Source organism: Sinohyriopsis cumingii, chromosome 2 (assembly GCF_028554795.1).
Source record: "Sinohyriopsis cumingii isolate HCF-2022 chromosome 2, ASM2855479v2, whole genome shotgun sequence".
NCBI classification, from domain to species: domain Eukaryota; kingdom Metazoa; phylum Mollusca; class Bivalvia; order Unionida; family Unionidae; genus Sinohyriopsis; species Sinohyriopsis cumingii.
Genome location: NC_142962.1, coordinates 75,121,092 through 75,265,270, shown reverse-complemented (window position 1 = coordinate 75,265,270; position 144,179 = coordinate 75,121,092). Strand labels below are relative to the sequence as shown.

At 36.2% G+C, this 144,179-nt stretch overlaps 3 protein-coding genes and 1 long non-coding RNA gene across 6 annotated transcripts; 1 reads left to right on the top strand and 3 right to left on the bottom strand.

Annotated features, from left to right (window-relative positions):
- Nucleotides 1–55,883: 55,883 nt before the first annotated feature.
- Nucleotides 55,884–137,528, bottom strand: LOC149805202 (uncharacterized). Its single transcript, XR_016414808.1, has 4 exons — nucleotides 137,420–137,528; nucleotides 136,980–137,038; nucleotides 136,687–136,749; nucleotides 55,884–56,170 (listed from the first exon to the last, which is right to left on the bottom strand). It is a non-coding gene; the product is annotated as an uncharacterized LOC149805202 (long non-coding RNA).
- On the top strand, nucleotides 80,822–104,258 carry LOC149805205 (uncharacterized). 2 transcript variants are annotated; one of them, XM_089948364.1, is made up of 5 exons: nucleotides 80,822–81,784; nucleotides 83,753–83,923; nucleotides 99,870–100,062; nucleotides 101,820–102,435; nucleotides 103,443–104,258. In XM_089948364.1, exons 1-5 carry the CDS (start codon nucleotides 81,445–81,447, stop codon nucleotides 103,653–103,655), a joined length of 1,533 nt encoding a protein of 510 aa, XP_089804490.1. In that variant the 5' UTR covers nucleotides 80,822–81,444; the 3' UTR covers nucleotides 103,656–104,258. The 2 variants fall into 2 exon arrangements, with proteins under 2 accessions (XP_089804490.1, XP_089804498.1); XM_089948372.1 differs by having other exon boundaries at nucleotides 80,823–81,784; nucleotides 101,880–102,435.
- Nucleotides 106,551–115,861, bottom strand: LOC149805204 (uncharacterized). Its single transcript, XM_089951251.1, has 7 exons — nucleotides 115,809–115,861; nucleotides 112,308–112,664; nucleotides 111,090–111,475; nucleotides 110,343–110,476; nucleotides 109,727–109,904; nucleotides 108,469–108,565; nucleotides 106,551–106,599 (listed from the first exon to the last, which is right to left on the bottom strand). The coding sequence occupies exons 1-7, from the start codon at nucleotides 115,859–115,861 to the stop codon at nucleotides 106,551–106,553; spliced, it is 1,254 nt and encodes a 417-aa protein (XP_089807377.1).
- Nucleotides 114,401–127,748, bottom strand: LOC149805203 (uncharacterized). Of its 2 annotated transcripts, none has more exons than XM_089936041.1 (5): nucleotides 127,605–127,748; nucleotides 117,388–117,554; nucleotides 116,769–116,816; nucleotides 115,789–115,951; nucleotides 114,401–114,662 (listed from the first exon to the last, which is right to left on the bottom strand). In XM_089936041.1, the coding sequence occupies exons 1-4, from the start codon at nucleotides 127,693–127,695 to the stop codon at nucleotides 115,940–115,942; spliced, it is 318 nt and encodes a 105-aa protein (XP_089792167.1). In that variant the 5' UTR covers nucleotides 127,696–127,748; the 3' UTR covers nucleotides 114,401–114,662; nucleotides 115,789–115,939. The 2 variants fall into 2 exon arrangements, with proteins under 2 accessions (XP_089792167.1, XP_089792159.1); XM_089936033.1 differs by having other exon boundaries at nucleotides 116,744–116,816; nucleotides 127,605–127,747.
- Nucleotides 137,529–144,179: the final 6,651 nt, after the last annotated feature.

Sequence of the window (144,179 nt, the reverse complement as noted above, 5' to 3'; positions counted from 1 at the left end):
AGTCACTGCTGTTGTGGCAGATCGTGGTTTGCGAGTGTAAGGTTGTGTCCTGGCCGAAGTGCCTCTCTTGCGACTAGTTTTCTTCTGTGGACTTTTCTTTTTCTGGGGACTTTTTCTCTGTTTCTTTTTCTGGGGGCTTCTTTTCTTTTTCCGGGGTGGTGTCTGGTAAGAGGAGGGTCCCGCCACTGGAGAAGTTCTTCTCTTTGGGGACCTGGTCTTTTTCTTTTTCTTCTTGGGGCTTCGTTGGACGTTTGTCTTGGGGATAACTTTGGGGGCATTAGGATCCCATCTTAAGAGTGAGCGAATGATGACCCCTCCTAGAGTACCGCTCCCTCCAGGTTTCAAAATGATTTCTTTTTTGGTTTGAGTGTCGATGCGGGGATCGGCCAGTTGGACCAAAGCGACTTTGTTTCGATCGAAAAAGCGTTTGGTTTGATGAGGAATCTGAATGATTCCTTGGAGTATTTGACGTGCCGTCACCGTGAACCATCGTAAGACTTCTTTAAGACTAGCTTCTAAGACACGAGCTCGTGTTTGTGGATTTTTTTCTCGACTGATGCCATACAAGGCACGAATCAATTTGACGGGAAGATGCGACTGAAGGGACGTCATGTTCACACTGTGTGTGAGACAGACGAAAAAGGGTCTGTGGTTTTTATAGATTTTTTTATGGGGCGTGAAATGAAGTCGAGGACGGAGACGTGTACAGGACAGGCCCTCCGTCTTGGCACCAGTGGTGAAACAAGTGGGTACGAAATCGCAAATCCTCGGGGGTCGTAGGTTTCAAATCGACGAGTAAATACGCGTGTGGCGTTTGAGTGGCATCGTCGTACGCCTGAGTCAGCCAAGGCGTTCCTAACTGTTTGGCTAAGACTTGCACTTGCGATTTATCTCGAGGGCTTTTAAACAAGACCACGTAATGCGCATTGAGACTGATGGTGCGATGGGCTTTACTTTGTTGAAACAAATTTTGGGTGATGTAAACGACACTGGCATTACGGTGATGCCCTTTGCGCGTGAACCACAGTTTAATTTCTTCTTCGTCTTCTCCTAACATGTCGTCGAAAATGACCAAATGGGTTTGACGGGAGTCAGAGACGATGCCGTCGTCTTCTTTAGGAATGCCTTCCACAAACACGATGGAATCGCCTTGACTTTCTCGCAAGAGGCTGTACGCTGATTGCCACTCTTTGTAACACCACACGATCCGTTGAGGGGGTCAATCGATCAAATGATGTTTGTGTTCGATTAAACGTTTGACGAATTCGGTTTTGCCTGAACCGCTAGGTCCAGCAATGAGCATGTTAAAGGGATGGCGAAGATACAAAGCCTCCCAACTGGCACGATCTAAGTGTTCGTCGATGACTTTGACAGTAGAGGAAGAGGGAGCAGAGACAGCAGAGGTAGCCATGGTGTGAGAAATGTCACTTGTGACGCGAAAACAAACAAGACAAGAGTTTATATACTTTTTTCAGAACACGTTTATTGAATGTTTCAAACATGAATACGAAAGAAAAAAATACATAAAAGCCAAAGGCTTAAGTACAAGGATAAAAGGCACATGACAACTATGAACGTGGAATAAACACAAGTGTCTGTACAACATGTTTGGGTAATGTTCTAACCAGTTCTATAGTAGGGGGTAAGGTCACACAAGTGTCCTCCCGAAAGGGTCTTTCAGGCCTGTCCACGACAGTCCTGTCCTGGGTGACGGGTTCTTCTGGCACCGTCACTAACACGGGTTGAAAAGTAACTTTTTTCCTTGAACAACTCTCGTGCATACTGGGCCACTTCTTGGGTCCAAGCCTCAAAACCCCATTCTTTCCAGGCACGGACATCTGTCCAATGGGGATGTAAGTCACAAGCTACACACACATCGTCATACACGTCTTGGGTAGCTAAAAGTTGACGAATCTTTTTTTCCTGTTGAGGTCGAGAAGTATCCAGATCAAAACGCAAGGCTTTGAGCAAAAGGAGTTTTTCGTGACCATTTAAGGCCATTGAGGTGGTAAGTACTGATCGTAAAGAGTCCACAAAGAATCGGCTGGTAAACGAAATCCCAGAAAACAAGTCACTAAAACACACACCACTTGTCGTCCCAAATTGAATGGATACAGTTCTTATAATAATTGATGGTAATGATCCACGGTTTGAATATGGTCATTGAGTTCCTTCCACGGAATCTGTTGAATGATATGTGACATAATCCGTGGCATGGCAACTTGATTTTATAGTGTCTTTGTTTCGGAAGCAATAAAGGTAATTTCTAACCAAACACGTTCGTTCTCCAGTAGGGAATTTAAATGTTACATACTGTAATTGAAACGTCAGAGTTTGTCTAGATGTTTCGTCTTTTTCTAAGCAGATTCCATGTAACAAATGTTGGTAATCCTTTAACTCGTCTTCCTCAATACGTTTCAGTAAGTGAATCTCGAAGTAACCAAAATTACGAACGTCTGGTCCATCCTCATCCATAAACTGAAAGTGTTCAACAAGGTCTGACCACTGAAAAAATTTCTGACGAATCAGTCCTCTTATACCATTCAGGTACCAGTGGTTAAAGATCTGGTGACGTAACGGATGCAATTGTTCTTTACGTTTGACTTGTATTTTCACCAGCTCTCGGTAAATCCTTTCTCTCAACTCCTCAGGCAAGCCCAAAATGTTCTCTTGTAAAGTATCCATAAGTATATACACTGTTTTTGGAATCGTTGGGTGGTGGCCAATAGCCTCGTTTACCTTTGTGCCTAATGTAATATCCACTCATAATCAGTCTTCTTGTACTTTGGAACATAGCATAATTTAAAAACGGACGAATCACTTTGAGTTTGCGTTTCACTTGTATTTTGATCAGTTCTCGGTAAATGCGTTCTCTCAACTCCACAGGCAAAGCACGAATGTTCTCTAACAAAGTATCCATGAATAGGTCATACTAAATCCTCTTTGGTCTGACACAAGAAATGTACTGTTTGCACAAACATGGTTTTACTTCAGTGTCGAATTTAAATCGTTCAGTCACTAATCTACACATTACAATTCGTTCAGAAGTTTCCTCTTTCACTAAGTTGACATTGTGTTCAAGATGTTGGTAATTCGTTAACTCTTCCTCTGGAATTCGATGCAGTACGTTTACAATGATGTAGGTAGAATCGTCCATATCAAACCAATCCTTTTTAAAACTAGAGGATCGTTGATCAATGTCTGTCCGATGGAACACTTTCAATTGAATCAATCCTTGTATAGCCTTCAGGTACCAGTGGTTCAAACACCGGTGACGTAACGGATGCAATTGTTCTTTACGTTTCACTTGTATTTTAACAAGTTCTCGATAAATGCGTTCTCTCAACTCCACAGGCAAAGCACGAATGTTCTCTTGTAAAGTATCCATGAACAGATTATTATGGTAAGAAGTTACTTCAATGTCTCGGTCCCACTAAGGGTAAGTAATGACAATTCGGTGACCATCGAGCATGTTCTACGTAGGCCGAATCTTGCGGTTCCCAGTGGTGAAGTGACACACCGCAACTGAAGCACTTAACTTTATCTCCTTCGCCCAGGTAGAAAAATCCGGCTCTGGCTAATTCTTCGGGGGTCGGTCCTCCCAGATACTTAGGCCATTTTCCTTTGAACGATTGAAGACGATTTTCAAAGTCGCAGTATTCAGGCAAACGCACAGGAAACGAATATTCGTCTTTCACAGGTTCGTTTCGATGAGGGTTGAGTGACATGGGTAGGAGTTTGCTCAGGGCTGGATGACATCCGTAGGGGGGTAGACGTGAAGGTGAACATTCCCCTTTTAAACGAAACCCAGTAAAATGTCCAAGAGGACGAGCAGCATCACTTTCGCATCCCTTAGGTTTAACACGCACAGCATCCCTTTCCATGATAGGGGTAGTGACACTAAAGTTCCCATGATGCTTTACGGCATCGCTCAGGTCACAACGTACAGCATCGTACCCATCGCAAGGCTCACAATCGCATTCCACTTCCGAAGCCTCACACTTGAATTGTGCCTTTCTAAACAACTTGTTCTGTGTTTCTCTGAAAGTATTCATCTTGTTCGCTTGGTCTTGGTAGTCCCAATGAACTATCGATCTTGACCATAGCCCTTTTTATACTAGTCGCAATGCAGTCTCCAGCTTGTACATCTTTCCTTTTTTACGTTTTTTATGTCCTGTTCTGGAAGGTACCGTCTCTAAGGTACCGTCAACATTGTACCGTAGTGTGATGGGTGGAAAGGCCATAGAAAGGTAAGGGCAGTGCGGAGACCATCGAGTATGTTCCAGAATAGCTGAATCTTTATAGATACATAGATCCATTCGTAACTTCAGTCCGCAAGCGAAACACTGTACCTCGTATCCCAATCCTGACTCAGATCCCAAGTAGACAAATCCTGTTCTAGCTAAAACATGCGAAGAAGGTAATCCTTCCCTATCCATAGGCCATTTCTGAAACGTGTCCAATCGACGGGCACAATCACAATAGTCAGGTAAGAAGACTGGAAAATGGTAGGGTTTGAACTTGGAGTTCTCATCGGGTTTCTCACTCAATTCTTGCTGTGGCGAAGTCATCTTTCTGGTAGGGTAACTATCCTCTTACAACCAATGTTTTATACCAACGTGTCCATACGGTAAGGTGAAATGATTGGGAAGTCTCACTCGCTTCTGGTACACGATTTGATAGACTTTTTCCAAGGGTCGACTGACGATGTGGTGAGTGGGTAAACGTACAATCTTGTTCGGCTGGTAGGTGGTCACTTTAAAGTTTCCATCCTCTTCAGACTGCAAGGCTTCTTTCAATACCCCAAAGTTGACCACTCGACTGGTACGATGATTCAGAGTCAGTCCTTTCACTTTGCACGTCGTGTGCACTTCTCCTTGTTTGTCACGTATTCGTAGCCGTAATTTTTGGGACCGCCACTGACGAAACTTAGAATCTTGTCGTCGGGATGCTCGTCTGTCCAGGCTCCTAAACGGTCTCCTTCGATGTCAGGGTGATGTTGAATCGGGTGATGGATGTAAATGCAACTGTCCGTGTCAAAGTACAGGACGCGTTCTCCTAACAGTTCTAAAGCTTCGTACAATTTTAAGCGAGCATGAGCTGTCACGTAAGCCGCAATGATGACATTTCCAAAAGGGTCGTCTTGTACAAAGTCCAGATCTTCTTCGTAATTGACCAAGATCAAATCCTCTCGAACGACGTCCACGTGTTTCATGTATTTGGTTTTGTCGTGAATCATCTGGAAGTAGCGGGAAGGTTCTGTCAAATATTCCGTCTTGGGTAAACACGGTCGTTGTGCCATTTTACCCCACAAGCAATTTAACATCACTTTGGCAAACGATCGCCTGCCTTCGTTTTTCTCGATGTGGTCTAAAGTGATGCCTTCTTGTTCGTAGTATTTCTCTTTGAATTGTATTTGGTCTTCGGGAGTGTGACACCAAGAAGGATAGCCGCTGGATTCTTGCTTCAGTTTCAAAAAGGCATCCACGTAGTCGGCGAAAATGCCTTTCTGAGTAGGGTCACCCTTGTGGTATTGTTGTGTCTTGGGAAAGTGGCAAATTTCGTACACTTCTAACAGTTGGTATCCCATGTCCAGAGCTTTGAACAATTCTACGCTGACCCAGGTTCCCGTCAAGGCCCGTTCTTCCTGGCTGTGCTGACAAGGTTGGTCTTGGTTGCACGTTTCGGCACAAGTACGGCACAAGGGAAACATCAGTTTGCCTTGACAATGGTGAGGTAAGACGGGATGGTATAGGTTCGTGGGAGGCAAAACTTTACACTTGATCAAGCCTTCGTATTGTCGAATGTTTTTCAGGTCGATGTGTTCCGTGAACAATTGCGGGTGCCCTACAGGAAAGCGACAATATTTGCACACGTAGGGATACAGCGAACACACGTCCAAGTATTTGATTTCTTCTCCTTTCTCTTCGTCGGCTTGGTACAGCAAACAGGTGGCATTGGTCCTTCCTCCGTACAAACTATCCCTCGGGTTCAGCGGGTCCATGAACTGGTAACTTTCCACGAGGCGTTTAAACTCGGGATCGGTTTTCATACGGTGATCGTACTCGTGTTCCCACATTTCCACCACTTGGTATCCTTCCTGTTCTAACTTTAGGCGCCGCTGACAAGTGGCCTGGTACAGGTCTTCCATGGTCCGTTGTAAAAACTGATTTTTAGTGTCACGGTCAGGGTAACAGACGGGACATCCCTGAAATAAGCAACCGTTAAATTCGTACACGATCTTGGGGTTTTCTAAGTCCCAGCCATCGACCGAATACGTTCCGATGGTCTTTTCGCCTCCTCCGTTGCGGGCATGCTGAATCCATTTGTCTTCCTTGTCGCACAAGTAATGTAACCAACGTAGGGCTTTGACCGAGTATTGACGTTTGACATAGTGGGTCGTTTGAGGGCTGATGACAGCCACGGTGTTTTCAGGCATGAATCGTTGTCGATACACTAAGGAACACGCTTTGGCAATGGTGCAAGCTTCTTTCAAAGGATCGACCCCTCCGTGTTCCATGAACAGTTCTCGAAATTTTCCACAGCAACGTCATAAAATGTCCACGTCGGAACGACAATACTTTAACATTTCTTCCTGAAAGTCGAAAGGGTCCGAGGCGTGAGCCTGGTACCAAACGTAGAAAGCTTCTCGTTGTTCGGTACGCATGTTGTCGGGGTCGTAATAGTGAGCCTCAGGCAAATGGGGTAGAACGGCGTGTTGATTGGCTTCCGTATTGAAAAAGTGTGGAAAGTACCCTTTAGCCATTTCTGTCATTCCAAACGTTATTGGCATTCGACTCAAAGGCATGGCCAAATAGCTCATCGAATCTTTAAACTGTACTTGTCCCACTTGCATGAAAATGATTTTGGCTCCGTTCAAAGTCACTTTAGGACGCTCGGTGCCATGTTCCGTATAGTATCTCAAAAGAAACTGTCCATCGTATCCGGAGAAATTGTGAGCCATCACCGTGGCATGACGATGACAATCTCCGTAACGTTCGATGTCCTCTTGGCTCCACGTCTTGTCGATGGGGTCTAAGACCCATTGGGCAAAATCGGCTAACGTGTTTGGTCCCCGAAAGATTTTTTCACGCCCTCCGGGAATCTTGCTGCAGTGAGGGCAATGACTGAAGATAGGTTCTTGAATGCACTTCTCGCACGCTCGATGAGCCACGCAAAAATTAGGAATGTGAATGCCGGTCTCTTGCATGCATTCGAAATCGAAAAAGATGAAATTGCCTTTCTTCTTGTGACCGTCCTCTTTCTCTGGTGGGGGTTGGTATTTTTGCATGTAGCATTGGTGTTCCAAGTCCACGATGTGGTGACAAATGTGACATTTTTTCTTTCCTCGACATACGTGTGCCTTGGCCTTATTGGTACGTATGACTTGTTCACACGTAGAGCACAATCTCAGGAGTTGACAAGCACATTTCTTCTGTGAACCTTGTGTTTTCAGATGTTGTTGGTAACAGGTAGGACTGACAAACGTACGCTGACAAGTTGAACAAGGCACTGGTTTTTCGCTCAGACAGGGTGGAGAGGCCAAACATCCTGGGCATTTCCATCCACAATGCTTGTGTTGCTCTCGATTGTTATAACCATAATCACATTTCTCACCATAATAAGCATATCCCAGGAATCCAGTGATACTGGTAATGGTATCGAAATGTTCATCGTGATAATAGACATGAATGTATTTTCCGTCCTTAAAGTCTTGGCCTCGAAACAACAGAGACCCGCGCATTTCTTGAGGGTGCACTTTCAAGGTGTATCGTGGAGCTAGGGCATCTTGCAATTTTTGCATCTCAGGAATGCCACAGGGTGTGTCTTTGGACAGTCCGGCTTGTTGTAACAGGAGTTGTGCTTCGTTTCGTTGTTTGGCTCGATCGGATCGTTGAATAGTGTTCCAGGTTCTTTTCCATTCTACCGTGTCGTTCTTGTTGGCATAGGTTCGTCCCACCACGATGGCTCGGGCTAAACACATCTGGTCTTGAGGGTTGTTAATTCGGACGAGACTTGTTTTGGTGTTGCGAAGGTCGTCCACCAATAACATCTTTTTGCGTCCTGTCCCTTGAGGAAGAGAGACGTGAGCCATTTTCAGTGTGGCTTTACCATCGGTGATGTCAAACTGGTCATTAGATTGTTGTACGTGTTGAATCTTGTCCATGATTTTGGAAGGAGTTAGTTCTGCGGGTCTTCTAAACTCGATCCAAACAGGGGATTTCAAACCGTCGTGATCTATGGATAGTGTCAAGCGATCGTCTTCTTTGAGTTGACATTGTCGCTTGAGTGCGGTGAGCAAAGAATCCCACATCTCGGTGATAAACCCTTCTGCTTTCTCCAAGGGTACGTCGGCCTTGAAATCTTTAAACTTCACCGTGTAGGTGTAAGCCGTGGTTCTAAATTTTCTAGAGGAGCCCTTTTCCGTCTCTCGAATGGAATAGTATTTTTCAGGGTTGACTAAGGGTGACGAACTTGGTTTAGAGGTTTCAAATTCTGGTTCACTCATGTCCTCTTCAAAATCACTGGCATGAATTTGTGCCAAGATTTCAGCTCTGGTACGAGGTGATAGATCACGTTTCTGCCTCTTACTTTCTTCTTCTTCTTCTTTCTTCTCGAATGAATGGGATCGTTTCATCTTGAGTAAAAAACGTCAAATGACTCAAGTGTAAACACCATGAACTAATTTATAGTCATGGCAGACCAGCGTATATAAAAGGGTGCGTATCTTGTCCTTTCACTATTCATTTCACTCTCAAGCCGAGCACAACGATGGAAGAGACTAACCAAATCGAACGTTTCGTCAGAGCTTTGCGAGGGGTCATTAGAAAATTCTCTTCAGACCAGCCGACGGACTACTCTCCTTCCTTTCGAGATAAAAGTCAAGATACTTGCTATATCTGTCAGAAGAAAGGGCATTGGTCTTCAGAGTGTCCAGACCGTCAAAAAAGAAAAAAAAACAGGGGCTAAAAAGGACAAAAGTAAAGATACCTGTTATTATTGTAAAGAAAAAGGACATTGGTCTCCAGATTGCCCAAAAAAGAAAGAAGAGGAATCAGAAAAAAAGAGGAATTCTTCAGAAGAAGAGAGGGATTCTTCAGAGGAAGAGAGGGATTCTTCAGAGGAAGAAGAGGAAGAAAGAAGACAATTCTATTTAAATGAGGCAAAGAAACAGGAGAAGAAAAGAAGAAGGGAAGAAAATGAGGAGAAAGAAGAGGAAAAGACGGTGAAGAAATTGAAAAAACAGAGAGACTAAACAAGGAGAAAGAAGAAGTCAATGAACTTTTAATTAAAGTATTGCGTTGTGAATTGTGAATTGTGAATTGGATTGTAAAAAAATGGAGAAAAGAATAAATGAATGATACAAGGTAAGTGTCTTTGAGTTTTGATTTTAAAATAAGAAGCTACACTCACGCACTCATACACAGAAACGTACTATAAGGGTAAAATGGGTGGGTTTTTTTTTGAGTTATTGGCAAATTGAAATTGTATTTCTTTTCGAGAAATGTGGGTGGCCCTGAAAAGGGCCTTTTTTCTTTATGGTGTAGGGGTGAGTTTAAGCAATCAACTTTAACTGCCTTAAGCCTTTGCCACGGCCAAGGCCTACTTCAGGACTGCGTAATGTTGATGATGATGATTGGGTTGAAATCACTAAGGGTGGTACGGTAGGCTTAGTCACAGGGTTGACGTGTTTAGCTCGGGAAGGTCGTATTCTCTTCGGTCGTAATAAAGAAGTCTGATACATTTGTTTGAGACTTCTTAACTCCGCTAAAATGTCCAACAGTACCGTGACCGTTTGATTTTCACCCTCTTGTTTCTTTGCTGCTACTTCTTCTTGCTGTTGTTGCTGTTGTTTTTTTTCTTACCTCTTCTTCTTGCTGCTGTTGCTGTAGGAGAAAAGCTTGTTCCGCTTCCTTTTGTCGTTGCATAAATTTCTCCAATTCTTCTTTCTGTCTCTGTCTAAAATTCTCCACTTGCGGTAATGAAGAAGGTAACGAAGGTTCCGGAACAAATTCTTGCGAGGAGAGAAAATCCACAAAATCCCAATTCACCTCTTCTGAAAGTAAGTCCGAGTTCCCTTGGGCAGTCTCCCCTGTTGGTGCACCCCAATGGATCGTTTTCTGAATTTCCGTCATGTTGAATCACTGTCGCATAGATTGACTGCACACAAGCGCTAGCGAATCTATATAGACTACGTGACGTCACAGACTGCTCTCTTCGGATTGGATGCGGGCTGACTGAATTTTGTAACGCGTGTTAGGATTGGTGAATGAACTCAATCGGTTTCAATCCTTCCTGTACCTATAAATAAGCGCAGTTCACTGCATTGATTCACCTGTTCTCAGCGCCTCAACATGTGGACCGATGTGCACTCTTCAACGCTTGTGTCAACGATGATGTTCAGGACGGACATGCTCATGTATGTCCGATCGAAGTGGACCATTGTCCACAGGACAAACACCAGCCTGTGGATACGTAGGATCTACGTTGAAAGACAAGGATGCCTGAAAAGAGTGCTAATTTACGGGCCAACAGTGAGACGTAGCCTAAGGACAAGAAGAAGACCAATGCGGTACCATTTATGTTAATGAATACATTAACATAAACCCAAAGGCCCTTTTCAGGGCCAGCCATATTTCTCGAAAAGAGATAGCCTTTCCATTGCCTATCCCTTTTTTTAAAAAAAAAAATCCCATGTTCAAATTCCCCTTGTCCCTAAACAAGCCCAAACTCTATTCCACATGTTAAATTCCCCTTGTACGTAGACTGACCCACGATTTTTTGCCATATTCAATTCCCCTTGTACGTAGAGTGTCCCACGATTTATTCCCATGTTAAATTCCCCTTGTACGTAGATTGACCCACGATTTTTCGCCATGTTAAATTTCCCTTGTACGTAGATTGTCCCAAGGGGTTCTGTAATGCTAATTCCCATTGTACGTAGGGTGCCCCCCCTTACTACTTAAGCTGCTTATCACTCCTGCTAAACGGATTGGAGAATTGCCATGAAAACACACACACACACACACACACACACACACACTCCTCTGAATGTCTAGTTTGTCCAAAACGAAAATGGCATTTCTTAGAGCAACCATCATTAAAATCTTCACCACTCCTGAATATATATTCAGGATGGTCATATCAATATATGATATTCAGTAAACAAACCTTCTTATGGCGTCTACTTGATGCTAAACGAAAACGATGCTGACACGACTTCCACAATGATCGCTGCGGCAGCCATATTGAAAATCTTATTTTGACTCTTCTTGAACGGAAAATCATATCGACATAAGGTTTTCACCAGAAGACTCCATATGATATCTAGTTTGTCTTAAATGAAGATGGTTCGCTCGGACATATTTTAACTCTTGTTATCACCACTCCTGAATTATCCATTATCTATCAACACTGATGGACTTCATTTGATGTCTAGCTGGTCGGACATGAAAATGTTACCCATCTGACGTCCAATATATCAGCCACGGTAGTCATCTTAATAAGAGTGTAATCACTCCTCTTCCAAGAATGAAATGTCATATTAATAAAAATGTCTCGCTAGGACGTCAGACAGGGCGATCATAACAACCATATCGAAAATCTTGTGGTAGCTTCTCCTCTGGAATAGACGCTCCTATCAATATGGGGCTTTCGATGTCTATGTATTCCTTGCTGAAAACGGTGCCGATCTATGGCTGCCAGCACCGCCATCTTGAACCCTTTTATTTACTCGTTCTGTACACAAATTCATTTATGCACGTTGTTTTCACCAGAAGTCTTCTTATGATGTTTAGTTTGTCATTAATGAAAGTGCTGCTACCCTGATATCCAATATGGCCAACACAGAGACTATCTCGTAAATCTTGTTGTCGCTAATCATTCTTAACGGATAGACATATCATCATATGGTTTTCACCTGAAGAATTTTCCTGATATCTGGTTGGTCGTGAATTATGGTGCCGATCTGACATAAAATATTGCAACCACGGAGGCTTTACCTTACTGAACAATGGTGGCGATCATGAAGACCTAAGCCAAGTCTTTGAAGTGCTATATATCAGTGAGGTAGTATGAATTAATTATGGTAATTTATGGCGGGTACATTGGACATGACTACCTGACTACTGGAGGCTTCAAAACTAATTCAACTCCTCCACCTTTTTCCTGATACCAGGCTAGACATGAAAAGATATAACATGTTTCACTTAATCTTCTAGATCAGTAAGATGTAGGTAAATGAAATTAAAACGTGCTGGATATGAACATTTTTAAATTAAAATACTGGTACAATCACAGAAGAAAACATTAAACTTGATATAGTGATACTCAAGAATTTGTATGGGTATGTATTAAAGTGACTATTCATCCTAAAATATATCATATTTCTAGAAATATGTTTATCAGATTACGTTCAGCTTAGACGAGTTTCATAATTTTAATGTTAAAGAAATACCCATTTGAGATACTGTTTATCACTATTTTTATTTTAATGGAATATTTTAGATAGAAAGAATGAATAAATACTTTCGTTTATTCGGGCTCAGATGGTTCACCTTTGTCAAATATAGTCCCAGACGCTAGCTGAGTTAAAAACTCTCATTTCCATAACCTGTAACATGTAAAGTTAGTTTTTGGGGGGCAACTTATAAATAAATCAGCAAATGGCCTTTCAAATCATAAAAAGATTCACACAGAAAAAATTATTTTTCAACACTTTATCTCCTGTGGAAATTCCACCATGATGTAATATAGATGGCTCGGGTAAGGTTAGAAAGCCATATGCATCGATTTCAGTGCGAATATTAACAATGTTTCCACCTAAAGTGTCGCAGTCGCTTTTCTATGGACGTAGTATTATATACAGCAGAAAAATCTGCATTCCAGATGTTAAATATTCATGTGACGAGATGATCAATGGATGCAGAAATTGAACTAAATCTAGACTAAAGATATTGCCGAGGATAGTAATTCAAGATTTAATATTTTTGTTTCCGGATATTTGCATTATTCTTTATTTTAAATAGTGCTGTAACTAGATACTTTTCTGTCATTTGACCACATTCTTCTCTACACAGAGGTGAGCTTATTTACACTTAAACGTTAACATTTAAAATACATTTGTCATAGGATGGAGTGACTGTTACAGGTTTATATCCCTGCCATCTATCCATTGGCTGATATCCTTAAAATAAATTGTAATGAGCTCCTGTGTGCTAAATTGGCCATAATGCGACAAACGTAACCTTTTTCCCCAGTGCCGCTTGGACAATCGATCCGGAAAAACCAAGCCTTTGTTATTAGCGAGAGTAAAGAAAATGCTCCAGAAGGCGGGGTGAACAAAATTGACATTTAATTCAAATGGTTTCAATTTGACCTGATAGCAGAAGTATCTTGACGAGGGCTTCATTCTTTGGTTCCCTATGTTTTTATTACCAGATTATTTTTTCTCATTTAAGACAGGTTACATATCTTATGCTTGAAACATTATGTTTTCGATTCAAATCTATAAAGTTTTTCTATAATTTAAAGCCAGGTCGATTTTCAGCTGCATAAATGTGAAGATACAATTAAACGATCATGATAAACTTACTGCTCAAATGCAATAAAATGTGAATACACAATTAAACGATCATGATAAATTGACTGCTCAACTGCAATAAAATGTGAATACACAATTAAACGATCATGATAAACTGACTGCTCAACTGCATAAAATACGAATAAACAATTAAACGATCATGATAAACTGACTGCTCAACTGCAATAAAATACGAATAAACAATTAAACGATCATGAAAACTGACTGCTTAACTGCAATCAAATACGAATAAACAATTAAACGATCATGATAAACTGACTGCTCAACTGCAATAAAATGTGAATACACAATTAAACGATCAGGATAAACTGACTGCTCAACTGCAATAAAATGCGAATAAACAGTTAAACGATCATGATAAACTGACTGCTCAACTGCAATAAAATACGAATAAACAATTAAACGATCATGATAAACTGACTGTTCAATTGCAAATAAAATACGAATAAACAATTAAACGATATGATAAACTGACTGCTCAACTGCAAATAAAATACGAATAAACAATTAAACGATCATGATAAACTGACTGCTCAACTGCATTAAAATACGAATAAACAATTAAACGATCATGATACACTGACTGTTCAACTGCAAATAAAATGTCCAAGTACGTAGCCTTCAGCCCATCAGCCAAAAACAATGGTCAAATAAATTATTAAATTTAGTTACGAAGGGACTTTTAAATGCCAATAATTCATGCAATAATTATGAGCAGTGCAGTTACTTATAATATCTAGTTAGGCTATTTTCATTAAACAGCACGAGTTTGGTAAAGTGTACATATTTTAGAAGTAGGCACTTTCTATATAAAAAGATTTGCCTTTTTTGATGGGAGGTAGGGTGGGGTATGACAAATGTATTAATATTTGATACGAAAAAAATAAATTTGCATTAAAAATACTCATTTTGTTATCTGTGAAAGCTTGGAAATATTACTTTTCTTTTACCAAACATTGATGCAAACAGCACATTAAAAGCTGTACACTTTTTTAACAATCAGAACTGCAAATGATAATATATTTAGAAAATCTACGCCTAATAGATGCTGCCATCCTTGACATCTGAATGGAATCCCTGTATTTTGTATCAACTTTCAACGAAATTTTGATATTACCTGTTTATTCTATTGCACATCGTTGCCACTGCTATTTTATTCAGGCTTCATAAGCTATCACTGCAGGTTTCACTTTTCAAAGTCATAACTGCTAACAGATTCAGTCCATATAGAGGTTACTGGTATCAGGGTACCAATTTTATTTTTATTTTTTGTTGTTGTATAGACCTCATTGCTAACGTTTCTTGAAATAAGCATACTTTCTATCCTACTTTAACATGCGCGTCACACACTGTCATAGTGAGCAATATATTTTTGTCAATTTGATAATAGCAGAACCAGGTACACTCCATTGCATTTAAGAGAGATAACTCTGTTGATACTAAACAAGGGTAAGAGTTATCCAGTCGCCAACAGATGCATTTTAAATTATGTGTATTGCATTTTTTAAATACCATAACAATATAAAATATTACCTAGATATCAGTTAACATAATCTCACATGTTGCTAAGAGACTCAGCTTTAAGCTTGACAAAAACTATAACGCTTATATAATGCACCAAACACAGCTATTTTACTTTAAATATCTGAGCACATTATTCCTTTCACATCAAGTTCCCCCATTGTTTGGTTCTATTGGTACCATTATGTTTTGTTATATTGCATTAAAAAGGTGTTTTATTTTGGTTTGTTTGAAAATTATCGTTCTGTATCGCAGTGATCTACGAGTAACGATAACGTAAGTTATATACAACATATAAGATTTTTGTGTTAGAGTCAAGTCTGTTGTTTGGACACATTCATATCAAGAACTGCTTGTATAGAACGTTTATTAAACCTTTATCCTCTTTGTACATACCCTCTCATTAGAAATCAGCTGATCACCCTTCTTTATAGAACACATGTCTATTAAGTAGAAAATTGTATAGTGCATTGGGTGTCTTTTATGCATCGGTTACAAGGTATATACTAGCATATAAGTCGGGTTCAACTGCCAATAACATAGACCCGGCTCATTATTCGACCGCAGATATTTTGCAGTTTGACCTGACCTATAAGCGAATATATGCAAAATGTAATGTATTTCAAAAGGATCATGTTGATGTTATCTAGGTGTGTGCGCGCGTGTGTGTGCGCGTGCGTGCGCGCGTGTGTGTGTGTGTGTGTGTGTGTGTGACTTTTCCACGGCATTATTATATGGATCTGCTAATGCATTTTCAATAGGATGATTAAAGTAATTATTTCCAACCGTTGGAGATAATAATTTTCCGAAATTTTAGTCACAATTAAACTCTTAATTTATAATGGTATCATAGGACTTCTTGTATCTGCTATTAATCAAATTATCTCTACCTATTTATTTACTCTGGCTTCCTTCCATTCTTTCCATAATCAATGAAAATTTGTAATAACAAACACGTGATGTGATTTGGTGTGATTTAGATTTTTAACGTAGCTTTAAAAAATGTTCAGTCATATTGCTACAGTGTTATAGTGATGTCTAGCACTGGGGCATCATGCCACAGACATGTAGCATGATGTCCCAGTCACATTATCCTGACACCAGGCCGACCAGTCATAGCACTAACCTCTTATTGCTGAGCGCCAAGCGAGGCAGCTGTTAATACTACTCTAACCACTAGGCCACCGGAGCTATATATATATATATATATATATATATATATATATATATATATATATATATATATATATATATATATATATACAGTTGTTGTAGGGTTTAACGCCATTTTTCAGGGGCCCCGAGTGGCCGAGTGGTCTAAAGCGCTCTTCGTTACGGATCACTGCCATCTCACCTCTGTCTGCGGCGGTTCGAGTCTAAGATCCAGCCAATGTGGGTATGTGAGAAAGCTTGCCAGTAGCTTCTCGAGGGTCGGTGGTTCTTTCCGGGGTTTTCCTGGGTTCTTCCTCCACCATTAATACTGGCCGCCATGTATAAGCCTATCGTGTGCTGAAAAATGGCGTTAAACCCCACAACAACACAACACAACAACGCCATTTTTCAGCACAATATAGGCTATACATGGCGGCCAGTATTAATGGTGGAGGAAGAACCCGGAAAACCCCCAGAAAAGTGTATATACAGGAAAAGTATTACATAGATTTGAGATGACATAAGCATGTTTGATGTCGCACTGAAAACATTACTGATATTCAGTCTGATGTTAATTGCAATAACGAATTTTACGTAGGCCTTTGGGAAACACCATTACAGTCTAAAACTCACTGTACTTACATTTATGTAGAAAATGTGACTTGGGCAAATGATGTAGTGACCCTAAAGCAAGCTGTGTACCTATGGTAAATTTCATACATTTCGGGATGAAGTCTATACCTGCCTGTAACACAAATATGATCGTTGAAAGGGGTACTGGCGAGGAAAAAAATAGTTGTTAATAGAGGGTCCATTAGAACTGAAACTTCAATCTCACATGGAGGTAAAAGTGTGACTAGTGATTAGGACAGTAGTACTATACCTACAAGGCAGCTCTAAGGATTTACTTTTCAGGTATTATGGAAACCTTCTTCAAAAACGCAAGCGATAAAAGGCACATGTGGCAAAGTAACATCAAGCTCATTCTATGGTATGCACTTAACAAATCTGAGTCCAGGAAAAACTAAAGTTAAACTTGATATAGTGAGAAACAATTTTGCGACACGCCTTAGACAGCGTTTCTATGAAGAGTTTAACGATGGCAGTAGATGCACATTACTCTGTTATGAGATAGATCATCCCTTTTTGGAAAACGAACTCTGGTCAAATTGGAAAGTAGGTGGTTTAAACTTGGTATCTGCCTGCCAAATTGAGGTCATGAGAGTATACACATACCGAACGATTCGTACGAATATTTTGTAAATGATGACAATTCAAAAATGTCAACATTAACACACAATATTCTGAATGTAAATAGGCTTATTAGAAGATGCTTGCTATGAAATGAAACATTCATGAAGAATTGCCATGCATAATTCATTGTGAAGTATATACTTACATCAACAATTACCCAGATGTGCCCATAGGGAAGCACGCCAAACGTTTGCAAACCAAAACATAGCGCGGGTTTATGATAATACAATTTTTTGATTGGATGCACGTATATTCATTTTAACGTTGCCCTCTTAGCAAGAGGGATGGTTAATTGGATTTGGCAGTCGTTATATAGGGGATGACCTCTCTCAATTTTATAGTCCGGTGTGGGTGGATAGATCGAACATCAACAGAGAACTGAGCAAGCATATTGTGAAGAAATAATGCAATACGAGCCCCCTTAGACAATACAAAAAATAATCAATAACAATTAGTAGCGGCAACTCCAATTCAATATAAGTTATGTGAACAGAATTTTAATAGCAGTGTCTAATTTGTATTTATTTCATCATGATAACAAGTGATGAAAAGAACGCAATGTCCACGACTGATTGCATCACCTTCCTCTCCTGACCCGTGTATCACGTCTTTCTATTCTCTAGTCTTCCTATTCTGAATCCTTCATCTCTCCCTGGACTTCATAGTCTTTTATTTTGAACGCGTCATCTCTCTACATACTTCCATCATCGGACTATCCTGTCTCTCCCAAAAAGCTCTTTCCTTAAGGTACAAAATCACCCCTAAATCTCAATACGGATCACTTTCTATACGTAAATAAAATTTCATCACTTACGTTTCTCAGAAGCATGACTAGCTATACAAACACTGCATAAATTATGATATAATTCGATAGATCATCATTCTCGCTTGACAGCGACCGACCGTAAATTAACACGTGAGCGGGTTATCTAACATTACCGTATCTCTTTACCTACACTACCACATGCTTGATTACTATTACATAAAATTCACAAAATTCTAGCTCACAGCAAACCCTAACCTACAAAGACTATTTAAACATTACAAAATCAGATATAAATTTGCAATTATCGTTAACTCACGTTAATCAGTATCAGTCATAACAGACAAAGGAAATTATTTCATATAAATCTGTGAAATCCAACACATATGAAAATTTGGATAGCATGCAATCATCAGTTCTATCAATGAAATAATAAATGTAAACATAAAGGGATAAATTGCATAACAACTCTAGCATCAATCGATTTGTATGAAATTAATAAACAATACATACTATGGATCCTAGTCAAATCAAACACATTTGCACAAAACAAATAATCAGAAATGGAAAATTACGTGAAAAATATGAATTGCATACCTTAAGACTGTTCTCTTTTAGAAATTGATTGTCATAGAATTAAAACCTGTCTTTTCTTACACGAAAGCCACCTGGTCCACCTTTCTTGTTTAACGAGGAAAGCACTATTCATTTTAGGCTTCCTCGGAGCAAACCTCTCCTCTCTCAGGGATTTTGGACTAAAGAATTTCGACAAACGTTGTCACTTTAAATTCACATTACTTCCAAAGTGGGTCTTTAATTTACTATGACCAGTCATACGTAGCGGGTCCTAAATGTTTCCCAAGATAATCATTTCTTTCTTCAGATTTTGGATAGGATAGAATCTCTGAACTACGTTGCAATCAACTTCCCTTTGAAAATGACTATTTGACATGGGTTCCTATCAAATGCTTATGATTGGTAGCTCAAATGGTTACTTTCTCAGGACAGCGTTGTGATGACCTGGTCAAATGTCAATGAGTCGTAGATGTTGGCCTTTCAAATTTAACACTGATATGGGGGAGGGAGAAAAGAAGAAAGGACGATTTGACCTTGTCTTGCCACTGGATCCAGATGTTTTTGGACGAGATAATGAGGTCGACGACACGCAACTCTTCCTCACGTTAAACCAAGTCAACGCACAATTCACTTGGTCATCTTTCTTCCGAAAGCCATGTGGCGACAGACGAACGACGAAGCGGCAGGCGTGGTTACACTGGCAGCCATAGCCGCAAATCTGCACACAGGCGGCTCAGGCCATATTGTCGTTCTTCACTGACAAGGAGCAGCAGTGGAGTTCGGCAGCCCCCTGAGGGACTGAGCATCCCTTTTTAGGATTCGCACTGCTCACCTTCATGGCATGAGGAAGGGGATATAAATGGTGCCTAAAATATGCCTGCTCCATCCTTCACTAGCAAACTAACCGCAGCTGGAGGGGACTCTACATAAGCGACGTAAACACTACAAAGAAAAAGATGAAAATCGTTCCTCTCACCCTCTGCGCATTGGAACGTGCGTACAACTTTGGACATAAGTGATGGTGAGAGACCTCAGAGGAGAACAGCCCTGATTGGCAATGAGCTAGCCAGAGACAACATCTATATTGCAGCCTTGAGTGAAACCCGCCTTGCAGGAGTGGGCAACATTTGTGAAAAGGGCACTGACTACACCGTCTTTTGGTGCGGAAGAGGAAGTGAGGAGCGACGTAAGGATGAAGTAGGTGTTTGGAGGGAATGAACATTTATATGCTCCTAAATAATTTGTTGCTAGTTTTTGTAATAAATTGTCCAGAAGTACCACTAGGAAGTTCATACCCATAACAAGTTTCATGATCGTACATATAATAGTATAAAAGAAAGGATACATTGATATTTCTAATACAACATCACAGTTAAGCCAACATAAAACTCTCTACCGACAAAATGAACCCATTTTTATAGGTGGTATCTAAATATTGAGAGAGAAGTAGGCCATTGCGATCTACCTTTGCTGGTAATGAGAAATATTCCTGAAGATTGTACATTGATATCAATACATGTTTAAACCACTATACACTAGTTCTTCCATTTAATCCAGACCCAAGCTCCTGACCCCATACTCCAGTCAAGAATGCACTCCAATACTACACTTTGTACTCTACAATGTGCCATTAAAAAATCTCTGGAATATGTGGCTCCACTCACCATTTTGTTTATCTACCAAGCTGGCGGTCTGGTCCGTTGATAGTTTATATGAACATCTGTACTAACATGCAAGAGAACACTTAAAATATATAAACAAGAAAAAGGCTGACGATCTTCCTTATATATATATATATATATATATATATATATATATATATATATATATATATATATATATATATATATATATATATATATATATATATAAAGTTTCGTGGCAATCATCAAAAACTGTTGTACTATCTGCACACGGATCATATGTCAGTCACTGGCAGTTTCCATGTTTCATGCAGAAACCAAATTGTCAAAAAGATTATACAGGAAGTCTACTGTTGGGTGTTTGGGTATGGTTTTTAGGCATAAGTAAAATTCAGTGTTTCTTCTGCGTCTTTAGTTTAAACATGTTACACTGTTAAGTCTGTCAGGCACATTAGCAGCAGAGAGAAGAACAGCCTCTAATTAATTGACTTATATGTGAAATCGCAAAATAGACCTTCCTTGTAAATTGCAAAAACTCTAATTGACTTACTCTCGAATTGCAAAAATAAGCCTTCCTGAAAATCGAAAAAAAAATCGCTGCGGTGACTGGGGGTGCCGAAACAGCGCATCGCTGCTGCTATCGATTAAAAATGTTATATCCAAGAATGACAATAGGACAAGCTTCTACAACACGTCTAGCTCGAGAGCGCCTAGAAGCAATTAATAAATATCTACCACTGAGAGATGCTGTTAAGGAAATACTACAAGCAAGACAAGAATCTCAAGTTGAATATGCAGAAGGCACAGAACAATTATTTAGACCTGTTACAAAACCTACCGAGGGAGTTACAACAGTCATTAGAGAGGGTCTTCTTCCATCAGTCACAAAAACCGCTGAACAAATTGCAAAGATAGCGCAGCTCAACTTCAAACCATTTCCTCAAATTGAAGATGAAGGTGAAGAAACACTGGAAGGTGCTGTTGATGAAAAACCAAAAAAGGGAAAAAGAGGAGTTGATTTTAGGTAAAACTTTATTAAAGAGGGTATACAAGAAATTCAAAAACATAAATTAAAAAATAGACAGGAAAAAGCCAGGTTTGGTGAGTTTGCTGCTTGCTGAAAATTATCATTCAAGAGATAAGATTTTGAAACCCAAATACGCTACAAAAGTAGATAGTGACACATGGAAAGATTGGGTGTTTAAAATAAATCAAAGTTTTTATCGTATAGACAAAGACAATACTGATTATAAAATTTATTCAGAAGGAGTAAAAAGTTATAATAAAACACTAAAAGAACAAAAAGAACAGAAATGAAAAGAAGGGGAACAAAAGCGAGAACAGAAACAAAAAGAAAAAGAACAAAAAAATTTCAGCGTCAACCTCCTAAGCAAGAGCTTTCCTATCATCTTCCTCCACCTCTGCAACAAGAAGACAAAACATACTATCCAGATGAAGAAGAAGGAGAATTTCACGATGCGCCTACAGGAAGTGGTTTTATTACTCGAGGAAGTGGTCTTACTCCATGCCCTAACAATCTTGTCGATGACATTCAACGACTAGAAGTAGCAATAGGAGGAAAACGAGCGGTAACAATTCTTCTGAAATAGTCAATGAAGCACCTGATATTTGTCGACGATTGTTCACAGGTGGTGTCATGGATATTAACATTTATCGGGAAGTTATTAATGAACTCGATGATGACTACAGTGACTAAATGATTAGATAAATAACAAATAAGTAAGATGATCATACACAACATTTGTCACCGCAGACCCGTGATGGTCAGAGCAGTAAACTCGCGATTACCTGTTTACAGAGCGTATAACGAAGATGGACTCGGTAATATTATTCAGGGATTATTTAGAAGGATGGCTCCAAAAGCAGCACCAATTGCAAAACAATTATAAATGAAAGCTATCGACGTTATTCCTGAAAAAGCTCCCGGTGCAGTTGCTAGTGCTTCTGTTAAGGCCTTCACGGCAAAGAAAGAGAGAATACCAAGACTATTACTCAGACGTCAGACTGTACTACCACAACAACCAGTAAAACTACCGTCCACAGAGGACATGCCCGTGGATATCAGAAAAAAACATAAATCATTCCGCAGATCAAAAACTAGCGTCAATGATGAATCATCTTGATATAAAACGAAGAAATAAACAAGAGTTTTATTTCAGGAGGTGGAGTTTCCCCAGGGTCTAGGCGGCCACGATTTAAAAAAAGAGAAGTATAATAAAGATGCTCAAACGCATAGTCGATACAGCATTTGACATATCACAAAGATGTGTTGAGAGGTGAGCGTAGAAGATTTTCATGTGCGACTCCACTGTAAAGGTTTGGTACTCAACACTACCAACACAAAAATTAACAGATCCACCAATATGCGGCCGTGAAGCACTTGCTGCACTTGATGATATATCAGCGATGCCATCGTTGCCACCTCACAAAGTTTTTCACATTTATACAAGTCAACAGTTTGCGATTTAGATTACCATTTGGAAAAACGACGAAGAAAATAATGGTAGATATTTACGGAAAATCCCGCGGTGATACTACTGCGAGTAAAAAAAAAATCGGACATAGATTTGTCAAATTACGCGACAAAGACGAACTCGCTGATATTATGAACCTCTTTGGAGTTGACCGAGATGAAGTTGTTGTTTTTCAGGTCAGATACGGTGTGTTAAAAACGAGTAATATCAAATGGAATGATATAGTTCGTAGAGTACTAGGTGCTACCACGGATAACATTCCAGTATTTACTGAGGGGGGGTAGAATCAGGGACTCAAATATATCATTTACAACCATCAGAGATGCAATTGCAAGAAGCGTTGCTAATCGTTTGAAGGATACAGTTGACACAATGACAGGCGAACTCAGCATGAACGCAAATATAATAGTTGTGCTAAGAGATCCAACATCCGACGAAGACGCGGAAACAAAAATGTAAACGTTAACTTCAGCAGCGTAGATGGCAAATTATCCACGCTGCGAGCCGAGTACGACGTTCATGTAACTGCGTTTACAAATCTCCGTAGGAACTTTCGGAAACTTAATGAAATCGCAGAGGAATTCTTAGGCATCCCGTTGACCACTGACGTGAAACTCTCTGATGTCAAGACGAGCATTGATACAATTAAGAAAACACTAGAAGATATCATAAGTGGAATTCCTGATATCGTTAACAAAATTAATCTGAATCAAATTCCTCCCGTAGTACCTCCGGAACAGATCGCCAATATAGTATACACAGTGTCTTCGGGAGTTTCAACATGGTCACAGCAAAATAATAATATCAAACATATGGCGGAAGTCACTTGTGTGTACAGGTTGTCTGTGTTCAGCGCTGCAAAATTTAGTATATATACTACATATCCCTGGCGGCATTCAACCGATAAGTTTTCCGGGGTTGTGTCTATTGTGTTAAACCGCAGAAACGAAGAAACATTTATACTGGAAGCAGCTGATAAGAAATTAACTACAACATCTTACGGGTGGTGTCTGGAATTTGTTGCTGATATGCCTCAATTGGTTACTGCGTAAAGTATAATGGGCATTTCAATCAACGTTCAGAAATTTAGATATGATCAAATAAGTATTTGGCAAATAACGTTGAAAACGATTGTTGACAAGTATACAACGAAAGTATAAAAAAATTACCGAAGACGTGCAGTTCTCATTGATGTCATTGTGTACTCGGTATCCACGCTCGTTGCGTCCACTGGTGTGGTATTATCAGCGCTAACACCAGTGAAAGCAGCTGCAGCTTTGACAATATATGTTTCCTTATCGGAAACCATCGCTGGGGTTTTCAATATTATCGCGAAAAAGACATCCACTTGCACGAGCACAAAATTCCACGAATATGTTGTGCGATTACACACGGCATCGAACGCGTATTCTAAATTGTCGTCGCTGATATCATCAATCCTTAACGATACAACGATATCACATTCCGAATTTGATGCAGTGCTTAAGATATACAATGAAGTCATCGATTTGGAATATGGAAATTTAAATAATGACAGAATTACTTCAGCAGATAGCCGCGAATAAAACTCCGCTGAAAACCACGATGATAACAGTAAATTCTACTAACCCTGAGTTCGGTATTAATTTTCCAACCGCGATTCCAGTAAAAGAAATCACCCTTGCGCAGTTGCGAGCCTACTCAGGTCAAGATCATTCGGTGGACTACAATCAAATAATTCGCTGGTATTTGCAAATAAAAATAAACCTGATGGAACACATGACTGGGTAGTTGTTGTAATACCAACCGACAGTTATCAAATCGAACAGATCAATGATGAATTTCAACCTAGAATTAAACCTGTTACAGTCTGGGAATCTAAGATAGCCATAATAGCACACGAACAAACCCTGTCCGCCGTGATAGAGATAAATTCACCGGATTATGTCGTTGATATATTTCAGTCATCGATCAGATCTGTGCTAGGATGGCATGAAGTTGGTCCACTAGCGCCTGCACCGATACCTGAACCAACCCGTGCTGATTTTACATCGGATAAACGTTCGTATCATGGAAATGATTTAACATATTATACTACATGGTTTTCGTGGATCATATAAAACCGATACTGGGATAGACGGGATAAGTTTTATATTGAAGAAGGTAAACACATTTGGCGTTTTCATAGTAGGAATGACCATTGGGGTGAACTTTACGAACCGTAAACATAAACAACAACGAGAAAAACTGCGTCAGAGTTTCAACGAGTATCTTTTCAAAGTGACGTCTACGAAAGATGAAATCATCAAACAAATATAAATTTTAAATCAGGTCATTGATGAATTTTTTCACAATTGAATATGAATTTAATTTTTTAAGCATCATGTGAACTTAGAAGATCATTTCTCGATAAATATAAGATAGCAGAAGCAGATCTACCGAGAATTAAAGCTGCCATTTTTTCAGAATCCCTCTCGTAACAGTCCTTTGAGAAATGTAACGAGCACATAGTGCTGTATGGTGTTGCTTTGAAATCGACTCGTTTGTAATAATGTATCCATCCTTTCATTATGCCTTTATCTTTCGGAAAAGAAAAAAAATATTATCCACAGGCTTTTCTTAATGTTCTATTACACCTGTAAGCAGGGCAAAACGGTATTGTCTTTTACCCTGGCAACTCCCACTTGGGCTGCTGGAGTCGCTACTATGACGTCACATCCCGAAAAGTAACCGAATAGGCGAGGAAATTTTGCATACGAGGTCACGGAAATTCAGCTCCTAGAAGATAGGCCAATATTTTAATATTGGCATTACGGTAGCAGATGATACTTCAGAATAAGGTTTTCTGCTATAGTACTTTTATTATTATTCTATATTTCCATTGGTTTCTGGTCTCCTTTAAATCAAGCACAGCAAGGATATATTATGTATACTTTTACACCGCAAGTCCCACCTGGATCTCTCATTGTGCAAGAACGGATCAATCTGGTCTATCTACGATGTCATAATCCGCTATTATTAAGAATACATTTCAAACTAACTGACCAGATTAATAATTTGATCGACCTTCGTGGAGAAGATTTGAGTCCGAATTTATATGTGAAATCTTAATGATTTTTAATCGTAGTGTGTTGTCTCCCCTTATCAAAGAAGAAAGAACAGCACATACTCTAAAAATGTCACTGATACACATTAGAAACAGTAAAACAAATAATCCCTGTCCTTGATAAATCATTGGTTCGATATTTATTTTTTTACTGACATATCGACTAAAATCAGTGAGAGAAAGAATAAAATCTGAATCACACTTTCACTTTCATTTCCACGAATGAGTCTAACCTTCATTTTAACTGACAGTTTCTGACATAATTTTTCCTAATTGTCTTATGAGAGTATTTATTGTCTTTTTTGCTTCGCATTCACGAGACATTTCTGATCTAATTTTTTTTTCTATTGCACGAGAGAGAGAGAGAGAGAGAGAGAAAGAGAGAAATTCCCCTACTTCAGTTTCTTTTACTGCAGCAAACGATTGAAACATAGCCCCTTGAATTCGCTTTACATATTTGTATTCTGATGGTAGCGTATATCCACCTTCATATTTACGTTCTCGTAATGTTTCAAAATCAGAAATAATTTTTCAGGATTTAGTTGATCAGATATTTGTATGCAGTCTTTTTCTAATTTTTGAATTGCATAAATAATATCATTGATATTTTCATAGTTCATTATATACTAAATATACATTCAAAACAAAACACAAAAAATAAACCGTAGCATGATGAGCGGTTATCATTCATGTGGTTCATTCAGTGAGATGTAGAGCTCACATTGACATAAATCAGTTTAAAATGGTCAATTGACAGTTGCATGATAATTAATAAATTACTGTACAAGACACAAAAAAATGAAATTAAATAAATACTTAGTGAATATAACGGGATAACTACTTAATTAGTGTACTGGAGATATCTTAGCTTGACAATTATGTCTAACAATAATGGAAAATGATTTTTTGTTTATATTTCTTAGAGAGAGCAGATTTGTATATTGTATCTGCAGCAAATTGTACCGCACGCGGGTTAATATCAAAATATATTCCAGCTGAATTTATCGATCGAAATATTTTTTCTTCGCCAGTCTCTGTATTTGTAGATTTAACCGCCATCACTGAGACTGTTTTTTTCTTCTTCATATTTACCAGTCCCACCAAATGCAGAATTCTGACTTTGCGTAATAGCTCTCAGATTGGATAAATTATTATTAAGTTTTTGATCTCAGCGTGAAAAGTTTCGTATACAAACCTATGACAGATATTTTTTCTTCCTCTCGGCCATGAACATGAGATAACCGGTATTAGTAACAAAACCGACTGGTTTTTTCTGCTGACAGTGTCTAATTACACAATCATGAGATGCTTCAGAATTTTTGATGATAGGATGTCTGACAAATTCGTTTTGCCACATATATAAAATATTATTTGTATAAATTATAATTTGTCTTCAAATCTAGCTATATAATCTTCAGGGTTTCTTATAACCTTACCAAGAGCAGAGTCCTTGATAACGTCAGGGTTGTTATTTTTTAAAATCATAATATCGTTTTAGTTCTCTATATATTTTCCATTAGTTTACAGACACATCTGCGTTTTCCCTCTAACTCCAACACCACATCGTAAACATGGTTTAGGACCAAGACTTTCTCGTCTCACGCTTTGCAAATGCTGTCCACAGAATACATTTACACAGGATTTGTTACAAGGAGTTGAAAACCCTATCATCAACCACTTGCACTGATACCCTATTTGAATCATTGTATATATAATAATTTTTATTTAAATATTTGTCTAAAATATAATATGGAAGAGTTTGAGAGATTATCTACAATCGAGCAGCCCTCGAAAACTTCGTTTCCTGAATCCAGATTCGATCTTGACAGAAGAACCCGTGACTTGTGGAGGCGAGCTTTGGTTGATCCGACGAATAATCTGATTAATAATATTCTGAATGCTAAAAATGAATTTCATGATGGGACATCTCACACGTGGTCAACATTCAAAAGTATACGCAACATCAAAGGTGGCGACGAAGTCATCGATGCTACAATGAACGATGAGCGGGCGGAAAAGATTATTGATTATCACAACGATCCAAGATTTTTTTTCAGAATAAAGTTTATTGTCCTAGCAGAAACAGATTCCTCTGAGTGGATTATCCATGACAAAGGTGATCCTGCTTTTCATAATGGAAAACCCGCTGTGCTAAGTAAAAATTCCAAGCCAGCAATGTTGACTGGAATTGAAGACCATATTACGCTCGAGCGTATCCTATAACCGCAGTTATTTATGGAATTTATCAGCTAAATCAGCTAAATGATAACCGCAACATTAATGATCTTGCGTCAATGAGATTTTCAAAGCTGAATTGTGTAGCCGAAGAGTAATCGAACATTTTACAAATACGATGCGTGGAAATGGGTTAACTGATCTACGACGTGAAAAAATAAACAAATCGGCCGAATCGGTTAAGTATACCGGAGCTACAGTAAATAATGTCGCCGAGTTAGGAGGTAAATTAAAATTTCCAATAATCGTAAAAACGACAACCGCAGAGATTTTATACGAATCAATGAACAAGTCGAAGGGAGCTCCAATTGAAATTATTGATCATAATGCACACGCGTGGACTAACTCAGTTACAATCTTTCCACGAGATCGAACCGTAAGATTTTACCAAGAAGGTATGTTTGATATTATTCACTAAATAAGTAAAAACGATCCTGTATCAGTATGGCAATTTAAGAATTCAGATGATGAAAAGTATGATTAATTTGTACGACCTAACGGCGAAATATATCGTAAAGAATCTCTCCACGAAGAAATGAAAAACTTGCGTAGAAATTTTCAATAGAGAATACTGAGCAATTACTAAATAATTGCTTCACCGTTCCGTTAGTTGCTGCTCACTTTGCACGAGAGAAACATTCGTGGAAGCCAACACGATTTGAATTTCTCGAAGACGTACAATTTCTTGCTGTGAATACGGACAAGGTGGATTGTGGAATACTAAGTATAATTACAGCGACGTTATCTCGGTTGATATGGTCGCGTGTTATCAGGGAAGTTTTCTTGGTTACGGAGAGTGTTCTGGATATTTTAATAGATTTGGACACCCCCCACACAAGATGACAAGAGTATCTATAAATGAACCACTACCTGATTTTACTCTGACCGGATTCGTTCGTATTGTATCATTCGAGTTTGCTAAAGGTCTCCATCCGATATGTTATGTTTGATTTAGTAGGCACTTTTCAGAAAAAAATGTGGACACCAATAGTTTAATTTCGATATATGCTTGATTGTAAGTGAAGGAATTATACCATATCGTCCTCAGACCGAAGTTTGGTTACCACCACCTGATGATGATAAAACCGCAAAAGATCTCGGTAGAAGAATAATCGGTAAATTTACTCAAGGCGGGGAATATGATCATAAACGACATTATGCACGATTAATTATGGACGATGTTGAATATGATTTTATAATCGCCGATGCAACAAAGAGAGATATATTTGTAAGTCAACAGAACCCCTACTTGTTCAACGAAACACGATTAGGTACGATTGTTGGTTATATTGATGGCGAGCCACCTCAGTTTACTCATTTAAGAACCTATGTTTCTATAAATTTACTATCGATGATAAATAAATTTCCAACCACTGAGTTGCAACGGATTCATTCTATATCGAAAAAAATATACAGAATTACTGACACAATTTACTGCTCATGATGCATCGTGGGGTAAATGGAGAATAATACAAGAACTGTTATATAATTATTCTGAATCTGCAGATGTTGAAATCAAATATATTACCCCAAACAAATTCAGATATCAGAATTATGGTATGCGGCATCTGTGTATGATCCAATATCCATAAACAAGATTGTATCTAAACGGACTGGCGTTCTGGTAAAACAACGCGAGTTATTGAATTATTTTGGCAGAGTTCGGATGATATGGTTGTTTTAACACCTACACACAGACTCGCAAGAGAAATGAAACAACGAGGAGTGTAATCATGTACTTATCATAGCGTTTTCCAATGCAAGGGTGACACATGGACTCCTGATCGAATGGGAGAGAAATATATTGAAAGGATTTTCATTTGGGACGAAGTATGCGCAGTATCTAAAGATACATTAAAAAAGTTTATCGATCGGCTGTTATTGAAAAATACAGAAGTGATCATGTGCGGCGATCATAGTCAACCACCGCCGTTTGTTGGGTTATCTCCAAACGGGTGGCTAAAGAATTTTGTAGATTATTACGAGAAGATAACTGATGATCATATATCTCTTGATGTATAATTAAGGGAGTTAAAGAAATTAATCAGACTACAAGCGAATAAAATTCAATGTGATATAATGCGTAAAATAATTTCAGAAACTTCTATGAACGATTTTCTGCAAGTGTGGAGACCAAATGATTTAATAGTGGCAAGTAGAAAGATAGTTTCGTGATACACTTCAACAGCGGTTAATTCAGCTGCATACAGAAAGTTTTCAGATCTGCTTCTACCATTGTGCTATAGACCAGCTGATAAACGACGACAGAATATGGACGTTGCTATACTAGGACAGACTCAGAAACATAATCTCGTATTAAATTATGTTGTCGCAGTTGATTCAGTGTTGTTGAGGATGCGTTGAGCGAGGATAAGACTACATGGACACTGGGATACGCGATGACAATTCACTCATCTCAAGGGTTAACTATTTCTGATACGCAAGTTTGAATTGTCTATGAAAGTGTTGAGTTGTCAAACTTAGTTTATCTCGCAGTGTCTCGAGTCAGAAAAATATCTCAGCTGCGGATAATTGTCATAAATGTTACAGAAACCATTGATGATAGCCTCAATAGTGATATAGTAATAAAACAATCAGCTGGTTATAAACAAAGTGACAAAAAAGATACTTTGATCTCGATGTTGAATTTATCATAGTGCTAAAACAGCAGCAGAATAATCATTCTGCAAGTTGTAATACAGTAAATTTGTGGCGATATTCAAATAATTATCCAAGACAATTTACCCTGGATAGAAAAGATAGTAATCTTGGTTATACGCGCGAAAATGTGATGCTGCACTGTCTTCAATGTAATCGGCGTAGAGATGCTAGTTAAGTGATCGCGGTGCTAATTGTGTGTCTTCAGGAATTACTTGTAATTGTTCACGTGTAAATCCGCGTTGAGGAGCAGTTGATCTAGTCTGTAGATTGCAGGTCTACCCGCGGATCTTATCAAGCTGGAAATTTTATGTGTCGTAATACTCCAGATAGGATCGGTTGCTCGTTTTTCACCACCTTCAAGTTCACCGAGTTCATATAAATATCTTAAAGTCACATTACCCAATATTGGCTGTTTTGAAAAATCACGTCGTTGTTTTGGTATATGATTTTTTGTGATCGCACTGATAGGTTTCATAGAAGTTGTTCGAGTAATGTCATTATTTAATGCAGTTATCACACTTGGTAATCTTGCAACCCATTCGCGAGATCTCGTATCTTGAATTATTTCCTTCGCATACTGATATCCAAATAACCGCTCAGCAAGTGTTCGATTAAATCGTTCAACAATTGCCTGATCACGATGAATTGCAGTATGTCCTCGTCTGATTTTGACATTATGTTTTTTCATCATCGATGATAGTGCGCCCTGAACTTCTTTGCCAGGATCAACTTGTAACAGCTGTGGCCATTGCAAGGGTCCACGTCGATAAATTCAAAGGCATAAGCTACTTCAGTTGCTGTCTTTGTTGATAGCGGCTCTGCTTCTTTATATCTACTTGCAACATCAACGACAGTTAGCGCGTATTTGTATGTTACACGACGTCTTCCAATTTTGATAGTATCGTATGGTAAAAACAAAATATACACCTGATGTGCGTACTGAATTGATTTATGTGATAGTAGATAAATTTGCCATATTGCCTGTCGTGCTAACCATTTTTCAGCAGTACAACGTTCGACACCTGCTGCTTCGCCGAGTTTACTAATTGCTGCTCTACCTTTCCAATATCCTCTTGGGCTATAATAAATATACTCCATTATAATAATAATAATCGGTTGATTAATTACCAGCTACTAATACAAGCTTACCTTTCATCACAGATCTTACCAACCAAATAGCTAATGATTCTTTGAAAGATTTATTTTTTTTAAGAATTTAACGCATGAATTAATTTTGCATCTGCAATATGTCTATCTTGTAGGTTTTTACTATTATAAGCTACTTCATGAGCGTGACACACTTTACCAATAGCATTTACTGGATACTCACCTGACTTTGGTTGATAGTGGTTATCAAGCCTGATATCAAGTCGAGTACCAGTTCCACAGTAATTATATCCTGGAAAATGTTTTCCCCCTGTTTTGCTGAGTGGCAACATCACCTCCTCTTTATTTTATATTGTTTGGATTAGAAATAAATTTAAACTTATTTGGGCCACATCGTTCACACTTATCTGTAGCTGCTGATCTGTTATTTTTTGTTGTAATAGTTGTTAGTCCACCTGTGGGAGTACGCGTCCTGCATTTCACGCAATATAAATCCATATTATTATTATGTTTCTACATCATGGATGTAATTGAACCGCTCCGGTGGCCTAGTGGTTAGAGCGTCCGCCTCAGATGTGGGTGGTCGCGGGTTCGATCCCCGGCCGAGTCATACCAGAGACTTACAAAAATGGTACTAACAGCTGCCTCGCTTGGTGCTCAGCATTAAGAGGTTAGTGTTAGGACTGGTCGGCCTGGTGTCATGATAATGTGACTGAGTGGGACATCATGCTACATGTCTGCGGCATGATGCCCCAGTGCTAGACATCACTATAAACTGTCACACTGCAGACATCGTAGCGATATGACTGAAAAATTGTTGAAGCTACGTTAAAAAAGTCCAAATCACAAATCACATGGATGTAATTGATTTTTCGGCAACAAAAAAGCGAGAACCGGTCAAGCATCATCCAGCATTACCAAATTATGTCTGAATGATTATAACTGGGCCATCTGGAAGTGGTAAAACGCAACTATTGCTTAATCTGATAATGAGGCACCCGATACGTCCATTGTTACAGCCTACAAGCCTGGAATTGTTGATATTGTTAAGGCCTTCAACCCTCAACAACGTATATTTTCGTACGATGCAGATGTCTATTGTCTGAGAGGTATATTTCATTCTGAATCAACAGGACATAATAAGAAGTCTTTCAGTGAAAATCACATATCAACTAATTTTAACCAAAGATGACCCAAAATTAAAATGGTGCTGATTTGATGAAAATCTAATCACCACTGGTCCTGTATTTTGAATTGACAGTACTATCTACATTGTGTTTCCCCTCAAGACTTTTTATTATGCTTGGTTTTTCCTAAATGAAAATGGTACCAATATAGTAACCAATATTGCTACAGTTGCAGCCGTTTTGTCAAATTAGTTGATATGTGATTTCACTGAAAGACTTCTTATCATGTCCTGTTGATTCAGAATGAAATATACCTCTCAGACATTAGACATCTTCTAGGACAGTCATCTTCAGAATCATTTAGCTATTTCCCCTGAATTGGTAGTCCTATTTATATGGTATCAAAACAATGTAATTACTCATAATTTGTTATCATCTGCTGCAGTCAGCATCCAAAAAGCTGCGCCACATCTTTACAGATGAACACCTGCATGCATTGGAAACAGAATGGAATGCAGGATTGACGAGTGTAAAGGATGGCAGAAGAATCGAGAACCTGGCCAACTCTCTGAACCTTACAGTGCAACAAGTCAGGGTTAGTTGTTTAAAAGAATTTCCTCTTTCTTGCAAAGTTTTGATATCCAGAAGCTTAATGAATTGCATTTTTTAATAATTTAAACGCAATACAGTTTGTTATATTAATCAATGACTGTCGTAAGTCAGAGTTACAGGATATTTCCAGTGTTTGCTTCTCAATTTTCAAATGAAAGTGAAACTTCTCAAAAGTACATTTCTTTTCGATTAATTAAAATCTTTGGCTTTAACATTTCTTTAAGTTTCTTGATCTCAATTTCACCTAAAAAATGAATGTTCTCAGTTGTTTTCATATTCAGGTTTTATTGTGGGGGGTGGGGGTGCAGAAATAAATGTATTCGATAGTTTGTAAATCATTTAAATACGTCCGTTCTTGGAAATTATGATTTTTTTGCATCTTTGAATTTATTTAGTCTGCCTAAAAACCATATGCTAGCCACATGCTTTGCAATTTGGTTTTTGGAGGTTGGTACAAAATGGATTGCCCATTGTCAAGGATCATATGGGGCCCCGAATGGCCGAGTGGTATAAAGCGCTCTCCGTTACAGATCACTGCCATATCACCTCAGTCTGTGTGGGTTCGAGTCTCGGATTCGGCAAATGTGAGTATGTGAGAAGCTTGCCAGTAGCTTCTCGTGGGTCGGTGGTTCTTTCCGGAGTTTTCCAGGGTTCTTCCTCCACCATTAATACTGGACGCCATGTATAGCCTATCGTGTGCTGAAAAATGGCGTTAAACCCCACAACAACAACAACAACAACAAAAATCAAGGATCATTATTCTCAAGGACAGATTATACAGGAAACAAACATGATGAAATAGAGTGCAGCAGGTCAGTGGAAGCTCTCATTATCTAGGATAAATTTTATAATGTTGATGACACAATGAATAGCATACAGTCTGGTTATTTATTATTTTCAGGACTTGATTGGAAATAATCGGCAAAAACAGAAACACAGCATTCAGCAGCCTGCTGTCTCAAGCTCTGCTTCCAAGCCAGAACCAATACAATTGAAGGGCCTAGTGCATACAATATATTTTGCAAGGGAAAATCGCTTGGTTGGCTAAATATGTTATTGGTCACAAACTTTTTTATTGCTCTGTGCAGCTTTGATAAGGCCAGTCCTCTACCACACTATTTCCAAAAATGGAAGAAAAAGGAAATTTATTTTCATTCCCTTTGAAAGTGTTGCTCTGTTTTTAACAGATTCTAACACAAGAATGTTTAGATCTTTGTCCTACCCTGTATACGACCGTGTAATATCTGAATTCATATAACAACGGAGTGTGCTATAGCGGGGTAAAACTGTATATATTGACTTATGCTGACATCATTTGCTTAATTATTCTGCATAAACTTAGATTTTATCTGATACCTTACCATGTGCCCACTTGGTAATGTTACATTGAATAATCCTGTCTGTCCATCAGTTTGCCCATATGCAGGTCATTTATTTACTTTTTGTAAGCTTATTAGTACACTGGTGGTGAGATAGTGATCATCTTTTGGTGATGTTTCATTAAGATGTATGTATGTATGTATGTATGTATGTATGTATGTATGTATGTATGTATGTATGTTACATCTTATGACACCTCAGCACAATAGTGGCTATACAGTGGCAACTAAAGGTACATTAAACATGATCTAATAGTAAATTTGCACATAAGTTTAGGAAGACAAACCATTCAAAATATGAACATTATTATCAACAATATAAAATATAAATCGCAAAGATGTTAAATTCTGTCAAATGTATATGAAATAAAAAATAAAGGTCATTAGTTGTGTGTTGAGAACACTCTTATTGGGTTATTGACAAACTTAGAAAGCAAATGAATTGTATTGTACAGAAATTACTACAAATGCATCTGTGTTGAATGGCTTCATTTTGCAAATATTATATAATGAAGGAGTCTCATAAATCTGTTACTCTTGTTATATTACTAATTTTTTATTTATTTTCAGCATGTACTTTTAAGATGTCAGAGAGGTAAAATAACTTCGATTTAGTTATATATACACTCTGGTAATGGTGTTAATGGCTGTTTGTTTTGTACGAATGTAATTTAAAACTCTTTTTTCTGATCACTTTGTTTTTTGTCTTGTTTTTGATGCTGCGACATAGTGAATGTGTGGAAAGTACTGCTTTACCTGTTTTTTGTGGCATGTTCTGTTATTAATTTATTATTCAGGTATTATTGCTTGCATTTTTCTCTAGCCTTGTGTATGCACATGTATAACCAGACTCATTAATCTCTTTGCAGTATACTCTGAGCAATTTTTTGTAAAATGCACCTTTAAATTATATTCACATATATGTGTAACTGTATGCTAATGGTGTTGAAAAATAATGACAGTGTTATTCTTAATACATATTAATACCTACATGTTAAAGTGAATTTTGTTTATTATTATTGTAAACTTCAATTTATATGCCTATATCACTTTTGAATTATCTTTTGTGGGTAGTTTTGTTTATGAAAGTATCGGAATTCATATATAGTATTATCTATATTTGTTTAAAGAGCCATCATCCTCAGGAACTACTTTTGTTCAGTGGGCAAATGAATGGAAGCATCTGCATGCTACAGTAAAGGCCCAATATCAGCAAACTGCTGAGGAACGGAGGCAAAATTTGTCAACATCTGTGGGCACCCCAAAATTCATAAGGCACCACCTAAAACTGATCAGTCAGTCGGTAAGTCATGTTTCTTGATTCAGTATGAAGTTATGTCTGTTCAGTTAGCATGAAGTCATGTATGAGGTCTTCTTTCAGATCCTATGAATACTTCAACCTGAAGGAACATTGATTTATAAAATGTACTACTGTACTTTAGTGTTTCATGTAACAATGTAAATATTATAGATTCCTTCATTTCCATTTTTAATAAAATGCAGTTTTAAACAAGCTAATTTCACTGATGATTAGACTTGAGGTTCATTTAGAACTGATTTGTTTAAATACTTTTTACTCATTGGTTTTCATTTTTATTTTGATGCTGAGGTTGTCATTATTTTGTAAATCTTTGTTTGCCATTTAGCTGGCAGAGTTTGCTTGCTAATACATTCTCTCCCATTTTTTCGGCCTCTCTATTTCTTTCTTTCTTTTACTTGTCTGTGCCTTTACTTTGGTTTTTAGCTCTACTGGTCATATCAGAGAGTAAAAGAGCTTAGATGGCTGGTCATATCAACATTGTACTTTCACCAAAAGACTTCGTATAATGCCTTATTGGTCCAAAATTAAAATGGTGCTGTTAACGAGTCCAATATTTCTACAATGAAATCTTGTCATTCCTACTTTTAAATAGAAAGTAATTTGAACATGGAGGGTTTCATATTAACGGTTGGTAATGTGTCAGGTTGGTACTAATGATAATGATGCAAACTAGTTCTCAATCTGTCCACAGTGGAGGCCATATGGATGGCTATATCAATATGGGGATTTCACCAAAAGACCTCTTTTGCTAACTAGATACTCCTGAAAATGCAGATCTTGCCAATGGTATATCCTATATGGCTGGCATGATGGCTGTCTTGAAAATCTTGTTGTCCTCATTCCCCTTTAATGACTGGTAATGTTGAAATGGGTGCTTTTCACCAGAAGACTTTTAATGATGTCTGCTTGGTCTAAATGGAAATGATGTCAATCTGAAATCCAAAGTGTTCACAGCAGCTAATTTGATAATGTTCTTAGCACTGAATAACAGTAACACCAGATATAGTTTCAAGACTTCACAGTTAATAGAAAGAAATGGTTTTATCTTGAATTCCTGAAAATTCTATTTGCCCAGTAAAGCATCATTTTTTTTGAGGGACTTTGTTATCATGTATTTTCAGTGTGAAGCTCTTAATGACATGGCTGTAAATATTGGTGGTCTGTTTATTGACAGTACTAGACGTGTTGGTGTATTTGGTAACACAAGGGCCTACCAGTTTTTTCAGACTGTTGAATGGAAAGATCAGTTTGTAACCAGCACGATGGGTTTGTATAACTAATCAGTTTTATATCATTTTTATGACAACTTTTTCAGTGGCAGATAATATTTGTTTCTAGGCCAAGTGTTACATTACATTGTTAGCTTTCAGGCAGATTAATAGTGTCTCGATCATTTGTCCAAAATTGCATTATATGTAATAAATTTGTCAATTAGTTAAAATATATCAATACATAGCTGCTTTATTTACTGACTTGCTTATTTGCATTTGTTATGTTCAAGATGGTGTCCACTACTTTTAGACTAGGTCCAAATATTGTTTGAAATGCTACTAGGTTCAAAAGGGAAAGTGACACTCTTTTTTTTGAAAGCTTTTTTATACATGTAATTGCCAGAAAATAAACATAGATTACACTAGTTTACATATTCACATGTGAACAAAATTAATTAATAATGGTAAAGAAACAAATCAACATATACAACAGGAATTTGGCTAGCATATTTTGTATTTATATGTAACTGAGTTTTTCTGCCAATTACAGTATTGTACAAAATTATTTTACACATTGGATTTAAGATCCATGTCCATTCATTGTTGATGGCATTTTGTTTGCCAAATCATATGAAGGCTTTTAAAATCTTGAATGACATGAATATTTATTGTTTGAATATGCAATTTAGGCTTCAGTTTAATTTTTTAGATTCACAGACAACTTTATCATCAGCGGTTGATGAAGTCAAGAAAAAATATGTGTCACAAGTGCAACAGATCTTTAATGACTGCTGGGGAGCAGCAGAGAGGGCGATCAGACCACTTTAGGGTATGGTCACCCTTGTTTTTAGACAACAAAAAAATAGTGACCCTTCATAGAGGTCAATACCACGTCTACGATTATTGTTTGTCCCAAACAGAATTGTAGACGAGCCCTCTCTGCTGCTATTAATTAAAAAATTGTTATATTAAAAATAATGGTACATCCAGAATCTCATACTGCAAGAATAGCACGAGAGAGACTAGAAGCAATTAAAAAATTTCTTCCTGTCAGAGACTCATTCAGAAAAAACTTGCAAGCGCAGCAAGAAGCACAAGTTGAGTACGAAGAAGACACTAAAAAACTGTTTAAGCTCGTCACTGCAGCTACTAAGAAAGTTTCAGCGGCTGTTGAAAAAACTATATGGAGAGATATTGCGGAGGAAGATGAGAAGAAGAAAAAGGGTATTTTTTTCCGGTATTAGAACAAACTGCAGCACAGACTGAAAAAATAGCAAAAAGAACCAAACAGACAAAGAAGATTTTACGAGATCTTCCAACTGATATAGCTGCGGCTCAGCTTCCACCCGTTGGTGAAGAAATACTTGAAGGTATTGGTAAAATTCGTGCTGAAATAGGTGATAAGAAAAATCGTATACCAGAAACAGAAACAGAGCAAGCAAGGGAAAGGGTTGATATAAACGATAAATTTACTGAAGAAAGTATTATTTTAATCAAAAAATTGAGAATGTAGATAAATTAGCTGAATTTATCGAAATATTTTATATTCAGCGAAAAAAAAAAATTAAAATCCGAGTATGCTAATGATGCTATAAGTTGTGATAAATGGAAAAGATGGGTATTTCGTATACACTATGATCTTAATCAAGCTAAAAACCATGATCCTAGATATATCGCGTTATTAGACGCAATAGATAAATTTTATGCACGAATGTACCAACAACAAATACAACCTCCTCCACAACAGAAAAAACAAACTCCACCACAGCAACAACAGAAAAAACAACAACCTCCTCGACCGCAATCTCCAAAAGAAGAATTTTACAATGCACCGGGTGCTACTGGTAGTGGTCTGGGAAATAATTATGCTTGTCCTGATAATATCCTCAATGACGTGTCACGGTTAGACGTTCTCATAGGAGGAAAACGTGCCGGAAATAATTCACATGAAATAATTAATGAAGCAGCTGATATTTGACGGCGATTATTTCAAGGTAGTATCATGGATATCGGCGTTTACCGAGAACTTATCGATGAACTTGTTGATGACTAATTGTTAGATAAATAGCAAATAACATAAGATGATCATACATAATAATCATCGCAAACCTGTACAAGTCAGAGCGGTGAACTCAAGATTACCAATCTACAGAGCTACTTACGGAGATGGACTTGGTGATGTTATTCAGGGATTATGCACAAGGATGGCTCCAAAAGTAGCACCTGTTGCAAAACAATTATCGATGAAAGCTATTGATATTGTTCGTGATAAAGCTCCTGGAGCAATTGTCAATGTTGCTGGTAAGGTGTTCTCGGCGATCAAAGAAAGACCAGCACGATTATTGCGACGAAAACAACAACCACCAGTAAAATTACCAAGTACTGAGGTGATGCCAGCAGATGTCAGTAAAATAATAAATCAGGCTGCAAATAAAAAATTAGCAGAATTATCTGAAGAAGCAGAAAGAAATATAACATCAAATTTAATAGCAGGAAGCGGTCTTCGTCGACGATAATTTAGATCACCATTTGGAAAAATGGTAATTATAATAAAAATGTTCAAGCGCGAATCAGACACAGCATTTGATATGGAAGCACCTGTTCTTAAGTATGAATCGGTGCGTGATTATCAATTTTATTCCTATGACGCAAGACAACCAAATCAGCGGGGGAGAATCGAATTACAGGTTCATGATACAAGTATATATTTCTTGCCCGCTGAGGCGTTTATTGAAGTAGAAGGTAGACTTGTAACGAATGTTGTAGCTAATACGCCATATGGTGCCAATGTACGAGTTGGTTTTGTCAACAACGGAATTATGGCGTTGTTTGATAGCGCCACATACATGATTGATGGAAAAAATATTGAATTAGTTCAGAAGGATGTCGATGTTGCTACAAAAATAATTAGTATAGCGAGATATTCTGATGATTATACAAGATCAGCCGGTCCAACAATGATGTTTGCTAAGGATATTATTGACAACGCTGATCATATCAGGTATGCTAAAATACGGGTAGAACGAGATACTGCAATTGATCCACAACCAGTTGCTGATGGTCCTGAATACGCAGCCAGACCAGGTGCTGCTTTTGATATTGTACGAGGTGATAGCGATAATTACAACTTAGGGTTTGCAGCACGTCGAGCGGTGTTGTCAGGAGATAATAGAAACTTTTCATGTGCAATTCCATTATCTAACATCTTTGGATTTTGCAGAAATGTTAGAAAGGTCATCTTTGGAGCTAAACATACAGTTGTGCTCGTAAGAAAAGATGATGATTATGATGCAGTCTGGCGAGGTGCTGATGTTGCTGATGGAAAAGTAAATATATCAAAGCTTTCACTGTGGATGCCAGTAATGACTCCATCAATTACTGAGGAACAAAAATTAATTTCTTTTATGGATCAAGGCGGTAAATCATTGCTATCATGGTTAACAGTAACCACAGATGCTATTCAAAGTAATGTTAATGGTTTATTTACATGGCATATAGCATCACAACAAGGTGTTTCTGCACCACGGTATATTTTTATTGCGCTACAAGATAATGCTAGGACGAATAATCAAGAACGTTCACGTATGATATTTGACAACCTTGGAGTTAATGAAGTTTCCTTGCGGATAAATGGACATCAAGAACCAGCTGAAGATATATTATTAAATTTTGATCAAAATCACGTAGCGCGTGCATATCATCGTTTAATGTCATTCATGGGACGTGATCAAAATATAGATACTGGTTTGCAAATATCACAACTAGATTTTACAAATCTATATCCGATTTATTATTTTTCACTGGAGCATCTTGATTTGTCCAAACAGTCTGTCGTTGATATACACTTTCGAGCTCGTGTTACTAACCCGCCAGGTGGTGGTGCCTTCTACAAAGCAATCGCGGTCATACTTAGCGATAAAGCCGTGTTACTTGAAGGTGGTAGTGGTCGAATGAGAGTCGTTGATGCACCAGTGGAAAATCTTTAATTATTCAGAAAAATATATTTTATATAAAAATGTCGTATGGTCATATTAATGTTACTCTGACTCCTGGTCAGGTCAAAAAGCTTCAATCAAAAACCGCCAGTAAATGTGGAACTAAAATATCATTAAAACGAGATCAGATTGATGGTGGCTCAAACAAATTATCGTTGACAAATAATCAGATTAAACATTTCAATAAAGCCCTAGAATCAAAAACTGGAGTTCAATTTCATCTTTCTCCGAACGCCGTCAAGGATATGGTTAAAATGGGTGGTATATTTCCACTTCTTGCGGCTATTCCAGCGTTAATAGCTGCTTCTGCTCCAGCCGTAGCAAAAGCAGCCGCGTTAGGTGCTGTTGGAACCGCTGCTGGAATGACTCTAAAGAAAGCTGTAGGAAAGGGGTACCAAAAAAAAGGGACGCGGCCTAAGATTACCGGGATCTCGCTGGGGAAAAGGTCTGAGGCTTCCACGTTAGATATTCCAGCATCATATTTTGATTTACTTGATGCTGCTAAAAATTAAAAATAAAAGCCTTTAGAGGTGTTTTTATGCGAGATCAATTACCAAAACAACCAAACAAACTCGAAACAGGTATTATTAATCTCGACTCGAATTCAGGACCTGGTACTCATTGGGTATCATACGCGGTTGATCCACGTGGAATCGTTTATTTTGATTCGTACGGGTTAGCTCCACCTGTTGAATTTATCAAGTATGTCGCACCACTTCACGCAAGAACCTCTGGTTCCAAAGTTTGGTATTCAACGCTACCCACACAAACAATGACAGATCCACCAATATGTGGCCGTGAGGTAATTAATGTACTTAACGCTATATCAAAATCATCCAAACCGCCACATAGAGTCGTGCATGATTATACAAGCAACCGATTCGTTGCGCGTAAAGCGTTTTAAACAGATTTTGGATCCGAAGGATCTTATATAATGGTTGATATTTACGGAAGAAGATCTTCACACGTTGAGAAAAAACCCGGCGACGTTGATCTGTCAAAGTACGCAACTAAAGATGAACTCGTTGATATCATGAACCTGGCTGGAGTTGATCAAGATGAGGGTGTTATTTTTCAGGATCGATATGGTAAACTAAAAACAAGCAACATCAGATGGAATGATATAGTTCGACGAGTACTCGGTGCAGTTACGGATAATATTCCCGTGTTTACTGACAGCGGCAAAATCAGGGATTCAAGTGTATCATTTACAACAATTAGAGATGAAATTGCAAGAAGCGTTGCTAATCGCGTGAAAATTCCGGTGACACAATGACAGGTGAACTTAACATGAACGGGAACAAAATAGTAGCTGTAACAACTCCAAAATCTGACAACGACGTCGCAAAAAAACTATACGTCGACAACGTAGACAGTAAACTATCCACGCTGCGGGCCGAGTATGACGTTCACGTAGGCGCATTTGCAAGATTTCGCAGAAACCATCAAAAAACCGTAGAAGAATTCTTCGGCACTCCGCACGCCATTGACATAAAACTCATTGATATCAAAACTAACCTAGACAAGATCAAACGAACACAGCAAGACATCGTAGCGGGGATTCCTGAGATCGTTAATAAAACCAATTTGATTAAAATTCCAGCCGGAATAACTCCTGGGCATATCACAAACATCGTATACACAGTATCATCGGGATTTGCAACATGGTCGCAGCAAAATAAAACTATCAAATATACCGCAACAGTCACTGGCGTGTACAGGCTGTCTGTGTTCAGTGCTGCAAAATTTGAAATATTTACAACGTATCCATGGCGTCATTCAACTGATAAGTTTTCCGGGGTTGTATCTGTTATATTAAATAGCGGAACCGAAGAAATATTTATTCTTGAAGCAGCTGATAAGAAATTAACCGCAACATCTTACTGGTGGTGTTTGGAATTTGTAGCTGAAACACCTCAATTGGTTACTGCATAAAAATATATGGATGGTGCACAATACAGGTACAATCAAGCGTGTGAATGGCAGGCAGCATTAAAAGATCGAGTCGAACAATATACAGTAAAAGTAAAAAAAATATCGACGACGATTAGTTATCGTTGATGTGATTGTTTATTCAGTATCCGCTGTTGTTGCTGGAACGGGTGTTATATTATCAGCGGTGACAATGATGGCACCAGTAGCTGTAACTATTTGTATTTCAGCAGCAGGTGTGCTCAATATCATCGCAAAAAAATATGCACCTGCACGAATGAAAAATTATCCGATTACATGATAAGATTACATACAGCGACGGTCGCATACTCGAAGTTATACTCGTTGTTATCAGCGAGTCTCAGTGATGCAATTATATCTGATTTCGAGTTTTCAATGATGACTAAAATATATGACGAAGGTATCGGTATTAAAGATACAAATAATAATAATGACAGAATTACTCCAGCAGATCGTGACTAATACAACTCCACCAAAGACAACGATGATCTCGGTAAGTTCATCTGATCCTGAATTTAGTATTAACTTTCCTACTGCAATTCCAGTAAAGGAAATTGCACTAGCGCAATTACGAGTATATTACAGCTGGCCAAATATCAGATCAAAATCATTTAATGGTACACCAGCAAATAATTCGCTTGTATTTGCTAACAAGAGCAAACCAGGTGGTACTCCTGACTGGATAGATGATAGAATACCCACTGGCAGTTATGAGATTGAAGATATCAATGAGGAATTTCAACGTAGAATAAAATCAATAACCGGAAAAGAATCAAAAATATCGATTAACTTTCATGAGCCGACGCTATCCTCGACGGTTGAGATACATTCTCCTGATTACGTCGTTGATATTTATCAATCCACGATAAGATCCGTACTAGGTTGGCCGGATGTTCCCCCGGTGCATGAAGGACCACCAGAACCGAAGTTAAATGAATTTCTCACTGACGATGCCAAGTTTATGACAACTCCAAAATATCGAAATTTGTATCCATGGACTGATAGGTATCGTGGTACTTGGAAGGGTGGTAAAAAATATCCTATAACACCGTTCTCTATTATTGATATTGATAGAAAAACTTCAACTAATATTGTTTATGAAAGAGAATTTAGATCAGAGGCTAAAAAAATTAAAACTGAACACACAACTACATTAACATTAGCACATTTATTTAAAAACTATGTCCTGGAGTATCCTAATATCAATCTAGAACATCAGATCATTGCAACGATACAACATTTAAATCAAATTGTATTAGATCTTAAATATTTTAATCAGATTATTATTGAAGTAATAAATGCTAATGATTATGCAGGTGAAGAAAAAAATAGCATCAAACAAGCATATATTGATCATTATAAGATAACTGAAGCAGATTTATTAAATTTTACACTACCAGGATTTGAAACGGGCGAATTAAGAAAATCTGTCAATGATGTTATTGATGAATATTTTCCTAAAATACTCGATGCATGGAGAAAACTAGCACCACATCCAACCGTTTTAAGATACAATAACGATACAAATGGCGGCAGCAGGCACGTATCTCCAGGAATCGTTAATATAACCAGCACGATCGTAGTCAATCTGGTTTGTGACGTAGTCGATGGTAGCTATCAAATAGATCTCGGAAAATCAAATCAGGCTCAACAAGGATATATTTTATATACATTTACACCACAAGTATCCCCTGGAAGATTAATCGTGCAAGAACCAACTAATCCTGTGTATCTGCGGTGTCACAATAATATGTTAACACGAATAAAGTTTAAGCTCACAGACCACCTTAATCGCTTAATTGACATACGTGGAGAAGAGCTTGTGATAAATCTGTATGTGAAATCTTAATTAATCAAGTAAATATTATATAATGTACCAGCACGTGATGGTTTTTATACATGACAAAGAAGTACTTGAAAACGCCATCAGAACAGCGTTTTCACAAAACATGGAGCAATTTAACGTTAATTTAGTTATTGATGAATATGGAAGCGAGGATTTCTTATTAACACAAGAACAGTTAGATGAGCTCCGTCAAAAACATATTATTGAGATCATTTGTAGCAGAGATCAGATTCTAAATTATGCACACTCCTGTATTAAACTCGATCAACTTAAAAAAAATATTTTTAAATAAATAAATATAATCACTGATGGGATAAATTACACAAATTAATCAATTTTGTACAATCTGAAATGAATCAATCTGATGGGGTGGTTGGTACTCAAATTCGTGTAAATTAATCAGTTTTGTAATTCTGATGGGATGATTAGATCTTTTATTTTATTTTATCAGAAATATTTTATTTTATCAGAAATATTTCAAGGAAAATTTGTCAAATTACAGTTTTTCATCAGGTCAAACCTCAAGCGGTTCTCTAATTGTTTCATCGATAAATCGTTAAAAATCCTCATTTTTTTCGAAAATTACCAGAAAAAAATAACAAAAATCGCATGAAAAATCTCATTTTTTGAGCTAATTTTACTGATCTTTGACGATTTATCGATGAAACAATTAGAGAACCGCTTGAGGTTTGACCCGAATGATATTGGAAAATTTGACAAATCGGCTAAATTATAGCTAAAAAAATAACAAATTTGACTAAAAATATTGAAATATTTCAGAATAAATATATAATATTTCTGATAAAATAAAATATTTCAGACAGGGTTGCTTTGGGCGTTACCCGCTGACATAATTTTTCCTAAGTATCTTATGCGGGTACTGATTGTTTTTTTCGTTTCGTACTCGCTGGATAATCCCGATCTGATCTTTTCTACTGCGGCAGAAAGAGGAATAAATGCATTTACTTGATCATCGTTCACCATAGCCAGTGACTGAAACATAGCTGCCTGAATCCGCTTTATGAACTTATATTGAGATGATAGAACATACTTATTTTCATTTTTAAGTTCTTCTAACGTTTCAAAATTACATATTATTTTTTCAGAATTTAGTTCATCAGATATATTAATTCCGTTTTCTTCTAGTTTTTTGATAGCAGAAATAATGTCTTTAATATTTTCATTGTTCATTATATAATATATAAATCTTTAAAATAAAAAAAATTATCCCTATAGAACCCCTATCGAGTGTTTAGCGAGTTCGTCGGGATATTTCAAGGACGGCACAACATATACAATGAATGACGAGCTCAGATTATGGATATATACGATGAATGAAGGACAGTACAAACATATAACTTAATTAAGGAAATGGATATATACGATGAATGAAGGAAAGTACAATGAAATGAATGAATAAAGGACATTACAAATATATACGCTCAGCAGACCCCACCCACAATAATCAAACCCGTGGGTGATACGAAAATATGTATCAACCACCAGTTGATATGTGGTTGAGGTTTTGCTGGGCGGGTTTTTTTGCGGTTGCCCCCAATTATTATAAAATCGCAATTATGCGCACCACCGACCAGTTGTCAGCCATGGGGATTCGATCCTGGACCGCGAGCGTCACAGTCCAATACGATACCGATTGAGCTATCGAATCTTGTTACAAACATATGCTTCGAAAATTAATATGTAGTTACGGTACATATATTTACACTAAAACAACGGTTTCTGAATAATAATAGTTTTCTACATTTAAATAACTATTTCTGCATTAAAATAACGGTGTCTGAATATATCTGTATTCAGAAACAATTTCTGAATATATCAATATTATAATAGCGGTTCCTAAACAGACTGCAAATACAAACCTGCGAAATCAATAGCGGATTGTGAATACACCTGCATATCGATTTTGTACCATAACAACAGTTTCTAAGCTGATTGTAAATGTAGCGTGTTCTGCCTATATATAACTACCTTGCGGATCAATAACAACGGTTTCTAAGTTGATTATAAATTGCCCTGATTTATCGTAACAGATCCGCTATGTTGTATGATGGGAATATTTAAAAACCATAAATATACAGAGCTGATATATGACTAATTACGACCATAAAAAATCAGAAATCTACGAATACAGAAGTAATCTCCCTTTCGTGAGTCAAAAATAAGTGTTGTATGGAGGAAATACTGTGACATAAATTTAAAAAATTAATTCGAGGTGTTGATGATAGTTAACAATACTGAAAGGTGATTTTCTGCTTATATTTTTTTGAGAAAGCTGTTTTATATATATTTTCTGCTACTTTTTGTACTGAATATGAGTGAATATCAAAATATTTCGCAGCAGAACATATCGAACGAAATATAATTACTTCGCCAGTTTCTGTGTTTGTGGAATTTAACGCCCTTCTAGAAACTGTCTTACATCTTCCAGTATTACCACATGCACAGTTCTCGCTTTGTGTGACAACTCGAAGGTTGGATAAACTATTATTTTGAGGATCCCCGTCAATATGATCAATAACAAGACCGTCATTGATCACTCCAAAGAAACATTTGTAGATGAAACGATGACAATGATAATGTTTCTTCCCAACAGTAAACATTAGATAACCAGCATTAGTAACATTACCAACTGGTCTCTTCAACCTACAATTTCTGATGACACCATTACGATCTGATTCGTAATTCTTGATGACAGGATGTGGGACAAATATATTTTGCTCCATTATAATAATATTATTTGTTTAAATCATGTTTTGTCTGAAATCTTGATATATAATCCTCCACGGATTTTATAGCGTTTTCACTATTATTATTTTTTTGGTCATAATATCTTTTAAGTTCTCTGAACCGTTTTCCACCGCGCTTTCCACATAATCCTGTTTTTCCTCGCACTCCAATACCACATCGCAGACATGGTATTGGTCCTAGACTTCCTCGCTGTATATTTTGTAAGTGCATCCAACAAAATTCACCTCTACAGGACTTATTGCATCGATTTACTGAACCGATCATGAGCCAAATGCACTGATTCATTGGATATATAATATTTTTTATTTAAACATTTGTTTTAATTATATGAACGAGTTTGAGAGATTATCCCAAACTAGGCCTTCAAAATATAAATTCAACCTCGACAGATTATCTCCAGACTTACCAGTACGAGATTTGGTTGATCCGAAAAATAAAAGTTTGATAAGTAAAATTCACGACGCCAAGAAAGAAGTTTACACGGATGGTGCATCTCATACATGGTCAACGTTCAAGATTATTCGCAACACTGTCAAAGACGCTACAATGAATGACAAACGAGCGGCAACTATCATTAGCTATATCGCTGAGTATGTGGGCAATCAAAAATATTTCTTCAGAGTAAAATTCATTGTACTAACAGAAACAGGTAGTTGAATTATCCGTGATAAATATGATCCTGTCCTTGGTAATAACAAAATCGCCATATTAAGTAAAAATTCCAGACCGGGTCTGTTGACGGGTTTTGACAAACCTTATTATGAGCGAGCGTATCCTGTAACAGCGGTTATTTATGGAATCTATGAGATAAATAAAAAACCCAGCGTTGATAAACTGACACCCATGAAATTTTCAAGGTTAAAATTGTGTAGCCGAACCAGTAATAGAACACTTTACAAACGCGATGCGTGGAAACGGATTAACTGATTTAAGACGTGAAAAAATAAACTCGTGGGCTGATTCAGTTAAGAATACCGGTGCTACAATAAAAGATGTTGCTGAGTTAGGAAAAATATTAAAATTTCCAATAAAAGTATCAACAATAACGGGAGAAATACTGTTCGAATCGAAATATAAATCGAAAGGAGCTCCAATAAATATTATTGATCATAACGCGCACGCATGGACCAGCGCAGTAACAATATTTTCGCGTGATCGAACTGTTAGATTTTACCCCCCAAATTCGGGAAGTATGGTTGATTTTATCAACGAAATAAGTAAAAACGATCCTGTATCGGTATGGTTATTTAAAAGTAATGAGGAAGGTGGATTTGATCAGTTTGTTAGACCAAACGGTGAAATATATCGAACAGAATATCTCCACGACGAGATGAAAAATCTTGCGGAGAAGTTTTTCACGGAAAATACTGACAAATTACTAATTGCTTTACCGTTCCATCTGTTGCGGCTCATTTCGCTAGAGAAAGAAATTCATGGAAACCAATACAATTTGATTTACTTGAGGATGTACGCGCAAGTTGCGTCGAATACGGACACGGCGGATTGTCGAATACCAGGTATAATTACAATGATGTTATTTCGGTTGATATGGTTGCATGTTATCCGGGAAGTTTTCTAGGATACGGAGATTGTTCTGTGTACTTTAAAAGATTCGGTCACCCTACAAACGAGATGACGCGAGTTGCAATTAATGGACCATTACCTGATTTTGATCTAACTGGATTCGCTTGTGTTGAATCATTCGAGTTTAATGAAAATCTTCACAAGATTTGTTATGTTTGGTTTGGTAGACATTTTTTTGAAAAACGTTGGGCACCTATAGTTTTATTACGATATATGCTAGATTGTGCGGTATTGACATCGTTGGTTGTCAGTGAGACAATTATATCATATCACGCGAAGACCGAAGTTTGGTTGCCCATGCCAGATTCTATCAGTATTGATGAAGTTATTAGCGAGTTTAAGGAAAAATGTCCTGGTGTTTCCGAAGATGATATTATCAAAGAAGCTCCTAAAATTCTCGAGATTAAACTCAAAACCGCAAAAGATCTCGGTACAAAAATTATAGGTAAATTTACTCAAGGTGGTGCATATGATCATAAAAGACATCACGCACGATTAATTCTAGATGATGCCGAGTACGATTTTATAATTGCTGATACAACAGCGAGAAATATATTTGTAAATCGAGAAAGTGTTTATTTATCCGACTGAACAAAATTGGGTACGATCGTTAGTTATATAAATGATATCTCCCCAGAGTATACTCATCTAAGATCTTCCATGTTGGCTTATGTTTCTATAAATTTATTATAGATGATTAATAGATTTCCTGAGACCGCAGTCAGAGTCGCAACAGATTCGTTTATATTTCGAGTAAATATTTAGAGTCTGTTATGAAATTTACAAGTAATGATGAACGATGGAGTTCGTGGAGAATAAAAAAAGAAATATTACACAATTATACAGAATCATCAGATGTTCCGATGAGACATTTTTATCGTAAGTGTAATAAAATATCAGAAATGTCGAAAGCGCCGTCGTTGAGTGATCCAATAACTAGATATAAGACAGTATATCTCAATGGACCTGGTGGATGCGGCAAAACGACTCGAGCAATTAATGTTTTTAGAAATTCAGATATGATCGTGCTGACACCCACACACAGACTTGCTCGGGAGATGAAACAACGGCAAGTACAATCGTGCACGTATCATAGTTTCTTTCGGTGGCGCGGGGATACATGGACTCCTGAGCGAATGGGAGAAAAATAAATACCTAAAATAATTATTTGGGACGAGATATGCACGGTGTCATTGGATACATTAAAAACGTTTCTTGATTGGTTGTTGACGAAAAATACCGCTATAATAATGTGTGGCGATCATGGTCAGCCGCCGCCTTTTGTTGGACCATCTCCACATGATTGGTTAAAAAATTTCGTTGATTATTACGAAGAAATAGATGATGATCATAGAAGTCTCGATGAAAATTTAAAGGAATTTAAAAAATTAATCAGATTACAATCAAACAAAATTCAGTGTGAAATAATACGCGGAGTAATCTCAGAGACCTCAATGAGTAATTTTTTGAATTTATGGAGACCCAACGATTTGATAGTAGCAAGCAGAAAAATAATCAGAGACGCTTTACAACAGCAGTTATTTCAGCTGCATAAAGAAAAATACTCAGAATTACCCGTACCGTTGTGTTATAGACCATCAGATACACGAAAACAGAATATTAATGTTGATATTCCAGGGTAGACTGAGAAACAAAATCTCGTGTTAAATGATATTATCGCTGTTGATATCAGTGTGGTCGAAGATGCATTAAGCATTGACAAATCTCCATGGGTGTTGGGATACGCTATGACGATCCACTCGTCTCAGGGATTAACTATTTCTGATACACGAGTTTGGATTGTAGACGATCGTATTGAGTGGTCAAATTTAGTCTATTTAGCGGTATCGAGGGTCAGAAAAATATCTAAATTACGGAGAATTATAATTCCTGAAATCGTTAATAAATTTAACATCATCGATGATGATATAATAAGAAAAAAACTAATCGGATACAAACAATCTGATAAAAAAATAAACGCTACTTTGATCTTGATGTTGAATTTATCATTGAGTTAAAACAGCAGCAGAATAATTATTGCGCAAGTTGCAATTGTATGATGCTGTGGAGGTATTCGAGTAATGATTCAAGACAATTTACCGTAGACAAAAAAGATAATAGTCGCGGTCATACACGAGAAAATGTGATGTTGACCTGTCTCGAGTGTAATCGACGTGGAGGTGCAAGTTAAGTGATCGCGGTGGTAGTTGTGTATCCTCGGGAATTATTTGTAATTGTTCACGTGTAAATCCACGTTGAGGAGCAGCCGAATCTAATCTGTAGATTGCAGGTCTACCTGAGGATCTTGTCACGGTGGATATTTTGTGTGTGGTAACACTCCAAATAGGATCAGTCGCTCTCGCTTTACCACCTTCAAGTTCACCAGGCTCATATAAATATCTAACTGTAACATCACCCAATATTTTTTGTTTTTCAATATATTTTCGTTGTAATGGTATATTTTTTTTTTGTAATTGCATTAATGGGTTTCATGTTGGTTGTTCGTGTAATCTCATTATTTAACGCAGTTATCACGCTTGGTAATCTTGCAACCCATTCGCGAGATCTTTTATCTTGAATAAATTCCTTAGCGTATTGATATCCAAATAACCGCTCAGCAAGTGTTCGATTAAATCGCTCAACAATTGCCTGATCACGGTGAATTGCAGTATGCCCTCGTCGTATTTTGGTATTATGTCGTTTCATCAACGATGATACTGGACCAAGAAATTCCTTCTACGCACAGCATCATATGGTAAAAACAGAATATCAGCTTGATGAACTTCATTAGGAACACTAACATCGAAATACGCGTACTGAATTCGTTTCGGTGGTGGTAGGTAAATTTGCCATATTGCTTGTTTGGATAATCATGCTTCAGCAGTAGAATGTTTAACCGCTGCTGCATCAGCAAGCTTACCAATTGCTGCTTTGCCTCTCCAGTATCCTCTTGGTGAATAATAAATTCATTCCATTATATACTACCAGACCCAAACGGTAATGTACCTTTCATCGCAGATCTTACTAACCAATTAGCTAATTTTTCTTTGATATTTTTATTTTTTATGGAATCTAGCGCGTGAATAATTTCACATCCGCAATATGTCTATCTTGTAGATTTTTACTTTTATACGCAACATCATGAACATGACAAGCTCGATCAATAGCGTTTACTGGTTCCTCGCCTGGTTTTGGTTGATCTTGATTATCGAGCCTGATATCGAGTCGAGTACCAGGACCGCCATAATTATATCCTGGTAGATGTTTTTCTCCTGAGTATTTAGCCCATGGAGTACCTGGAAACTTTGACATCAAATTAGCAATATCACCACCGCGCTCATTAGGTAAAAACGAAAATTTCTTTCTACCGCATACAGAACATTTTCCACCATACGCTATTTTTTTAGTTTTTGTTGTAACCGTAGCTAAATCGGTAGTTGGAGTTTTAGATCTACAGCGCAAGCAATATAAATTCATGTTATAAAATATATGGATATAATTGATTTCTCATCGACAAGAAAACGAGAAACTGTTAAACATCATCCTGTGCTACCGAATTCCATCAGAATGATTATCATAGGACCATCTGGATCGGGTAAGACGCAATTATTACTTAATCTGATAATGAGATGGCTGAAATGGGATAAATTATATTTAGTAGCACCATCCGTTGATGATCAGAGGTGTTATGATGTACTTAAGGATTTCAATGAAAACGCAAGATTGCTGGACGAAGATAATGATGTTATAGAGTTTATAACCGATATTGATGAAGCACTGTGCGTAGATGTTTTAGACGGATTTATTAATAATTTAGTTGTATACGACGATGTGATGCTAGATAAACAATCAAATCCAGCCAGAATATTTTCTCGCGGCAGACATAAAAATACAGATGTGATCTATGTTACTCAACGATATACACAAATTCCGAAAGTGATCAGGGACAATTGTAATATTTTAGTTGTGTTTAATGGCGTAGATACACATACGATGAGAAATATTCATCAAACTTGGTGCAGCGGTGACATGGATTATAATAAATTCAGAATTTTTTTCTCACAAGCGCAAGCTACTCCGCATGGATTTATAACAATAAATTTGCACGATCCTAGAACAAGATATCGTGTAGGTCTTGATAAAATATTTGGATAGCAGGGGTGATGATAAAATTAAATTGAATTAAAAAGATATCATTAATATAATGAACAACTGTGCGTGGCTGAGTCAAGGAACCACTAACAAATGTGATAAAAAATGTCGTGGAGAATATTGCAAAAAACATAAATTATCTTATTAAGAAAAACCCTCATGATGGTCCACGAAGTTGTGTTGGTTGTAACAACGGCGTTAGAGGATTATATCAGATTTGCAAAAATTGCGGTGGAGATCGATACAGAAGTTTGATGATATATTACAGAAAAAGAAAGAACATAAATCCAAAAATAGAAAAACCACCATCAGAACTTGAATATTACTTGAAACATAGAATAAATTCCCAGGATTCAGATGAAGATTCCCAGGATTATTCAGAATAACATAGCAGCAGAGAGGGCCTTGTCTACAATTCTGTTTGGGACAAACAATAATTGTAGACGTGGTATTGACCTCTATGAAGGGTCACTATTTTTTTTCTTCTAAAAACAAGGGTGACCATTCCCTAAAGTGGTCTGATCGCCCTCTCTGCTGCTTGGGGTAATATTTGTTACAAATTTCATTTTCGTCATCACTTACATTTATTTAGATAAAGAGAAAGAAATATGAATGCCTTGTATAGTAATGGTCATCATTTGTATGGCGGGGAAAATTTATGTTTACTGAACTGTCAGTTAACCATGATAGCATTTTCCCCATCTTCAGTAATATGTATCCTTGTATCCTTCATGTTTGCAATTGAAAAACCCATTCAGTTTATCTTCATGAATTGTTCAACTGCCAAATGTCATGTCATGTTTCAATTTTCTAATATGTTTGATGCATGGTAAATGAATGTTTATCTTACATTCACAAAATGTGTGTTATCAAGGTATGACTGATGAATGTTAAATCCATTACCCACATTAAGATGAAGTCTTCAAGTGAAAACCTTTTATTATAGGTAATAAATATTTATTAAATGTAATTATAAGTTTCAACATCTGAAATTTCATTGTAAACCTTAATGCTTTACATACAATTGCTATGAACAAATATCTGTCATGAAATGACAATAACTTTTTCAGCCAAGGCAACAGGAAAGAATAAAGTGCCGTTCAAGACAATAAAAGATAACTTGTACCAGGTAGAGATTAAGAACTTGCCTAATGGTGTTAAATTTAGGTAAGTGTTCTTTCTTCCTTTCCCTGTAGACTTTATATTCATTATGAGTAACATGTTACTTTGCTGATATCATGTTTCAAATTCTTTTGTCATGTATTAGGTACTGCATTAGGTTCATATGATGATGCTGATGTGATGTATCAAGTTATATTAGGTACTTTATGATGCTGATACTATGTATCAAGTTTTTGCCATCTTTTGAGTTTCGTAAAAAGCTAATGCGACATTGGATAAAACAAATGCGCATAGAAAAAGCACAGAATACACTCATTCCACCAATGGGTACAACAGCAACATTGGTTAATGGTTTCATTCAAGTTTATGCATATGGTAAAAGTCCCAGATCCAGGGCTGGCTGGCTGTGTTATACTTGGAATGTAGTATAAAGAAGGAGTTCATTTCATAATGTATGCACCCTTACCTGCACTTTTACAGTGACCCTAAAGCAGAGAGGTCGTCTCTGTATCAAGTTGGGTAGCAAATATATAATTCTTTTGAATTTCTTATTAGTTTGATTTTTTCATGTATGTAATGGGATAAAAGGACATGACATCACAATCCATGCTTTATGTTAGGATAAAAAGTTACAGAATAAAGATTATTTGTTAAAAAATTGCAAAAAAACATTTGGGAAGGTAAAAAGCAAGAATAAACACATAATCCTTCAAAAGAACTATGGTACCTTAAGAAATATAAAATCTTTGTAAAAAATATTATTTTATTGTATGAATGACTAGTAAACCCTTCATATTACAGATTCGGAAAATCAAAAGAGAGCCACTCAGCTTTTGATTAAGTATTGTACATTATTCACCAGCCTTGAATGCAAGACATCCTGCAAAGTTCTTGTTCATTGAAGTAATTGTATGATCATGAATTGTTTTTTAACTATCCAAGATTGTGTCTCAGTTGTATTTTTTGTGTGTGCCAGGGACCCAAGCTGTATGGGCCTTCCAACTCTAAAAGAAATAATTAATGCAAGAGACAGTTTGGAATTCTCCGTCACAAGGTACTTGGCCATTGAAACTAAACAAAAATGATCAAAGTCAGAGAGTTGCAATCTAAAGAAACAATTTAAGGTTACATATGAACAGTACATCATAAATTTGTAATCCACTCTGCAGTGGGACAAACTGAGAATCAAGAGTAAATCTCTGCCAAGCAGAGAAGCATAGTTTTGTTGTTGTGGATTATAAGCTGTCTATACAGTGAAGATTTTATGCCCATTAATTATACAGTTTAAATACATATATATGTAGATTCACCAGTGTGTTTCTTTTACATGTATAATCATTTTAGATTGTGTTTATGTTTGTTTTTTATTTTAAAAGTTTTTACTTTAGCTTACAAAAAGTCTGTTAGGGTTAGTTATTCACTTCTTTATAATTTCTTTTTTAAAGAACAAGTAAAGTAGCCACAAGAACCTCATCAGATGAGCCTTGCCATCTGAATCAAGGTAATTTATATTATGACGTATCTTTTGGCGTGTTCACAGCATGAAAAGGCTGATCTGTGAATATATATGCCTTAGATTATTATGCATATTGTATATTAGAATTCATACACTTAACCAGGTAAAGCAGTAATATATGTACCTAATATCATGATAATGGTAGATTGCTTACTCAGTGATGATCAGTTCTAATGGCCATCTGATTACATTTATGTTGTACTTGTGCGTGCATTTGAAGCTCTTTCTTGACATATCCAACACAGATGCAGGATTTTTGTTATGTCTGTATTCATATAAAGATTTACTGACCAGATTCTGAAGCAACTAAAAGCTGTAAATTAAATGTATACAGCATGTTCATATGCATAACAAAGATGAACTAGTAATATGTAATGTAGGCCGTTGCATTTCTTTATCCATTTAAGCATTATTTGGTGAAAACCATTTTGGTATAGTTTTCTCAGAAACTAATTTAGTTATGCATTTGAATTTTAGTAGGCCTCTTTATATTGATAGACAACTTAATCAGATTTGTAAGCTTTTTTACTTGAATTCTGAACCATTGGGGAGTGTGTGTGCGTTTTGATCTTGGAATTAGGTCATCTGTATATGTTGCACAATCCTTGTGTGACAAAATTTATCTGGTGGTAGTGGAATGCTGATGACAAAATAGTAAAAGAAGCATCGCTTAATTGCATCAGGAAACTTAACAAATTTTGTTTTCTTGCAGATCAGGTTGAAATTCCAAATGCAATTCAAGATTCACTGGAAGATGAGGGAAACCAAACTGCCTTTGTTCCCAATCTAGGTACTTTCTTAAGAATGGTCATTTCATTTTACCTTCCCATTGCATTTTATTTTCTACTGGCCATTCATCCATAATTTGTTAGCTGGGTAGCTCTCAGCCAAACTGAGATTAGTAGGCATGTTTCTATGCATTTGTAGATGATGAGTTTATCATTGCATTGGAATGACTCTGCCTTCTTTCTTTTGAACTTGTATGCAATACATTTTGGCTGCCTTTTTTAAAATAGAAAATCTTGTTACTCATGTAGTATGCTTAATAGCAGTTCTTTTAACAAGTTATTTCCTTGCACATTATCTTTTTTAAAAAGCAGTATCACTTAATATCATCAGAAAACTTAATGAAATTTGTTTTACTTCAGATCATAATGGTGTTCTAAATGTAATGCAAGAGTCACTGGAAGATAAGGGAAAGCAAAAGGCCTTTGTTCCCAATCTAGGTACTTTCCTGACAAAGGTCTCATTTCATTTTTATGCTCCCATTGGATTGTATCATGGTATCCGCTACTGGCCAATCATCCATCACTTGTTTGCTGGGTAGCTCTCGGCCAAATTGAAATTAATATGCATGTTTATATGCATATGTAGACGACTTAATGAGCTTATCATTGTATTATAATGACTCTTTCTTCTGGACTAACATGCAATACATTTTAGCTGCATTCTTTTTATAAACAGCCCAGTCGTTTAATAATTGTTATTTCAATAGGTTCTTTATTGGCACAAATATTTTTTAAAGTCTCAGTCTGTGTGACATTCTTGAGATTGCTTTTTTAATAATAACAGTAATGATTTCAATTCAGAATTATTGATAAATATATGCATGTCCCTGATGCGGTATGTATATTCATTTTTTAAGATAATCATTCAACCTCTTCATCCCATAGGGCTTGATATTCATGCTCCAAATTTTTTTATATACCCAGCACAAAAATTTGGTGTCATAGAATTAAAAACAACATTATAACAGGTTTCTCTTAAGCCAGAAACAACATCCGATGTGTGTGTATGTGTGGTTTAGATTTTTAACGTTGCTTTAATAATGTGAGTCATATCTCTGTGATGTCTGCACTGTGACAGTTTTTGTGATCCAGCACTGGGGCATCATGCTGCAGACATGTGGCATCATTTCCCACTAAGACACATTATCTTAACACCAGGCCAACCAGTCCTAACACTACCCTCTTAGTGCTCCGCACCAAGCAAGGCAGCTGCTAGTACCATTTTTATAAGTCTTTGGTAGGACTCAGCAGGTGTTCAAACCCATGACATCCTTCATCCAAGACAGACGCTCTAACCACTGGGCCATGGGAGCAGTCCAACATCAAGTCAAGTTAAAAGCAAAGTATCAATAACAAAGTTAAAATCCAATGTAATGGGAACCATATGTATATTATATAATGGCCAGCATTATCATGAGGTCATTTTATTTTATTTTATCAAAGAGGGTAAAATGTCTGTTTTGATCGCTGTTTGCAAAGGAAATAACTTTTGGGCAAGCAAGAAAACATTCTTAATCTGTTTTTCAGTGTGAGATGGAGAAATAGAACCATCACTGTGTCTGTCCAACTGTCCTAAACAATTTCATTTCCAGAGCAAAACTCTTAAACCATTCTAGGTACAGTATTTCAAACAGACTTGGTACACTTATCAATCAAGCTGTGTACACTTCCTATTGATACTGCATTCATTATATGTTGTTACCATGGAAATAAAGTGTAACATAAGTAGTATATAACTTGTGAGTATGCAGATTGAGTGATGATACAGCGTGCTTTCAGTTGGTTTCTTAAAATAAATTTGGAAAGTGTAATATGTCATCTTTAGGCTAATCTTTATTGCTATTATGCCACCTTATGCAGGTGAAATCAAGTGTTAATACAGGGACCCCTATATTGTCTTCACTATTGTAAATTTTGAATACATTTACACCATTGTTTGTAAAAATAACAAAATGTTTTCTTTATTCTTACACTAGAGAAATCAAATCATGATTTTCTCTAAGTTTCAACAATTTTTATAACAAAAATAAAGCAGTTCATTGTTTTACTGTCTGATAATTGTTTTGTACTTGTTTCACAGTTTTAAAATTTATTTACAGTTGAAGCTGAGCTTTTGATGGACCTCACTGATTCAGAGGATACAAATTCAGTGTTAGAGGTTATGGAACCCTCAACATGTAAGAATTGCTTTAGGAGTGTATATTAACCTCTTGTGACAAGTTTACACAATTTTTAGCTCTTTAGGTCATATATTACTGATAAAAGCTTATGCAATAACCTGTTATCTGTCCATCCATTAGTGCTAATTTGTTATTGCTTCTTCTCCTAACAAACTGGAAGGGTTGCTGAAACTGTACACTTATTTGTCGCAAGGTCTAGTTTGTCCTTTAGACATACATGTAATATGGCTGCTATGGTGACAACCTTGAGAATCTTATTGATATGCCTTTTCAACAGCATGATCATTTTTCTGGAAAATGCATTCTTTTCCGACCAGTTTATTAATTTATTTTAACCATTTTGATCTTATTGAAAATATTATCAGTGCTGGACATATTACAGTGTTAGAAGTGGACCTCAAAAACCTTGAAAAACCTAAATTTTCATTTGACCTTAGAAACCTAACAAAATCACAAAGAAACTGGAGGAAACCTATATAGATAATATAAACCTAAAATGTTTTTTTTTTTAAACCTGAAAAATATTTTTAAAACTTTGAAGAAAAAAAGTTATTGAAAATTGCTTTCAGCTTCTGGAAGTTATGATTTTCATGTGTTATATAGTAATATTGTGTGCTATTTTTCCTATGAAACTACACCTACTCATTCAAAAATACCCATTGGTCTTAAACTTCTATATTGTACTCCTCTGACATCCAGCACAGCTGCCATGGTGGCCATCTTGAAAATCTTTTCACCTTCCCAGCTACTGTTATTTGTGATATTAAAGGCAGTTAAGAAATATTCCTTGCATCCAGTAATCCATCAGATATTTGGAAAATGAATTGTCCTCTTGTTATTACATATTTTTTTTAATTTAACCCTGAGATTTTTTTGTAAGTATTTCCAGTGATTGACAAATTAATTTTTATTATAAATGACTTTTTATTGAAAATTGAATTATAATTTTGTAAGCTATTAAGATTTGCATATGTTGTATGTTAATATTGTGTGCATTTCTTGTGATCAGTGAAATTATGTTGCAAAGTTTGTGAAGTACAAAGTATAATGGATAACAATGAGAAATCAAATTGGCCTTGAACATGTTGTAAAGACGTTTTAACAAAATTATTCTCATTTGTAACTGATTTGAAATATAATTGTTAGCTGCATTAAGCTTACTTACTTTGTTCTGAAATAGTGCTGTATGCATTAAATCTTTATTTCCAGTATGTACATTCATGTATGTATGTATGTATGTATGTATGTGTGTGTGTGTATGTATGTATGTATGTATGTGTGTGTGTGTGTGTGTGTGTGTGTGTGTGTGTGTATGTATGCATATATTTGTATTAGGGTAAAGTATCATGTCCAAACAATAATGCCTTTATGGTGCCAATTAAATTAAAGATTTAAGAAAATGTATCAGTCTATCTTATGATGTTGTTGTTGTTGGGTTTAACGCCATTTTTCAGCACATGATAGGCTATACATGGCGGCCAGTATTAATGGTGGAGAAAGAACCTGGGAAAAGAACCACCCACCCACGAGAAGCTACTGGCAAGCTTTCTCACATACCCACATTGGCTGAATCCGAGACTCGAACCCACGCAGACAAAGGTGAGATGGCAGTGATCCGTAACAGAGAGCGCGTTAGACCACTCGGCCACTCGGTGCCCCTTCTATCTTATGAAAAAGTATAGGATTTAACTGTTCTTGACAGGAATACAATAAGAAAATAAATAATATCTAATTTTTTTAATTTCAGCTGATTGGTTCGAGGTGGAGAAGATACTGAAAACAAAAACAAAAAGGAAAAGGCAAACTGTATCTCATTAAGTGGAAGGGATATGAGAAGCCAACCTGGGAACCAGAACACAATATTAGAAAACCCAAAAAGTTACAAAAAAAGGATTAACATCAATACATGTACTATACCACTTTCCTTCAGTGTGAATATCATTTCTTATCATCAAACCAGTTATCATATTTACGATAAATATCCAGAGACAGCTTTATTATCTACCTATTCTTTTTTTATATTGGTACAAATTAGTACTACTTCAAGCCAATTTTAGCTATAATTCTGGATTGATAGGACTGTGTAAATGTAGGGCTCAATATTTTTTTTAAAAACCACAAGATAATTGATTACATTTGTATTTTTATCACCTGAGAGCTGGATTTAGTTGGTACTTATTTGTTCAAGTTTTGACATTGTTTCTCAATGAAACGATTGCAGTCTGATGATATTTTTCTTCTATTTATTTCTTGTACATATGTATATATTTTGCCAATGAATACTCAAATGATAAGAGTATATGCTTAGATCCTAAATAATTGTTATGTCCATAGCGTCTTTTTGATAACTGAAATTGGATGACTTCATATTTTTCCTACATTTTGATTTCAAACATTCAGTGGCAGAACAGAAACACACTTGCAGATATCAACACGCTGATCCGTCACCGCTGAAATTTAATGTACTTCACGTACATTTGGCACATAAATCCAGTCCATAATCATGAAATTTCATAGGAATGACAAAAATACCAAAATCTATTAATTACAAATCAAATGGGAAAGTTGTTGTAATGCACTTTCATTCACAATATGACTACAAATGTCAATTTTAAGTAGATCCAAATGCCATTTTATTTCAGAAGGTACGTGTAGCGCGTGACATTTCAAATTTATCTAGGTGGATTTAAGTTGGCATTAATAATATTGTGTACTGATGAATATTGGCTTGTGTGTTTAGTTTCTTGAAATACGGCGTACATTCAATTACTTTGTTTCATGTAGTGTATTTTTGTTTATGTAATTAAACCTTAGGTAGAATAAGAAAATTAGCATATAATAAAAAGGTTACTTCATTTGTATAGGAAAATATGAACTCGTTTTGTCGGATGGATATACTGCACTCTCAAGCGAAGTAACCTATAACTGTTAACTTGCTAGCTAAATCAAAAATGTATCTTTCCTGTAATATTGTGCATTCAGAATATGAACTACACAAATTGGACATTGAAAGTAGCCTAATTTCTGCTAGTTGACAATATTACAGCTATCAAAATGCAGCCAGTACTGACATACGGTCATTTAATAGCCCACCAGTATATTGTGAGGCAGATTAATGTCAGTTGCAGCAAAAGTTGTTGAATATGTGTCAATATGTTGGAGGACTCTATAAAAAGATTCACCAAATAAAGTTGAGAAAACTGTTATTTATATCCATCTTGGCACAGAATCTTAATGTCACTTTTGTGAGGGAGAGGGGTGATTCGATTTTTAAAAAAAAATGATATGCAAAGTTTGGGAAAAAAGATGTTGCTTTCCAGTAATAAATTTCTCATTCAGGAAAAATGTTGCTTAGAAAATGCATTTTGATTTTGGATCGTGGACACACTTTGCATGTTATTTTTCTTTTTTCTTAGAAGTCACTTTGCATATTAAACTTTAACTAGTGTTTAAGCAATAATCAGTTTAATCTTTGCTAGATGCTTCAATATTATAGATCATTGCTGAAAAAAACAAATTTATTTTGCATTTGTATTGAATTTGTCACAAGTGAATGAACATATTGAATAAAATGATGAAACTGGATTAAGTTTTGTTTTTACAATGTTTTTGTTTTTCATGCCTTGTTGTCTTGCCTGCTTTAAAGAGAGTATGACTTAACATAGATAAGGCAGACTTTTTCTGAATGCTCATAATTCTCCTACATTTGGGTTGATAACTCTCATACTGTGGAATCAGGTAAGACTTTTAATAGCCATTCACCTCTACCCTTCCTCTGACTCTGTCAGTGTTAAGGTCATTTGAACATCTTGATTAAATAGGAAAGTTTGGACTTAATGATATTAAATTCTGAAAGGATTTGGATCTTCAACTGTGTGTGATATCAAAATTATCCTTTTGGCAACTGTCAGTGAGAGACTGAAAAATGCGAAAATTAGTAAGAGGTGGTCAAATATTTTGGGATCTGGTATTTTTCAGTTTCATTATGATTTATTATCAAATGACTCAAATGAGCTTAAACAGTACATGGAATATGGTGAAAAATAATTAAGGTAAATTAAAGATCGTTACTTTCTAAAGTACCAAAAATTCACACAATCTTATCACAAAATAAAGTTTTTCTTTACTGATGTTAGAAAACAAAATAAGGAATGATGGTGTGCAAAATACTACAGGCCATACATTTATGTATTTCTAGTATAGTCTTTCATTGTATGCACAGACTAATAAATGCTGAACTCTCCAGCGAGGTATGTGGTAACAATTTTTCTTATCAACCTAACAGTGGACAGCCAGCATTCATAAATTTACATTATTTCTACAGTACCATTCAAGTCAATGCACTTCAACCCTACCTTGTAACATCAGACATGGTCATGGTAATTTAAATATCCTATTTAAGACTTTGGTTTAAAAAAATATTCTACCTGATCATTAGCACCAGATCCAAAGAGGGTATCTATCATCCTAGGAGTGGTATAATGTTCATCATGTGAGCAATAGAACTGACTCGTTATAATGTATAACAAAGTATGTTTCGATAAGGCTGTTTCATTACAACATGAACATATTTTAATAATGTGCTGTGCAAATAAATGTCAAGACAACCAAATATTTTGATTTGGCACAAAATAAGTTCAAAATCTTAAAATAGTTAAACTGATGCGTTGATCCAAAATTAGAGAGAATTCTAAAAGACTTGTTGGGGCATTTAGTAGTTTTGTATGGGGCAGTATATACACAAATGTACATGAGAGTTCCTCTGTAAATGTTGATCCAAAGAATCATACTAAAAATGCTATCATTTTAAAGATAAATCAGGTATAGTCTACTCTGCTTTGCATAAAATATATGCTTTGGCAAATATTTCTAAATTTGGATTTGATACTTATGCAACTGAGGTTAATGAAATACCATGCTGAGCATCCCAAAACATTTGACAAGAGGTCATGATATTAAAATCATCGGAACATTCTTCCTTATTGCCAGGATAAAGTTTAATTCTACTTATTATCAGTAATAAACGATAATAGAAAACAACTGCTGATTTGCCTGTATAATTTCAATATGATAATACATGCAGCATTATAACAGACAATTCTGTATATTTGCAGCGAACCTGAGGTTTTGGCAACAACTGCAGCAAGTGGTTCTCCAATGGCACTATCTGTGCTGGAGTTTTGTATGGGCAGCCGTCGCCGCCAAAATTACATTAATCAAATGATCTAGTATGAAATCAAATGATTTAACCTAGCAAATGAAATGATCAATCCAGATTCCAAATGATGTAGTGTCACATGAAATGATTTAACGAATGAAACCGAATGATGCTTTTAGATTTCAAATGACGTGGTATTAAATGAAATGATGTAGAGTGAAATGAAATGATTTAACCCATCAAACGGAATGATGAATTCAGATTCCAAATGATGTTGTGTGATATGAAATGATGTAGCATGAAATGAAATGATTGAACCCCAAAAATGAAATAATGAATTCAGATTTCAAATGATGTGGCGTTAAATGAAATGATCTGGCATTAAATAAAATGATTTAAAGAACAAAATGGAATGATGATATATGCTTCCAAATGACGTGCTATTAAATAAAATGATGTAGTCTAAAATGAAATGATTTAACTCAACAAATGAAATCATGAATTTAAATTCCAAATGATCTGGTATTAAATAAAATGATTTAAAGAACAAAACGGATTGATGAAATCTGCTTCCAAATGATATATTATTAAATGAAATTACGTAGTATGAAATGAAATGATTTAACTCAACAAATGAAATGATGAATTCAGATTCCAAATGATGTGGTGTTAAATTAAATGATTTAAAGAACAAAATGGATTGATGAAATCTGCTTCCAAATGACGTAGTATTAAATGAAATTATGTAGTCTAGAATTAAATGATTTAACCCAAAGAAAGAAATGATGTATTCAGATTCCAAATGATCTGGCATTAGTTGAAATGGTCTGAAGAACAGAATGGAATGATCAGCTCATATTCCAAATGATGTGGTATTAAATGAAATGTATAGAATGTAAACGGTCTGATCAAAGTGTAAATCAGCTAGCGTAAATCCAAACAAACACAGGGGGGCGCTATTAGGCAGACTTACAATCGACAGGCGTATTTGCAGAATTCGGTTGAGATTTTTGCAGACGACATTTAACAGCTAAGGTTAGTGTTTCTTCTCATTTGATATAAACAAGAACTGTGTTTTCCAATCAGGATAAAGTGACTATCCACATTAATGAATGTCTGTGTGTATTTTATTTTAAAATCTTCCTTGTACTGCACGAGTTTTCAATGCTTCATCTCAGCTAGAACTATCAGCTTAGGAGATTAAATCTTCATCGTATTTGATCAGTAGTAATTACCATGTTTAATGACCTAACGTAGCATACGCACTAAACCAACAATTTGTTGTCCGCAACTTTTTGTATGTCTCATGTTACCGGCCATACGTACATAGGCATTATTCGTCCAAGTTCTGTATGTAAGAGATCTTCTTTTTCCTCCATTTAATCTAGTTTGCATTAACATATTACTGTTGAGTGTTTTTTTTCCTTTTAGTTTTCTTCTGGGAGATCGAATATAATTTTATTAGAAATCATGATTCGCGACTCTTAGTGCATTTGAAACACCACACTCCTTTCCAAATGTATTGAAAATGGGGGGGTGGGGGGGGTGGGGGGGGTGGGGGGTGGGCTTAGTCATACATTTTGAAAGACTAATACGTGAACAATAAACAGTTGCCTCCTTGGAGTGTTTATGGCGAAGAAGAAGCACAGATCATGCTTGAATAAACCCAAAATTTAGCTAATGATGTATGAAAATAACAACGAAAGGCGATGGATTCTATCAAATTTTTAAAATAAAACAGCATCACCGTTTTGTAAGTGATACCCTTAGGGTAATACATCAACGTTAATAAATCGTCATATGTGTGTTCTAGTATAGATCAAAACTTCCGTTGCTTTCTCCCCGAAAAGGGATTGAAATTTTCCATCAGGCGGACGTGATGGAAAAAATGTTTGTTAAAGTGGATATTGTCATCAGTCTGTCGTCATGCCCATATTGAGATCGTCTAGGGGAAGAGATGTCATTTTTGTTTATTTATTGTCATTAGTTCTCAACTGGACGGTTGCAGAATTCTTTCATAAAATCTCATTGGCGTGCCACTTCTGAGTGGCTTGTTCACTGTAGAGTCCTGCTTCCGTTTACTATTATGTCACAAATTGTTTTATTTCTTTATTTCTATATTTTACCATTTTTTTTTTTCTTCTATTGTATTACAGTTGCAAGACTCTCACTTTCGGGGAGTCCTGCTCCTGATTTTCCATTTTTCAAATATTTTGTTAGGTATGTAGTTATATATGAGCCAAAGTGGTCACGATGACATTGTTATTAATTACATCAACTCATGTGGGTTCTTTTAGATAGCAAGCTTCGGTTGCTTTTGCCCTGGGATGGGATTGAAATTTTTCCGTCATGCGGACGTGATGGAAAATATGCAGATCAAAAGAGTCTCTGGTGTAATTTTACTAGGCACCTAAGACGGCTTTTCAGAGACAATATGATTTTTTGCTTTGTTTCTTTGTAGGCATGATAAGGAAAAAAAGTTGGCTAAGTTTCGTTAGCTCTTGTTCTGCCCTGTGTTTAATAATTATTTTGTTTTTTTTTTTTTTGCTCTATTTCCTGGTCATTTACTGCTAATTCTCCCCTGTGGTATTTAATATGAATTACTCGTATGTGTCCTTATGTTAGTCCCTTCTGTGTTAACCGTTTCTCATTACGTTGCAGGTTTATGTGGGCACGCTTTTCGGTCTTGTTTGGTAATTTAATCACCGCCTGCTGTCTTCTATCTGTCATCAGCTGGCGGGATTTCGGTCCAGTTTCTCCCGCACTTTGTTTTAGAGGAACGGTAAATCTCTCTGTCTGAAATTAATTTCTAATAGTCTGGTTTAACGAGTCTATTTCGGCTACATTTGTTTCAAATGCCGAAGTCGGGTCCTTGTCTGTTGGTTGGGGTGGGTGGGTGGGTCTGTCGGTGTCCTTATAGCAAGCTCATTATAAGTGGCTTTTCCGGGGGTTAGTTTCTCAAAGTTAGTTTGTTTTTCTGATGGAGTTTTTGCTAGCCGCTTATAGGCTTTCCAGAGTATATAATTCAGTAATCCAAAGCTGTTATCTTCTATTTTACATAGCATTATAAATGAAGTCTATCACTTCTCTGTACAAAATGTTGTCTGTTATTTTAGGGGTATAAGGAAGATTTTTTGGGCTCAAAATTGCCTAATTTGCTTATACTTTTAGTTTTTACATTTGTCTTTGTTTATTTAAGGATCTGTAGTATAAAATTATGTTTTTTGCTATGTGGTCCCTTGCACATGGGACAAGGAGGGATGTTTGAGATAAGGTGTCTCTTGTGGGCATTTTCACCTGTCCACCCTACATCATGTCGATATTGGTAAATGTTCGTTTGTTTGCTTACCTCTTTTATTTTTTTCCAATGATTTTCATACTATGTTCAAGTCAATTTCTGAATTTAGTGTTTCCACCTTGTTTGGCTTTACTTTTGTATTGTGTTTTATCATATTCTCCAATTCATTCCTATTAAACATGGTCCAATATTCTTTGCTTGTTTTGTAATTTTGTATAGTTTGTGTTATTCTTTACGCTATTTTGGGGTGCACTTGCAATTTTGTCATGCTATTTTACTGGATAGAAGAAAGCCAAACCAGTAAAGGTATGTGCCCTGCCAGTGATATCTTGGATTTTCCTGACATTTATTCAATCTGGAAATATAATTTACTACTTATTTAACTCAAGTCCATGAGATTGAGTCCTTCTTTTTTCCTATCTTTTTATAATGTGTATTTTGGTAATTTGTGGATCCCATTCTGTATAAATTTTATTATTAATGATTCAAATGTATTTAGATATATAAATTCAAAGTCCGATACGTCAAATTCGTACCAAATCGAGTTGTATAAATACGATTTCGCAATTTGTATTTTTCCAAATAAATTTATTTGCCTATCATTCCATATTATAGCATGTTTCTCTAATTTTTTCCTAATTTGTAGAAAATTTAGCATTTTACTGACTTTCCCTAGATTTATTCCTAATCCTTTAACTTGATTTCTTATGACTTCTGTAGGGAGCGCTTGATAATTCTCCTTCCATTTGCCTATAAGTAGTATTTCAGTTTTAATTCGGTTTATCTTTGAACCCGAGGCTAATCCAAAAAGGTTGTACTGCTGCATTAAATACTTATACCATCGCTTTGAAGTTATAAAGTTGGAGCAATCGTCCTCATGTTGGAAGGTTTTACACTCCTCCCTCATGTTAGTTACTCTTACTCCTCGGATTCTTTTATGATTTTGGATTGCATTATGTAGTGCCTCTATCCCTGTTTCGTACATTAACACAGATAGTGGACAACCCTGTCTTACATAACCGTTTACTGAGAACGGATTGGTTTTTGCACCATTGGTCTGTACCAATGATTTTATATTCTTATAAAGTGTTTTGATCCAGTTTTGGAATACATTTCCAAATCCAAATTTATGCAATATCTGCAAAATATAATTCATTTCTACCCTATCAAACACCTTCTCCTGATCAATGAGGATTAAAGCGCCATCAATATTAGATGTTTCCGTATAATGTAGTATTGTCTTTATTGAAAGTATATTATTCTGTATATTTCTGCCTTCTTCACCATACGTTTGGTTTGGATCTTTTATGTATCGTTATTATTGGTTTAACTCTATTTGCTAAATATTTACTGAGTATTTTGCAATCAATATTAAGTAACGAGACTGGTCTCCAATATTTTAGGTCTGAAGTCTAGCCTTTGTTTGTGAAGATGAGTGTAATAACTCCTGTTTTCATGCTTTCTATCATTTCTTGATATTTTTATAAATGGTATTGTTGAGAATTTTCATTATTGGAATTAAATATTTTTTGAACTTTTGATAAAACTCGGGCGTTATCCCATCTAACCCCGGAGCTTTATTCCTAGTTAATTGGTAAATCGCTTTATCTATTTCTAATTATGTTATGCTTCTTCTTCTTCTTCTTCTTCTAATAATAATAATAATAATAATAATAATAACAATAATGATGATAATAATGTTATTATTATTATGATTATTATTATTATTATTATTATTATTATTAGTCGTGGTAGCTCCTAACTTTACTATATGTATAGCTGTACTATATGTACACATTATTTTGCTCTACTGTATGTACATCTTATTGTGCTGTACTATATGTACAACTTGTTGTGCTGTACTATATGTACACATTGTTGTGCTGTACTATATGTACATCTTGTTGTGATGTACTCTATGTACACCTTATTGTGCTGTACTATATGTACACCTTGTTGTACTGTACTATATGTACATCTTGTTGTGCTGTACTATATCTACACCTTATTGTGCTGTACTGTGTGTACACTTTATTGTGCTGTACTGTGTACAATTTATTGTGCTGTACTGTGTGTACACCTTATTGTGCTGTACTATATGTACACCTTATTGTGCTGTACTATATCTGCATCTTATTATGCTGCACTGTATCTACACGTTATTGTGTTGCACTGTATCTACACCTTATTGTGCTGTACTGTATCTACACCTTATTGTGATGTACTGTGTGTACACTTTATTGTGCTGTACTGTATGTGCACCTTATTGTGCTGTACTATATCTACACCTTATTGTGCTGCACTATATCTACATCTTATTATGCTGCACTGTATCTACACGTTATTGTGTTGTACTGTATCTACACCTTATTGTGCTGTAACGTATATACACCTTATTGTGCTGTACTGTATTTACACGAATACTAATCATATTCGAGTTTGTATTAACATACTTACGAAAGCAAAACATATTTAATTTTACTTTGAATAATCCAGCAGGTAAGTGTGGACATCTGCGCTTCGCAAGCACAAAATGTTATTTGAAATTTTTTACTGAAACTTCATCTGATGTTGTGGGTGAGGGCAACGTTCCCTCTGAGATAATGCTGTTTGGGTAGATTAAGTGTGTTGAGGCAATTTGGATAGTAATTCTTTTCCAATTTTAGCTTTGTACTATATTATGTTTTTTTTCTTCTTTTTTCTAGCTGGTCAAATTGAGAGTGTAAGGTAAATTTTGATAGTAGTTCCTTTCCAAGTCATAGCTAGGTGGTTTCTGATGGCTGTTGGACTGCTGTTAATTACTTGGGGGGAGGGGGGAACCAGACAGATGCCCCCCCCATTTCCAAAAAACTGAAAAGGTATTTTATGTTTTTGTGTTTCCCCCTCAGATATGTAGCATGTTTTATTTTAAAATAGAATTTTATATAAAAAAATTTAGTCTTAGAATTTTTGATGGGCTATTTATGTTTCCTTAGTGTTATCTAAATGGTTGTTCGTCCAAGCCTGGGTTTTTTCACCTTGTTCGAAGTTCCTTCCCTTGTATTTTTTTGTGACCTTTGCTACAGGTCGCCTAGGTCTCAGTATCTGCTATATGTAGTGGTGCTGTATTGTGTGTATGCTATTTTATATATATGTTTGAGACCGCAATTTTAGATTCAGTGTTATTTTTCCCAGTTGTATTTCTTTTCTACTAATTTGGATCTAGGATCCGATGTATTATATTATGTTATATTCGATTAAATAGTTTTGGTTTTTGAATTTTGACGCTGAAACGGTGTACTATTTTTTTTTCCCTTGTTTTTTGTTGGGAATTTTTTTTTTGTTTTAATCTAATTTAATGTGTCGTTCCTCGTGGTAGCTCTAGGAGTATCAATAGGTAGGTTACGCTCGATTCAAGGTCCACACTTCTTTATTTTCTTTGTGTTTCTCCTGAGTTGAGTTAGGCCTCCTTTTATTAATTTATTTAAATATTTTATTAGAAAGAATCCAAAATTGTTTATTTTCCGCATGTGGGTTGGTCAAACCATACAGTACGGGAGCTGTATGGTTTTAAGATAGATAAAGAGTAAGTAAAATTTTAAACTATGAATTAGCCCCTGTTTGTGTTTTATGTCTGAGTTTGGTCTGTTTATGTTCTACATGGAGAATTTTTTCAAAACTATTTCATGGGCCTGTCCACTTCGCGTAGCGCCATGTGACTTATCCCCATGATGTCACAGTCTTTACTTTCCCCATGTAGGTTCCCTGTATCTTTGTATATTGTGTCATTAAGTTTTCTAAGTTAGGTAAGAATTATATATATATATATATATATATATATATATATATATATATATATATATATATATATATATATATATATATATATATAAGAATAAAGAAAAAAAAACCCCCAAAAAATCCAAAAAAGATAGAAAGAAAATCACTTTTTCCCCCTTATACTTCTCTTTATCTCTTTACCACAATTATTTGCCCACAGGCCATCATGGTGTCTACTATGTACTCTGTAATTTTGTATAATTTTTTTTTTATTGAAGTCTCCATCCATGTATAATATATTTGCCTTTTGATATCTCCCCCCCCCCCCTTTGTTTATTTCTTCTATCAGTTTCAATTTACATGTTTTCCTGCTCTCGCACTGTATCATTGTGTGTAGTTTACTAAAAGGGGCTTTTTCACACAGTGAACATTTTGGCTATACTCTGACCATGTCCCGTCTCACTGCTACCTCTCCTATCAATCATGCATTGTGCATGTATTTGAAGCAGAGGCTTTGTATTTTTAGGGAGCGTAATTTGGTCCAGTGCCCCCATGCTCTTTTCCAGTTAATCTCTATGTTCTCCTGTTCTACTTTACTTTTAGTTTTTCTTTTGTTATTTCCTCTCTAATGTATCTATATGTTAGTTTTCCTCGTGGTCCCATAAACTTTTTATATCCCTATATTTGGTTAGTATTTCTTTGATATGTCTAAATTTTCTTGGTATTTCTATTTTTCTTTATACAAGTTTATTATTTTTATAAATGTCCCCCCTGTTTCTCATTGTGAACCCAAACCAGTAGATGTATATTCCCTCCCATGGTGATGTTGGTATTTATTATAGGGCTAAATTTAGTTATTTCAGGTGCTATGGTATTTATATTAGTTTTAGAAGGAAAGATATATTTGTGTATAAATTTTCTAAATTCTCTACATAAATTTAATAACAGTATGTCTATGATAGAGGAGTAACTCTACAGTCACAGTTAGATTTAGAGGCAGAGATTTGGGGTCAATACTAGGTTACCAGCAGCTATTCAAATGCTATGGTGTCAAGTTACAGTCCAGAGAAATTGAAACAAAGGAGTCAGTAGAACAGTTGGAAGATGTGTTTGTAAAGCTAATTAAAATCAATTATAGCAAGTTTGCCATAATGTTTAAACATTAAAATTAGTGACCATTTGAAGGGAAATTTGAATCTCTTTTAGTAGGTATAAGGTGCTTAAAATAGAGTTGAGTAGTTTTAGTTTAATTTTGAAGTAATTTGCTCAAAAGGATAAAGTTTACAAGTAATTTCATATTCAAAATAATATTTTTGTAAATTCTAACACACAGCATCAGTGGGAAAAGAGTGTGTATGGAGAGTACATATATGGCTTTATTTTGGATTACAAAATTTAGATTCTGTGCATTTTGATATGTAGATTAGAGTTAGATAAAGGGTCTGCACCTAACACAATCAGACCAGAATATTAGTTTAGAATAGGTCTTCAGGGAATGTTTTCTCTGAAGTCCGCTAGGATTGTTTAAATAACCAGGTCAAACATAGTGCAGGGAGTCAGCATGAAGAACTAGGGGCAACATACTTCATTAAAGGTAGAAAAAGAAGAAACCCTCTTGCTTGTGACTAATTCCCCATAGCGCAGTGACATCAGAAAGGCGCTACTACAGTTTGGTGGAGAATTTAAAATGGAAATGTTGTGTTAAATTGTATTCTGAAACTTTTACTGGATTTGGGGAATTCTAGTTTATTTTAGACTGTGCTGACTCCATACTAAAGTTAAGTAGCAAAATTTTTGTATATTCATCTTTAGGACCTTTCTTTGCACTTTATTCTACAATTTTACGAAGTGATCTGTCAGGTAAAAATTTGTCATTAGAGATCTATATGTGCCTTTGATTCTTGTGATTCTACTGCATCAAAATGGATAGAAGCTGCATGGATTTCAGTCTCATGCCACCTTTTTCGGGTGATGGAAGCCAAGATGCAAAGTTATGGTTGACACGTTTCCAACTTCTTACAACAACTAAGGGACTAAATGACAACAAGGCAAAAGCAACCCTACCACTACTGTTAACAGATAACGCATTGCGCTGGTATATGTCACTGGCACAAAATATAAAGGATGACTTGAGCTTGCTCCAGAAAGAATTTATCATTCGATATGGGCCAGATGAAAGAGTGCAGTGGCAGAGAACTGCAGCTCTGTATCAAACATTACAAGGTACAAACGAGAAAGTGGAAGATTTTATTGCAAATATAGTTGCTAAGGGAACTGAGCTAGAACTACCACAGACACAAATCAAGCATATCATAATCAATGGACTAAAGCCACATATACGACACTTCGTCTTACAACAGAATCCAGAAACGATTGATGATCTCCGTCAAAGTGCAAGACTCGCTGAAGTCACTATGACAGACAGCGCTAAAGAGCAACAAACACTTGTAGCAGCTATTCAGAGACTGGAAGAAAAACTTGAAGCAATGTCAGTGGCAGTGTCATCCAAGCCGGAATTCAAACATTCATTGAAAGAAAGGGGACAAGGGAACAACCACACCAGGCAGCAACCAGAGGTTTGTGGATGGTGTGGAAGATTTCCTGGTCACGCAAAGCAGAGATGCCCAGCAAATGGCAAACAATGCCATAAATGTGGAAAATTTAACCATTTTGCGGTAGTGTGCAGATCAGCTTCACGGACTCAGTCAACAACATGACTAGAGAAATTAAAATTCCATCACAGTCAGAAAATGCTGCAATCAAATCTCAGTAGCATACAGGATACAATCACGTCTGACATTAACAGAAATCACTTAGCACTGATTATAACACAAAAACAACAGCACTAATTGATACAGGAGCAGCACTTTCATGCATTTCATGCAGACAACTGCAGTGTTTGGACAGTAATTTTGATTTGGAACCACCCAAAATTCCCTTCATCATTGGGGTTAATGGCGATCAACAAAAGCCTATTGGATGTGTAACTCTAGACCTCAAAATCAACCGACTTACAGTTCCACACAGTTTCCATGTTTTTAAACATTTACATTGTGACCTTATTCTGGGCATGGACTTCTTAGAAAGCAAGAGAGCAACAATAGACTTGAACTCTAAAACAATATCCCTGTATGATGGATTAACAGTGTCTGCCTTAAAAAGTGAACGTAAACAGAAAATAAGCCTTGCTAGAACGGTTGCCAGGATTGTAGTGCCGGCACAATCTGAATGTGAGATTCCAGTGGAAAATAAAAATTGCCCAAGGGACAATATATTGTTACAACCTGTGTCACACTTACCCTCCACAACCCAGTTACTTGGTGCAAGAGCGATAGATAAAGTTCAAGGAGGCAGAGGACGATTTCGTTTACTAAACCCCACAAACAAAGATATAAGCTTAAGACCTGGTAAAACAGTAGCAACTGTTGAAATTCTTGAAACTGATGACATTACACAGCCTGATTATGAACCTAATATATTACCAGAAGAGCCTTCTACTGTGAACTGCACACACACAGCTGACAGTTCTGAAAGGGATAAATTTGTAAAACTTGCACAAGACCTTGGCTTTGATTTGTCAGACTCTGATTTGACTTCAGATGAAAAATTGTATTTCCAGGAATTTATTGGGAGAAATAGAGATGTGTTTGCGGTGGACTTGTCAGAATTAGGATGTACAGATATCTATCAACATAAAATTGACACCGGCAATGAGAAACCTGTTAGGCAAAGGTTCTACAGAACCAACCCCATACAAAAGGCAGAAATTGACAGACAAGTTAAAGAAATGTTAAAGTACGATATCATTGAACCATCTACATCACCATGGCAAAGTCCAGTGGTTCTTGTGAAGAAGAAATCAGGAGAATACAGATTCGCTGTTGACTACAGGAAACTAAACAAGCTTACAAAACCAGAAGTATTTCCTCTTCCACGTTTTGATGACATGATGGATAGCATAGGCCAATCTTCCGCAGTATATTTTTCAGTGCTGGACATGTTTTCTGGCTTCTGGCAAATCAAGCTTGATCCAGAAACTAGAGAAAAGAGTACATTTGTCATAGCCGATGGTTGTTATGCATTCAAAAAGCTTCCGTTTGGATTGTCCAATTCACCCATGAGTTTCCAGCTTACCATGACAAAACTATTGCAAGGTATAGCCTATAAACATGTTCTGTGTTACATTGATGATGTGCTGGTGTATAGTCGCACCTTAGAGGAACATTTCTCTCATTTGCAAGAAGTATTTGATAGACTGCGTAAAGCCAATCTTAAATTGAAACCCTCAAAATGTCGGTTTGCAATAAAAAGAGTCAAATATCTGGGACACGTTATTTCCAAAGATGGAGTAGAAGTGGACTTGGATAAGACCAATATAGTATCAGACTTTCCAAGACCGAAAAATGCACGAGATCTCAGAAGTTTCCTGGGTTTATGCAATTACTACAGACGGTTTGTGAAAAACTATAGTAATATATGTGCACCCTTGAACAATCTTCTCAAAAAGGATGTAAAATTTCAGTGGACTGATAAATGCGAATCAGCTTTTAACAAACTGAAAACAGCTCTGACTTCAACACCTGTCTTAGCTTACCCAAACATGGACAAACCTTTTATTCTCTCAACAGATGCTTCGGGACAAGCCATATCTTACATTCTCAGTCAAAAAGACGACCGGGGCAAGGAACATCCAATTTCTTACGGAGGCAGAGCACTTCGTATATTTGAAACAAAATGGGGTGTATCTGATAGAGAAGGTTTAGCCCTAGTGGAAGGAGTACGGTATTATAGACACTTTCTTGAACACCAGAAATTCACTGTGGTCACGGATCACGCAGCCCTAAAATACCTTAAGGACATTAAAAATCCAACAGGACGCTTGGGTCGCTGGAGTATGTTATTACAGGGATTTAATTATGAAGTCATTCACAAAAGTGGTGTCAAGCATACCAACGCAGACTCTTGATCAAGGATTCCATACAGAGAAGCAATAAACAACAATGACACTGCTTATAGTGAAGATGAAACTGACTTGAGTATTTTATTTATAAACAACAATGAACCTTCAATGGTGACCTTGGAATGTGACCCTCCATGCTTCCCCAGCAGGGTACAATCTCAACCAGTCTCTGTGTACAGTATAGTAGACCAGACAGCAGATAAGCAGCTAGTATCAGCTTTCATTTCCAACAGAGGGGAGGAAATCAAACAGGCTCAGTCCCTGTGTCCTGACTTGGCCCCAATTAAGTGCTACCTAGAAACAGGCCAACTGCCTAGTGACTCAACAAAAGCAGCAAGGACAGTGGCTGAAAGTGAGCAATACACCATGCTTGATGGACTTCTGTACCATTTATGGGACAGACGGGCAAAGAAACTTCCTAAAGAAATCCGCATTAAACAACAGTTAGCCATTCCTACCGGATTACGCCATGAAATTCTACATAACTGTCATGATTCCTTAACAGGAGGAGGTCATCAAGGCTTTGACAGAACTTATGCAACAATACAGTCAAGGTACTATTGGCCAAAAATGTATGCACAGATAAAAGACTATGTTAAAAGCTGTGAGGAATGCCAACAAGCCAAACAGCCATCTCACTCTACAAAGGCACCCCTACACCCTATGCCATCAGTTGGAGTATTTGAACGCTGGCATATGGATATTCTTGGTCCATTAACAATAAACAAAGAGAAATACCAGTATATCTTGTTGTGTGTGGACAGTTTCAGCAGGTTTGTGGAAGCATTTCCATTACAATCGCAAGAAGCGACTGAAATAGCTGATATTTTGTACAAGGAAATAATTTGCCGTTATGGAGCTCCTACAGCTCTAGTATCTGACCGTGGCCAGAACTTCCTGTCGCATATCATATCGGAACTCTGTAAGAAAATGAATATTAAACGCTTCCATACATCAAGCTACCATCCAGAAACCAACTCTACATGTGAGAGATTCAACAGAACATTAGCCCAATCTATGCGTACCTATATTGACAAAGCGCAACAAAACTGGGTTGATTTGTTACCAGGAATCCTAATGGCTTACCGCAAGACACCATGCACCAACTCAACGGGATTCTCTCCATATGAATTAGTCTTTGGGAGAGAAATGAGAGCTCCACTAGATGTTTCTCTTGCTGATCCTACAAATACAGAGAAGTCAGTAAAGGACACAACAGCAACCTATTTACAAAAGCTAAAAACACTGATGGAAATAACTAGACAAGTCGCCCAAGACAACATCCAGAACTCTCAACAAAAATATAAAGAATATTATGATACGCATGCTCAAGAACCCTCTTTCCAACTAGGACAACAAGTATGGATGCACAATCCAAAAGTACCAAAAGGGAGATCATCTAAATTACACAAGAAATGGACAGGACCATGGTATATCAGTGACATTGGGCCCAATCATACATACAAGTTACGTGATTGTGATAATCACAAACTACAAAGATCATTGGTCCATGCAAACAGACTAAAACAATATTTCAGCCCTGACAACAGAAACGAGTTTTTGGACCATACTACACAAATAGCTACACATCAGGAGACCACAACACCAAAGGACACACAAACATCTTTACAGACTGAAACATATGGTAGCAAACCCTCAATTAAACCAGTCCACAACAAGACAACTGATATTCCAGCACCTACAACAGATTCATCTTCCAAGCACTTGGCATCAGATAAACCTACAACAGCGCAGTCAAAAGAAGAATGGGGTATTGTTGATCAAATTCTAGCCTGTAGTCGGCATCGTGGCAAGCGTGTTTATAGGGTTAAATGGCAAGACTTCCCCAAGACTACATGGGAACCTGAAGAAGCTTTACCGCAGTTTTTGCTCCGGGAATTTCATGTAACAAAGACACAAAAAGGAAAGAGAAGAAAGTATGCAAAGTGAAGATTCCAAAGGGACTTGATCAATTAGTTCTTAAAGGTGGACTCATTATATTTGTTTTGCTGTGCTATACTTTCCTATCAACCTTTTCTTCCATATCTATCCTGCACATCTTCCTTCCTATGGTATAGCAGAACAGATGTATAAATCCCACACTTGGACAATTGATAGCTATGTTGCACATTCCAAATGGATTATTTTTTTGCAAACAAATAACTACTGTAATTTTAAAAGCAGTCTATGGCACAATGTTAGTGCCAGTTCTTATTCAGTTCAAGAAAATCTTGAAACCCTAGTGATACCTTTAAATTACATTCAAAGTGAAGTGACATTCATGGAACATTATACAAAGTGCTGTAGATTGGTGAGAAGTCAGACATTTATGGAACTGTTGTTCATGTGACTTTTGGTAGACAAAGATGATATATAAATTATTAGTGTGATTAATAATTAAGTGTTTGAAGTTATTTTACATATACATGTATCAAGATATTTACCTAAAATTAGCATCCATAAGACCTCTCGGGATTATAAAGTTATTTCTGTTTCTAATTGAAAAGATTGTAATAAATCGCAATATTTTTGTACCTTAATACCCTGCACTATGGAATGTAAATTCTATTTAGGGAGTAGATTTTGTAGGTTTGTAGTGTGCAAGGAAGTGTGTGTGAACACTGATGCCACATAAAACATTATGAAATACATGTCTAAATCCAATTTATTCAATAATTTGACAAAAACAATAGTATGTTAAAAAAATTTGGGGACCAAATTTTGCTGGGCCGGAGGGACATATTATAGGGCTAAATTTAGTTATTTCAGGTGCTATGGTATTTATATTAGTTTTAGAAGGAAAGATATATTTGTGTATAAATTTTCTAAATTCTCTACATACATTTAATAACAGTATGTCTATGATAGAGGAGTAACTCTACAGTCACAGTTAGATTTAGAGGCAGAGATTTGGGGTCAATACTAGGTTACCAGCAGCTATTCAAATGCTATGGTGTCAAGTTACAGTCCAGAGAAATTGAAACAAAGGAGTCAGTAGAACAGTTGGAAGATGTGTTTGTAAAGCTAATTAAAATCAATTATAGCAAGTTTGCCATAATGCTTAAACATTAAAATTAGTGACCATTTGAAGGGAAATTTGAATCTCTTTTAGTAGGTATAAGGTGCTTAAAATAGAGTTGAGTAGTTTTAGTTTAATTTTGAAGTAATTTGCTCAAAAGGATAAAGTTTACAAGTAATTTCATATTCAAAATAATATTTTTGTAAATTCTAACACACAGCATCAGTGGGAAAAGAGTGTGTATGGAGAGTACATATATGGCTTTATTTTGGATTACAAAATTTAGATTCTGTGCATTTTGATATGTAGATTAGAGTTAGATAAAGGGTCTGCACCTAACACAATCAGACCAGAATATTAGTTTAGAATAGGTCTTCAGGGAATGTTTTCTCTGAAGTCCGCTAGGATTGTTTAAATAACCAGGTCAAACATAGTGCAGGGAGTCAGCATGAAGAACTAGGGGCAACATACTTCATTAAAGGTAGAAAAAGAAGAAACCCTCTTGCTTGTGACTAATTCCCCATAGCGCAGTGACATCAGAAAGGCGCTACTACATATTGCTTTAATCTTTTTAAATATATTTATAATATTTGCAGTCTTTATCCAAATGGGGTTGGAGAGTGCTAGTCCCCCCTCTCTTGTGCTCTATAGAAAGTTTCCCTCTTGACGTAGTGGGTCTTAAAATCCCATATGTAATTAATAATCTCCTTATCTAGTTTTTCTAAACTTGTATTTTCTATGTCCATATACTTGGTAATACAATTTATATTCGCGTATATGTACGTTTTGGCCACTTGGGCCCGTTCCATTAGACATAATGGCGTAAGTGCCCATGTGTTCACATTCGTTTCTAATTTCTGTTTCATATTTTTATAGTTTTCTTGTTCTTCTCTTATCCCAAAATAAATGCCCAATGCATTCGCTCTTTCTTTAATTAGGTGTGGTGGTAATCCTGAGTGATTTCCTCTCTAGCTCCCTATTTTCAGTATTTCATTTTTTTCATGATTTATTTATGACCCAGAGGCCTTACCAAATTTTTCAAATTCCTTCTCTAGGTGTTTAAAGGAATTTTGGTCTTTAATAAAGTTCGTACAATCTTCTGCATGCTGTAGCATTTTTATTTCGTATTTTACATTTTTAACTGTAATACCTTCAATCTTCCTATTAAGTCTTATTCTTATACTTAGAATTTCAATTGCTGTTACGTATAATAGCATAGATAGCATTCCACATAGTCTGGAGTTATGTTTTCAACAGTCTCGTGATTTAAAAGTGATATTTTAAAAATAACATACGAAAGTGATTAAATATGTTGAATTGGAAATAACACCGTAATATTTAGCATTTCTCACAATTATTCACTCGTTGGTCCAGGAAAAACGCTTTATCCACATGTAATAGCTTCACTACTTGCGATGAATGTGTGATTTTATAACTATTGAAACATTTATCACTTCCAGTTCATTGCCTCTTCAAATCAACACAATTCCATTGCCTGAAATGACAAATGAACACAATCGACTCTTAAGAAAGTTTTGCCATTCTTGATAATGGGGTACTTTTGAATTCCATTTCACTCTGATGATATGTTACCACAAAAATGTATTCTGGCTCAACAGGATTGGTGTCGTTAGTAAACTTTATCATGGAAGAATTGAGAAAGTGTAAAAAGCGCATGTCAAATAGAATGGAAGCAGAGAACATTATAAGGACTCAGGTACGTGGAATTGAGATTTTAATGGAGGACTCCCTGCAGGATGTATCAGTGCCTGTCGAAGTGATTGAGCTACTTGGACAAGCTCGTAGTATCCTTGATAAAACCGATATCAATTCTATGCCAGTCAGCGAAGACCACCGGTACAGGGCGTCGCAAGTCTATACTGGGCATAGGGGCAGACCTCTTTATGACATAAGAAAGGAACAACTACAATTTTTCATCGGTAATTTCTTAACTCAACTGACACACTAACATGCTGTATATTATATTTACATGTTCCATTGTTATCCCCTAACACATAAGCAGTGTTTACTGCTTCCAACTTCTTTTTTTTCTGATGTTCATGCACAATATTTGATAATGCTTCCGTATGCAAGCAAATGATTGAGGTGTCATTTTTAAGCGTTGATAGTTTTCAATATTGTAAGACATGACATTCTTTCTTGAGTATCATTATCTGTCCGTCTGGCTAAATGATTTCGTTATCCTGAATATTATAAGGTATCGGGATTTAAGCTGTTTATGCAATAACACTTAGGAAATGATAAATGGTAAACATCAGTTAGGTAATACCACTGAGTATATTATTCGCACACCACCCCGTTTGTTTGTACCTCGTTACAAATTTTACAATAAAAAAGTATCAAGAACATAAAGATGCACGAAATTAAGTAATTTCATTCACTGATTTATAATTTCTAACTTACAGTTGATAATAGTTCCCTAACACTGCGGACCCATTGGCATTTCAAATCAAACGTACGCTCTCGATATAAACAAGCGACAGATTGCTCACTGACCTTTTCTGGTTTATAGAACGGTCCATTTCATTAAAAATGTCTATGTTTAATATTTCGTGACCAAACTGAGCAAATAAAAAGGACAACTCTTGTATACACGTTAGAGACATGTAACACCAAAAATGTCCGGAATTACTGAAATTATCAAAGACGGTGAACTACATTACCCCTGTTGCTTAAAACATAGACTTGCCTATGCAAATATGGCGACTATGTTACTTACAAAACTCCCGTTTGATTCGAAACGCCTACAAAATGACAGTGCATGGCACTCTTTGACAATCAGGTTAGAAATTATGAATTGAATGACTAAGTTTTGTGAATTTTTTTATATCCTTGATGCGTTTTCGTTTTAACATCTGTGTGTGTGTGTGTGTGTGTGTGTGTGTGTGTGTTGGCAGGTTTGCAAATAAATGGGAGCATGTACGAATATTTTAGTCCTTAAAGAACCATGTATTGAAATTTAATATATAGTACTGTCAAAGACTTCACATGATATTCTACAATCGATACTTTTACAACGGTACATTATAAGAGAAATTTTGTTTTCTTTGGTTTGTTTGCATGATTCTTTATTCCACATGATATATATATATATATATATATATATATATATATATATATATATATATATATATATATATAGTCATGTAGTGCATTTTTTCAAAATTAATTGAATTATTTCATAACGCAAAACTTTCCTCAAGTAGAAAGTATAAAAAGATAGGATATTATTAGAAACATATATCCTATGCGTCTCAAAATAACCATTGCTTTTATTTTCGTTTTAATTAAATAATATTTTTATTACCAAATGCTGTAAAACATTATTTTTTTTAAAAAAAAATCTGTCTGACAGTTTATATTCATATGGTGTTTGCATCACGTTATAAAACATCACACGTGATTGGGCAATCTCAGCGTGCTTTGACCTCATGTCTTTTTATTGACGTCATCAGTTTTCATGCATCAGAATTACACGCGCAGTTTCAACATTATTATTTTCTTTTACTGTTTGAAACTTCATTCGATGGGTATTTGGAATACAAGTTAAGTGGCTACGACTTCAGCGTGTAAGAATAAATATACTATATACCTTATGATATGTGCACACGTTTGCCCAAGAACTCAGATGATTTTGAACCATCGTGATCGCGCTCGGGCTCAAAACGTCTTCCTGGTGCAAATTTTGTATTATTATACACATATAATTAAAATGTGTCTATAGTGACTGTTAATGCTTTTTATACGCTGAAATTTTGTGTTTTAGACATTACTAACCGATTTATATTCTCTCTATTATATCCACATAACATAAACCTTTATATGGAAAATCTTTCTCGTGCTTTGGAAAATTATTTGTAATCACGTCTGTATTAATTTTTCTCCAGAAAATTACTTTACATCAGGAGATATGGCAAGTTTGCTTGGGGTAAGCAGGAGAACTGTAGAGCGGAGACTAGCAAACTTCCGCTTGACTCATGGGATACGATTCAGTGATATAAGTGATAATGAGTTAATATCGATGGTGCATTCAATAATCAACAACTTTCCTCGTTCAGGTAAGAGTTCTTTTTCTTCAACTAAATGACTTCTCTGTGTACAGTAAAATAGTTGTAATTTATGTTCATTGATGTGTATATTGTTATATCAGTTTTGAAATTTTTATTGGGGATGGGGCTTTGCTTTTCCGCAACTGTTTTTAAAGATCAATTAACGACTCTAACTTTGTAGTGACTCCTGGTCATTTTTCCATACAGCGACTTTGCCCAACATAGCCCAAGCGCCGACTAAAAGATATTTCGGCATGGGGCTCAAACTGTAGATAATAACTGACGTGTGTTAAAAACTCTCATTTTTATTTGCAACAAGAATGGTATTTAAACAGATGAAAACATGATCAGTGCTTTCATAAACTGTGCCGATACCGTTTAACTGCCGGTGATTGTCATAGACTAACAAGTGCAGTTCGATTTGCATGTAAAACGAAATCTTGGAAAGCTTAAAGGCATTTAACTGTCTTGAAAGTATTGGTCCGAAGTTAATCAGATTCAACAAACAAGCGATCTTGCATACATTTATCCTATCATATTTCAAATTCAGTCCAGTGGCCTGCTACTTCTGCAGCGACCTGAACACTACTAAGCTTGAAAAATACAACAACAAAAGCGTGCTTATAGGTGTGAGTATGATTATTTACACAAGCATTTATCATTAACTCTTAAGGCAAAACTGACAACCCTGAAAGTGTGCAACTTAGGTCATGACTTTAGAGACTTTCAAATTCTGAATAAGTGTGTGCTTCCCAATGTTTGGATAATTTTATATGTTTTAAGAATATAATAAATATTTGTTTAGAAATACAATTTTAGATAGTGAATTATGTTAATTGCCCCAACATTGAAAACCTCATTGCATGGCAAACAAATAGTTTATGTATGCAACTGTCATTCTGTGGAATGAGCTACCGAATCACCTAAGAGACCAATCACATTTTAATTCATTTAGATCCTTAATTATATCCTGGAATGGAGCAGCAGGGGGGGCGAATCCGACATTTTGTCCAAACGTCATTTGGCTTAATTAATACTTTCTGCACTCAGCGGATCCGGTGTCGTCAGCGCCTGGTAAAAAAAAAACGACGTCGTCGTCGAGGGGATCGTCCGGACGTCATTTGGTTTAATTAATACCTTCTGCGCGCCGATCCCCAGCGTCGTCAGCGTCCGGTAAACACAGCGACGACCGCGTCGATGTCATCGCCCCCCCTGCTGCTAAGTGGTTATTTACAATTTAACCGAATATTTGGTCAAGTCCGATACGATATCGTGTCCGAGGATCATGTAAATTTATCGTTACAAATCCATGTGGGGTCGACTGAGCATGACTAAAAAAGTTTCGAAAAACATTAAAGTCCATGTCACCGCCGCACCATGTCTGCCAAATATTTCGTAGCGTGTGTGTATCAACGCCGTTGAATACAGCAAGAATATTACAGTTGTCTCTGATTACTTTTGGAATCTGAGTGTATCGTTGAGTGACATATATCACGCCAGTGTTTTTATGCCTGCCTCTGGAAAATATCCTAGCTGGTTTTTTTTGATTGTCTAACATAACATCATCGTACACGACTAGATTGTTAACGTCGCCATCAATATCATCGATACCTGGCGCATCATTGATATCCGTAATAAACTCGATGACATTTTTTTTAGCGATCGCTGATGCATTCTCGTTGAAATCTTTCAACACCTCGTAGCATCGTTGATCATCTACGCTAGGAGCAACCAAATACAACTTATCCCACTTCATCCATCTCATTATTAAATTGAGTAACAATTGCGTCTTGCCGGATCCAGATGGTCCGATGATAATCATCCGGATCGAGTTTGGTAACGCTGCAACATGCTTAACTGGTTCTCTTGTTTTAGTCGCTGAAAAGTCAATTATATTCATGTCTCTATACATAAATTATGGATCTATATTGTGTAAAGTGTAGAGTGCGTACTGGCACAAATGATATGACAACCGTTACAACAAGAAATAACAGATCGGCGCTTACTGGCAAGTGTGCACAATGCGGTATAAAGAAATTTAAATTTATTTCTATTAGACCCGGAGATGTTTTAAAAAAAAGCGAGGAGGTGACATCGCAGCCAAGTTATCAAAACTCCCCGGAACCCCGTGGGCAAAGTATCCAGGAGAAAAACACCTCCCAGGATATAGCTACTGTGGCCCCGGAACGCGATTAGATATCAGACTCGATGATCAAAATCAGCCCAAACCCGGTGAGTATCCAATAAACGCTATCGATAAGGCGTGTCATGCTCATGATGTTGCTTACAAAAGTAGCGATCTGCAACAGCGTCATATCGCGGACGTAAAATTAATTCACGCGTTAAATGCTATTCCTGATAAATCCTTCAAAGAAAAATTAGCCTCATGGTTGGTAAAATCGGCTATGAAAGGTAAATTAATGATTGGAAGCGGAGCTTCTCGCGCTGGTAATTGAAAACGCTAGCGTTTATAATAACAACATGGAATCCATCTATTATTCTCCGAGAGGATACTGGAAGGGGAAGGCCGCAATTGGTAAGCTTGCAAGCGCTGCAAAAGTAACGAGGGCCACTGCGGCTAATTGGTTATCCAAACAGGCTATATGGCAAATCTATCTACCACCGCCTAAACAAATCAACTTCTCGCGCTTTGATGTCAGCGTACCTAATGAAGTTCATCAGGCTGATATACTATTTCTGCCGCATGACAACGGTTACAAATACGCGCTAACCGTAGTTGATGTTGCGAGTCGATACAAACAAGCGGAGCCGTTGAAAACAAAGTCAGCAACTGAAGTAGCCGCTGCGTTTGAAAGAATTTATCGAAGAGGTCCTCTGCGCTGGCCAAATCTATTACAAGTTGATCCCGGTAGTGAATTTCGCGGCGCTGTTCTATCAACGCTGAAACATCATAGCGTCGCGATACGACGAGGTCATACTGCGCTACATCGTGATCAGGCAATTGTTGAACGATTCAATCGGACTGTCGCTGAACGGTTATTTGGATATCAATACGCGAAGGAATTCATCCAAGAAAAACGATCTCGTGAATGGGTCAAAAGGTTGCCAGGCGTAATTGCAGCGTTAAATAACGAGATTACCCGAGCAATCAACATGAAGCCCAGCGACGCGATTAAAAAAAAGTATATACCCGGAAGATCAAAAATAGATAGCGTTTCCAAGCCGATTCTCGGCGATGTCACTGTTAGATATCTGTATGAACCAGGAGAGCTTGAAGGCGGTAAAAAAAGAGCTACTGATCCTATCTGGAGTGTTACCACGCATAACATATCAACGATAACACGATCAACTAATAGACCACCGATCTATAGACTGGATTCAACTGCCCCGCAGCGGGGGTTTACACGCGAGCAACTACAAGTGATACCTGACGACACTCAATTGCCCCCACGTGGTCTTAACTAGCGCCGTTGCGTCTATTGCACTCGAGACAGGTCAACCTCACATTGTTTTTGACATGACCGAGACTGTTATCGATCCTGTCCACGGTAAATTGGCGAGCGTCTTTATCCGAATAACGCCAGCGCATTACACAATTACAACTCGCGCAGTGATTATTCTGTTGTTGTCGTAACGCAATTATTAATTCGGCATCAATATCAAAACGCCGCTGTTTTTTTTTATCCTGTTGGCGGTAACCCGAGAGTTTTCTATCAATGACGCTTGCATCGATGATGTCGTTGTCGTTGGTGACTCCGTCACTGACTCCGTCAATAATAATTCTTCGAAGCTGATTTATCCTCCGTACTCGGGACACCGCAAGATAGACTAGATTTGACCATTCGATGCGATTATCAACTATCCAAACAATTGTGTCCGTGATAGTTAGTCCCTGCGAGGAATGTATTGTTGTTGCGTATCCTAGCGTCCACGGGGATTTATTAGCACGTAGCGCGTCCTCGACGACGCTGATATCAACGAGCACAATATCATTCAGCACGAGAATTTGTTTTTCTGTCCGGCCTGGAATTTCAACTTCAATGTTCTGCCGCCGTGTATCCGCGGGTCTATAACATAACGGCACTGGGCGCGTTGGAAACTTTTCCTTATGCAACGTAAACAACTTCCGCTGAAGTGTGTCTCTGACTATCTTTCTACTCGCTACAATCAAATCGTTTGGTCTCCATGTTTCCCAGAATTCATTTAACGGCGTTTCCGGAATCACCTCGCGGATTATTTCACATTGAATTCTATCCGGTTGTAATCTGATTAATTTTTTAACCTCGCGCAGTTGTTCATCAAGTGCTCGGTAATCAGTATCGGTTTCTTCATAATAGTCCACAAAACCCTTTAACCAATCATGTGGGCCCTCGCCGACAAATGGTGGTGGTTGGCCATGGTCGCCACACATGATCACCGCTGTATTCGCGAGCAGCAACCAATCAAGAAACATTTGTAAAACATCTAACGAAACAGTACATATTTCATCCCAGATGATAACCCCAGGAATAAATCTTTCGCCCATTCGATCAGGAGTCCACTCACCGCCGCTGTATCGAAAAAAGCTGTGATAAGTAACGGCGTCAACATTTCGTTGTTTTATCTCTCGCGCTAGTCTATGGGTCGGTGTAAACACGATTATACTTGCCCGCGTTCGAAATAATTCAATTGCCCGAGTCGTTTTTCCCGACCCGCCACAGCCGCTTAAATAAACTGTTTTGTGCCTACAAATTGGATCAGAACACGGTGGTGCATTAGACCATTCTGATAAATTATCACCGCGTAAGTAATTGTTTTCAACGGTGACATCCGCTGACGGGGAATAATCGCGTCGTATTTCATTTTTAATTCTCCATGTACCCCAACTCTCGTCCGGACTAGTAAACTCGGCTACGTTTTCCTTATACGCTACGTCAACATAAAACGAATCAACGGCTACTCTAACCGCGGTGTCGGGGAATCTATTTATCATCGAGAATAAATTGATAGCGGCGTAACCCAGCATAGACGCCCTCAAATGCGGGTATGCCGGGCTGTCTCCATCGCTGTAGGTAACAACTGTACCCAACCTTGTTCCATTGGACAAGAAAGCTGTTTCGCAGTTCACGTATCTATTTTTCGCCACTGCGTCCTTGATTACGAAATCATATTCTGCGTCATCTATAATCAGCCGTGAGCAATATCGTTTGTAGTCGCAGTTTTTTTCCACCTTGTGTGAACTTACCGATTATTCTTCTACCGAGATCTTTTGCCTCGTGGTTTCGTTGGTTGAATATCTTTTTGGACCATTCGACGATATATTCCTCGTCGGCATCGATGTGTTTTCTGGATTCGTCAATTATGCTATCTAGACGCTCTGGTTCTGGTAACCAGACTTCAGTCTGCGCCCGGTATGATATAATCGCGTCACTGACAATCAACGAAATTAGCATTTTACAATCAATCATATACCGTAGCAGCGCTATTGGCAACCACTTCTTTTCAGCCATGTGTCTACCGATCCAAATTTAACAACAGCGATGAAGTCCTCCCGCGAACTCAAATGATACTATGCGAGCGAATCCGGTTAAATCAAAATCAGGCAGTGGTCCATTAATAGCAACACGAGTCATTTCATGTTTGGGGTGTCCAAATCGTTTGAAATACTCAGCGGCGGATCCATACCCGAGAAAACTCGCTGGATAACAGGCAACCATATCAACGGAAATCATAGCGTCGCGGTTGTATTTAGTGTTCCATAGTCCACCGTGATAGTATTCCAAACAACTGGATTGTACATCCGGTAGAAATTCCTTGCGCGTTGGACTCCACGCATTTTTCCTCGCTGCAACATGAGCCGCAACCGATGGAATCGTAAAACAATTTGTTAGCAGTTGTTCATCATGCTCTTCAAATTCCATGGCGGTTTTTTTCATCCTGTTGTGAAATGCTTCAGTGCGATATAATTCACCGTTTGGTCTTACAAACTGATCAAAGGTATCAGCGCTGCGAAGTAACCACACTGATACAGGGTCGTTTTTACACAAATAAGCGATAGCATCAAATAGTTTCCTCTCCGCGAGAAAACCATCTTGTATAAATTCCCCCGGGATATACTTTACCGTTCTATCCCGTGGAAACACTGTGATCGCGGGCGTCCATGCGTGTTCGTTATGATCAATAATTTTGATTGGGGCCCCATTTGATCTGTACTTTGATTCGTATAATACTTCACCGGTTATCGTTGTAACGGTTATTGGAAATCTCAACGACGTTTCTAATCTCGCTATGTCGCTGATGGTTGCTCCACGCTCTTTTACGGTTAGTTCCCACTGGTTGATTTTGCTACGTCGTAAATCAGTCAATTTGTTTCCTCGACACGCATTTGCAAAATGCTCTATTACTCGTTCTGCTACACAATTTATCCCCGTTGACTGTTTCATTGGTTTCAGTTTTCCGATATCAGGTTTCTTATTTAACGGGTATATTCCATAAACAACTGCTGTTTCAGGATACGCTCGTTCATAGTATGGTCTGTCAATTCCGGTTAACAGCCCCGGCTTGGAGTCGCGGCTAACAATGACTGTTTTCTTGTCGCTGAGAACTGGTTCAAATTTATCACGTATGATCCAATCACCTGATTCCACCCGGACAATGAATTTTACTCTGAAGAAATACTTTTTACCGTCAAGTTGTGATATTATCGTTGCTGCGCGGTTGTCGTTCATGGTAGCATCAACAACGCCATCAATTCGAAATGTTGACCAACTATGAGATGCGCCATCACGCTTGAATTCATTGATACAATCGCGTATTTTACTCAACAGGGTTCTATCGTTTATTAACGCTTTTGGTGTGTCCTTGAGGACTCTATCGAGATTGAACTTAATATTTTTCCAGGGCTTAATTGCTGCTAATCTCTCGAACTCATCCATATAATTAAAACAAGTATTTAAATGAAAGAATATAGTATAATGAATCACTGCAAATGGTTGATGATTGGGTCGACAACCCCGTGCAATAAATCATGTAGAGGTGAATTCTGCGGGTACCATTTACAAAGCGTTCGTAATGGTTCTCTTGGCCCCCTCCCGTGCTTGGTTTGCCACGTCGGTGTAAGAGGAAAATCGCAGTTGTGTATCAATTGTGGCGTAAAGCGATACAGAGAGTTAAAACGCTATTATGACAAGCGAATTAAAAACGCCGTCATTGACCCTACCGCTGACTTCGTCATTAAAACCCCCCAAGACTACGTTGAAAGATTCATAATTAAACCAAATAATAAATTAGACAAGTAGTATTATTATACAAATGGACCGAGAATTTCAGCCGCATCCCCTGCTCGTCAATTACGAGGCATCTCGCGACGGCATTGTTAGAAATCGTAGACTGAAGAAGCCGGTTGGTACCGTAAATAATCACGGGTATTTGATATTTGGTGCCGGGGGGAAAATTTATCTTGTTCACAGGGTGGTATTTGAAGCATTTAACGGACTGATCAACGACGGTCTCGTTATTGATCATATTAATAATAATAAGACTGATAATTCTCTTACAAACCTGCAAGCCATCTCTCAGAGTGAAAACAATAAAAAAGGCCAAACTGGCAAGTTTTCAAAGCAAGCAAGGGGCGTCAAATCGTTTGATACGTCAACGCACGAGGAAAAAATATTTCAGTCGATGAATGAGGCAGGAAAATATTTCGATATTTGTAGAGCCTCAGTTCGAGATGTTGCAGAGAATATAACTAAAACAGCGATCTCAAAAAAGACGGGCCACAGAATTCGATTTTTATATATAGATACGAAGTCACCGGCGCCCATGGCGCTGACGAAGTCGCCATGACAGTGTGAAACGTTATTGTCTGTTCCGGAAGAAAACGAATTATTAAACACCTTCGGAATTGATACACGGGGTTTTCATTTTTTTTTATTTAAAAACAAGATGTTTTATAGGAATAATGAATATCGAAGACATCAATAATATATTAGCCGAGATTTCAAAATTAAAAAATCAAGGAATTGAATTATCTGATGGTCTCGACAGTGAAAAAATATTATCCGATTACGAGATTATTAACGAACAGTCGAAACGGGGGCGTTTTACCCTGGCCCGCGAGTACTTTTTTATAAAACGATTACAACATACGATCAATGAAAACTTGTACCACAATGACACAAATGCATTCATTGGACTATTCACTGCCGTTGAAATAATACGAAAAAAACTTGGACGTGTTTATGAACGACGCCGGGAGATTTCTAGTAAGATCAAAAACATTAGAAGGATTATAGACGAAAACTGCGGCGGGAAATTAGAAATTGCTTCGCAATTGCAATAATGGTAGGCGAATCACTTACTACTCGGCTAGCCAGAGAGCGGCTAGCGGCGCTTAAAAAGTTCATACCGTTACGAGACAGGGTCCGAGAACAACTTCAAACGCGGAAGCAACTACAAACCGATTTTACTGTTGGAAGCGAACAACTCTTTGCCCCGGTAACTAAAGCGACCAAAGATGTTACGGCGGCAACTGTGCCCGTCCTCGACGCGCTTGAAAAGATAGCGGCTCAGACCGAACAAACAAAAAGGTCTTTAGAAACACTCCCTGCAAAAATAGCGGCTGCTGCAACACGGAGGCCACCACCACTCGCTATAACCGAACCACAAGAACCTTATGTTACAATGGCCGACGAAGAAGAACTAGGTGCTACCGCAAGAGAACCAGAAGAAGAAATACCGGAAGAAGAAATACCAGAAGAAGAAAAAGAGAGGAATATACCCCGTAATGTACTTAAGAAGAGCACAAGGGATAAAATTAGAGGCTTCAGCGGGGGGGGGGGGGAAGAATTAATTGATTTTGCCGCCAACAATTTTGCTAAGAGCATACGAGATAAGGAGCATATCAATAGCGGCTACGAGAAAAATATAAAGTCGTTAGGGGATTGGACAAGAATGGTGTATTTGGCGAATAAACACGAGAATGAATTATCACATCGTGGTGATCCCGATTACGACGCATTCCACAAGGAAGTTGAAAAAAGGGTAAAACAAAAAAAAGGAAAAGGATACTCTGTTGGCAAAGAATCCTACGGCGTTACCTGTCCTAACAGTGTTCTCAGTGATATATCACGGCTAGAGGTACTAATCGGAGGAAAACGAGCCGGAAATAACTCTCCGGAAATAATCAATGAAGCCGCTGATATTTGCAAGCGGTTATTTACGGGCGGTATCATGGACGTTAGTGCGTATCGAACGCTCATAGACGAACTCGTGGATGATTAAAAAAATTATCGTTTTGTTAATTTTGACCGTTTTTCGAGGACAAAAACCCCAGGAAATCATTTAGAGAAAATCGATGTTTTTGCTGAAAAATCGAAAAAAAACGACTATAGGCAACAAAAAATGACCAAAAATGACCAAAAATCAAGAAAAAACCGGAAAAAAACCGGATTTTTATCGAGGGCAAAAACCCCAGGAAATTTTGATAAAATTTATTCCGGTTTTCCACACGGCGGTGGGAAAGGGGGGGGGGGATCAATCACTGGTGATCACAATCACTAATTGAAAAACCGGTGTTTTTATAATAAGGATGATCATACACTACAACCACGATAAACCAGTACTCGTCTACGTGGTAAACTCGCGATTGCCTGTTTACCGCGCGTACTATGGAGATGGTCTCGGTAGCACCATTGCGGGTTTATTTACAAGAATGGCTCCAAAAGTAGCGCCGTTAGCCAAACAATTAGGAATGAAGGCTATTGATGTTATTCGTGATAAGGGTATTAGTGCTATTGGAGATGTTGCCGGAAAGGCGCTTTCTGCAGCAAAGGACAAACTAATGTCGCTGGTGAGGAGAAAAAAACAGAAACCACCGGTGATGCCATCAACGACAGTGATGCCTGCGAATGTCAGTAAAGTAATAAATAACGCCGTGGAAGAAAAACTAGCGTCGTTGGTAAACAATAATCAAGATGACATCGCAAACATAATAGCGGGAAGTGGTTTTAAACCACGACGATGATTTAGATGCATCAGCGTATTATTAAATAAAATGTTTAAACGAACAGCTGATCCGGCGTTTGATATGGACGCACCAGTGCACAAGGATGATTCTGTCCGTAATTATCAATTTTACTCCTATCATGCAGTACAACCCGACATACGATCGCGAATTGAACTTCAAGTCCATGATACCAGTAAATATTTTTTACCGTGTGAAGCGTTTATTGAAATCGAAGGAGAACTTGTAACAGAGGCCGATACTCCTGCTGTACCAGCACCGTATCCAGATGGTACCAAAGTTGGCTTAGTCAATAACGGCGTAATGGCGCTATTTGAGAGCGCAAAATATCTCATTGACGGGCGAGAGATCGAGTCTATAGAACGCGATGTTGATGTTGCTACAACAATAATCGGGCTAGCAAGATATTCCGACGATTATACAAGATCAGCGGGTCCATCTATGATGTTTGCAAAGGATACTAAAAACACTGCTGGAAACTCGCAATTTGTGGTAAGACGACCAAGAAATAATGCTAATAACGCTGATGCTGATGTTGAGAATATGATTATAAACAGCGATCCTAATTTTAACATCGGAGCTGCAACACGCATATCAATGTTAACAGGGGCGCGTAGATCTTTCTCATGCGCGATTCCACTGCATCATATATTTGGATTTTGTAGGAACGTGCGAAAAGTTATCTACGGAGCAAAGCATACCGTGGTGCTTGTGCGAAAAGGCGATGATAGAAATGCAATTTGGAGAATTCCAGCGGATCCTGCAAATCCAAATAATGACCCTGGTAAAGTCGTTTTAACTAAAATATTATTGTGGATGCCAGTAATGACTCCATCCATTACCACAGAGGCACGATTGCTATCCTTTATGGAGCAGGGAGGAAAATCATTACTAAGTTGGTTAACAACAACAACAGATACTAAGCAATCAAATATCAATGGTATATTCACATGGAACCTGGCATCACAACAAGGCATTTCGGCTCCGCGTCATATATTTGTTGCGTTGCAGGATATGACGAGAGTTGATAATCAATTATTCAGCCATATGATATTTGATCGATTAGGCGTTACTGACGTCTCGCTGAGAATAAACGGCCAGCAGGAACCATCCGAGGATATACAACTTAATTACGGTCAAAACCATGTCGCACGTGTGTACCATCGGTTGCTGTCATATATGAGTCGTGATCAAAACGTCGACACTGGTTTGCAAATATCACAATATGATTTCAAAGAACTATATCCGATCTATTACTTTTCGCTGGAACATCTTGATTTAACAAGACAGTCCGTCGTTGATATACACTTCCGAGCTAATGTAACTCGCGGCGTTATTGCTAATTATAGAGCTATTGCTGTCATCCTCAGCGATAAATCAATGCTGCTAGAAGGTGCTGGCGGACGAATGAGAATCGTTGATGCGCCAGTGGAAAACATGTAATTGAAAGCACAAAACGCGTTTACAATAAAATGTCGTATAGTGTCGTCAGTGTAGAGTTGACTGATGGTCAAGTCAAGAAATTACGATCAAAGTCGGCTAAACAATGCGGAACCACAATAACGCTGAAGCCGTCACAGATGGCAGGTGGTAATCATAAGATATCGTTGACGGTGCGTCAAATAAAACATTTCAATAATGTGATGAAGAATAAAAAGGGTGTTCAAATAGATTTTTCAGCCGCAGCAATCAAAAACATGGAAAAGACCGGTGAGATATTTCCGCTGTTAGCTGCGATTCCAGCGTTGATTGCCGCGGCCGCACCAGCAGTGGCTAAGGCGGCGGCGTTAGGAGCCGTTGGTACCGCGGCAGGAATGGCATTGAAAAAGGCAACCGGGAAAGGCTATAAAAAAAAACGACCCGTAGCCGGAAAGGGTCTAAGACTACCGGGGACCCCGTATTCATGGTACTCGGGAAAGGGTCTAAGACTACCGGGAACCGTTTATTGACTCAGGAGTCAATGACTCCCATGTCTAATTTTGATTTAATAGACGCCGCAAACGCGCTAGCGATAAAAAAACTTCAGAGGTGTTTTTATGAGGGATCAATTACCGGCGGCGCCAAGGAATACTGAAACCGGCATAATTAACCTCGATGGGTCCTCCGGAGCGGGAACTCATTGGGTTGCGTACGCGATTGATCCGCGTGCGATCGTCTATTTTGATTCATACGGGTTAGCCCCGCCAAACGAGTTCATGCGGTATATCCGGGCGTGTTCAACCCGGGCGTTTTATTCCACGTTGCCAACATAGCAGTTAAGCGACCCGCCGATATGTGGCCGTGAGGTATTGAACGTACTCGCGGCGATTTCATCATCGCGAAAACCACCTCATGTAGTTGTAAACGAATACACGAGTGGGGTCGTAGAGGCCGGGCGGGTTAATTAGAAACGCCGTTTTTTTTTACAATAACGATGATTGATATTTGGGGACGACCGGTTTCGGCGCTGAAAGAATCCACGGAAACGCTCGCCACCGATGACATAAAAAAACTAATCGAGGATGAAATCGCTGATACGTTGAATTTAACCAGTGTTGACCCAGGTGAAATAGTCGTATTTCAAGACCGCCAGGGTAAATTGAAATCCAGTAATGTGTCGCTGGATGACGTTTTAATACGACAGCGTGATGCCGCCGAGGACACTATCGCGTTGTATACCGGCGACGGACGACTCAAACCGGGTGAACATATATCGGCGGTAACATTAGTCAAAGACGGTTTTATAAGGTTGGGTAGATCGGTGACCGAACTCGACGCGCAGGTGAAAAAATCTGCCACCGAGGTGAAAAAATCTATCACCGATATACAGCTTACTACCGCTAGTTTTTTCGGGACCCCGACGGTAACCGAACTGAATATTACAACAATAAGGAATACTATTTTGGATTTTGCAACGCTGTCGGGCCAATTTTACACGTTGCGAAAAAATGTTAACAGGATCGATGACAACTTTGATAAATTCTTTGGTAAAAAAAATACCAAGCTGGATGAAATCACAACAACTATAAATGATATCACTGCGTATGGACAGGAAATAAAAACAATCAAAACTGATGTTGCAGCGAACAAAGGGAGTGTAGACGTGCATGAACGGGAAATAGAAATAATCGGCGCTAATGTTGCAACGATCATAAATAATGTAGACTCGCATACAGGGGAAATAGGAACGATCAAAACTGATATTGTAGCGAACAAAAGGAATATAGACGCGCATACACAGGACATAATGACAATCAGAGCTGATATTGAAGCGAACAAAAAGGGTGTAGACGTGTATAGAGGGGAAATAGGAACGATCAAAACTGATGTTGCAACGAGCAAAAGAAATATAGACGTGTATGGACAGGAAATAAAAACAATCAAAACTGATGTTGCAGCGAACAAAAGGAATATAGACGCGCATACAGGGGAAATAGAAACAATCGAACTTGATGTTGCAGCGAACAAAAGAAATATAGACGCGCATACAGGGGAAATAGAAACGATCAAAACTGATATTGTAGCGAATAAAAAAGGTATAGACGTGCATGAACAGAGAATAGGAACGATCAAAACTGATATTGTGGCGAACAAGAATAATATAGACGCGCATGAATGGAGAATAGAAACAGTCAAAACTGATGTTGCAGCGAACAAAAAAGATGTGGACGCGCATACACGGGAAATAGATACACTCATTACTAAGGTTGCAGCGAACAAAAAAGATGTGGACGCGCATACACGGGAAATAGATACACTCATTACTAAGGTTGCAGCGAACAAAAAAAATGTGGACGCGCATATACAGGAAATAGATATACTCATTACTAGGGTTGCAGCGAACAAGAATAATATAGACGCGAATTTGCGGAGAATAGAAATAATCGGAACTGATGTTGAAGCGATTAAAGACGGACTACCGAGAGTAGCAGAGCAATTCGAAAAAATAAAAATCCCTCATGAGAACATCATCAACACAGTATACACAATTCGGCATGGATCATTCGATTGGACTCCTACACAGAATACAGTAAATACTACCGCAACTGTTAAGGGCATTTATCGATTGACACTGGTTTCAATGATGCAGTTTAATATATTATCGTCGAGTTCATCCGGGTTTAACAATACAATATCAACAATTATAGACAAGAACGCAACTGAACAGTTTACAATTTATGCCGTTGATGGAAATTTAGCCCGGGCAAACATCACATGGTATGTGGAATTTGTAGCGAATCTAAGTAATTAAAAACACTAGCTCTTTTAGAATAAAATGACCACCAGGGTAATTGAATCAGAGGTATCACCGACGTCACATCAATATCGATTCGATACCGCAAAAGAATTCTCCGCGAATTTGAAAACGCTTTCCGAACAATACCGCGCAAAAATAAAAAAATACCGCAGAAAAATAACCACCATCGACGCGGTCGTGTACTCGGTGTCGGGTATAGTAGCTGGCGCCGGTGTTATTTTATCCACGGTGACCACGATAGCCCCGATCGCTGTTCCAATCGCTGTCTCCGCGATGACAACAATTGCTGGAGTCGCCAACGCAATCACTAAAAAGATATCATCGTGTTTTCAGAAAAAACTCAACGAGTATACAGTAAAACATCAAATAGTATCCGACGCGTACTCGAAATTATCCGGGTTGATCTCGTTATCGATTGATAATTTGTTCGTATCCGATGTTGAATTCTCCACGATGGTCCAGTTGTATAGCTCCGCGATGTCAAAAATCGAGGATTTTCAACTGGAAGCCGGAACCACCTGGTTGTTGAAATTAGACACTAAAAACAACGAATACTAATAATGTCGCTGAACCCCGAAGGGTCTCAATTACTTCAGCGGATCGCGGAGAACACCACTCCGGTACAAACAAATATGATATCGATAACGTCAACGAAGCCAGAATTCAGTGTGAACTTCCCGTCGCCGGTTCCAGTGAAGGAAATAGCGCTGGCAAAATTGCGAGTATATCACAGTTGGCCTAATATCCGAGCGGACGCATTTAACGGACAACAACCTAATAACTCGCTGGTTTTTGCATGGACAAATAAGCCCGATGGGACCCCAGACTGGAATGAGGTTACAATACCAACTGGGTCATACCAAATAGAACAAATCAATAAGGAATTTCAACGCAGGATAAAATCGATCACAGGAAAAGAATCAAAAATCGCTATTACGGTTCATGAACCGACGTTATCGTCGACGATTGAAATAAGCACACCGGGGTATATGGTTGATATTTATAACAGTTCAATAAGAACCATACTAGGATGGCCTAAGAATCCACCCGCGGACGCCCCCCCATCAACTATCCTCAGATACGATAACGGAGATGGTGGTAGGCATATTGCTCCATACAACGTAAATATTGCATCGGTGATAGCAATCAATCTGGTGTGTGATGTTATCGAAGGGAGTTACCAGGTGGATACCAAGCAATCAAATCAAGCTCAACAGGGGTATATCCTTTATTCGTTTTCACCAACAGCCCCTCCGGGATTTTTGATCATTGAGGGTCCGATTAATCCGGTCTATATGCGATGCCATAATCGGTTTTTAACGAGAATTAATTTTAGAATTACCGATCAGTCAAATAACCTAATTGATCTGCAAGAGGAGGAGTTAGTGATCACTCTGTTTGTAAGATCATAGCAGCAGGGGGGGCGATGACATCGACGCGGTCGTCGCTGTGTTTACCGGACGCTGACGACGCTGGGGATCGGCGCGCAGAAGGTATTAATTAAACCAAATGACGTCCGGACGATCCCCTCGACGACGACGTCGTTTTTTTTTTACCAGGCGCTGACGACACCGGATCCGCTGAGTGCAGAAAGTATTAATTAAGCCAAATGACGTTTGGACAAAATGTCGGATTCGCCCCCCCTGCTGCTAATGGTACCGACTGTAAATGTTATATATGCAAATAAATAAATAATGTTTTTTTTTTTATGAAATCAATGCTTGTAGTCATGTTTTAAATACATGTTTCTTTAGGTTTAAAGACAATCGAAGATCATCTCATTTCACAAGGTATCCATGTACAAAGAGAGAGAATAAGGAGAGCAGTTAGAACTGTAGATCCGGTTGGACAACAACTGAGGCAGTTACGGTGTATACAGCGAAGGGTTTATTCAGTTCCGTCCCCTCTTGCCTTGTGGCATATGGATGGCAATCACAAACTGATACGGTAGTGTTCCACTCAGTTATATGACATGTGCTAACAATAAAGTTGTGTGTAATCTCTAATTCTCAGTACCCAAAGTTTTGTTAATTTAATTTCCTAGGCTCCGAAATCCTAAAATTAAGACACATAATTTTACTCCAAATTTTCTATATCTTAGCATCTCCAAGATAAAACCTTCAATTCTAAACACATTTTATTGGAAGGAAAAAAGTTACAGCATAAAAAATTCAATCAGTTCTCTTAAATAGTTCGGACGTATAACATGAAAATTCGGCAAGGACATCATAACATCAGATCAATCAATGGCAGTTAGTTACTTGTTAATGTAAGTATTATTAACGATATTCAATTCATGTTGATCTTGGACGTTGATGGTGATTAGATAAGGGTAAATTTGGTGCTTATTTTCCCGATTTTTACAAGTCTATCATGTTGGAAATGACATATAGTAGTGGGTCAAGTTGATGAAATAACGCATATACAAATAATCTCTCAGACATGTTTTGTTCCTCGTGTGATCTTGTCGTGTTATATGATATTCATATTAATTGCTTAATGTGCGCAGATGATTTGATAATATATGCATCTAAAAGTAATGGCTTGCAAAATGCCGACGGAGACGGTGTCTAACTCTTTAACACTAACACAATTTGAGGTAATATTTCATGAAGTTGGTAAACTTATCAATAATTGGCAATTAAAATAAAATTAATTGTACTGAGGCTAGCAGAACATAATAATTATTTAATGCTCTGGTAAGCTTGAATATTTTTGTCGAAGTAAAAAGTAGCCATCGCAGACAAATGCGAAGGTAGGGGGCTAAATTTATAAACTCTATTCATCAACCTATTACAACTTACGATCATGAAATTTGACATAATAGACTCTGATTGATGTAAAGAGGTTAAATGACATGAATGTTTATGACTAACTATTCATTAGGATTTTGACATTTTGTTTTTAACATTAAAACTTTTAGCAGCATCGAGTTAGGGGAGTATTTCCATCTCATATGCAATGTTGAACACATAATGCCGGGTACATCTATCGGAACACCTAAAGGACTCCCTTGCATACAAATGTGCACATGAAAACACAAAACAGTGACACGACTATATAGTGCAAGATTCTAACAAGCTTAATCAGATATTTAGGATTTGAACATGTTTGGGAGATAAATATTAATAAGCTTGGAACAGAAACAGCTTCAAACATTGGTACAGTTGAAACTCGCGGTTGTCTTACAGTTATTATTCCAAGAGATGCTAAATATTACTCCATTTGTGTAAACAAAGCAGAGGCCGAAAAACATTTTGCCTGCATTGGTTATAAATATAAAGACAAGAGAGAAATATTATTTCATATTTTTGAGGAAACTGGGTTTGATATTCATATGGACATCAATAAGTTATTTGGTCATTTAGTATTCATGTTTAATTAAGATATGACACCAATAACTATGAATCTTACAAATATCTGAGCAATACAATGTTTAATAAGAATGAATCAAGAATGTGTTGACATTCAGTTGCTTAGCAAACTTTATAGGAACACTTGGAGATTTTCTTCAGTTATAATGCATTTCTTAGCTACTTTCAAATATCTTAATAACGTGAGTTTACATTTAACACTTATGTATGTGGAGTGTAAGGTATGATGGTCGACATTCGAGTGTGAGAGATCAAGCAATGTGTTAGTGATCTACTTTATATTAATAATAAAACGCGCGGTGTTATCATTGTTATATCCATCTCTTGCAGGAAAGCAATTCATTTTCTTGTCTCATATAACGTGGAAAGCGATATACATATATTCTGCAGATGGCGTTTTGTAATACACGGATGCATCGATGGTTTCACAAGACTTATTGTCTACCTAGCTTGCAACTGTGATAATAGAGCTTCAACAGTTTTAAACCATTTCACTGAAGCCGTTTCCAAATGGGGCCTTCCTTCCCGAGTGAGAGGGGACATGGGTGTGGAAAACCGTGAAGTTGCTCAGTACATGCTCTCATACCCTCGTCGGGGCCTTAATAGGGGAAGTTTTCTAACTGGAAAAAGTGTCCATAATTCGAGGATAGAGAGGCTATGGCGTGATGTGTATAATGCTGTGCTTTCTTTATTTTATGAGCTTTTCGTATCATTGGAAGTCAAAGGCTCTTTTGATCCAGATTCGGAGAAATATGTCTTCTGCTTGCATTATGTGTACAGAAATGTGATAAACGACAGACTATTCCAGTTTATGAATTCATGGAACAATCATAAACTGAAAACTGAGAACAACAAGACTCCCTGCCAGCTATTTATACTTGGACTGCAGCGTATATTTAACGAGAATCAAGTAATTGCTAACGAATACTTCGAAGAATTAGATCAGGTGAGAAGCTTGTCTCATTTTAAGCAATGTGGCCTATTGTTAAAGAAAAAAAAACAGAAAGACTGAAGAGATTTGAAACTGGGCACTATACAATCTGCACGTTCCTTAAAATACCTACCATTATTTTATCAATGTCTCTGTGTGTGTGTGTGTGCTTCTAATTAGCAGTGTATTTGATTACCAAAGTCGTAACAAATGACTACAACTTCACAGTGTGCTACTTCGTTAAGTGGAAAGTACCTGTATTTTCGAAATATATTCTATCAAGCTCATAAAACATACCAAATTTACAATCAGCGAAACATTACAATAACAATATAAAGCAAAATTCCATGCATGCCAATATAAATAGCATTTAAAGGACATCTGATTGTAACATTTCTGCTTTATATAACTTAACAGACAGTATTCGACAAAATTTTTAGAATTTCAGAAAACTGTTTGTCCAATATCGAGGAACAATTTCTTTTAGCACGGAAAACTTTCGGGCCCCGAGTGGCCGAGTGGTCTAAAGCGCTCTTCGTTACGGATCACTGCCATCTCACCTCTGTCTGCGGCGGTTCGAGTCTAAGATTCAGCCAATGTGGGCATGTGAGAAAGCTTGCCAGTAGCTTCTCGTGGGTCGGTGGTTCTTTCCGGGGTTTTCCGGGTTCTTCCTCCACCATTAATACTGGCCGCCATGTATAGCCTATCGTGCTGAAAAATGGCGTTAAACCCCACAACAACAACAACAACACGGAAAACTTTCATGAGTTTACCATGCAGAGACCAAATTACAAATTTGTTTATTGCCGGCTCTGCAAGACAGTATATGCTATTCTCTTAGCCTAACATTTGTTGGTGATATTTGGAAGTTAGAACTGAGCCACCGTAGCTCATTCTCTTAAACGAATTCATTTCTTAAGAGCCAAACTTAATTGTGTCTTTGAATCAGTTTTTTTTAACTATAAAAAATGAATGAATACATTGCAGACAAAATTATTATTAGTATTATTTTCTTCATTTAGGACGCTCTACCAGAGTATGGAATGGATTTAGATGCACCGTTACCTGAGCCAAGTGATGAAGACAATATCGACGTGCCATCAATAGAGCTACGTAATGAGGAACAGTTGCATTCTTTCAATGCCAAAATGCGTGGAATTCACGTAGCTGACCTTTCTGACATTGAACCATATTTGCATGCTTTAGATTCTGTAGATGAGGTTTTGGAAGTTTGAAGTCGATAATTCATGTACTCTACTACATTTCCGTTGATTATGTGGGGCGATTTTACTTTCTGCAATTGCTCAAAGCAGTATCTTGTCATCAGTGACAACTTTCTTTCATTCCTCCATTTGTAATTAAATTCATCTTAACTCCCTATTTGTAAGATTACAAATGTATTAATAACATAATCTTTGTTCGTTATTAAATAGACTGTGATCCAATACAGCTCTATGTTTAAAATAATAAATGAATAACTTGCGCAAGACTTCGTCAACTGAAATCTGAGTATCAAATCTACTCCTAATAGGTATGTCCGACTGTACTAAAATCTAATTAATAGTCTTGATAGTTTTTGTATTATAAAGATCCAGTAAGCGGTAATAGAACATGCTTTTGATTTAATTCAACTGAAATCTCCGCAGAGTACGCATCTTACCTGTATTTATTCGTATTTATACAAATTCTGTCAGTATTATCAAGCATTTTTCTGTGTAATTCAGGGATGGCACTTTCCGTTCTGTTTGGTGTATATTTGTAATCCTCCATGATTGATTCTATGTACCCTGATTTTTGTCTAAGTTAATTTCAATCAATGAAAATGTCACTTAAGCCGAGTGGAGGCAGTACTTTAATAAATAAATACAAATTAAATAATGTATTTATCAACTGAAAGTTGTGTTCTAGTTCTATCTTTTAGTTTCTTTTAAGTGTAATCATCATAAATGTAATGTGTCCTCTTGTAACTAAACGTAAAATGCGTCAATCTTTCTTAGCAGCTATGTCCTCGCGCGTTTCTCCGAGAACCTAATTAAGTGCCGACCGTGTTTTGATAACTGACTTGTGGTGCATTGAACGAAAAGCTGGCCTCCTTTGTATTATCACGTTAATTATGTCTTTTGAATCAAATAAAAGAGGTCGAATAAAAGAAAAGTTAAAAGGCACAAAAATCCTATAAACTTAAAATCTAGATCCCGGTCGTATGTCATGTGAACTCGCTTCATTTGAATAATCGAACACTGTTATAAATGTTATCGTGTATGTAACATAAACTACCTTAAATTAACAGACTCTTTCATAACTGTTATCAAAGATAGCAATGCAGCCAAGCGAAATGAATACTTCGTAAAATAAAGAGCTTGTTTTCACAGATACGGACCATTGTGGGCAAGCGAGTTTCAGAGAATTTTTGAACTGGCACTTAGAGATATCCTCAAGGATGATAAGAAGTTTCATTAATACTTCCAATGAAATCACGACATCAATATTGTACTAATTGAACAATACAAAAAATGAGTTTCGACATAGAAGATCGTTTCACGAAATAAATGACGCGTTTTTTTATTTTGTTTTTTAAAAAAGGATTCTTGTTTGGGGGTATATCAACATTTAGTCTAGTTCCCTGCTCTGTGGACTCCCGATTTGGCAGGATACTATTAAATACCACTATGGGAATTAGACTCATCAATAAAATAAAATGCATTGACGTGTTACACAGATTTTTCACGTGATGGTTGTTGAAACCAGCTGGAACGATCTTTTACAAGTTGGACATTTTGAAAATAAATGTTATGTATACAAAATAACGAACAACTTCATTAGAAAAAGCGCGTTATTAAAAATTGTTATCGACGTGATTGTAAAATGAGGATTCAGTCAGTAAGTTTCAACAATTTTTGGAGGTACCTCGGTAACTCGCGCCCTCGCTTATAATGCGGTCTATGTTTGTGGACTCTGTTGTGTACGAGTTATCGAGTTATATATATATATATATATATATATATATATATATATATATATATATATATATATATATATATATATATATATATATATATATATATATATACTGCTATGTCCGTCTCACATTAAATTATACCTATATCGTTACGTATATATTGTTTTTTTCCTTTTTGGTGCATTACTTAAGATTGCATTGAAGGTACATTAATATATGCTGACTCATTTCAAAATCAATCTTAATAATGGACCTGTTTACAAGTTTGGGGTAATTTCACATTTGATGATTAAGCCTGATGAGCTCTGTCGCAGTGAGAGGTATTGTGAAACATGTGAAATGGGAGGTGTTGATAGATAGATCTATATCGAGTAGGAAATTAATTCAACGTAGAGCCTTAAAGTGTATACAAGGTATAGGAGTTGAACAATGAATTCATTCCGATTTTTCTTTGTTCTTATTTAATGTTATTCTGCAGATATATTTAATGTTTTGTCTAGATATAATTTGAGAGTTGGATTACTCATCAAAATTACAAAGATCTCATTGACTTTTCACTAAAATATTATTCTGTGATTATTGTTATTATTGTGAATTCATTCAAAAGAGTTCTAGACAATGCCATTGTTATACATTAATAATGTTAGTACATCAGCACATTCAGGATATGGAATTCATATGAAACACCCTATTCTTTTGGACTTGGAGTATAACGTTTAGTATTTGTAACGTTTCCCTCTTAGTAAGAGGGGTATTCAATTGGATTTGGCTGGAGTTATCTAGAGGATGACCTCCCTCGATATTATAGCCCGGCGGGAGTGAAAGAAGAATATAATTTCAACAGAGAACTGAGCGAGAATACCTGGAAGAAATAAAGCAAAACGAGCCCCCTTTGGCAAGAAAATAACACATTTAATTAGAACAAATTAATAACGTCAATTCCAATTCAAGTTAGATTATATCAATAGAATTTAACAGGCGCGTCCAAATTGTATTTATTTCATCATCATAACAAAAGTTGAAAAGAGCGCAATGTCCACGAATGATTTGCATCACCACCTTCCTATCTTGACCGTATATCCACGTCTCCTAGTTCATCCTCGCTAAGCTGTGTGCTTTGACCATTCATGGACTTACTGGTCCTTTTATTCTGACTTCGTCATTCTTTTCCTCAGACTTCTGTCTTCAGACTGTCCAATCTCGATCCCATAAAGATGTTCCTTAAAAGACAAAATTACCCCTAAATTTCTGTATACCCCACTCTCTAGACGTACACAAAATTCCCTCACCTTACTCAGAGCATGTTGGCTATCCACACACTGTGTAAATCCTGACTTAGTATGGTAGGACAATGACCTTGCTTCCAGTTGCAGGTCTTAAATTACCACGCGAGCGTCTATCGAATATTGCCGTATTCTTTTACATATGCTACTACATGTTCGATTGATATTGCATGAAATTCACAAATTGTAACTCGCAGCAATCCTTAACCTACAAGATTATTCAAACATTACAAAATCAGATATAATTAGGTAAGTATCGTCCTAACAAACAAAGGAAGTTATTGCAAATAATCCTTTGAAATCCTACATATATGAACATTTGGATCGCATGCAATCAATTCTACCAATGAACTAATAACTGTAAAATTAAAAGGTAAATTGCATAACAATTCGAGCATAAACACTTTCCATGAAAATGAATAAAAATTAAATCGCATAACATCTCTAGCATCAACACTTTCCATGAAATTGAATAAATTAAATTGCACAAAAACTCTAGCATCAACACATTTCCATGAAATTAAATAAACGATACATATATGGAAACCTAATCATAGAAAACACATTTGTATAAACAAACAATCAAACAATAGAATATTACGTGAAACTAAAATTGCGTACCTTGTTGATGTTCTCTTTCAGAACATACAGAACATACGCTTCCGAGCATTAAAACCTGTCTTTCTTTAACAAGACTGTCTCCTGGTCCTTTTCTTGTTGAACAAGGAGAGCAATATTCTCTTTAGGCCTCCTCGGAAGTCTAGACTCCTCTTTCAGGAAATTCCAGACTTATGAATTTTGACTAGGTCGTCACTTTAAAGTCTGATTGCTTCTAAAGTGCACGCCTTAATTTATTCTGCCCAATCGTAGGCAGCGGTCCCTAATTTTTCCCAAAGAAATAATTCCTTTTATCAGGTTTAGACAGGTCGGAATCTGTGAATGACGGTGCGTAACTATTTCCCTTTGAAAAATGATAAGTGGACATAGGTTCCTACCAAGCGGTTAGGGTTGGTAGCTCAAATGTTTACTTAGTAAGGGCCGTGTTAAGATAGCCCGGTCAATTTCACTTAGTTGGAATGCTGCCCCTTTGAAGTTTACACTGACATGGGCAGAGATGAACGAAGAAAGGTCGAAGTCATCCCTCACAACACTTTTCTGGCTTAAACGCGATAAAATATTAATGACCAATACATTCAACTTTAAAGTTCACTGCAATTCAAACTTCGACACTTCACAGTGTTATTTTCGATTTAATTCATAATACTATAAATTCCTCTTAAAGTTTCATTTCATAACTTATAGAACTAAATTATTTGTAAATTGTCATCATCTCTGTGAAGTTTATGATAAAACAAATATTCAATGCTAGTAAAATCAGACAAATAAATTGCTTTTTTTTCCATTCCCTATCTCCAAGCAGATTTTGACTGAGGTGAAAAATGTCAGATTACATTTTTCCGAAGTATTCGTTCAGAAATGCATAGTCAAAAAAGAAAAATAATGCGGCATCATCTGGTAAATGTCCCAAAGGTAAATAAAGGACATTTATGCAAGTAGAACTTCTAGGAAGCATACTTCCATCATCAAAAGATTCAATCTTGGGTGGCATGTAGTATCCTAAAACTGGTATCTCTGCAGATGCCGTCACAAACTGTAATATTTTCTCCAATGTAACTTTAGCTTTCTCCGTTCCTCTTCTACCACCTATAAAAAGCAATAGAATTATATATATATATATATATATATATATATATATATATATATATATATATATATATATATATATATATATATATATAGGGTGGCATGTAGTATCCTAAAACTGGTATCTCTGCAGATGCCATCACAAACTGTAATATTTTCTCCAATGTAACTTTGGCTTTCTCCGTTCCTCTTCTACCACCTATAAAAAGCAATAGAATTATATATATATATATATATATATATATATATATATATATATATATATATATATATATATATATATATATATATATTCAAATATATGGTCTTAAACCAAGTGACAGAACAACGCGAAAACCAGCAAGTTTTGTAAAATTTAACAACTAATTTACTTCTCTAGAATACGAAATGAAAATTTAAAAAAGAAAACTTGCAGTATAGTGAAATGGATGCCAAATAGTCATAAATGTTTTATTACAAGGCCAAAGATGTAGACTAATCGGAGTGAATTCCAGTTTTGAATGTGCTGATGTACCAATAGCCGCTCGCTGATATTGAATGCCGTTCACAGTGCGGTGAATACAAAAATAGGGGATGGTGGTTGCGTGCTGAAGAGTGATTCTTCTAGCATTCCGTTCAGGAGTAGGTTTCATACAATAAACATAACATCAAGTTTGTTATTTAATAAAATTAAAATGTTGTTTTCATGTGTTAATGCCGAATATATTTCATGTGAAACAAAAAGCAATATATTTTATATTTGAACATGTGAAGCTCGCTGAAATGGAAATGTCACGTTTTTATACTACACAATGAGATATAACCGGTATTAACACATACAAAAGGATATATATATATATATATATATATATATATATATATATATATATATATATATATATATATATATATATATATATATATATATATATATATATCTGTGTTTGTGTGTGTGTTTATCGGTTATGCAAACCTAGCTAGCTGCCACAAAGAAGGACTGAACATATTGTTTTACAATAAGTCGTAGAAATGTGAATGTAAAAGAAGAAAATGTCCACCTCTCTTTAGAGGCTATATAAACCTTTCACATCGAACGTCTCTCAAAATGTGTATGTATTGGAGTCCTAGTAATCATGCTAATCTAACACAACATAGGTACAACGGGCTGAACACAGATACAATTTAGATAGTATGGAGTAATTCAGGAGTAAACATGTAATATCATTATGTTAATAATAATCTTTAAGAAACTAGTTCAATTACAACCATGGCGCAAACGAAAAACATTTACCACATATTTCATTTTGATAAATGTATATCTATAATCTATGCAATCAGAACGACCTCTTTCTTGTTATCTTTACAGATGTTATTTATTTACCTGAAACTTCTTTAAGGTATGCTATGAATTTTTGATATGTACCATCCTCCTTTAATCTTCTGTTAGATCCGATATCTGAGAATACTGGTTTTAGGACATGGATCAATTTTCTCTGTGTCAGAGTTGACCATGCAGAAGGCCTGAAGAGATATTTAATACACGGCTTTCGGCGCATTAACTGAAAAGTAACATTTCAATAAATAAAAAAGTTGTAATCGACCCAAACTGTTTCATTGGCAAGGTTGCAATAACAAAATGGACTTTGTACCATAACTTCTATTTGCACATAAGACTTTATTATCAGTTTGATTCTTATCTAGTTATGCGCATCTTCAGTTTACCTCTCAAGAATTGGAAAATATGAGGGTTACTAAATTTATAAAGCTTGATGAGATTAGCTGATATTCACATAATCTAATACATGCTAAGCTTATGCTTTTAAAATAACCTTAACAATGTTTACAATCCTTATTTAATAAACAAGCTATATTGTATATTGTGGTCCCAAAATCACTGCCAAGATTTTTAGTGTATAATGATAACAGGTTACAAGAGTTTTAAAGGTCCGGGTTACAGCTGTAGGTTTGGGAAAGTTTAGATACTCATTTGTGCTTACATCAACAAAACCAAGCCGATTTAGGCCATCTCTAAATTGTGCCTGGACTGGTGTTAAGTTTTGGGACAGGAGAGTTTCCAATTCTTCTTCTGTTAGGAAACATGGTAGAGGCCCGTTCTGCATCAGTGACAAACCTAAAAATATTGTTAACAAGAATAGAATGGGTACTTTAGAAAAGTACCAAAGATGACGCGCGTGTGATATTAAATGAAAGATATATTTAAACCAAATGAATCATTTTTCTGTTTCACGCTTATTAACTCCAAAAACGAGGCACAGCCTGTTAAGCAAGAAATGTGGGTCATCACAATCACATCTTACTAGTGTTGAAATACCTGTGACATATAAGTGCACGCCAAAAATAGCAATGTATTGACCATGCCTGCAACAATGTCGTGTAAACTGAAACTGAGATATAGGAGTTAAAGAATGTCAGAAATATTTTTGCTAAAACAGTTAGGATCGCTTTATATGTCAAGAGAGAGAGAGAGAGAGAGAGAGAGAGAGTATACTTTCGTTCAATAACAGAATGAAAGACCTATACCATTAATTTACACGACAGACGATTTGCTTTATCGATTGCTTACCAAATTGCAGACCAAAGCTATTTATCACAAAAATTAACATGAAAGCATATTGTGCTCTGCCTAATTTTCACATCGCAAATATGTTGTCCATTGATAGCCGAATTATGACCAGCATAGTAAAAATTAAATCTACAGCAAGTAACGAAAATATAACACTTACCACAAACTAGTCCTGCACCAAAATAGTATTTCCTTTCAAGTCCACCGGAGTCATCTTTCAGTGTGTATGCACCCTCCTCAGCCATTTCAAAAAGTCTCCATTCTTCTTTTATTATCTCTTGCATCATATGAGTGAGGAACTCCTTCCTTGGTCCCCCTAGCTCGGAAGCCTCTTCTCCATAAAATGTCACCTCAAGGGATACCGGAAGGTTGGGCGCTTCCAAGATCTCCTCCATTCCTGTTGCAAACATATTCATCCGCGACACATAGATGGGTTGGGTTTCACCCTCCAGCGGTTCTGTTAATGATGTTTGGTCTAATTGTCTTCCAGTCATTACAGATTTTTGAAAATAGCGCAAGACAACTACTGGGTCATGAATGTCCTTGCTGTGGCAACAAAAAAGAGGAAGTCAAGGTACTTAAATTACTAAATTCAGGTGGAATTTTGTAAACTAAGAAGGCGTCAATATATACTGAAACAAGAGAAAAGAAAAGCAACGGAGTCTAATAATGGCATCCGTCCGTCTACGGGAGACGATGGCATAGCTCCAAAGTACGCTTTTGCTTATCCTTCTTTTTTCTTTTTAGAAAAAAAAAAAGAAAAAAAAAAAAAAAGGATAAGCAAAAGCGTACTTTGGAGCTATGCCATCGTCTCCCGTAGACTAATTCAAAGGGCAAACACTCATTCATGTGCATGTGGCAGTGAGAAATAAAGATATCCACTGTAAACATGTAATTGAAGCCAAGCTATATACATGAATTAATATATTTTACTTGGATAACAAAGCAGAAGATATTCAACAAGATTAACTAGTTAATAGATATATTAGCAATCGGTGCTTATCGGTGTGCGTGTGTTTGTGTTAAACCAGTCTTTAATGTTAAGAAAACAGTTACCTTTTTGCAGATGGAAACATAAACAGGTCACTTGGCACAAAAATACATAGTCCAGCATGTAAAATGAACTAATTAGAGTTACCTGCATCTTATTATGCATTATTATGACTCATCTAGACAAAAGAATTTCCACTATCTCATATAAAGTAGTGTATCGCTGAAAAGGCACAGATTGGCCTCAAGAAGGAAATTTTGTTTTTCATATACTTTGATCAAAGACTTTTGATCAATTTTTTTCTAAGCATGAATGCATACAGCAACCATACAACGTGACATCTCATAATTGGATCTTTCCGAAAAATATTTTTTTAAAACATCTTACACTTCTTCCAAAATCACAGCCATGTTGTCAACTAAACAAGAAGACCTGTAATTTGTCATTACAGTATGATACAGATCACCAATGTTGGGATGTCCGGTTACATCATTATGACGTTCAGTGTTTCTTGATCCAGCACCATGCTCTTCACTGGTACGTTGTACTATTGCTACTATACCAGCATGCTCGCTAGTCCCTGAGTTGGGAAACATGGCCACGACATTATCCTGTTGTCTGATAGTTGGAACTGTGGGTACATTACTGTACATTGCACCAGTGTTGAGAGGTGGGTCTAAGGTACTGGTGTTGTTGTGTGTTGTTACAACACTAGGCTTTTCACTAACGTTAGCTGGATCATCGCTGAAAACACATAAATATATTTACAACATTTGACAAATCAGATGATTATAGATCGATTCAGATTTATGTCGTCCTGTAAGTTTCATAAAAAGCATATGCATTCTACAAGACATATATTTTAGATAAGAACTGTACTGTAATAGTTGAAATATATGTAGGACATAACTGGAATGACTATGAAGTGGCATATTTATTAATCAAGGATGATTAAATTCCATCATCAGACTCTGTAACATGCAAGAGCATTGACAATGAAGCAAAACATCTCGTAAAAATCCACCAACAGGACATTTAGTTAGTTTACATGGGTAGTGACCAGTGGACTGAGTAAAGGGGACAATGTATAATGTATGATCAATCTGCACTGGAGCCTCACTTTCTTTTTCACTAAAGTGATGCTCTATTGTGATGCTTAGTGGATTCCATACATTTATATGCAGTCTACTTCCAGTAAATCACATATCAAGTTTGCAGGAACTGTACGAATGTAAATCATGTATCAGTTGTACGTGCAACTATACTATACTCTACACAAATATGAATCATTTTTCAAATGTACAGGGAGTTAGTTACACACTCTACACAAATATGTATCATTTATCAAATGTAGAGGGAGTTAGTTACACACTCTACACAAATATGAATCATTTATCAAATGTAGAGGGAGTTAGTTACACACTCTAGACAAATATGAATCATTTAAAGCAAATAATCAAGCATTGAAGGATGGACAGAAGACCGTCACACAAATTGTCTAGTCCTGAGTCAAGTAGATCTAAAACCGAGGTTCAAAGACATACAACTTGCTTGAAAATTTCAATGAAATCTGCATCTTCTCCTGATTTCTGAAAATCATAAAAAATATGTGGTTACGTTTTTAGCAATAACACTCTCAATCCCCAAAATTACGTAAATACTCTGCACACATGATACCATCGCATAAATTTAGTGATCTAAACAACAGGCACTTTCTAACCAAACGAAATGCATACCCTTTGATTCTGTCTAGGTATCAGTAAAGTTTGTAAAAAAATACTCTCAACAGAAAAGCAAAGCAAAACTTCATTTACACAGCACTTCATCTTCGCTAGCCAAGCTTCCGATATGATAATCCTATCTACACCTTGGCGGATCGAACATATATACTGGTGCTTTGTCCTAGCGACATCTATTGGATTTCCTGAACTGCCTCCCATCGTACATAATGCCAAGTAACCAATAGTGTGGTGCATTCTACATTGGCCGAAAATAATGGAGGCAATTGACCTAAAAGGATACTTTGGATGTTTAACCTCGAAAGTATAACTATGTACCAGAGTGAAGCCATTACAGGTGTATTTGAGAGAAAGGAAATTGTGCAAACACGGACTGGGACTAGAAAATTGCTTACTTATCCGTCCATTCTAGCTGTGTGCTCCCCTTGTCCCAATCATGTAGGAACAGTGTTCACATTTGAACAACTTAATTTTAATTGGATGCGGTGGCTTGCCGTTGCATCCAGTGAAATTCATAGACATGAAACACAGAAATATCTGCCCGATACGCCGAGGCGGTGATAGGTTATCATATCGGAACCTTGCCTTGCGAAGATGACAGCCCTTAGAAATTGCACCTTTGTCTAATATACATGAATTGTATATAAACGGAGGTAACATACTGTTGGATTAACGTTAAAGCTTTAACATGAGCAAAATACCTGATACAATTAATTGATAATCAGACTACCTTACCTGACAAGTTTGCATGTGTTCTCTCAGGTCCTTTATAGGTACCATGCTTGAACAAGACAAACACTTTTCTTGCTCTTCAAAAGAGTCTTCTATGTCAATTATAGCGATACTCTTCTGAATCGGCCTGATGTATATGCGACCTGTACCGAACTCCCTAATGTCTTCTGCACTGCATCTTCCGTGACTTACTGTGGTTAAAACTTTTTTGGAGTTACTTTTTAGCGTTAACAGCTCAAAACCACCACACTGATCTCAAGCCGGAAAAGAGCTGGAAAACAGATAATGAATATTACATTTTTTTATTTTCGAGTACGGATAACACTTTTATATCAATGTTCACTTTTAAACTCAATTTTAAGACAATTATGTAATGTGTTTGTTTGGCGTTAGGATTTCAGGAATAAAGATATGGTTAAATTTATTTAAAAGGTAGGTTCAAGCTGGAAATATTGAATGGATGATGTTGAGTGCTGAGAGGAATCGTCATCGAGTATTATATTTCAGTAATTTCTTGAATATCATTCAATTATTTTTACTCAGATAATATTGTTTTGTGAACGTATCTAAAATTTGGTTTATACTTTTACTTGATTTTGACAAGTAAACCGTAGGACATAGCTTGTTCAACCAAATCTTACTTGTCCGCATAAACGTTAAGAAAAACACCTGATCTTACAAGTACAGTATTAAAACTAATCGCAAAAGGGGATACAGTTAAGTCTATAAATAAAATAGACAATATCTACTGAATCTGTACATTTCAAATTTTACATAGTGTTTCTGAACTTTTATTTTGTGGAATATTCTATTTAAAAATGCAATAGGAGCTTAACGCATAATTTATGGTCCAACAAATATTAGCTTCCACCACTCCCACTCACACATAAGCTTGATGGTTTAGCAATAAGTACTTAATTGTTTGATTTACCAAGAAACAATATTCTAAGTAAACATTGGAGAAAAACATTTCCAGCTGGAATATTCTTTTCATGTTGAGGCTTGGAACACCTTGAAGATGGGAATTTGTACATGTTCGCATTGTTGAGAGGAATTTAAGTTCTATGACTCAACAAATCTGTATATTGTGAAATAGAAGTGCACACATAGATACAATTTGAAAGAGACATTTGCATCAAGAAAAACAGTAGATATAACTCACATCAACAAGCGATGGAGTATCTTCTCTATTATGACTTCAACTGTAACTGGATGAGCAACCTAGAGGCGGAAACCGAGTTGCACAGTGCCTACCTGCTGTTGCTTTTTTTTTACAGTTCATTCTCTATAGATTTAGAACGTAACATACAAGCATTTATTCGCATGCACTTCACTCGTTTCCTTCATTCCAAAAATTTGCCGATCACCTTTCATTACTTTTTCTAAAACATAATTACCTTAGTATGGCCTGTCTCACTTGGTCATGCAAAGCATCAGCAGGAATAATAACTTTCTTTTCCCCAAGGCCATTTTTACGTAGGATTCTCCTTTCTTACAGAAATGGAATATTTGTAGAAGTATTGGAACTCAGACAAACAAAAGATCGAGTCATAGTGCGACCTAAAATAGAAATATGTATCACCGCAGTTTACTTGTTTTGGTGACTTATCAGGACATAAAAATGAGCAATATTTCCTAAAACTTTATTTAAGTTTATGTTGCATGAGTGAAGCAGCTAGGTATGTGTTTGTGAGACATGGATGCCCACACGTTCCTGTTGAACAAAAATTCAAGTAAGAAATAAATATGCATGTGTTTATAAATCATACTTAGGTTTCATATTCTCTGTTGCAATAGTGTGTGAAAAAATGTGATTAATTCCATTTTGTAAATTTTAAATGTAGGCATTTCATCAAAATCGAACAACGTAAATTTGTGAATCGTCAAACACACTAACGAAAAGACATAGCAGAACAAAAACAACAACAACATAAGAGGGGAGAAACAAACACATATTAACATTTGTGCATCGTAAGACAGACACACATCACGCAGACAGTCAATACAATAGTTGGGGTACTTATTTTATATTCAAAATAGTACTAGTACAGAATATTAAAAAAGAAACAAACACTCTGCCTTGTTCTAGTTGTTAACTTGAATGTTGAAGTGATGTGGTGCTGGTTTCATATCAAGACAATAAAGGCTATATATTGACTATATATATGGGATAACCTATCTGTGTGAGAGTATTTGTGTGTCTGTGTGTACACGTTCAACCTGATGCATTGTATGAAATGTATTTTTCCATTCATAAGTGTTATCTTGGGTGCTTAATATGGCAAAAAACAAAACAAAACAGAAATAAAGCAACTATATAAAATAGTGATATATAGTGATAATGAAGGGTACCTTTTCTTCTCCCATCAATCCTGACCAAATTGTTATCAGTCCTACCAGTTCTTGACCTATATGGATTTAATCTCTGTGCAAAACAAAAAGAATATATGACAAGTCTAAATGAACAGAAAAAAAGATTATGTGGGTTTTTCTCATATAAGAAAAGATGATGCCTAGGTCATTATATTTTGGGGGAAATCAATAACATTTCATGGTGATATTCGTTTACTCTTCTATTGAAAGAAGACCTATTTGATACACTAGGCTTCTATGAATGTTATAGGGCTTATGTGTATGGAAACACACTTTATGAATCATAACGTTTAATTAAAGTTTAGCGGATATTATATTTTTACACATTATCAATAGGACATTAGCAAGTTACGGAAAGGCAAAACTATAAATTAGTTGGTGTTAATAGTTTCATTGTTTTTCGCATAGCATTTAATTCAGTTTAGTGGCTGTTGAATCGACTAAACTTAATTAAATTGATTAAATGAGACAGTTGCATAAACTTAAGTTAAAATTCAATTTTAAAATCTTCGTGGCATCAACAACTCAGGACGACAGACAGAAAGACGAAACACCGTGATGACAATGATGTAGCTCATGGAATTAAACAGTGCAAAAAGGAGAAGTTTGTTGAAATTATATACCATTGTTCTACTAAACAAGCGTCTGTGTTCCTCTGATACCGATGAAGATGATGTCTGACTCGCAGATGAACCAGATGCAGAGGATGTAAGTGATGATGGGGTGGAGGAAATCTGGTCTGCGACCCTCCTCAAGATAGATATGGCATCATCAAGGTTTGTACTCATGTCTGAATTAAGAATAAAATTGGTAATAGTTATGGAACGCCATAAACAGTACTTGCGTGCAAGCTGCTTGTATGAATCGTTTTCTGTTCTGTAATATCAATTAATTGGTTGTCACAATGAGGAATACGTGTGTGTGTGTGTGTGTATGTGTGTGTGTGTGTGTGTATGCATGTGTGTATGAATGTATGTATGTTTAAATTTGCATTGTTTGCTTGTTAGTTTTGTTTTAAAATTTTTATTTCACTTTATACTATTGTCATGTAATATTGTATGTTGGACTTAACCCAGTAAAAATTCAAGTTCATTTTATATTCGAATTTAATTACTGATTGTATTTTAAAGACTGTGAACAAGTAATATATGGCTAAAATATTCTCTTTGTGTATGGGGTTGATATTAAAATCACTATCAATAGAAGTAGACATGTTTATTTGGGTATGGGTCTAGTTTATTGGAAATTCCCCATAAATTGCCAGGTTTTCCTGTTGTTTACTACATTTTGTATTATAATTTTAGAAATAGTTATAAATAATTACAACTAAGATTTTATTTTGTAAACATTAGGAGCCTTCTGTAAGGGTTTGTATGACAAATGGTAATTGTGACCGGAGGTCAAGTAGTGGACTGTATAATATTGTCACTGGAAAAATTATTCATTCGTGATTTAAAATCTTAGTAGAATTATTCTGTATTATTGTTGTGACCAGTAGTTCAAATGGGCTGGAATTTTAGTTATTCCAATTATTTCTTCTCTGGAAATACAAACGTGCTCTGATAACATTCTTGGAAATAGAGACTTGGATTTATAGTGAAATACGAAAAAGGATATAATCTCGGATTGTATTATTGTAATCCAACAAAAGACTTGACAAAACAACACTTTACATGCCATCGCAGGCACATCAACCCTTTCAGCGTTGGATTTAATTTGGATTTCCACTAAAGTTTATTCATACCTCTTATCATCGGAACTTTTGTCTGCAATTCTTTGATTATTTTGGGATTTAATTCGCAATACCATAATTTCTTTCTCTTTATTTTCACTTTGTAATCAAGGGAATTAAAATCTTTGTTGACTTTTTCACAGTCTGTTGCTTCTCACACTTTTCTATTACATATATAAAACGACAGAGTCGTAATAATGTATGTATGTATGTATGTATGTATATGTGTGTGTGTGTGTATGTGTGTGTGTGTGTGTGTGTAGCGTCATGTCTATCAAATCGGATAGTAAATACGTAGAATAGTGTAGAAAAAGTGTCAAAAACGGAGTGCTCATGGCTAGAAACGTGAGGTCTTGGAAGTGGGGAATCTGTAGGTAACTCTGAGTTACTGTAGTGAACAAAATGGCATCGACTTTCGACGATTGAGGAGACCAGTATAGAAATGCTTTACATAATGAATAAAGCTCCTGAAGACAGTTACACAAAGGTACATATGAACTATCTTGTGTAAATGCTGTCTAACCCTAAGGCATAATGTAATGATGCGGACAAGTTGTAGCATTGTCTGATATAATGCACAGAGTAAAGGCATCGGCGACTTTTGACTTGTTTTACTAAGATTCTTCCTATAAAACATGTTAGTCGGGTCTTGATGCTGAAATTATGCATAATTAGACGTGGACACGAAAGATTTAAACTTTATAAGAAAGATTGTTGGTAAACTGCATACAGTAAATCGCATACATAAGAAAGTCGGGAATATTATCCTTCACTTAGTAATGAAAGGTTAATTTCTAGCCCTGTTAATTATATTTTTCTTATTTATTAAATTATGGCAAATTGTTCCTTGTAAACAAGTTGGTATTGAAAGAAATCAACACACTCTACATGTATGTATGTATGTATGTATGTATGTATGTATGTATGTATGTACAACACATATACAAATAATGACAAGAATGCTGAAAAAAAGACAGACGATCCTTACAAAACTATTTTGCCATTATCGTGCAACATCATTACTGAATGGATACTGCCCTGCTGAATTACTACTGATCGGAAGAAAATTACTTTTTTTTGGGGGGGGTGACCAGACAGACCCCCCCCCCCCACTTAACCAAAGAGGAAATTGTTTATGTGTTTGTGTTTTCCCCCATATATGTGTTGTATCTGTTATTGTTTTTGAAGGAATTTAAACTTTAAAATCAAAGTTTGAATTTAGAAATTTTGATCGGGGTATTTCTAAAATGGCCTTAGTGTATCTATAAGGTTGTACGCCCGAATAAGGTTTCTGTCACCTTTTCCGGATTTCCTCCCTTAGTTCTTTTTAAGTGACCTTGCTACAGGTCCCCTATGTCCCATGAGTGCTATATGTTGGTGCTATTTGTTTTGTTTGCTATATTTGTTTACGTGTTGGGACTTAGCTCTAAATCATCTTTATAACCCAGTTGTTCTATTTCTCCCTTGATGGGATTTTTGTTTTGTTTTTGAATTTTGACGAGAATGCGGTGTGTTACTCTATAAGTTTAAAACCTTAGTGGTTTGGGTGTATGTTATATAATACCGCTCTCGTATGTCAGAGATAAGTAAATGTACTCGAGATGGGGTCCATACTTTATTTATTTGGTGTATTTCTCTCATCTAAGGCAGGTTATCTTGTATTTATTTATTAGCCAAAATTTCCGAGACATTTTTTGATGAAAGAGTGGAAGGAAGCAAAGCAAGGTAGAAGAATAGTAAGTATTTAAATTTTTTTTTTTTTAATACAAAGGAAAGAGTGTTCTGGCAGGAGAGCGTCCGTTAGTCTTTCCCAATTTTTATTATTTGTCCACATGATCTCATTGTGTCCACTATGTAATCCGTCACTGTATATAAAGTCATTTTGTCAAAATTCCCGTCCAAGTATAGCAGATTTTGTGTCTTATGTGTAGTTGTCTTTCTAATCTCGTCGATTACTTTTTGTCTTTTAGTTTGTCTTTGTTCACACTGTAGTATTGTATGTGTCTTACTGAAGTTACATTTTTTACACAGTGGGCATTTAGGCGATACTCTGATCATATGCCGCCGCACTGCAACCTCTCCTGTTAACCACACATTATGCATGTATTTAAAGCAGAGGCTCTGTATTTTTAAAGATCCTAACTTAATCCAATTCCCCCATGCTAGTTTCCAATTTACGTATCTATTTTCCAACTCTACTTGGCTCATTACTTTTTCATTACTTTTTCTGTTGCATTTTCCCTAATCCACCCGTATGTTTTTTCCTTTCCTATACCCCATAAATCTACTTTGTCTCTATATTTAATTAAAACTTCCCTAATTTCTCTCAATTTTCGCGGTGTTTCTAAAAGTCTACTTAATTTATTATTTGTATATATATCCTTTCTGTGTCTCATGAGCAAGCCAAACCAATATATGTATATGGCTTCCCATGCCATATCGGGAACTGCTTTTAAAATTTTAAATCTATTTATAAAATTACTAGCTACTTTGCCACCGGCACCAGAAAACTTGCAGCAGAAAATGGCAAGATTTAAAGAAACTGAAGAAATCGGAAAACTATAGACATTTAATGCTCATGCCTACCACAGTATCAGAGTTTGTCCGAGTGATTTTTTTAAAACCCTGATACTTGACTCTTGATGAAAGCAAATCAGCATCTATCAAGCAAACTTGATATTTCACACGTTTGGGAAGACTGCGAAACCCACATGAGAGACAGAACCATTTTAAATGTTAACATACGCAGGATTTGAGATGTAGCGTTAGCCTAATTCTAATTAGCTTTAAATATCACTCAACAGTGCTTGACAAAGAAATTAATCAGACATTCTACACTGGACTAGAACTGATTTACATCAACAGCTGGTTGATGTTATGCCCTCACAGGTTTTAAGATCAATGAGAAAAATAGTTTGAGGGCAATCGTGTCTCCGCAGCTTTACTGGTGTCTTGTAATTAATAAATAATTAGTATGCGTTTAATACAAATACGCCATATAGATTAAACCTATTAGTTCATATTATCATAAGGAAGCAAATATCCATTAATGCGCTGCTATCCTTTTCACCATCCAGGTTAGTATGCAGAATAAAAGCCGACTTTTACCATTTGAGTCTAGTTCACCCTTCATTGATAAATGGTGCACACCTGGAATATTCTGTTTCATTTATAACTTCGAACTAGCAATTGATAGCAGCCTATAACAAATCATTATTCTTCACCACATACTTTACTTCTTTCACACTGTACCTTACCTTCTCAGTTAATAATCGCCGTCATATTCTATATCCCATCGTTCATTCAATGATTCTACATTGCATTTATCTGGTAAATCACTAGACTCCATTAAAAATAAACTTCAAATCGACCTCAACAATATATCAGTTTGGTGTCATCAAAATAAAATGCATATTAACATCTCTAAAACGAAATGTATGACAATTGGAAAAAGGCAGCGTCTATCTACTAACATGGATTTACGTCTAACTCAAAATGGCTAAGACGTATCTATTGTCAAAAATCAGAAACTTCTTGGTATCTACATTGATCAACACCTCAGCTGGAATGCGCATATCGATCACCTATGTGCAATGATAGTCAAAAGAATAACTGTTAAAATTGCTTTCGAAATTTCTACCTTCCCAATCACTTGAAATTTATTTTTCGGGTTATATACTACCACTGATAGATTACGGCTGTACCATATGGGGAAACACATCCAATTATAATCTGTCCAGAATTGATAGACTCCAGAAAAGGGCAGCCCAAATCATACTGAAACTTTCTGTTATGACTCCCACAAATGTTTTGTTTTCACGTATGAAATGGCTACCTATACAAAAACGTATTCTTTATTTTAAAGGAATCATGACATACAAGTCTTTCAACGGTCTTTCTCCAGATTATATCTCTAACATAATTGAACTAAGATCATCGAATACTGAGCGTAATCTCCGATCGACGACTAACAACGATCTCCAGATTCCTCTGTCGAAAACCAAGCATTACAAAAGCTCATTTTTTGTATCAGCACCTACTATATGGAATTCCTTATCAATGACGATACGTAATTCAACTTCCCTTGCTTCTTTTAAAATATCATTAACGAAGTTTTTTCTTGACCAGCTGGAATGACATACTAAAAGCTCTGAATAGAAAAATTTATAATCATATTGATTGATATATCCAGATCTAATTATATATATATATATATATATATATATATATATATATATATATATATATATATATATATATATATATATATATATATATATATATATAAAGTAAGACTTATGCTGAAATGTATGTACCTGTGTATTGTGTGTACTGAATATTGTTCATAGTTGTATGTTTCCCAGTATAGTCACACATAGTCAGAATGAGTGCGACGATACCTGGTTATGTGCATGATCTTATATTTTTATTTTGTACATTTTTTTTTCTTCTTATTTTGTTTTAAATATTTAAAAAAAAATTGTAACATAGCCGATTAAAAAAACTGAGGACCAGACGGCAGATGGGTCAGCCATCACCAAACGTGTTATCCTCGTTAAAGATAGGTAATTATTATTATTATTATTATTATTATTATTATTGATGCATATTTCACTGATCGCGTAACTCATATCCACGCCTGAGTTTTACATATTAATTTCACGCGTTTCTCTTTGTTTTCCACCTTTGGTTCAATGTTAATTTCTCTTTGCATAATAATAATAAAAATAATAATAGTCTTATGTGATGATGGTAACACAATTAGTACCGAAACTAACCTCACTTGTGGCACTTTATTATCTACATATGTAGAGGCAAATATATAAAATACAGTTGAGAAACAAACATCGTACAGAAAAGGTTTAATGATTGATATACACAGGAACAATTAAGTGTTGATATAGCACAGAAAGCATTGTGTACACCAACATGCATGATTGAAAACTTTTCATTCACAGAGAGAGAGAGAGAGAGAGGGGGGGGAAGCTGACCATAACCGGTTATAGACATTATTTAGATTGTATCCATTTCAAACGCCTGTGACGAAAGGAATGCTCTGATGGTTCTTCTTTAACATCTATAGGTAGACAGTTCCAAATGATTGGACTCATGCTATTTTTATACAATTCCATTTCGGGCTTAGAAAGAAGAAAGTTACAATTTGGCATAGAGCGTAGTATCGATAGACCAGAAACTGTATTGACATTATTTGTCCTTTTACTGAACATATTGTTTATATAGTTTGGCGTCGAATCATTAGGAACTAAGTCTTTATACTGTGAACAAATTTCTTTTAGAAAAATTACCACGTATGATTTTGTCACTCATATTTATACGTAATATTAATTTCATGTCATACGCTATTATTATTCTCATCTCGTTCTAAGTCATACTTGCTGTACACATATTGATTGGAATGCATCTATCGCTCTCCTTTTCATAATGTATTTTCTTAGTGCGCGCCTGCGCATGTGATACTGCTGACATATATACATATTTTATTGAATAAAATCTATGAGAAAAGTTATAGACCGCTACTGGAGTTATTCTTCAAAAACAAAACATTACAATCACCATCACTATTTAGCATCACTTAGACCAATAACTGGTGGCGCCTCCAGTCATGTCAGAAAAATGCGGAGAAGTGCTTGTAGGTGTGTACAGCACCACAATAAAACAATATAAAGAGAATAAATTAAAGACACCAGCATCACAAATATCATGTTCAATAATGATAATAATAATAATAATAATAATAATAATAAGAAGAAGAAGAAGAAGAAGAAGAAAACTTTACTTGACATAATAAATCTGTTGATGGTGCACAAAGTTAGATTTTCTTAAACTTTACGGTTTCGCTTGTTTCTGTTACTTAGTTTAACACCATAAAGTTGTAACACTTCATACAGACCCAAACTTAAAGTATCAAGGGATGCTAATTGTTGATACACGTTCCATGTTGATTTGTTTGATATATTTGGAGATGTGAACAGTTTGTCTTTCTAAGGGCTCATCACATACCACTTTACAAATATGGAAGTCCTTGTAGTGTTGAAACATATATCGAAAGAATGACAGCGATGGAATCAATTTTTTTCTTCTTTCTGAATTATCCCAGGATCATGTCTCTATGATTCTTGTAAAATATTTTCTGTTTTCACAATTTTTCAAGGAACTTTACAAAACCATATATTACCATGAAGGTTCCATCTTCGTTTTTATAAAAAAATGTAGACGCACCAGAAATAATGTGCAGATGGAAACTGGAATGGAATTATGAAACTAACTCACATTAATAATTAATTCAAACTAGATATTCTTATAAAATACAAAGTTATTATTTTGATACTAGGTTTTATATATATTGGAAGATAAAAGACTAAAACTTGGGCTTATGAAAATAGATGAAATGTGGACAGAAATAGAAGCTACAAAAGAATAACTATTTAATTATTATGCAACTTGATAAAACTTGTTGCACGAATGTTGCATGCACAAGGTTCGTGTAAATTTTAATCATAAACTTTTATAAACTTCCATGTTAATATCTTTTCAAAAACTTTATTTTAATTTAATTTTTATTATTATTTTAAATTATTTATTTTGATTTAATATTTTAATATTTTAATAGCCGTAGTTTCTTCAGTGTTACTTCTAATATACATATAGCCATATAGTATTACCGTTTACTGGTAATACATTTAAAATATAGCCCAAAAACAATGTCATGCCTAAAGTACATCCTCCTTTATAGTGACCAATATATAAGAAATAAAGCAACATATACACCGACTTTCTTGATATGTGGAAGCCTGTAAAACTGACAGGATTATACAATTTTGGAGAGAAAGCTGTTATTGGTTGATCTTAAAATTAGTCAGTACTGAAAAGTTATAAGCTACCATGACAATAAATAAACAAATAAATCTATTTCTTCTTCTTTCTATTATTATTATTATTATCATCATTATTAGAAGAAGAAGAAGAAGAAGAAGAAGAAGAAGAAGAAGAAAAGCAAGAACAAGAAGAAAATGAATTATCTAAACTGATATAATGGTATGGTGATGACAACAATGATGATAGTGCTGCTAATGGTAATGATGATGAGCTGGACGTTGCTTATTTTTTGCTTCAACATTATTTTTAATCTGATTGTATATATTTGTGATCATCTAAAAAAAACTGTTCTGCTAAAACACTTTTGGGAACCGATGAAAATTGGACTTAAATATTTGATGAAGAGGTACAGTGCTTTTGTGGAATTGGTTTTTATATTTGTGTGTCAGTGACACAATTACACAAACGTGTCAATTTTTTTCTCACTTCCACAGATTATCACATCATCAGCTAAGGATGATTTACCCTAGCTACCTTATGTTTCATCGTCTCGGAATACACAACGATGATAATGTCCTACTTTAATTCTAAGTTTGAATCTCTTCTGACTAAAATGGACTATTTTAGTAATAAACTAATATCGCTCATTCGTTTTATCTGATATTAAGTGGCATAACAAAGAGATCTGGGGTGGGGTGGGGGTGGGGGTAGGCTCAACTGAGCTGAAGGGCTTGACTTATATTTGGAAGCATACGATTAAGAAACGTTGATTTTAGGTCTAATATGATGTCAGGAGAAGAAGTAGATAATATAAGCTTGCATGCAGTAGTGTTGTAAAGGAGGGTTTGCGGTACGGACGGAGTGTTTGCTCCGTACGCTAATGGCATTGGGGCACCAAAACCACGGATGGGTGCCAGAGGTGTTGTGGCGCCAAAAAACCCTTGGGCTATCATCGTCGTCCCGACGCCATTTACCTTTAGGACGCCAATGCTTGCATGCAAAGTTAGAATGTATTTATGCTTTAAAACAAACATTGCTCTTGTGGCAGTGACAATTTGTTACTTTTGACATGACATATTATTATTATTATTATTATTAATTTTGATATTTTGTTCTTGTTGGCACTGCCAATGACATCAAAGTAGAAAAGTGATAAAATATACCTCGCTTCGGTAAAACAAGATGTCGAAAGTTCGAAACTCGCTGTGGCATCCCAATTTTTTTGCAAATACCTTTTTTGGCATTTCTTTCAAATTCGCTCATCCCAATTTTACTTTTTCAAATTTTTTATCTTGAAAATGAATGGCTTTTTTATACTGATACCCACATTTATCTTTGTATGTGTCAGGCTGCCAAACAAGAGGTCGCAATTTTTTAAACACTTTTTTGTATTTTTTAATTCAATTTTTTTTAAAATTTGCTCATCCCATTATTATTAATTTTTGTTTACTTTTTTAGATGTTTTTTATGTTGAAACAGGCAATTGAGCTAAGTACAAATACATACCAAATAGATACTACTTAAATCGATGGATATCAGGTAAAATCTAGCATTGGTTCAGCAGTCAGCAGAAAGCAGAAAGTACAAGCTTCGACCTTTCTATTGGAGAGAGAGAGAGAGAGAGAGAGAGAGAGAGAGAGAACGTGTTTACCCTAAGGGCTACGTGGTATCACTTACAAATCGCTGATGCTGTTTTTTTTTTTTTTAAATTTTGATAGAATCCATGGCCTTTCCTTGTTATTTTCATACATCATTTGCTAAATCGTGGGCTTATTCAAACATGATCTATGCTTCTTCTTCGCCATAAAACACTCCAAAGGAGGTAACTGTTTTTTGTTCACGTATTATTCTTTCAAAATATATGACTAAGTTCCCCCACCCCAATTTTCAATACGTTTGGAAAGGAGAGTGGCGTGTTTGAAGTACACTAAGAGTCGTGAATAAGGGATTCTAAGAAAAATATAGACCTTGGACGAATAATGCGTATGCACGTAGGGCCGGTAATGTAAAATATACCAAAATTGACGGGAAACACATTTTTTGGCTTAGTGTGAAAGGTCATTAAACATGGTAATTAATATTGATCAAATAAAATCAAGATTTAATCTCTTTAGTTGATAGATCTCGCTTTGTTGAAGTCTAAGAAATTCGCGCAGTACAGGGCAGAACTTGAAAAAAAAATACACGCACATTCATTAATGTGGATAAAATCACTTTATGCTGATTGGAAAATACTGTTCTTGTTTATAAAATATGAAAAGAAACACTTACCTTTGCTTTGCTGTCCAACTGTCGTCTGCAAAAATCTCAGCCGAATGCTGTAAATACGCCCGTCGATTATGTTTCGGCGTGCTGACATCATACGTCACAGATAACAGCGCCCCCCTGTGTTTGTTTGGATTTACGCTAGCTGATTTACACTTTGATCAGACCGTTTACATTCCATACATTTCATTTAATACCACATCATTTGGAATATGAGCTGATCATTCCATTCTGTTCTTCAGACCATTTCAACTAATGCCAGATCATTTGGAATCTGAATACATCATTTCATTTGTTGGGTTAAATTATTTAATTCTAGACTACATAATTTCATTTAATACTACGTCATTTGGAAGCAGATTTCATCAATCCGTTTTGTTCTTTAAATCATTTAATTTAATACCACATCATTTGGAATCTGAATTCATCATTTCATTTGTTGAGTTAAATCATTTCATTTCATACTACGTAATTTCATTTAATAATATATCATTTGGAAGCAGATTTCATCAATCCATTTTGTTCTTTAAATCATTTTATTTAATGCCAGATCATTTGGAATTTAAATTCATGATTTCATTTGTTGAGTTAAATCATTTCATTTTAGACTACATCATTTTATTTAATAGCACGTCATTTGGAAGCATATATCATCATTCCGTTTTGTTCTTTAAATCATTTTATTTAATACCAAATCATTTCATTTAACGCCACATCATTTGAAATCTGAATTCATTATTTCATTTTTGGGGTTCAATCATTTCATTTCATGCTACATCATTTCATATCACACAACATCATTTGGAATCTGAATTCATCATTCCGTTTGATGTGTTAAATCATTTCATTTCACTCTACATCATTTCATGTGACACCACATCATTTGGAATCTGGATTGATCATTTCATTTGCTAGGTTAAATCATTTGATTTCATACTAGATCATTTGATTAATGTAATTTTGGCGGCGACGGCTGCCCATAGTTTTGAGCATCCTGCTCTGTCGGACTATTGGCCACTTGTTAGCAATTACTACATTTATTTTGATCCACCTTTGTATCTGGTTGTTAAGTTAAATTAATCTACTATTGACCTATATCATTAAATCCTTCAGAACACTCACCTTTTTTGTAGTAATCCCTGTCAGAACCTAACACCTGTTTATCCATCGGTAAAATTTTTCATTCGTGACACATTAAAAGTTAAATGCTGAAAACTCAAGCACAAATAGAACTCGTTCTTGGTCTAGCAGGTATTGTATTCTATCAAGGATCTTCTTATTATGATCTAGTCCTACAATGCAAGACATAGCACATGTTGTTTTGTTTAGAGCGCTATGCCGCACACAACATATCAGCGTCAAGGTCTGTAGGAATATAATACTAATATTAGTACCCTTACTAAAACCTTGTGGACAACCACAACAAATCAAGTTGAGGTTTCAGTATCGTAGCTAGTAGGACTAAACTAACAGTGTGCACAATATCCAATAAGCATGTGCAAGAAAACAGCGATGGTAAACTTGCAAGTGACAAGTAACTTCGTTTTTGTGGTTGGTTTATTATTTTTGGGGCCGGCTGGAAGTCCTTGACACCCACCCACCCGATCCGGCCATTTAATATTAGTACTATATTGCGTCAACACTAGTCCTACAATGTAAGGCGTATCTCCTGATGTATTTAGGGTATAACAGACGTTTTAGATACAAATAATACAAATCACTCCCCTCCCAAAAATGATATGCTTAGTTCTTCAGGTTTGTGGGGTGGGGTGGGGGGCAACAGACAGATGCCACCACCACCCATTTTAAAAAAATATAAAAAGTATTTTAAATTTGTGTGTTTCTCCCTCAGATATGTTGTATGTTCTATTTATAAAGAATTTTGTATAAAAAAAAATTAATTTTGAGTTTTTGATGGGTTATTTATTTTTCCCTAGTGTTATCTAAAGGATTGTCCATTCTGATTTTATTCACCTTGCTCGAAGTCCCTTCCCATGTAATTTTTTCGACCTTTGCTAGAAGTTAGTTTCATATTTCAGGTGATAGTATTTTAGAATTTTCCAATGTGTAGCGTCATATGATTCTTTAGAAAGTTCAAATGGTATTTGAAAGTTATACTAAGTTAGGGTTCCTATACAAACCTTGTTATAATTTAGTAGATTTTTCCCGATTATTAAAAATTTGACAATTTAAATGTTTGTAATTTATATTGAGTTGGGGTTCCTATTTAATTTATCTTACATTTAGAATTTAAAACCAATTGAAATTTTAAAACTTGGAATAGGATTCTAAGGTTTGGTGGGGCTCATGTCTGGGTCGGGGGATGAGTTGGAGGCTCTGGCATAGCTCTTAAAATCCAGAAAGAGGTGGACACTAATGTGTAGCAGTGAATCTCTCTCTCTCTCTCTCTCTCTCTCTCTCTCTCTCTCTATATATATATATATATATATATATATATATATATATATATATACGAGAGAGAGAGAGTAAAAAACCAACTTAAACATTTTTTTATCATGATAAATCTGCACTACTCTCTCTCTCTCTCTCTCTCTCTCTCTCTCTCTCTCTATATATATATATATATATATATATATATATATATATATATATATATATATATATATATGCTAAACACTACGTTGAAAAAACGAGACAAATTTGGGCTATGAAACTTATAACGTATTCAGAAGCTTTAAAAATATCGATTATTGTTCACAATCGTAATGAAGTTACGTTAAACTTGAAAAATTATCACATATTTTAAATACTTACTGAGACTAGCACTGTATTTCTATGACTATGTGTGATTGTCGATAGCAACGCTCATTGTTCATCTAAATTGTCATTAAATGTTATATTAAAATACAACAACAGGTTTCTTAATTTGTTCACTCATGCGCACATATATACACAATCTCTCTCTCTCTCTCTCTCTCTCTCTCTCTCGGTTGCGCATTAAACATAAAACCTCTCCAAATCGCAAATTAAATTTGATTCAAAGGGTTTTCCGTTTTGCGGGGTTTACTATATAATGTTTTCGGTTTTTTGCACAGAGAGAGAGAGAGAGAGATTGCAAACATACCCGCAAACATTTATTTTCTCTAATATTTACATGCGTTGAGAGTTGTAGATATTTATAATTTAATGCCCGAGGGCCTCATGTGATCAGAATGTGTAAAAATCGAAATACGAGTAAGAAAGAGAATTTGAATTCGAAGTGTACTGATTTTGAATTTATTATCTCTCTCTCTCTCTCTCTCTCTCACACACACACACACACACACACACACACATGACTGTCGCACTCATGACGAAAAAATTCCATGTTGTGTTTCACAACACCACAGTGACGAAACAGCGACACGGACAGATTAGATTTTCATTCATAATCCTAATTGACTTACATTAGATTTATAAAAGTATCACGTTTATTAAATGCTTACAGAGATGAGGACTAAATTTCTGTGACCAGGTGTTTCTTTCAGCATCAAGGCTCACTGTTTACATCAATCTTATGTTGATACAACTTTCTGTTTGGAAGGAATAGCAAAAACAGGATATTCTAGATGACCAATGAAGTGGCCATATTTAACATCAGATCCGGACCATTATCACTTAGGAACGAGATATCATAATTCTTGCCTTGAAAAGTCCGTATTGATATGACCACTGATTCAGGTTGAGTAGCTTAAACATTTACAAGATGGCAGCTATAGTGACTATGATATCCAGTGGGCACCGTTTGGATTTAGAATCAACAATGAAGTCTTCTGGTGAAAACCCAATGTCAATATGACTTTTTCTATCAGTAGGCCGCGTTTGACATCTGATCTGGCAACCGGCCATCCCGCAAGCTCTTTTGATCTATGACCAGTAATGCTAATGTTAAAAATGTCTAAATTCCTAAATAATTGATAAATAATAATAAAAATGCATGTGGGCCATACTGAACGTGTATTAAAGATAATTTTTATTTACTTTCAAATATGTAGGAAATTGTCATGGTTAAAAAGAAAGTTTTCCTAACAAGGCGTGTAAAATTATGTCATGAGACGGAAACCTGTTGAGATCATGGCAGTAATCATCCTGAGTCAACATTCTCTGGCTCTCTTGTTTCTGGCTACATAAATAAGCATCCCTGGAAGGGGCTAGCACTCTACTGGTTGAAAAGAAATTCCAGGAATGAATGATACAAGATACAATTTGGTGAAAACCATGTCAGTATGACCATCCGTTCTGGAGCTGTGTTAAAATGTTCCATGATACCATGGTAGCAACCATATTGAATATACAATCAACCACACTATTCAAGACCAGCTAAATGGAGTGAAATATTCAGGTGAAATCCCCATGTCAATATGACCATCAATTCAATAGCAGATTTGATTATCAGATTTTTAAGATGGCCACAATGTTGAACATAGTGAATGTCTGGGCTAATAAAACTTATTAATGCAAGGTTAGAAAAATGTAATTAACATTAGAAAGCACTCCACCAAAAATGAATGTAAATTAAATGAAAATGACTGAGAATATTTTAATAGTATATGAAAGTTTCAATTTAAAAATAAATAAAAATGTATACATAGTGAATGCACAAGTGACTCACAGACATTCTAGGAAATAAATACAGAAATGAAAGAACAACTTCAGAAAGTTCAGGTATGGAGAACAACCATAAAGAAAGGATTACATGAAAGATGATGCAATTAAAACATGTTTATTGTGTCAGACATAATTATTAAATATATTTTGGTAACAATATTATGTTTTTGATGCATGACAATATACAAAATGACAGACCAAAATGACTAAGTTACTATAGTGTACTTTACATACTTTACAGTAAATGTTAATTTCCAAGATATATTTCATATAAAAATGCTATTGTCAGACTATCACTTCTTCAAGAATGCCTGACTTTGTACTGTCATGACTTTATTATATTCATATACCCCCAAAATAGTCAATCAAGTTACTATAAAATCTACAGCACATAGCCAGCTTTCAAAACAAACTTAATAATGATAACATTCATCACTTTGCCATGAGGTAAAATAACAAAAAATATAACAATACTGTCTGACTACAAACCATTAAATACAGTTCAAAGTCACTAAGTTTTCAATAATTGATATGACAACAAGTCATGTGACTCTACAAGCAAAAGAGTTATGTTGAAAACAAACCAGCCACAAAATATTCCAATTAATGCACCTGTTCATTTCACATCACTACTGGCATTAGGTAATAGCCAAATCTAGTGCCACATTCAAAATGGTCACAGGAAAGAGTTGCGCTATTAAACATGGAGTTATAATCTGTCAAACATAGGATTTGATCCAGAAATATATACATAAGAACCCTTCAGTTGACGATAGCTCAACAGCTGCAAGAAATACCAGTAAGTATATAAAATGTACACTGACGTGTGCAAATGAAACTGTTTACAAATATTTGCAACTTTTAATGAGTAGATGTTATCAGTCCCAGTACCTATTTATCGGCTTAGTCCAATAACATGAACATGAACTTTATGAAAAATAAACGATGAATTTGGACGTAGCATTGCTTAGTTATAACATTATTAAAAAACCAGTCTCTTGTGAATCATCATAAATAATCATTACTATATTTTGACAATTTATTATGCATAATATTGTGATTATCTCTTGCCATAATTTTGATCACTCTCAATTAAATGAGTAACCATATGTATTTAAGAGATAATAACGAAATATTGTTTGTATTTGAGACAACATTTATGATGAAAACAGTTAACTATATCAGTAAGTAAGAATTAATGAATCTTTATTCTAAATGCAATATGTACAACTGGTAATAAGCAAAAGTGCAGAATAACTCTGCAGATTGATAATTTAAAACAATACTATATTTTGTTATATTTTAAAGATTATTTGTTCTGTTTGAAGAATTCAAAGTTATAATTTTTTCACTTAAAAAAACAAAGAGACACCACTAAAAAATCTGACTTTTATCCAGCCAACATTTATGATGAAAACAGTAAAGTGCAGAAAGTATGTATTAATGTAGGATAAATCTCTAAGTGCAATATGTACAACTGAACAATACATAAATTATCTTCAAATGTCCAAAAAATGTAACATTCCTGAAATCAAGAAGGTAAGAGCTGAAATCTGTAAGAAAATTAGATGAATTTTATAAAATGAAGCACTCTTTCAGCAATTTCGACTACATACAACTAGTAGTCTCTCTAAACCCAGATAGGAGAAGGAATTTAAATATCCATCTCAATATCATCAGCCTCGTCTGAAGATGGGTCTGAATCCATCGATTCATACCCTTCAACATCTAACTGTTCTAGCAGATATTCATCTGATACAACATTGCCAAGAATATAGGGAATCTCTTGGTCGACACTTGGTAAGTCAAAATGTAATATCTTGAAGAAATGTAATGGAACTTCATTAATAATGCATACATTAGAGAACATATTTCTCAGATGAAGAATACACCTCTCTATATGTAAACCCTCCAAGAGCAGGACAGCCCTGTGCACATCACTCTCTGCTCTCTCAAATGAAGTTAGCACTGCTTCCTGTTGTTTCATGTAAAAGCAATTTGTGCTCCTCATATCACATGCAATGAGTTCAATTTCTTCCTCACATCTCTCCTTTGTTTCAAACAAATCAATTAGAAGCCTTTTAAGTTCTTCTGGAACTGCAGCTGGAACCTCTAGAGATTTCAAGCTGTCCAGGTCCAGTTTATCTGGATATGGTATTTTGCTGCCTTCCAACAAATTGTACTCCTTAAGATGATGTTGAACAGCCGTGTTTACTTTTTTTAGCTCTCTCCCAAGTCTTACTGCAACAGCTTGTCCACCTTGAATAGACAGAAAAACATGACCTTTTATTATGCCAGTTATATTTATAAAGCCAGATCAACTTAATATATACTACAATGAAACAAAATTCCATACCATAAAAACATACACCAAATTAATTCCCTACACATTTTGTTTTATTGTTTCTTGTGATTACCTCTAAAATGATAAATTTGTAAAGATTGCCTGGAATATTGTAATTCTTCTTAAACAAAGACAGACAACTGTATATCAAAACACATGTTTTTTAATTACCCAAAATATCCATTAACACTTCTTTCACATTCTCCCTTAACTCATGATATCAAGGCTTGTTATGTCAATACTTACTTTCTTCATACTTTCTTCATCATCTGCAGTAAGAAGGTTTTCTCTGCCATCAGCCTTGGCATCACCTGGACTTTGGCAGATATCGTTTTTCTATTACTGGATTCAGTGTGCATTTTATACTGGTCTGATGTTGAAGACCACCTGGTGATCTTTAAGGACTTTTCGTGGGATCTCAAGACCTGTTCTAGACTGAAAAACATAAATCAGAATACTCTGAACTGCCAGTAAATTGTAATAATCACTACATCTATTGCCTTTAATTTAATTAAGTTACTGCCCCAGTGTTCATTTTAGGCTGCTCATGTGCCAATCACTATTGTTTTCATCTTTTGCATAACAAATTTTCCTCCAGAACAATTAAAACAGGGGAACAAAAAAAGAGAGAAGAATATTTTAGACTGACTGGATTGTGTTATGTGTTGTGACGTGATTTGGATTTTTAACATAGCTTTAACAATGTTTCAGTCATATCACTACGATGTTTGCAATGTGACAGTTTATAGTGATGTCTAGCACTGGGACATCATGCTGCAGACATGTTTCATGATGTCCCACCCAGTCACATTATCCTGACACCAGGCTGACCAGTCCTAACACTAACCTCTTAATGCTGAGTTCCAAGCGAGATAACTATTAGTACCATTTACTTAAAGTCTTTGGTATAACTTGGCAGAGGATTGAACCCAGGACCTCCCACATCCGAGGCGGACAGTCTAACCACTAGGCCACCGGAGCGGTCTGACTGAATGGAGTGCATACCAAGATTACTTGATAGTTTGCACTCACAGCAAAAGAAGCATATCATGCTAAATTTTACTGGCTGACAGAAATGTTTTACTTATTTTGATTAGCTTGAAAACCAATCAAGAGCCAATGATCACTGAAAGAAAATGAATCAAATAGAAGATTAAATAGTCAAAATGCTGCATTTATTTCTAAAGTAGCATACAGGCTGGAGAAACATCAGTGACTCAAATAACTAAAATACATTTTAACAAGTAATGGTAACCCAATCGTGAGGAATTAAAAATCACAGTATGAAAGATGGGGGTTGGGAGGAGTCTGAAAATGACCACAGATGCAAGAGTCATGGATTTATTCATTTTTGCAAGAAATATTCACTTTTTTCAGCATTAAATACTTTGACTCTGTCACTTGAGTCTGAGTATATCATAGCTTGTTGTAACTATATCATGAAAAGTGTGGACACTTTAATTGTAGCTAATAAGGAAACTATGGAAAGTTCATTAAAATGCACAAATGAATAAATCTATGAATCACATGCTGTAATAAAGCTATATATCTGAATCTGTTGAATAAACATGAAACAGGCATTGACATTTGCAACCAGTTTTTAAACAACCCCACTTTTAGACCATTTCTGAAATACTGCCACCATACCTACCCATCAACTTGATTAAACTGTTTTGAAAAACCTATGTCAGTCTAAGTTTTTGAAACTACTCTGATGCAAAGAAACTATAGAATGACCAATTTAAGCCATCCAAATCTGCCTCGCAAACTATGCATGAGGTTATTCTATTGTAGCTGATCCAGATGATTTCTAGTCATCCTGCCAAAATGAATAGGCTGAAGTAAATATGCATCTCTGCAATTATTAACTCGAAACAATGAACAAAAACATTATATATTATTCAATGTGATCACTGCATCTTTTTTATTTGTTGGTAGTTTAGTGACAACAGGCAGGTTTAACCACAATCATAAAATTACAGCTTTAATTTTGAAATATACTACATTCTCAAACTATGATGCTGGCAAGATGCACCTGTGCAGTAAAAGACACAGCCTGTACAACAATGCCTTGAACCATACATACAGTAGTAAATGGCTGAGTGATGAGACATAATGAAAATGACACATATTTACCCAGATATTTTCTTCCTGATGTTCTCTTTAACTAGTGGATCAACAACTCCCAGTGAAGACTGACTGAAAGAGTATATATATAAATAATACCGACTTGATGTATATTGAAATATAATTGAAAAATATGTTTTCCTTTCAAAGAAATTATAAAATTATTAAAGAAAATATTATTGTTTAGGGCAACACTGGCACATTATTCATAGTACCATTTCAGGTTTAAGGACAAGCTACTGTATGAAGTTTTGTATGTATAATTAACAAAAGGTATCAGTTATAAGAGATGACCAACTTACCTTAAATGGTAGTATTTCTTCAAACTGATAGCACATGTCTCTAATCGGGTAAGAGGTTCCTGAAATTTATTATAAAGCATAAATTAAACATATTGCTTGTGCAATTGCAGCTGACATGGTGAAGTCATCTATAATAATTGGAAGTGGAAAAAGTCATCGATTTAATAACATACACTACTGAATGTTACAGTAAAATATAATTGATTCAGAGCAATTGAAAATGAGTAGTTTAAAGGTATTTTATTGATGAACTTCATTAGAAACAAGGCAAAAACACCTCCATTCAAATATATTTTAGCACAGTCATTATATTGGATGATGACTGACTCTTATTGACAATGATTTCTTTCCACTCCAAGCTGAAATTCAGATCTGAAGCAAAGCAAAAAGAAATTAAAAAGAGCAAAGATGAAATTTTAGAGATATAAATTCTACCTGACCTATACATAGGGGTGCTATCATCTCTTAAACCAAACTCAATGAATGATGTACTGGCATACCATGCTTTCACTTCTTGCAAGAGAGCTGCCTGTCAAAAATCGATTTTTGTCCTCCATTGACCATCTTCTAATGTCATCTGTTGACACCTTTAAAAAGACAGCGACAATGAAATTATTTCTGCCTCAAGAAATCAGAGTACATTTTTTTTACCTCAAGAAATCAGAGTACATTTTTTAATGCTATTTGGGACACAGAATGTTCTTCAGAACAATCCCTGCTTACCATCCAAAAAATAACAAATGATCAGTTGATCATATAAATGAGTCTGCTTACACTATAAGCTACACCCTGTAAATGATAATGTTATAACAACTGAGTGCTTGTGCATAAAAATGGGAAGTGCTGACTCTGAAGCATAAACAACACTAGTGATGATAATGATACACTTGGCAGGGAAACTGGAGACTGATGCCAACACCAATGCCCCAATCTTAGAATTATGCATGTACTTTTAACAAATTAACATAACAAGTGAAAAATATCATTGCTATCTTTCAATAACAAGATTACTTTGCAGTTTCTGAACATTCTTTCTTGATGATAACTGCTTTAATATTTTCTATCATGTAACGACTCACACCATAAATGCTTAACATATGGCACCATTAAAAGTATAGAGAAATCCACTAACTAACTAGCTTGTCAATTTAATGAATCTGTGATACAATGTTCATATTTGAAGAAACCAGTCTGTTTCTTGGAAATGGGTCATATACAGTTGCTCTAAACAGTGAATAAGGAAACTACTCTTGCACTATTCTTACACAGCAGTCATCTTTCCAAGAATAATCTCCAGTGTATGAGTGGAATCAAAGAAATGATAATAAAAAATACAAAAGAACTTTTTATTGCTCTTTTTTTATGCCAAAAAAGCACAATTCATATACAGGCTAACATAAAATGAAATCTGGTGAGAAAAGCATAATGATTATGCCAAAAGTGTAATGGTTGGCATGTATCATTTAGTGAAAACATAATGTGGTATGTACAGCTGGAACAAAACATCATAAGGAAACTGCTCTACTGGTAATACCCTGCACCTCCATGAGCAACACTGCTTCTAAAAATAAACTGAAAGCATTATATCCATTGCTCAGAATTAAATAACACTGCTTATACAAAGTCAATGGTTTGATCTGAAATTGTGTTTGATTCGAAAATGATTTGATATTTTGCTGTAATTTTAAAAGACATTTCCAATTTTTAAAAACATTTTTAATAGTAAGGCAAACAAGAAATACAGTGTCCACCAGAGATGACTAAAATATGTAAAGTGTCAGCTTAATTAATCAATTATGAAAGATTTAGCATTAGAGTTCTTGCAAATTTCATGAAAATCACTTCAAAATACCTGTTATTCATTTGTTAGTTTATGATTTTATCAGGTCGGCATCATTTTAACAAACACCAGCAAAGTTGTTACAGGCTAACATGCATGTTCTACTGAAAATAATATATCAAAAGACAAAAACAAGCACAAGTTGAAAATCTTAATTAAAAAAATTGATTAATGGTTCAAAATATACATAAAGAAAGAATTAATGAAAAGCATAATTCAAAAAAACCTGAAATATTTCCTAGAGTTTCTTGAAGCATTCTGTTGGTGTTGACTTTCAGAGCTTCTGCTTTCTTCAACCTCTGTGCAAAGGTTTTGCCTGAAAATTATTAAGATGATAATTATTGTGTGTGTTTGTGTATATAATTTCTGTAATGAATGTGAAATCTGTGTTTTTATCTAGATGTACTATATTAATTTTCAACCAATCAAATCTATTCACCTCATGATTTGCATGTTAGGACAGGTCTTCTTAATGTATGTATACATTAATACAACAAAAAGAAGGCAAGAAATTTTCAATATAATTAACATTATGTTTGATAAAACCTAATCTGTTAATGGCACAATTAGATGGTAATGACATATTTTCTTACTTGAAAAAAAACTGCATATGCAGAGACTACATGTACCTTGTTTTCTTTTAATTTTATCTCCATAATGCACTAGGCCATCAACAAGCAGATCAACACGATTTTCTGGAGTCATCTCCTTGGAAATGCTTTTAAATTTCCCTAAGTATGCCCACAGGCACTCCAAGCACTCCCCATCAGTCAGTCCTAACCCAGGTGTTCGCCTTGGGTTGTACAAAACCTACAAAAATGTGGAAAATGTACATGATAAAACTGAATTTAAAAATAAAAAACTGATGAAACAATAATACACAAGATTTTGTATTCCCTTTACATGGTAATGTTCTTTCAAAAGAATTTGTTAATAAAGTGAATGTAAATTCTTGAGAACTGCAATAATTACAAATGCCATTTAATTAAAACTGATAGGTACATTAACAAAACGGACAGTTGTTGTTGTTGTTGTTGGGTTTAACGCCATTTCTCAGCACTACATAGGCTATACATGGAAGCCAGTATAACTGGTGGAGGAAGAAACGGGAAAAAAACCAAAGAGCCATCGACCGATGGGAAGCTTTCTCACATACCCACATTTGCTGAGCCAGTGATTCAAACCCAAGCAGACAGGGGTGAGATTGCAGTGATCTGTAATGGAGAGTGATTTAGACCATTTGGCCACCTGGGGCCCCGAAAACGGACAGGCAAAGGGTGTTAGTATCATTGTAAAGCATGTGGATTACAAAACAACATTTACAAAGATGCAACAAAATTAAAATTATCAGAAATATTTATTTTCGAAACAGGATGCAGGTCTTCAGTTGTTTCTATTTTAAACAGACTCACCTGATGAAATCACATTATGTGAAACTGAACCAATGAGCAGAATACAACAACTTTGGAAATGTAGAAAACCAAATTATATATCGATACACGATGTGTAAATGCTTTCACAGGATAATGTGACCAAGTCTGTCAAATATTCAACAAACCCAGTGTGCTAATTATGGCAAAAAGCATGGGTTATAAAATCTGGGTGAACTGGATACTTGTAAGAATATTCTGTTAAATCTAAATTTTATGTCGATGTACAGTTGCTACAAGCCACAAATTGAAAAAAAAAACCCCAACTAATTGTCGCTGGAAACAACAGAACTCATTACAAAAACATGAATTTACAAACCACTAAAATAATAATTTTTCATTGCATATATAAATATTTATCAACTGTTTTCAAGAAAGAATATAAACACAAAAATGGAATAATTATGAAAAAGACAAGAACTGAATGCATTACTTCTGAATCAACCAATCCTTTATGATGCTTGGTCAATTTGGCCTTTAAAGCTTCACAGAAACCTTTGGTAGACCCATGACACTGCAGCAACTGTGCTGTCATCCACTCAAGAAGTCCTATGTGGAAACCTAAAATGGGATTCTTGAGTGAGGAAGGCCAGAGATGTCTACGGATCATTGTAACTGCCGCAGACTCGCATCCACATAATTCAATGATACGCTCGTGCTGTCTGCCTGTTAAAAGAAAAATGCTTATTGGAAAAATGAAGGTGTAAAAAAAGAATATTACCTGAAATCAGCAAAGTTATTATCAGTGGCTGATTAGTATCAGTAGTGCAAACTTAAGAAGCCTAATAATGAGAAAGGTTTCCTCTTAAATTTTTTTAAACTTGGCTGACCAGTTTGCAGGAAGAATTGAATTTTGTTTCCACATGTAGTAGTGATGTACATATCAGATTGAAATTTCTTATCATAAGTACCAGTCTGAAATGTAGCCATTCCAGGATGGTTTTTTCCCTCAAATGTGGTCAAACAAGTTAGGTGATTTATCAGAAGCAGTTTGTAGTTGTTGTTGTTCTTGTAGTGTTTAACGCCATTTTTCAGCACAGGATAGGCTATACATAGCGGCCAGTATTAATGGTGGAGGAAGAACCCAAGAAAAACCCCGGATAGAACCACCGACCCACGAGAAGCTACTGGCAAGCTTTCTCACATACCGACATTGGCTGCATCCGAAACTCGAACACACGCAGGCAGAGGGGAGATGGCAGTGATCCGTAACGGAGAGCGCTTTAGACCACTTGGCCACTCGAGTAATTAAACTATTGGTGCCCACATTTTTTCTGAAAAGTGCCTACTAAATCAAACATAACAGATCGGATGGAGACCTTTAGCAAACTCGAATGATACAATACGAATGAATCCGGTCAGAGTAAAATCAGGTAGTGGTTCATTTATAGATTCTCTTGTCATCTTGTGTGTGGGGTGTCCAAAGCTTTTAAAATATCCAGAACACTCTCCGTAACCAAGAAAACTTCCCTGAAAACACGCGACCATATCAACCGAGATAACGTCGCTGTAATTATACTTAGTGTTCCACAATCCACCTGTCCGTATTCACAGCAAGAAGTTATACATCTTCGAGAAATTCAAATCGTGTTGGCTTCCACGAATGTTTCTCTCGTGCAAAGTGAGCAGCAACTAACGGAACGGTGAAACAATCATTTAGTAATTGCTCAGTATTCTCTATTGAAAATTTCTACGCAAGTTTTTCATTTCTTCGTGGAGAGATTCTTTACGATATATTTCGCCGTTAAGTCGTACAAATTGATCATATTTTTCATCATCTGAATTCTTAAATTGCCATACTGACACAGAATCGTTTTTACTTATTTCGTGAATAAAATCAAACATACCTCCTTGGTAAAATCTTACGGTTCGATCTCGTGGAAAGATTGTAACTGAGTTAGTCCACGCGTGTGCATTATGATCAATAATTTCAATTGGAGCTCCCTTCGACTTATTCATTGATTCGTATAAAATCTCTGCGGATATCGTTTTTACGATTATTGGAAATTTTAATTTACTTCTAACTCGGCGACATTATTTACTGTAGCTCCAGTATACGTAACCGATTCGGCCGATTTTTTTTTCACGTCGTAGATCATTTAACCCATTTCCACGCATTGTGTTTGTAAAATGTTCGATTACTCTTCGGCTACACAATTCAGCTTTGATAATCTCCTCGGCGCAAGATCATTAATGTTGGGGTTATCATTTAGATAATCTCTCAAACTCTTCCATATTATGTTTTAGACATATATTTAAATAAAAATTATTATATATACAATGATTCAAATAAGGTATCAGTGCAAGTGATTGATGATAGGGTCTTCAACTCCTTGTAACGAATCCTGTGTACATGTATTATGTGGACAGCATTTGCCAAGCGTGAGACGAGAAAGTCTTGTTCCTAAACCATGTTTACGATGTGGTGTTGGAGTTAGATGGAAAACGCAGATGTGTGTGTAAAATGGTGGAAAATATATAGAGAACTAAAATATATAGAGAACTAAAACGATATTATGATTTTGATAAATAGCAGCCTGACGTATTCAAGGACTCTGCTATTGGTAAGGTTATAAGAAACCCTGAAGATTATATAGCTAGATTTGAAGACAAATTATAATTTATACAAATAATTTGTTATATATGTGGCAAAAGGAATTTGTCAGACATCCTATCCTCAAAAAATATAAAGCATCTCATGATTGTGTAATCAGACACTGTCAGCGGAAAAAAACCAGTCGCTTTTGTTACTAATACCGGTTATCTCATGTTCATGGCCGAGGGGAAGAAAAAATATCTGTCAGAGGTTTGTATACGAAACTTTTCACAGTGAGATCAAAGACGGTATTGTGATCAATAAAAACTTAATAATAATTTATCCAGTCTGAGAGCTATTACGCAAAGTCAGAATTCTGCATGTGGTGGGACTGGTAAATATGAAGAAGAAAATAAACAATCTCAGTGATGGCGGTTAAATCTACAAATACAGAGACTGGCGAAGAAAAAATATTTCGATCGATAAATTCAGTTGGGAGATATTTTGATATCAACCCGCGTGCGATACAATTTGCGGCAGATAAATATACAAATCTGCGCTCTCTCTAAGAAATATAACCAAAAAATCATTTTTCATTATTGTTAGAGATAACTGTCAAGTTAAGATATCTCCAGTACAGTAATTAAGTAGTTATCCCGTTATATTCACTAAGTATTGTTTTAATTTCATTTTTGTGTCTTTGTTCAGTAATTTATTTATTATCAAACAACTGGCAATTGACCATTTTAAACTGATTTATGTCGATGAGAGCTCTACATCTCACTGAATGAACCACATGAATGATAACCGCTCATCATGCTACGGTTTATTTTTTGTGTTTTGTTTTGAATGTATATTTAGTATATAATGAACTATGAAAATATCAATGATATTATTTCTGCAATTCAAAAATTAGAAAAAGACTGCATAAAAATATCTGATGAACTAAATCCTGAAAAATTATTTCTGATTTTGAAACATTACGAGAACATAAATATGAAGGTGGATATACGCTACCATCAGAATACAAATATGTAAAGCGAATTCAAGGGGCTATGTAACAATCGTTAGCTGCAGTTAAAGAAACTGAAGTAGGGGAATCTCTCTCTCTCTCTCTCTCTCTCTCTCTCTCTCGTGCAATAGAAAAAATTAGATCAGAAATGTCCCGTGAATACACAGCAAAAGAGACAATAAATACTCTCATAAGACAATTAAGAAAAATTATATCAGAAACTGTCAGTTAAAATGAAGGTTAGACTCATTCGTGGAAATTAAAGTGAAAGTGTAATCAGATTTTATTCTTTCTCTCACTGATTTTAGTCAATATGTCAGTAAAAAAATAAATATCGAACCAATGATTTATCAAGGACAGGGATTATTTTTTTTACTGTTTC

Excerpts from the sequence above, each read along its gene's own strand:
- LOC149805205 (XM_089948364.1), top strand. The coding sequence starts at position 81,445 with ATGTATTCTGGCTCAACAGGATTGGTGTCGTTAGTAAACTTTATCATG. Across the intron at positions 81,785-83,752 it reads ACAACTACAATTTTTCATCG|AAAATTACTTTACATCAGGA; the intron begins GTAATTTCTTAA and ends ATTTTTCTCCAG. Across the intron at positions 83,924-99,869 it reads CAACAACTTTCCTCGTTCAG|GTTTAAAGACAATCGAAGAT; the intron begins GTAAGAGTTCTT and ends ATGTTTCTTTAG.
- LOC149805204 (XM_089951251.1), bottom strand. The coding sequence starts at position 115,861 with ATGGCCTTGGGGAAAAGAAAGTTATTATTCCTGCTGATGCTTTGCATG. Across the intron at positions 111,476-112,307 it reads GCTGTGATTTTGGAAGAAGT|CAAGGACATTCATGACCCAG; the intron begins GTAAGATGTTTT and ends TTGTTGCCACAG. Across the intron at positions 109,905-110,342 it reads ATCGGCTTGGTTTTGTTGAT|TTAATGCGCCGAAAGCCGTG; the intron begins GTAAGCACAAAT and ends GTTACTTTTCAG.
- LOC149805203 (XM_089936033.1), bottom strand. The coding sequence starts at position 127,695 with ATGATGTCAGCACGCCGAAACATAATCGACGGGCGTATTTACAGCATT. Across the intron at positions 117,555-127,604 it reads AGTTGGACAGCAAAGCAAAG|ACATGAGTACAAACCTTGAT; the intron begins GTAAGTGTTTCT and ends TTCTTAATTCAG. Across the intron at positions 115,952-116,743 it reads GATTGATGGGAGAAGAAAAG|GTCGCACTATGACTCGATCT; the intron begins GTACCCTTCATT and ends TTTCTATTTTAG.